The sequence below is a fragment of the Phalacrocorax carbo genome, chromosome 3 (assembly GCF_963921805.1).
Source record: "Phalacrocorax carbo chromosome 3, bPhaCar2.1, whole genome shotgun sequence".
Classification (NCBI taxonomy): domain Eukaryota; kingdom Metazoa; phylum Chordata; class Aves; order Suliformes; family Phalacrocoracidae; genus Phalacrocorax; species Phalacrocorax carbo.
The window spans coordinates 54,657,326-54,799,201 of record NC_087515.1 but is presented as its reverse complement, the minus strand read 5'-3'; the positions used below and the strand labels follow the sequence as shown (position 1 = coordinate 54,799,201).

General features: G+C 43.0%; 7 protein-coding genes, 1 long non-coding RNA gene and 1 other non-coding gene across 13 annotated transcripts; 5 read left to right on the top strand and 4 right to left on the bottom strand.

Annotated features, from left to right (window-relative positions):
- Window positions 1-27,143: 27,143 nt before the first annotated feature.
- SOD2 (superoxide dismutase 2) lies at window positions 27,144-33,872 on the bottom strand. The gene is made up of 5 exons (XM_064446966.1): window positions 33,745-33,872; window positions 32,381-32,583; window positions 30,962-31,078; window positions 29,042-29,221; window positions 27,144-27,674 (listed from the first exon to the last, which is right to left on the bottom strand). Exons 1-5 carry the CDS (start codon window positions 33,771-33,773, stop codon window positions 27,529-27,531), a joined length of 675 nt encoding a protein of 224 aa, XP_064303036.1. The 5' UTR covers window positions 33,774-33,872; the 3' UTR covers window positions 27,144-27,528.
- A 3,092-nt stretch (window positions 33,873-36,964) lies between these two features.
- Window positions 36,965-65,292, bottom strand: WTAP (WT1 associated protein). 2 transcript variants are annotated; one of them, XM_064446962.1, is made up of 8 exons: window positions 65,017-65,291; window positions 61,159-61,196; window positions 61,010-61,065; window positions 53,849-53,907; window positions 52,181-52,308; window positions 45,039-45,217; window positions 40,101-40,255; window positions 36,965-38,189 (listed from the first exon to the last, which is right to left on the bottom strand). In XM_064446962.1, exons 2-8 carry the CDS (start codon window positions 61,186-61,188, stop codon window positions 37,606-37,608), a joined length of 1,191 nt encoding a protein of 396 aa, XP_064303032.1. In that variant the 5' UTR covers window positions 61,189-61,196; window positions 65,017-65,291; the 3' UTR covers window positions 36,965-37,605. The 2 variants fall into 2 exon arrangements, with proteins under 2 accessions (XP_064303032.1, XP_064303033.1); XM_064446963.1 differs by lacking the exons at window positions 36,965-38,189; window positions 40,101-40,255 and adding an exon at window positions 43,529-44,827 and having other exon boundaries at window positions 65,017-65,292.
- Window positions 65,293-74,506: 9,214 nt separating this feature from the next.
- ACAT2 (acetyl-CoA acetyltransferase 2) lies at window positions 74,507-83,259 on the top strand. The gene is made up of 9 exons (XM_064446964.1): window positions 74,507-74,681; window positions 74,811-74,945; window positions 76,201-76,382; window positions 77,264-77,381; window positions 78,146-78,289; window positions 79,247-79,369; window positions 80,134-80,288; window positions 82,291-82,401; window positions 83,024-83,259. Exons 1-9 carry the CDS (start codon window positions 74,633-74,635, stop codon window positions 83,189-83,191), a joined length of 1,185 nt encoding a protein of 394 aa, XP_064303034.1. The 5' UTR covers window positions 74,507-74,632; the 3' UTR covers window positions 83,192-83,259.
- A 191-nt stretch (window positions 83,260-83,450) lies between these two features.
- TCP1 (t-complex 1) lies at window positions 83,451-92,337 on the bottom strand. The gene is made up of 12 exons (XM_064446961.1): window positions 92,150-92,337; window positions 90,529-90,614; window positions 89,706-89,834; window positions 89,036-89,133; window positions 88,584-88,694; window positions 87,722-87,903; window positions 86,971-87,097; window positions 86,492-86,667; window positions 85,663-85,786; window positions 84,455-84,647; window positions 83,973-84,136; window positions 83,451-83,738 (listed from the first exon to the last, which is right to left on the bottom strand). Exons 1-12 carry the CDS (start codon window positions 92,220-92,222, stop codon window positions 83,525-83,527), a joined length of 1,677 nt encoding a protein of 558 aa, XP_064303031.1. The 5' UTR covers window positions 92,223-92,337; the 3' UTR covers window positions 83,451-83,524.
- On the bottom strand, window positions 91,184-91,319 carry LOC135312937 (small nucleolar RNA SNORA29). The gene has a single exon (XR_010372553.1). It is a non-coding gene; the product is annotated as a small nucleolar RNA SNORA29 (small nucleolar RNA).
- A 521-nt stretch (window positions 92,338-92,858) lies between the features above and the next one.
- MRPL18 (mitochondrial ribosomal protein L18) lies at window positions 92,859-96,373 on the top strand. The gene is made up of 4 exons (XM_064446965.1): window positions 92,859-93,187; window positions 93,824-94,004; window positions 95,676-95,910; window positions 96,171-96,373. Exons 1-4 carry the CDS (start codon window positions 93,079-93,081, stop codon window positions 96,240-96,242), a joined length of 597 nt encoding a protein of 198 aa, XP_064303035.1. The 5' UTR covers window positions 92,859-93,078; the 3' UTR covers window positions 96,243-96,373.
- Window positions 96,374-97,906: 1,533 nt separating this feature from the next.
- Window positions 97,907-108,878, top strand: PNLDC1 (PARN like ribonuclease domain containing exonuclease 1). Of its 4 annotated transcripts, none has more exons than XM_064446958.1 (20): window positions 97,907-98,054; window positions 98,529-98,586; window positions 98,700-98,773; window positions 98,963-98,996; window positions 99,127-99,250; window positions 99,969-100,057; window positions 100,350-100,450; window positions 101,781-101,909; window positions 102,063-102,175; window positions 102,480-102,617; window positions 103,545-103,614; window positions 103,870-103,955; window positions 104,179-104,234; window positions 105,309-105,373; window positions 106,229-106,282; window positions 106,497-106,539; window positions 107,109-107,208; window positions 107,693-107,868; window positions 108,036-108,134; window positions 108,699-108,878. In XM_064446958.1, the coding sequence occupies exons 1-20, from the start codon at window positions 97,979-97,981 to the stop codon at window positions 108,769-108,771; spliced, it is 1,758 nt and encodes a 585-aa protein (XP_064303028.1). In that variant the 5' UTR covers window positions 97,907-97,978; the 3' UTR covers window positions 108,772-108,878. The 4 variants fall into 4 exon arrangements, with proteins under 4 accessions (XP_064303028.1, XP_064303027.1, XP_064303029.1 ...); XM_064446957.1 differs by having other exon boundaries at window positions 105,306-105,373; XM_064446959.1 differs by lacking the exon at window positions 102,063-102,175 and having other exon boundaries at window positions 101,781-101,860; window positions 105,306-105,373.
- Window positions 108,879-120,196: 11,318 nt separating this feature from the next.
- Window positions 120,197-124,748, top strand: LOC135312854 (uncharacterized). Its single transcript, XR_010372474.1, has 3 exons — window positions 120,197-120,436; window positions 122,428-122,627; window positions 124,473-124,748. It is a non-coding gene; the product is annotated as an uncharacterized LOC135312854 (long non-coding RNA).
- Window positions 124,749-133,044: 8,296 nt separating this feature from the next.
- On the top strand, window positions 133,045-134,307 carry MAS1 (MAS1 proto-oncogene, G protein-coupled receptor). Its single transcript, XM_009512472.2, has one exon. It carries the CDS (start codon window positions 133,045-133,047, stop codon window positions 134,032-134,034), a length of 990 nt encoding a protein of 329 aa, XP_009510767.1. The 3' UTR covers window positions 134,035-134,307.
- The last annotated feature ends 7,569 nt before the right edge of the window (window positions 134,308-141,876 follow it).

Here is a 141,876-nt window from a genome sequence, read left to right as displayed (position 1 = left end):
AGCAGGGAAATCCCTGTGCTTATGATCTGTGTGTGGCTCTTCCACCAAAGCTGTAAGTAACTTTAGACTGGTGTCTGGCAGCTCCAACACACCACCCAAATGGTAGCCATGTGTTTTATACCAGGGTCTGTTATGATCCCAGTACAAATGGCATTCATACTCTGTAAGGTATCATTTAAAATGCTATTTATTAGAGTTAACACTATAAGGAGACAATAGTAAAGATAGCCTTATGTCCTTTTTATATGCTGGGAGCCCCAAGAAGTGTATCATTGAACAGGCCTCCAACCCATGCACTGCACGCCATATGCAGACCTCATCCAAAGCAGAGACCTTTCAGTAATCTGAGCTGTTACAGGATTTTCTTATAAGGAAAGAGACCTACAATGGTCTGTACAATGGTCTTCTAGTCAGGATCACACCACTGTCAAGCAGAGTGCCATATGCTAGTGAGAGAGAAGAAAAACAAGAACCACCTGTTTAGCTAAAATGAGTGCTTAGCATGGTAGAGACTCAAAAACGATAAGCCAAATGGCTACAAGAGTTGGATAGATAGGATTAGAACTGTTTATTTCACTGCCAAAAACTTTTATATCCCTGCAAGGCCTGTTAAAGATGATGGAAGTTTGAAGTTGGCTGGAAATATTGTTTTAATAGAGGAAAATGCAGGTTCTGTAAAAGAAAATTATTGTGTGCTACACAAATTTAATAAAAAGCTATTTGAAAGACAAATACAGTAGTGTATCATGGGTAGAGTAGAAGTGACTTTGAAAAAAGTGATGATTAAGAAAACCTAGCACTTGCTCTCACTTTCTAGGATTCAAAATGAAAAAAAAAAAAAGCACTGGACAAGCTGGAAAACAAGTATGTTTTTTCTATGTAAGAGAAACATGTTACTGGACGAGTAAGAAATGCCATGGGAGGAAGAGGAAGAACAGAGTCATTTCACAGTTTGAAGCCTGAAAAGTCTATCCACATGGGTAATGCTTCCCCAGATATCCAAAAATCTGTCCCACAACCCATGCTGGTGGGCAATGTGGGGAACTCTGGATTTCTGCTTCACACAATCCCTAGATATTCAAAATACTGTGTTTAAAGAAAAAATATGGAACAAGAAAAAAGTCACCAGAATGCAGGTAGCAGGACACCAGAACAGAAAGCAAACCAACCAGTCTTTGGGCTAGAAGAGCAGCCATGTTGGTTTTGGGGTGGAGTATCTGAAACACTATTAAGCATCTGCTGCAGAAAGGATGCAAGGCTAGAAGTAAGAATTTTTTTAAAGTCAAAAATTGGTAGAAAAAAAAAAACCAACCCAAAAAATCCAATCAATTGCACTAAATCAACCAGCTTTCCTGAGGAACGAGAACTTTTTCTTTAGGAGCCCACTGAGCCATAGCGTAATGGAAGGGCTAAGTGTGGCTGCTTCACAGCAAGGAGTGTCCAAAACCTCAAGCAGCACAGCAGCCAGCAGCTGCCTCCCATGCTGCTCCACATCACTATCGGGAGGGGCTCTTCAGCATGGTCAGGGCCCAGATCACACAACCCCCTGTATTCTGTATTGAGGCGTGGGGCCCAGCAGTGCCCTGCTGGTGCCAGGAAGCCTTGAGAAGGATTGAAGGGGTAAAGCAAGAAGGAGGAAGGCTGTGGCACAGCTGAGGCAGGGTTATGGCACACCATCTTTCATGGCCATTGTGATGAAGTCCTACCACCCTGTCTACAATCTGGGCTTCACTTTGGTCTCAGGCTTTTCTCCAGCTTCCCACACCTAGGCTGTCTGCGTCTGGCACCTGCAGCATGCTGACCTGTACATCTGGACTGCTACCTGTAAAAGCCATTTCTTACTGTCCTACATCTTAGAATCATAGAATCATAGAATAGTTTGTGTTGGAAGGGACCTGTAAAGGTCATCTAGTCCAACCTCACTGAAATGAGCAGGGCCATCAACAAGATCAGGTTCCTTAAAGCCCTGTCCAACCTGACCTTGAATATTTCCAGGGCATCTACCACCTCTCTGGGAAACCCATTCCAGTGTTTCATTGTAAAAAATTTCTTCCCTAAATCTAGTCTAAATCTACCCTCTTTTTGTTTAAAACCACTACACCTTGTCCTACTGCAACAGGCCCTGCCAAAAAGTTTGTCTCCATCTTTCTTATAAGCCCCCCATAGGTACTGAAAGGCTGCAATAAGGTCTCCTTGCAGCCTTCTCTTCTCCAGGCTGAACAACCCCAACTCTCTCAGCCTGTCCTCATAGAAGAGGTGCTCCAGCCCTCGGATCATCTTTGTGGCCCTCCTCTGGACCTGTTCCAATAATTCCGTGTCTGTCTTGTGCTGGGGGCTCCAGAGATGGATGCAGTACTCCAGATGGGGTATCACCAGAGCAGAGCAGAGGGGCAGAATCACCTCCCTTGACCTGATAGCCATGCTTCTTCTGCAGCCCAGGATACAGCTTGCCTTCTAGGCTGCAAGCGCACACTGTTGGCTCATGTCCAGCTTTTCATCCACCAGTACCCCTAAGTCCTTCTTGGCAGGGCTGTTCTCAATTTCTTCATCCCCCAGCCTGTATTGATGCTAGGGGTTACCCTGACCCAGGTACAGGACCCTGCACTTGGTCTTGTTGAACCTCATGAAGTTCACAGGGACCCAATTCTCAAGCTTGTCCAGGTTCCTCTGGGTGGCATCCTGTCCCTCAGGTGTGTCAGCTGCACCACGCAGCTTGGTGTCATCTGCAAACCCGTTCAGGGTGCACTTGATCCCACTGTCTATGTCATTGATGAAGGTATTAAATAGTACTGGTCCCAGTAAGGACCCCTGAGGGACACCACTTGTCATCAACCTCCATCCGGACATTGAGCCATTGACCACTAACCTCTGGACGCGACCATCTAACCAATCCCTCATCCACTGAACAGTCCACCCATCAAATCCGTATCTCCCCAATTTAGAGAGAATGATGTTGTGGGCGACCGTATCAAAGACCTTACACAAGTCCAGGTAGCCGACATCCGTAGCTCTTCCCTTGTCCACTGTTGTAGTCACTCCATCACAGAAGGCCACTAGTTTGGTCAGGCAGGACTTGCCCTTGGTGAAAGCATGCTGGCTGTCTCAAATCACCTCCCTGTCCTCCATGTGCCTTAGTATAGCTTCTAGGAGGACCTGTTTCATGACCTTCCCAGGCACGGAGGTGAGGCTGACAGGACTCTTTCTGCCTTTTTTAAAAATGGGTGCAATGTTTCTCTTTTTCCAGTCCCCAGGGACTTTAGTTTGACCAGCAGGTCTTAACTCAGCCATGCAGGTCTCTTGCCTTCCTTTCTTGATTTCTTACACCTGGGGATTGAGAGCTCTTGCACTCTGTGGAAAGCACCCTTAAACACCTGCCAGCTCTGTCCTGCTCCCTTGTCCCTGAGGGTAGTTTCCCAGGGGGTCCTATTGACTAATTTCTTGAAGAGCTGGAATTTTTCTTCCCTAAAATTCAGGGTCCTGACTTTACTCTTCACCTGACCCATATGCCTCAGGAGTGCAAACTCCACCAGTGCATGATCACCACAGCCCAGGCTGCCTCCATTCTTGATGTCACTAATTAGCTCACTTGTGCTGGTGACCAACAGGTCCAGTATTGCATCCCCTCTGGTAGGGCTGTCTATTATCTGGCTTAAAAAGTTATCCTCAGTGCATTGCAGGAGCCTCCTGGATTGCCTACAGCTCATTGTGCTACTTTTCCAGTGGATGTCGGGGTGGTTGAAGTCCCCCAGCAGGACAAGAGCCTGTGAACACAATGCCTCCTATAGCTGGAGCAAGAAGGCTTTGTCAATAGGCTCCCCTTGATCAGGCAGCCTGTAGTAGACACCAACCACAAGGTTCCCTTTGTTGCCTCGGTCTCTGATTCTTACCCATAAGCTTTTGACCTGCTTGTGGCTATTCTTCAGAGACAGCTCTTCACACTCTATCCATTTCTTGATGTAGGGGACAATGCCTCTGCCCTTCCTTCCTCACCTGTCCCTTCTGAACAGCCTGTAGCCATCGATAGCTGCACTCCAGTCATGGGATTCATCCCACCAAGTTTCAGTAACGGCATCTAGGTCATAGCTTTCTAGCAGCCCAGTGGCTTCCAACTCCTCCTGTTTGTTGCCCATGCTGTGTGCACTGGTGTAGAGGCACTTCATCTGGGCTGTCAGCCATGTCACCTTCTTAGAGGAGCACCCCTTAATTCCTGTGAGGTATTTCACTGGTATTTCCCTATTGGTTCCTACTACCTCAGAAGCCCCTGAGTAATTCTTCTTAATTAATGCATCATCTTTTCCTCCAACCTGGACAAAAGCTGTTCTGATCCATCATTTCACACAACAGTCCTTCTCTCAGCCCATCATTGTGTGGTCTTACCTCTCCCTTGGCATCTCCGCAGCAGCATTCCCTCATCTTGGCTACTTTGGTTGTAGAAGGGCAGAGGTAGGAACATGCTCCTGAGGGCACACACAGACTTACAAGTTACTTTAAGGTGCACCTGCACTGTAGTCAGCAGCAAACATCTGCCCATCTAAATTCACTTTCAGTCACCACATGTCCAGCATATGCTCCCCTGAGGAATCAACACTGTTAAGGGGAGAGCGTGCAGAAATATACACAAGGGAAGAAGCATCAAACACCAGTGCAGAATTCAGCCTTCATAATTTGGCTATTTTTCACAAACCTGAAACTGATGTTATAAACGCTGAGCTCCAACACCCCAGCCTTGGCAGGAGTAGCAGGGTTTTGGTGGGACATCTTCACTTTGAAGTACAACTGTGCCACTGAGCAAGTTTCTCCTGGCACCCAGCTATTGGACCCTAACTTAAAATGGCTGGCACAATGTTAGGCCACGCTGGCCTGCATAGCCAGGCTTTTCCTTGTGGGGAAAGGTTATGAATCAAAATGACAACAGGAGCTTTACACTCCCAGGTTTGATTGCTGTTCATAGCTATATTCTTTATAGCATGGCTAACTACATGAACCAAACAAAGGAAAATGTCACAGGGCAAATGCACCCCAGGGCAGAGGAGGGCAAGGTGGTGCCCAGGTGGACAGCTGGGAGGGAAATTAGTTTAGCCCTTTGTTCCTGCAGGCACAGCATTCACATTTGCTCAGGAAATATTACCAAGGCAATCTAAAAGCCCTTCTGTAGTTCTGATGTTCAGTCGGGACCTGAGGCTAAGAAACAGCAACAGTACTCATCTTCAGCTGCAAAGGAGAGAGCTGCCCCAGCTTTAGGGGGGTCGTTTTCCCCTTATCAGAGGGATGGGGCAGAAACACCCTCACAAGACCCACATAGGGCTTTTAGTGGGGAGCGAGCCTCTGCCGGACAACGAGCAAAGAATGCTCTGAAGGGTATCTTCATAACGTTTTTTACATTACTTTGCTGGCTGGATGGCAGCACGGAGCATCTGTTTCCAGCTACAGAACTGCTCATGGAAAATACTCTGGCAGCTGCAGAGGCTCCCTTCCCCCTCCCCAAGGCCTCCCCCAAACCGCACCAGCACTAGATTGCAGGCTCCATCGCTCAGGGCATTTTGCCTGTAATCACTGGCAATAGATTTATATGTGGAGTCCAATTATGTCCTCAAATTTATGATTATAATGGAGTGATTTATACTGCAAACAAAAGAGCTAATGGGTCACAAGACTTGTCTTCCTGTGTTTCAGTTTTTTTCCCTGATTTTTTTTTCTTCTTTCACTTTTGGGGAGTTGGAGTTTGGGTTTTTGTTGGTTTTTTTCTGCCAGAGAAGCTGCTTCCTCGTAGCTTGACTGTACAAGGCCAATAGGAAGCAGTGACTAGCCATGTCTTGTGCATTTAATTGTTTTTAATTTATGAGCTGTAGGCAGATGGTGGCTGCAGCACAATAAAGTTCCTTTAGGAAATAACACACAGGTTTTCCCTCCAGTGCCTGAAAATTTTGCATCCTGAATAAAAAGTGTGACAGAGCGCAACACAGCATTGGCACTGGCATGGCACCTGAGTACGACTGATGAACCTTAGGCTCCATTGTTACTTAGGGCTTTTGCTTCATGAAGGCAGCTAAGGGAAAGTACAAGAGCTCCAATGAAATCAGAAAAGATGATAACAGCGGATGCTTGCTCTGAAGGTGTGCACTCCCTCTCACCCTGTGCAACACCATATCCATATCCACTTAGCTTCCCTGAACTGGTGAGAAACCTCAAAGGAAAAAGAACAAAGTAAAAAGAAACAGGATCTCAAAAGAGAAGAAGAGTTGCTGCTATGAATAAAGGATGCCAGATGGGAAAATCACTGCACAGAAATGCAGTGTGAATCACTACAACAGGACTTAGGGGTCTTTTGGTATACCTGGGCCTCAGAAGGCAGACATAGCTGCAGACACTGTGTGTCAGAAGCCTGGCATATACTACTACTATTACTAAATATTTCATCTCAGGTCATTTGGAACATCTGGTTCTAAAAAATCTATGCAAGAAGTCTGAGTAGCTCTATGGATCCCACTGCTGACAATGGTGAAAAGGCAGATAAAAGCTTTAATTCTGTTCATGACATGAAGAATCCACCATCAATATCTTTCGATCCCAAATACGCTTGGCACAGGATGCTGCAGGTATAAAAGTCTACTTGGGTTCAAGGGACAACTTCACAAGTTCATGAACCAGAAATATGTCACAAACTATTACATACAAAGGCACTCCCTTCTGGCTCAGACACAAGTTGCTGGAGGATGGGAAATCATCCCTTTGCATTTGCCCCAGTCTTACACCATTCCCTGTCTTCCAGTGTGAGCAATGGTAGGGAACGGCTTGCTCAGGTGGGTGAACCTCTCTCCTGACCCACTTGGTTGCTCTTATGTTCCTGTAGATGCATTTTATAGCAAGTCTGGTCAATTATTGGCGATTATTTCCTTCCATGAAAGAGCATTTCAGGTCTTATCTATACAGTAGTTTGCACTGGTGTAGCTATTAAGTGTTTTAATGAGTCTGAGTGAGCCAATGAGAGCTTATACACAGGTACCAAGTATGGTAATACTGTATTTTGGCTTTGCTTAAACCAATGTTGTTATTTTCAACAGATTAAAATAAATCAGAATAAACCACTCAACCCCCAGTAGCCTACACCTACGCTGTCCTACCTAGCCACACCAGCTAAAATACACAATGTTAATTAATCCCTGGTATTTTGTATTCACAATAGGCCTTTCTTACAGCTCCCTGGGGACACTTTGCTCAGCACCATGAAACTTCTGCTGCAGTAGACAGGAAATATTTTTTGAGAGAATATATAGAGGTGATGTAATGCCAGGGTCTAGCATACCACTCTGCATGTCACCAGGGTGACAGCAAGCCACTCTCTGGTCATTGGGGGGTGAAATACCCCAGCATTGACCCTCCGCACTCATGCCTCAGATTCAAGCCTTGAAGGAGGTAGAGAGTCATCTTTTGCCTGGAAAGGCTGCTTGGAGTAGTGGGATGCCTTCGAGGCATCCAGGCTCCATGTGGGATGAGCACTTTTTTCCACTGCACTAAGAAGAGCAAACTTAAACTTGGGTTTTGGACTGTTTTGGAATATAAGTACAAATAAGAATTATACCCAACACATACTTCACACCTTGCAGTGACAGAATGTGGTCAAAATTGTTCTTTCCATTTGTCTGTCTCTGCTTCCAACAAAATGATTCAACCTTGCACACCATTCAGAGCTTGAACCTTGCAGGAGTCATTTTACATCCACACGCTTGCAGAGGTGAGAAAGCCTTTTGGCCATAAGGCCATACTTCATGTTTAAAACAAAATCATATGGAAAATATATTGGGAATCTTGAACCTTCAAAAAGACAGTATCTAGAGCAGCTGGCTTATAATAAAGGAGAGCATAGAAGAAATTGGTATAGACTCATTGTATCCCAAATGAAGCTCCAAACTGAAGACAACCCTTTTCATAATCCCAGTCTGATGTTAACCAGCCTCTTAATGCTACAAGCAATATATACTCCAAGGTCAAGGCAACCAGCTTTCCCGGGTCAATCCATTCACTCCACCCTTGTGCTCAAGAAAGGAAAACATTAAAAGCCTCCTGGACTGATCCCAAAGAGCAGGGCTGTGCCAGTCCACATCATTTAAAAAGAAAAAGTGGAGCAGCAGCATGGTTTTTGTTGGCACTACTTCGTGTAACTCACCCCTTGGTATTCGCTGCTCTGGAGCAAGAGCACAGCCATTGCGGGCAGGCTGCTGGGGAGCCATCATGCAAGCCTGCACCCAACACACCGACGAGGGCTGGCACTTCTCCCCATCGGCAGCACACCTCCATCCATGCCCTTGTTCCCTGCGGGTAGGGCGGCTGCCTTGCCCTCCCCCAGGCCCACAGCTCTGGTGCAGTGGGGCAGAAGCCAGTGGAGGCTGTGCCACACCCCAGCCCTAGGTGCATGGAGAGGGGAGCAGAGCCCGGGGGTCCCCTTCCCATGGGCTGGGTTTCCGGGAGCAGTGCGGTCCCCGTCCGGTGGCTCCTGCCAGCACTGCTGTTTTCTCTCTGGGCTGCTCTTGGCTTCCTCCTGTGCAGCTGTGCTCTCCACATCAGAAGGGATTTTTCAAAGAAAAGTGAAATTAGTAAAAATTAAGATAATTGAATGCATTTTGTTTTACCAGAGAGACTGTTTGTGGTTAGCAAATAGACATGAAATGTTATAAAATATTTTCTAACAGTACCCTATAGAGATGATTTGTCTGTAAAGCATGAAATAAAACTGGCAAGAAACCACCACATTGACTTAATAAAACATAACATTAACTGACACCAAAAAGCAACCTAGTTAAGGAGTAGAAAACTTTACAACCTCAGTCATTCGAAAAATACAGAGATAGCCCAGCTATTAAACCGAAAGGGATCATTAGGGTAATTCGCACTATTTGGTTCACTGCTATTAAACATGATGCTATGAACGCATTGAGTTGGAATTTCTTTGACTCTATTATTCTCCTGACTACTCCTGCTCAAAAAATAGTAGGGACTAACTGCCATTTTAAAACCATACAGTGTTTTGCAACACTCATTTAGAAATATTTCTAGCTGAGCCAATCAAGGCGTCAGAGTTTATGGTGCTGATATCTTCCCAGTGTATAACAGTATGTACATTCTTGACATACTCCATGGCTCAAACTGGGTAACTAGATGTACTGCCTGGGACTAACTGAGGCCCTGGAAGCAGGTATCGTTAATCTTTTCTCTCTTTTAACTGGGATTTTGCAAGAACATCTATAGACATAAAAGGTGAGAACAATAGTAGGATGCTAACCTAGAAGATAGCTCTTTGTTCACACCTATTTTTTTTGTACTGATATAGTCCATAGGAACCCTGCAAAGGAGCCAGGACTCCAGCACAGCTGGCACTACACAGGTGTGAGACAAATTCAGAGCCTGGGAACAGTCTCCTCAGGATGCTGAACTGAGCAGCTGCATCAGATGCATGAAAAGAAAATAAAGGAAAACCAGCTGAAGATGTTCTTAGCCATTTTTTAACTATTGTGGCCTTCTGGGCAATAGCTCTTAAAAGGCAGCTCTAAACCACCTGTCAACACAAACAGCAAAAACACTAGTGTTCACTCTAGTCCTGACTTAATCCCTTGTGCCATGGGGCCCAGAAAAGCACCACAGCCTCTGCTGTTCTGCCTGTCATGAGCAGCTTTCTGGAAAATCACACGGTGTTCAAATCAGTGTGGGATCAGTGTGAAATCACAGAGAGAGGTGAACTTCACTGCTCATGCTGCAAGCAAGCCCTTGTGATGCTGCAGCTGTTATGATTTTACTTGCAATACTGCAGTCCCAACTCCTGAGTCTTTGGGTTGGGCATCTAGGGTACCAGATCGTCTTGATATGGCTCTCAGTAAAAGGCTCAGTATAACCTTACCTGAGGTGGTGCATGATGCCAAAACCTTGCTGGAAAGGTCTACCCCATAACTGGATGGGTCCTGACCCTATTCCTTTCTATTGTCCTCGCTGTCTGAAGTGTCTCCATCTTACCACATCTCCTCTAATAGCACAGTTAGTCATTTGTTCACTTTTAGATGTACAACTCTGCTGGGAGAGTCAGCAGTTTCCCCATCTCTTTCTCAAGACAAGCACAGCACACGTAGGGGTGTCAGGGATGCTTCCAGCTGCCCCTTCACCAGGCAGACACAATCCTTGAAAGACACCTCATGTACAACTACAAATCACAGCTACCATAAACTTTTTTTCCCAGTACCTAGACAGCCACAAAAAGAGAGAAAGATAGGGTTTTTTGTTGGTGGAGTGTCTGAAGAGCATCTAGTACCATGAATTATAGCAACTAAGCAAGTCTCCTGAGTGGCAAAATAATATAAAGAAATTAATTAGGAGAACAAAGTAATTATATGGAGTAAATGTATACGAGCAATTGATTCAGCCACCCCCCTTAAATTCTGAAATGGGGTGCCATTGTTCTAAAAAGAGAAGACTCCAAATGCCAACATGCAAAGATTTAACATGCTTTTTCCCTTAGACTAAACTAAAGAAAAATTGGCTACACTTCCCTGGAGTTAACAGCAAACAGGTCACATTTATCATCCTGCCGTTTACGTTCAAGAACCAGCAATTTAACTGTTCCTAAATGGGTTGGTTTGGCCCTCCTGAAACTGCAGATGGCTTGTGGTTTATATGCAATCTTATCTGCTAAAAGTGACTAATATTAGAATAACATGGCACTGCAGTCTTGGCATTCTCGAAAGCTGGTGAGATCCTAGCCCCAAATCCTCCTGCTTAAATGCTGCTGGTAATTTCAGTAGTGTTTGTGTTATTACTATGATTTATGTATATAGGTCCCAGATAACTTATCCACAAAGGAAAATATAATTGACAAATTCTCCACTAGCCTTCTGAGTTGTTTTTTCCCCTCCTGGGATCAAAAGTTCTTTAGAAAAAAAGATTATTATTCTCTCCCCACAGCTATAAATTCCTCAGCCAGCTCCTCTGTTACCCTGCAGTCTGCTGGGCATATTCCAGAATTATTTCTGAAGTTTTCTCAGACTTCCATATAAGTCCAAAAATTCCACAGTCCTGCTCCGTGCCTGTGTGACAGCTGACCCTTACTGCTTGGTACAAATTTTTGAAACACCCAATTCCGCTGATGCTGAGCAGCCAGTTCTGCTGGTTGGTAAATGAAGGACACAAAATCCACACGGGACTTTGGGCAAGTGCTGCCACAATAATCACACCCACCACTCCAGCAGCTGCAGTGCTTTGTAGCAAACCAACCTGCCCCAGAAACCATGGGGACAAGAAGCATCCAGCCATCCCCATATGTTCTATCATTGACCTCCAAGAGAAAGTGGTGTTGTGAGGAAGTTATAAAAAAGAAAGGGGGGGGGGGGGGGCGGAACCCAATGTCTGTGCAAAGATACACAACTGGTACAAAACAAAATAACACTCCTCCATTGGAGGTAAATAAACTACGCCCACGCTTCAAGTCAAGCACAACTTGAAGCATTTTGTGAAAATAGATGCAGCATCTTCAGCACGGTGGTGTTCGTGGTGAGGGATTCCTACCAGGACCTGGTGTCCCAGGCGTGGTGTGGCTCCCACGCCTGCCATGGGCTGGAGGTGCAAGGCAAGCATCTGCTCATGGCATGTGCATCCCTGTTCCCTGCTAAAAGAGCAAATTAGCCAACAGTAACAGTGTTTGTTTTGTTGCCATCTCAGTAGACACTCTAATAGTGGTAATAGGAAAAAGAAACCTCACCAGAGAAGGGAAAGGTCAGAAGGCTAATAAAATAAATGCAGCTATTGTGCATTCACTTGGCAATTCATAAGGGGGTGAGATTTTCTTTTCTTTTTTTGCAGTAGTAAGAGAGTCCACTGACAAATCCAAAATGAAATTTCAGCTTTTACACAAGGTTTCTTACTGACAGCCACATCATTGCAGAGTCCGGAATTCTAGAGATTTAGGTTTACGCTTGCTAGATTCCTACCCCTCTTTTTTTTTTTTTTTTTTTTTTGAGGTTTTCTCCCTGTCAGTTCTGGCTATCAAAGATAAGCAGTGTCATCCACAAGAAAACGTTTGCCAAAAACGTAATTTTATGCCAAGAACCCTGTATTGTTCTTGAAAGGCACAGCTGGCCAGCTGCTGCCCTTTTTTAGTGTTGCCCAGCTAGGTAATTCATGGTCGTTTTATCTTTAAGCTTTTGAGTGTTCCTCTGCTTATAAACAAACACCTGCTGACGAGTTTGGCCAGACAGGGCCTTTGAGCCAACAGAACAGTTTGATAAAAGGTTTACTTCCAAGCCCACTCCTCTCCAGCCCTGTAACAGCACCATGGCACTGCTGGATCCAGGGACCCCCATTCCTGGCTAAGAGTACATGTGCACATGTATACAAACACATATATCCCGTGTATCTGAGAGTCACCGGGTACATACAGGGCTGGAATTTGATTCTCTTAACAGTAGCAAAATCACTGCAGTACTGGAAAAGATGTCCCCATGGATAAGGAATTTAAATGCAGCTGCTGCCCCGCTCTGGGAAGGATGCCCCCACGCTCCCCTGACTTTCAGCAAGGGTCAGAGCTCTGAAGCAGCAACGTCAGGCTGGGGCTATGAACATGTGGGCACCTTGGAAGGACCTAACCCATACCCAGGTGCCTGCCCTGTGCCCAGACAGGACACATGACAGAGGCAACATGTCCTCCTGCACTGCCAGACCTTGGCTCTCCTCATAGTCAGTGGAGAGACACAGCCATGACTCCAAAGCAAGGCAGCTGTTGTAAGGCCACAGTACTAGAAATAGCTGATCACCAGAAACTGGGGGGGAAAGTAGCCTGAAAGGCTGCAAAATAAATTGCATAGCCACACTTAAGAGTGCTGGTTTGTTCCCAGGGACCAAGGCAGGTCACCTGCTGCAATGAAATTCTCTCAGGTCTGCAGAAGGACGCACTCAGATGGGTCCTGCCTTTCACATCGGTGAGCATGCTTCCCTGCTACGCACTCCTACACAGTTGTTAGCTGAAAGAGCAGTGTCTGCAACTTCCTTAACAGCCCTAAGAAAAGTTCTAGTTCAAAAATCTATCAAACACATGAGAAGGCTCCAGTCTGACTTATTGTGCAGTAGGCTGATGCAAGTAAACATCTAGCCCATGCCCTGAGGTGGAAGAAGGGCAGTGTTTTGGTGGGATACACTTCTCTTCCCAGCAGACTAGAGAAAAAAGTACTACAGATGAAACTCACCATACTAGAGAAGAAAGAACATCTGTCATGCCAGCCATCCCTCTGCAGTGGTGGAGCTTTTTCTTAGGCAATGTGTGTGTTATTTTAAAAGTTCCACTTTGGGGCTTTTCATGTCAACCTTTACTGAAGTTATGCCACGATCACAAAAAACTATTTTTGTACTCTAGTATATGTGTTTCATAGGTAACAATATATCCTGCCTCAACTTCTCTAAAGTCTCTAAAAAAGCAACAGCCTAAGATTCTCCACAGAGTTAATAGGATGCTGCAGTAAGTAAACAGGGTTAAGCATCACCCACAGGTGCTTTTACTCTGCACACACTACGGGTGGAGGCAGGACAAGGAGAGCTGTAAGTACCAGGCTGACAACGATGCATACAAAGGGATGCTGGAAAAATGAAGCAGGCTTATAGATCAGCTACAAAAAAAATCTCATCTTTGGTTGGTGTCCATGTTCATGCAATTGGTGACAGACCATATAGGAGATGCCTTTTTGCAGCTCAGCTAAATAAAACAAAGCACAGGAACACAAAACTGGCTTGTGAACATCTTAAGTTTTTACAGAAAAACCTATTGCTCACCACATATAACCTATCTTCTTGGCAACCTCAGTACCCTGCCTGTATTAGTACTTCTGCTCCTTAGTCTTTCCATGAGTTTCCTATCCAGACTCCTTATTCTACCGGAAAAAAAAATTATATTACATCAGTGTGATTCAGATGGGGATTAGTTATTGCTGTCTCTAAAACAGAGATCGTCTTTTCTTTTTAAGGCTCTCTCGTGTCATATGGGATTGGTTGGCCTTGGAAAACCTGGTTGTTCCACACTTTAGTGCAGAGGCTCAGATTAGCCACAGGCATCCTACCAATCTACAGGGTTACACACATTAGTAAGAGGCAAGGGCTTGACCGAAGCTCTCAACTTCTGGAGGGGGAGAAGAACTCAACTTCAGGGAGAAAGACAGGAAAAGCAAAGCAAATAATGTGGGAATTGAGAAAGGAAATAAAAATATATTAAATTTACTGGCTTTAAAACACAAAGAGACACTGTAATCATCTATTTCATATAAATTCTTGCATAAGCCAGGCCGTGAAATGATTGATTACCTCTAAACAAATACATGGTTAGTTCCTCTACAGCTGTAATTACAGGTATCTTCAGAAAAAGAGCGTTTACTTGCATGCCAATATAGCAGTATTTTACCAGCATCACCCATTCACATCTTGGTATTACATACCTATACCTCTTTCCAGATGCTGGATGTGAATTCTTGTACAAAAATACCTCGGACGTGGCCAGTACATTCACTACGGGACATCAGAAGAGTACAGGATGTCCCAGACCTCTTTATTACAGAATCCATACTGCTATTCAAACTTCTAACTCAACGTCCCTCAGAGGAAGAACTGTCTCAGATTTTTCTACAAGCTCTCATTACCACAGCAATATTTATGGCTATGCCTTAGGGGGAGCAAGCAGACAGCCTAGTCCGTCCCACACACAGCCAGAGGTCCCTGGGCTCCGCTTATACAGAGTGCTCTTTTAATACACATCTCCTCTCAGGCCGAGGGTTCAGGCAGTGACCTTCTAGACACCACCACAGCCCCAGCAGTAATTGCTTGGACAGATTTTATGCCACGTTAAATTTCTTAACCCTAATCTGTTAGATGGCACTGAAAGAAGAGCATACAGCCCATTTGCTCATAGCTGTTCCAGCCCAGAGTTATCGATGAGACATTCACAGATGATTGCCACACTGGATAGGGCCCACCAAGGGCTCTTTCGTTTCGCAATGAAAAAATACAAAACACTTTGAGATATTCAAGCTTTCTCCAAACACATACAAATCTGAAGTGTTTTCAGAAAGCAGCAGGAGCAGCAGCATTTTTCTGGTCTTCGTTGCTTGTGTCCCTTCTGAAGTACATCAGTATCCTGTCTCTTAAGGAAATTGCAATTGAAATTTCCTGGAGGACTTGTGAAGAATGGAAGTTTTACCTGCTGGGGACACCGGACAAGACCGGCAGTCAGGACTTCATGGGCTTCTGCAGCTTTAGAGAAGTGTTGAGACTTGCCTGATACAGACATCACTGAAATGCAGCCAGCTTCTTACTCCATGACACTCCTGGCTATTAAAATCACGTGTGAACAATTTAACATAAATTAGAGATAAATGTATTTGTTCAGAATTTAGACCTCTACATACTGACATCCCAAATTCACCTGTTTCCTGAACTCATTTTTTTATCAAAAGTTTCACTAGCTTCAGGAAATTTTCACCTGAATCTGGGCCAGCTTAAGTTTTTAATTGCAATGCTTTGCTTGGGTTAGTTCCAAACCAAACTAAGTTTATTAATCATTCATTGTAAAGGGATCCACACAAAGCTTGAAACTCAAAACCAAGTTCAGAGAAAAAAGGTCGCTTGCCAAAATTGAAGAAAAAAATTCACCTGGCTCTCAGCAAACAAAAACATTTTGCAAAGGAAAGATAACATACAAATCAATCACTTCAAATGCAGAATATATATTTCAGGGCAATTTTCTCATTGTTTTCTACATAATGCCATTTTCCCAAAAGTACCACATGATTATTTGGCAGCTGTATCAAGCACCACTTCCATTCTGTACTATGTTGCAATACTTCACCCTACTAGGAAGAACACAAGAAACTTTTACAGTCAATTCTGTTTGCATTTTTGGCCACATTGAATGATGGATGAAGCACAGTATTGCGAAATGCCTACATGTCCTAATAAACCGGAGCATCCCTTTGTTTAATGGAAAAGGTGAATTTGATTTTTACTTAGTTGCACTAAAAAAGCACAGTCCCAGTTAAAGCTGTATGACAAAGAGCAGGAAATAGTCCACAGAAAGGTCATAGGAAAGCGGTAGGTCTGACTGAGTTCCTACAGAGCAATGCAAGGCTGGACCCCAACAAGAATGAAATGAAATCAGGACACTTCAGCTTGACAGCTCTTGCTTCTTCCATATCTTTCACTTGATAGTGTACAATGAACAACAGTAGGGTGTTCCTGGGAAAAAAGACAAAAAAAGACTTTGTTCAAAACCTGTTTGTTTTTTTTTTTAATTTGCACGGCACCATCTGCACGGTTTTAGTCTATACGTCAAAAAATAAACCCCACAAGCAGCTACAGGTTCTTCTGAGACCATTTTCTTTTGTGACAAGGAGCAACAACTTCTAGGAGAGCAGGGGGTCCATACATACTTTAATGCTGCTTAGTTTGATGTTAGTTCAAGTTGAGATTGAAGGTTATTGTCGCAATAGGATATTGTTTGGTCTAGGTGGGGCCTGTCTTTTATCTGACGTATTTTTCTTAAAGATTAATGTTAGAAAGGCTGGGGCATTCTTGATAATCCTTGACTGTAAACTGAGAACCTGACAGATGAGGTCAATAGAGATGATGGGTTGTTTCGGGTGGATGGTGGTGATGCTAACTCCTGTGGGCAACTTTTAATCTTCACCAAAAAAAATACTGTAACACATAGCCGAATAACTGGCTTTCTAAAAGCGCAGGGGTTTTTTTGTTGTTGTTGTATTTCAGTTATATCCTTTTTCTTATTCCTTGTTTTTTTTCTGAAAACTTTTACATGTTTCTCACCATTGTCAAGAACAGCATACAAATTAGTACAAAAGACAAAACATAGAGGCTCTCTCTTCTCTCTGCCTCTTCCACTGCACTTGTTTTTCTGGTCAAGTTGAAGGATAAACCCTGATCATTTCTCCAAGAGAAGCTGAGATTGCGTTGCTTTAAAAAAGAAGGTAATTATTCCAATTTTCAGCCTATAGTAATTTTTTTTCCCCTGAAAAAAAGCAGCTACTGCTGTGACTCTTCAGTAATTCTCTCCTTTTGATCTGCAGTCTTACAATTAGCTTGTTCTTTTTCACTTATTTTTCATGTTGCTGATTCCTACTTGATGGTATATTTAATTTTGCTCTATATTTAGTTTTGTCCTTATTAACATAACCCAATGTCACTGCCAACTGCCACCAAGACAGTCATTCTGACTTGAGATGAACAAATTCATTGTGAATTCTTTTGGGAAAAAAAAACCCAACCTACTCCACATCCTAACTATCTGTAGAAGATGAAGTCTAAATATGATTGTGATGAAAATCAGTAAATCAGAGTTCTTGTTTAGCTGCCGTTACATGTTCTCTGACTCAGTCAACAAATTTATTTCATTCCTGTTCCCCTTTCAAGCCAATAGAAAACAGTTTCATGGAACTGGAAAATGCTTTGGGCAAGACTGGGGGAAGCAAATAACTTATATACTGAATATGCAGTGCTGACTGATTCAAAACCTCTTGCCAATTCATCTGAAGTCACCAAACGCTTGGAGTCAGAAAGAGGATGTGGGGCTCAGTTAGCGGAATGAGACTATGACGAGGGCAGATGGCTCCCCTCGAGCAGTCAGGACACTGCACGCAGCATTTTTTGGAAATCCAGAGTCTCCGTTCTAAGTGAGCGTCTTGGGCGCTGGGCAGTAGGGGTCACCTCTGCCTGACTGCCCCAGCCAACGAGCATTTCAGTAATGTTGGCTGCAGGAACTCAGAATTCATCACCTCCAAAATGTTCAGGTCCACTTCAGCAGAGGAAGAACTCAATGCTGCTCTCCTGCATTTTGGAGGAGTGTCCTAACTGTCTACCCAGAAAGCAGAGGCGAAGCTGCAGCACCTGCTTCCTCCTTCTTTGTATGAATGGTGCTGCCATCCTCACCCTTTTTATCCACCCAGAAATAAATCAAGGGGGGAACATCAAAGGTCTCATTTCCTTGTGGGGGGAGTTAAACAAAACATATTTTTCCTGAATTTCAGTTCAAAGGCTAACAGGAAGCCTTCATTTTTTATGACATTCATAGTGCAGGACTAGCAATTTCACCTCTATGATACATCTAGGTAATTGCAAGAGCAGCTGCAGCCCAAGCAATAACTTTTTAAGACTAAGGCTTCAGTGATGAAGCAATATGAGAACCATACACATATACTGCCACTTGGATTAACCTGGCAACACTTACATGTAAACAAGGTGTAATGGTGGACACCTCCTGTCCTTCCAACACATTGTCAGCTTGTGTTCTTCCACGAGGGGCGAGTTTCTCTCCGAGGCTCGGTTGTAGCAGGGAATATCAAAGCATGGAAACCACGTGAACAGAGATTACACAGCCTCTTGAGTCTGGCAGCCAGATGTTGGACTGCAAGAGTGAGCGTAACCAGATTATTTTTCTGCCATTTTTTTCTCCAAACACCCAGAAGAGGTTAACAGAATGACACACGCAGAGATAAGCTCATGATCACATTTGCATGTTTAGACACATACAGATATTAGCCCCTTCAAAACTGTAATCCCTAAGGATCCATAATTGGACAGCACAGCTAGGGTTTTTGGATGTCAGGTCCAGCTCAGCCTCTGCAAGAAGCTCCAAGCGAGCAACAGCTCAACTAAGACTCCTCCGTATTGCTGCCTCAATGGCAGGACCCACCCAGGGTCTGGCGCTGGCTCCTGGGTGCAGCACACGGGGACGGATTCTCAGCTGACCACAGGCAGCTTTCCTCTTTTCTGCCCACGCAAAACTGCCCTACAGCGAGCTCTTTGGGATTTGCAGTAACAAATACAGCAGGACTATTGTACTGTTGTGACACACCAGCTGCTGATGGAAAGGGCTCAGGCAAAGGAAAGAGGGCTTTGGTGGGATAGTCCGACATCCCAACATGAGCTAGCTCCTTGGATACTTCTCTGAGACCACAGAAATGCACTTCTTTCTAACGAAGCTGACATCAGAGCTCACCAGAGAGAAATCTGGGCATGTCAGCCCAGAAATCAGTAGATGCAGATGCTACTTCCAAGGACCAATTTCAGGGCTGAACCCTCATCACCAGCCCACACCTGTATCCGTCCCACAGTGTCTATGCCAGGCAGCCACAGCTGGAATGAAAAAATTTAGTTCCATTTAATATCCTGCGCTTTCTCCTATATAAAACACAGGTTTGACACTCACACAGACAATGTCCAGTGCACAGTCCCACACCAGCTGGAAAGATTGCATTCAGGATAGCAATGAACATCAGCAGATGGACAACAACCACCACATAACTGCTACAACTTATGTTTAAGATAAAATAAAATCCAGGAACAACTCCAATTCCCAGCTAGATAATACAGAAAAGCAACAGTCCTGGCTCTGAACTGCTTTTAACTGACCTGGATCTCATGAAGGCAAGGGAAAAACTCCCATTGGAGCTTTTGACTCTCAGACAGACTAATTCCAGTTTATTGTTCCCATTTCATTCAGTTATGCAAAAAAACATCAAGCCCTACACTTAGCTCTCAGAAATAATATTTCTTCATCCCCAAAAAATCCAGGTGAGAGTTTCAGTTTTGTGATCCTTATTCTTTCATAAGAAAAATAAATAAGCAGAAATACATGAGCATTTCTTCCCTGCAAACTTCAGCACAGCTTATTCAAATTAAACCCAAGGTCTTTTGAAAAGGCTTGAAACCTTACATAGAGGTGGGGGAGCCCAGATGGAAGAAAAGGGTAAACAGATTCTGACACAAATTTCTCTCAGCATGTTGTGAACCCAAACACTCAGAGGACCCAAGAGCTGAGCTCTTCTCTGCCAGAGGGGCAGGCTGGCCAGGCTTGTGTGCGTCTTTTTTGGGAGGGAGAAGCAGAAGGCGGTCTGATGATGTGTCCTTTGAAAGTCTGCATCTCCCCTCCTCCCTACAGTCTCCTACTCAACACAACTCTCCTTGAGGGCTAAGGGTGGCTGGAAACAGCCCAGGGAAGCATTGTCAAAGACAGATATACAGATATATAGATACACAGAGAGACAAAGAGGGAGAGCTTTCTGAAACACTACCTCAAAGCTCAAAATGCTTTGTTTGAAACCGCTCTGTCCCAATGACCTCTGGAAAAGCCTGAGGCTGCCCCCACAGACAAGAACATCAGACTTCTCCTGCAGCTGTAGGGCCTGGGGACCTTCTGGATTCTTGGAAATACTGACTAGTTTTCAATTCTGGCCAGTTTTGACCACAGCTGGATTTCAAAATGCCTGCAAATCAGGAAGCCCAAGGGTATCTTTTACCTACCTCAGGTCCTAATTTCTAGAGGCATAAAAGAGGTTGCAATATTACCCATTCCTGTCAAGGCCAAATGCTGAAAGTATTTGAGTCAGCCCGTCTCAGAATCGTGGTGTTACTTTCAAATCATGACAATTATATTAACACATGTTCCTTCTCCTTACCTCCTCGTTTGCAGACCTCTGATGTTCCAGTGATAATCTTTGAAATAACAGTGTGAAAACATCTAACCTTCTCTTATAAAAAAAGAAAAAAAGAGGAAAAATGAAAATTCCTGTGCAGTAGTCTTCTGATAACTGCCTATATCACAAAACTCATTGACAAAAATAGCTGAATTACCATGCTACTTGTTTCTAGATCTGACTTCTTAGAGATATGGCTCTTTTGCCAGTTGCGTAGAGGATAAGCCCCCAAGATGCAAGCGTTACGGAGCAGCCAGAGGGAAGGAAGCCAGCTACAAGGAACTAAAGCACTGCAGAGCTCACTCTGAAGGAGGCGGCCCTCAATACGGACCTCAGGAGAAGTAGGGAGAAGCCAGGGAAGTAGAGACTCAGTTCCTCCCCAGAAAAAAAGGTGGCAAAACCAAGAAAGGACTAGGTAATTGTAGTCCAACTGAAGGCAGACCTGGACTTTTCCAAGTTTTTACCTTCCCTAGCAGGGCAAAGCTCCCCCAGAGGAAGTCAGGTTCTGTAAGTCCCCAACCTGTCTGCAAATACTCAGTGCTGTAACCAGCAACTTGTGCATATTTCCCCAGAGTTTTGGAGAAATGAAAACCTCCAGAAAACTGTCATTTCTTCTCCAACTTTCTGTGCAACAGGAGCCCTCAACTATGGGACTGCCAGTCATTTCACATAGCCTGAATGCTAAGACTTCCCAAGTGCCGCACTGTAGGGAGTTCTCTGCATTCCGGGGATTTGCCATCAACCCAGAGGGATACTAAAGACACCGCAGCGGGACACACGCCTGTCAGAGAGCTGCTTCAGCGGTGTCACAAGGCTATGTGGGACCACCACCAGCTGTGGCGGGTCCAGGCAGCAGGTTTCCTGACTTGCCTCTGTGGTGATTTGTCCATCCATCTCTTCAGGTGAGAAGATCCAGTGAAAAGCTGGAGTCCACTGGAGCAGCAACAGCCCTGGGAGGCAGCACAACTGTAACGGTAAAGCTCCATGCCTCAGGTAGCCAGCTGCGTACTCTCTGCAGTCTTGGCTTAATTATAGCAATGTAACAGACTGTCCCTTTCAGTTAAATCTCTGGTCTCTGGGCTTGAAAGGCCATTCAGAACGTCACGGACATTGTATGTCCCTACATAGAAATACTTAGAGCCTGCTGAGGCAGCCAGGTGGGGATCCTAGAAGCATCTTCATTCCAATTAGGAGTACTTCCTCTAGCCCCTGCTTGCCTGGCTTTAGCTATAGCAAGACCTATATTTGGCTGGATGTATTAAAATAAATTGTCTTCTCTACAGCAGCATTGCCTCCTCCCCACACCCTGTCAGGCAGCTTCAGTGGCAGGGGTGTCTCTGATTGTTTATAAAGTGGAAGCAACAGCACAAACAGTTCCGCTCCTGTGCAGTGAGAGCACGAAAACGGCTTCTTAACCCGCCTCTCGGAAATTCAACTCCACAGCTCTCCTGACAACAGAGTGAAGCAGATTCACACCCCCACCTAGCGGGCACGGCGCAGCCCGGGCTCTCCGGGGCCGGAGCGGCTTCAGCTCTGCAGCCACGCCCAGCGCGCACCCCCGGGCAGCTCTGCTTTTTGAAGCAAAGGGGTAAAAACAGCTATGAAGAAATCGGAGGGCATTACTTTTAATCGTTAAGCGGAAAGCACTTTAAGGAAAAGGCACGTTAAGCCTACTAAGTTACCAGTATTTTATCTAGACACGACTGCAAACACAACTCTCTCGCTTTATACCAGTGCAATGATTAACTTCTGCAAGGTCAGTGCGATAGGCGTGTAAAATGTTAGCAGAATGGCATAGCAGCATTTTAAACCTGTTTTGCTACACTGGAGAGAACTAAATGCTCGAAACAAAAGACAAGTAAGTCTTCTGTAAATAAAGAGGTTTGCATACTTCTGTGAGAGCCTACCAGCTCACAAGCCGAGTCACTGGCAGTATTCTCTGGAGACAGTTTGGGGTTTCCTCCTATTTTTTTATTTTTTTTTTAAGTACATGCTCTAGATAAAGGTGAAACAAATAATTGTAAGGTGGAAAGTAGAAGATGGAGGAAAAAAGCCTTTTTTACCTATTTCCACTTCTGACCGCTCAGAAAAGACACCTCCAAACCCCCACCTCAGTTTCAAGAGCAGGGTGGAGGCGCCACCCTCCGGGCTCGCTGGGGCCGGCCACCCCATCAGCCCCACGACCCGCCACGGGGGACCGCAGGAGGCCCGCAGGAGCTCCGTTTGGCCGGCCTTCAACTACTTTCATCTTTTCTAGTACAGAATGAGACACACATGCTTTGCAACTCATATTAGCCTTCAAGCGTCTTCTGCAGGTCAGCAAGAAATCACAAACGTGCACTTGCGTTTCCCAGCAGCGTATTGCCCTTTGACAGCTGATTGCATCTGTTTCCGAAGAGAAGTTCGGCCACTGAAATCTGTTTGTAGTCTGCAAACCAAAGTCTCTGCGTACAGCAGCTTTGCCACCCGTAAGTATTTCTTACGGGATTCACCCGGACACGCTTTGATCTTCCAACTCATCATTCCCATGAGCATTTGGGTTAGGTACTGCACTTTCTTCCCCTCCTGAAAATAACTCCAAGTTCTTGATTCAACATATTGTAGCCTACACACAAATTAACTGCGTATACATACATGACATCTTCATAAGCAACACAGTTAAGCAAGGACTGACAAAAGCTAGGCTCAGGGGGACCGTCAGGATGCAACTCTTCTGCTACTCTTCTGTTCGGCCCAGGTCAAAGACCAACTCAGCTAGCATGGAAGTCAGAAAACTCATTGTTCCTGTCATGCAGATCAAGTCCGCAAGTAATTTCACGCTCATTGATGAGAGATACCCTGCACGGTCCAGGTTGGAGACAACCTCACACATGCAGCTACTGTTTTTGCTGTTAGGGTCAGGAAGCTGTAGGTAGCATAAACTGCGTTAGTGGTTTAGTTGTTGAGTAACATGTCTAAAGACTTGTCCGTTCAGACAGGGCACATGGGATCGGCAGTAATCATCTACCTTCCAGTTTCTCAGTTCATGTAGGGAGAGACACACCTGCCCACCTCCACAGCGACCTTTGTACCTCAAACGCTAGCCCTGGAGAGCAACCGCAGTTCCGAGTTTACCGTCTAACATAAATTAGTAAGAGGTTTATGCACTTTCACTGCCAGTTGACAGCTTTGCTAGCAGACTTGCTAAATTACAGGCACAAGCTTCAGTTCCCAGTGTCACAAGAACCACTAGGACTTCTTCCAGATTTCACAGAAGTTTGGAGTTAAGACACTTTAACCAAGCCCTCCTTCAGACAAACCACACAACCAACCTTTGCTTGTCCTTTATAATTGTACACCAGAACAAGCGTTAAATCATTTTCATTGCTTCACTGTTCCTACTATTTGCCTTCAACATTCAGTAAATTTTCATCTTCCTATTCTTCAAACATTCCTGTCTGTATACAGCTTTGGACTTCCTATGTTCAGACTTAAAGGCAGGATACAAGGCATCAGGACAAGTTCACCAGCTGACTGTATGCAGGAGATGAGTGGAGCTTCTTCACCAGGTACACAGCAGAAACTGAGCCTTACCAGCATTGCTGGATCTTGCACTACTGCCTGTAAAGCCTCAGCAAGAATCAGTCCTTCCCGAAGAGCTCTCCATGGCTTACCGCCTCAGCACCTTACTCAGGCCTTCTCCATAGCTTAAGCGCTCCCTTCCAGAGCACCACTGCATAGGCACATTTACCTCTCTGTTAAGAGCATGCAGTACCAAGAAGATGCCCAACACATGTGCTATGGCCCTCACCAGCACAGCCCTGTCTCAGCATTCACTCATTGAGGAGGAGCACTACATGAGGGTTTTTTGATCCCTGCTACATGGTATTTCACCATAACATATAGTCTGGAATAAGGAAAGAAAAAAGGACTCCACTGTTTCCTTCATCTTCAGGCAGACTCCATGGTAAACACAACATGCCTCCTCTGTACTTTGAAGGTACTGCCTGGAAGTAAGCAGCAAATAATTCTCTTCATACCTGAAGTGCCTGGTCCTTCTCTAAAAAAAATGCCACTGCTTCATCCCTACTCAATCCACCTTACTTGCAGGACTTCAGTAAGCTGAAGTCTGACAACTAAAACCTTAGTACTGGCCTCTCTTAATACAGGCACTAACCCAACTTGCTTAAATTAAGCTTTATACCCCACTGCTTGGTTTAATCAAAGTTCATTCTTCATTAATCTGGGAGATTCCTACTGTGACACCATTCATACGGCATATAGCAACCACAGAAGTGATGACATAGAGTATTATATAGCAATTCACAGCATACCATTCAGTTCATTGGCTGTTTTCACCCAAAATCAAATCCCCTTGAGGCACGCATGGGACTTCTCCATCCTGCCGCATCACCCACGAAGTGCACACAGGTCCTTGAGCAAACACCAATGGGTTTGCCTTTGCCTGAGGCAGGAATAACCCAGACTTTTTTCCCCAGCATATTTTTTATGTGCACTACAGGGACTCTACCCCCTTCCACAGTGTGTAAGTGTTCTGACTGGGCAGGGCCAGCTCGCTTGGCAGATCCCCTCGTGTTGACTAACCAGGTGGCTTTTGCTAAGTGTGCATCCCGATGCTTAAATGTCCCACCCCCCATTGCTCTTAGCGTAGTCTTCAACAGTCCGTTTTATCGTTCGATTTTCCCAGAGGCTGGTGCATGATAGGGATGTGATACACCCACTCAACGCCGCGCTCTCTGGCCCAGGTGTCTGTGAGGTTGTTTTGGAAATGAGTCCCTGTTGCCAGACAATTCCTTCTGGGGTGCACGCGGCAGAGCATGGGAAGCTGGGAAAGTCCTTGACTAGTGTAAGCACTACTTAGCCACAACAAAAACATCAGTGTATTATCAAGATTATTCTCATACTAAATACAAAACACAGCATTATGCACCAGCTACAGTGAAGAAAATTAACTCTATCCCAGCCAATACCACGACAGCTAGCTACACAATTTGCAAGTTATGATAAACTGTTCCTTTCTCCAATGATTATCAACAATATCAATCAACACTGTAACTAATATTAAGTCCTTAAAAGTATTTGCCTCCACAGCCTTGCAACAGGAATACTGTGGCCTACGTGATGCATTTTGCATTACTTTAAGCATTCTGAAGTGCTTAGAAGGAAACACACGAGGCTGGGAACGCTGTTAGGAAGATGAGTTTCAAAATAAACTGATCACCCCTGTAATTAACTGCAGTAAAGATTTAGTTTTGAATTGCCACCTAGAAAGTGTACTTCTTCCTGCCAGAAGCTTCCATCAGGGAAAAGCCTATTTGATGCTAGCATTTACTCATGGAGGCCCAGGCTTCCTCTCCAAGGAGAAAGGCTGAGCATAGCTTGTGACAGACTCTGTTCACCAGCCCTCCAGACTTAGAGTCTGCAGACTGAAAGAATATCGACCCTTCAAGGAGACTTTTCTCTTTTTATAAAAAAATTCAAATCAAAAGCTGCCAGACTGATAACCAATAGACTTACTTTTCTTCATCACTGCTCTCACACCCTCAGAGGCAAACCAAGGATGTTTGGGATGACGAGCTAAATTTTAAACAAGATTATGAAGCAACCCAGACTTAAGCAGAAGCTCAAGCTGCATACCTGAGATGAGAACTAGGCCCAGACAGAAAATATCCCACAGCAGAAAAAAAAAACCACAACAAAACCCACATTTACATGTGAAATAAGCCATGTTTGCATAACTCACTTCCATTTGCCACAGAGATATCCCACCCATTGCAGCCCTGGTTAGCGACTAAAGGCTGTTCCTATGGCGATGGTAGTTTCTCTCCCTGCATCTGCTAATGATGAAAGGCATTTCTTTCTATAAACACTTCTCCCCTTAACTTTACTTGATACTTCAAAATAGCAGCCTAGCAGTATGGTAATATAAGCCTACTCCTTGTTTCCCTGAGAATCCATCCTAAACTTAAAGGAGCATACTAAGAAAGGTCAAAGAAAACTTATGTGCAAGGTCCCGTGTATGTCTAGTAGCACCCACTCTGAAATACTTGCAACAGAACAAGCAAAAAACCCAAACCACACCAACAATTTCTTGTATTTTTCAAGAACTTTTGGGCATGCTCCTTTACACAACAGTAGTTCACTCCCATTTCATTTCCCATTCATAATGCTTATCAAGCATTAACTTTAGCTTGTCAAAACTGCTTCCAGAACGCAGCTACACAGAGACAATTTATATTTGATATATGGAGATAACTGGTCTCTTAAGTTACAGGACATTCTAGGATATACCTGAACAGCTAGCATGGAATGAGTATCACATGCTGTCATTCAGTTACTATATGAACAATTTAGCCTGACCCAGTACTGCAATCTCTTGCCCAAGGTAACACTTCAAAAGCTACTGCATCAGTGAAATACATTAAGATCTCAGGTAAGAGATCCAAGAAAAGGTAGGGATGACTGAAGACAGTCAAGCCAGGCAGGCACGGCCGTGCCTATTTCCCCTTTCATTTACCTTTTTGATCTGTAGGAAAGCTCCATACCCTGTAATACAACAAATTACAAAAAGTGTTCCTCTTCTCCAACCATTTTCAAATCAAGTAACTAACTGGACCAGTTGTTACTAAAAATGAGTCTCCTATAGAGAGTTATAGAAGATTCTTTTCTGAGTTTTATTTGTTTATAGCAACATGAAGTACATGTTTCCACTCAGGAATTTTAGTGCAACAAGGAAATCCATTACCGCAATAAGCCTCAGCAAGGTGATCTATCTTTCTATATGCAACGGAAAAGATTATTTGAAGTGTCTCCATTTATTGCACAACAGTTTAAAGCTTCAAAAATCTAAAGAAGTAGCTCTCACAGAATTAAACAAGCAGACACTTTGCTTGATTATGAAATGCTTTTGTTGGATGAGCTAAGTGTTTTCTGCAGTACAGCAATTCGTTTGTAAGCCACCGGCACTACTACAAGAGTGGTATCAGCGTAGAAGTGGTGACATTTTAGCAGTCTGTGCAAGAATTCCACTCTACTTTTTGCAAGTTGCATATCTTGAAGATACATTCTCCCAGTTGATCACATTCCAGATGGCTTTCAAATAATCAGGTCGAACATTTTTATACTGAAGGTAATAAGCATGTTCCCATACATCGATTCCTAGCAAAGGAATGAGACCTGTAAAAAATAATGAATCAATAAATTTTTTAAATCTGTGAAAACACGCTTTACATGTAAAGCCTTATATTGCGTTCTGAAGTTGTACCCAATTTCTGAGTCTTAACCTGGAGGAAGACAAAAGAGCTCTCCAGCACACAGGTGCTTACCGCAACATTTCACAGAATTGTTTGCTCTCCACACACAGACATATTGCATAAACCAAAAGAGCTGATTAAGACCTCCAAATACACCAGAACTGCCCTGAAGACATAACTGAAACAAGATAAAGTAATTTTTGAAAGGTTTACATCTTTTTCACACTTATGCAAGCTTTTTAATGAAAAGTTACACCAGGAAGGAGTCTCTTGCCATGCCAGTTTGCCTCCAATATTTTAATTGCATGTTATTAATTGTCTAATTACTTTCCTTGCTTTTGTGCTAAAATATCCTTCCCGCTGAATTTTCAATGGGGAGGGTTTTTTTTGGGGGGTGGGGTGGGTCTGAAATTTGCCCACATTATACTGTATGCCCCTATAATAAAATTCTTTTTTTTTTCTCCTACCGATAAACAATACATGGACTGCTAGCAATACATGAAATTCCTTGCCATTCTTCATTAATTCTACAGAACATGTTTTAAAGATATCTGCAATAGGATTTGTACAAACAGCCACTGTGGGCAGGATTCGCATTGGCCATGAGCTCCTCCCTCTGTCGAGGGTGTCCAGCCTGCCATCATCACTGCCATGTCACCCTAAGCATGTAAAAATGTCTTCAAAAGTGATCATGGCCAGTATTATGCTACTTGCCTAGCTTACAGCTTTATTTATCCCTAACCAAGGCTTATTTAATTGACACTCACTGCTCTTTGCCATTATTAAGGAAGCAGATTATAAGCCGCCCATTTTACACCCAGCCTACATAGTAACAAGAGTGACTCTACAACCTCCCCTGCTCCTGTTGTCTGGCCTACACTGATGGTTCTGTGAATAGCCCCTCTGCCAGAGAAAAGAATCTAAAGGAAAGAGGCTTAATCTTCCTTAATACAGACAAGCTACTCCCGTTACATAAAACAATCCAAAGGAGCCTAAGCTAAAACTATTGTCTAAGAGACAGCACTTTCACAACACGCCCCATTTATTTCCCCTTTGACTAGACAGACTTTAAACCTTACTGCTCTTCACAGTTTTTAAGTCGTGCTTTACAAATGCTGTTTTAAAGACAGCAAATGTTTTTCAGTTCTGCTAGTAGTGATGTTCTGTTTTCCAGCCTATTTATTCAGCAATTTCTTCTCAGCATTTGTCCAAAAACCACTTCTCATATCTCATACACTTGCCTATGAAATCCACATACACAGAAGCAGAGGGGAAGGAGAGAAACCTGACCTGTTGTTCCTTGCAAAGGGTCTTGATTTGCACAAGCTGCTATTTGTAGGCGCCCCTGCTCTTTGTTATAGCCAAGCCACCCCCAGCCTGATCCTTGAACACCGACTGATACGGCTGTCAGCTTCTCCTTGAAGTTTGCGAAGGAACCAAAGTCACGCTTGATGGCTTCCATCAATTCTCCTTTAAAAAAAGGCATTGAACATCAGGTAGTTAACATCTTTCAATTTCCAGACATCACCTGGAAATAGAAGGAAAGAGGAGCAGAGGCATTTGGGCTCTGTGAGAGAAAGTGTCTAGGCAGAGTAGTTGAATCATTAATTAACAGTTATGACCCAACCTGCTTAAGAGAGCAAGCAGACTGGAAAAAAATCAGTGCAGTAGTCAAACATGCTGTCCTCAAAGACACAGTCAGAGTGGTATCAACAGGACACTCAGGTGTTTGCAGTCTTGTCAAAAAGGGAAGAGAACACCACAGGGGAGGACTAGGAAAGAAGGTAAAGGGCTAGTTTGCATACCTAAAAAGGCAACACGAAGTGGCTGTGATTTCCTTGTCTTAATACAAAGGAACATTTGGGCATCTTTGATATCAGTATAATGAACCTACACATAGTAAGAGGTATTTAACCACTTCCCTCAGATTTTAGATTTATATCTGCTTCTACAGTTAAGTAGTCTATTTGATATGGACAAGCAGGCTCTGTGATTAGATCCCTTCTTTATTATACAGCTAAACTACCCTGTGCTGGGGAACAGAAAATAAAATTGTTTAGTTTGACAGTGCACTGTCAAACTACTTCCTTTCCTCTACACCCTAGCACACTTGTGGTTTTCAGACATTTAAGTATTCGCTCAAAACCTGAAGGTATCTACGCTCCTTTAATTAGCATGTGTAATAATACTTCATACAGTGCAACGCTAGAAAATTCTTCATTCTTCACTCTTTCCACTTTCAGACAGACGGTCTTGAAAATCTCTTGGTGATAGCTGCAAATGCATCTTAAGACAGGCTTTAGCAGGCTTCCTACAAAAGCCTTGAACCATTCAGTTGAAACAAAGATGACATTTTTGGCTTACTGACTTTCACAGAAACTTCACAGAAACTGGGAGACAAAAATCAAGACTTTAAAACACCTTTTCTGACAGTGTCATCTAAAAACAAGCTCTATCAGAAATGGACTGACATCACAACTAATTGTTGAAATTTCAGCTTTGAAGTTTCAAGACTTTATGCCGTAGTCTTAACTAGATCTTCAGAGCATCTTTGTACTTCCGTGGTAGAGTCTAAAGTCACAAGCAGATGTCACCTATGAATGCTGAACTGGAGTACAAAGCACCTGAAAGCCCACCAATCTACAGACAGGCATATAAACCTCATCCAAAAACCCTCAACCTTATCAAAACAGTTTTTGTGAGATCTAATTAATTGCAGGTCAGTTGTAGATAATTGTAGCTAATCACTGTTCTATCCTTCCAAAGGGGATTTCTTTCTTTCTTTAGGCTTTAACTGCTACACTATCCCTATTTCAAACTGGAGCATAAATCCAGTCACTAGGTTGGGTGGTCTGCAGCATATTTCTTCCTCTTCTGTGAATCGAGGACTTATATGGGAACTTAATTAGCATAGCTTTGGAAAACTATTTTCTCATATGACAACAGAAAGGACAATATGCAGCAGTAGCCAAGTATTTTGCAGTGCACACAATCAGATTTAGAAATTAAAAACACTTAGAACAGGGCTAGCTTTTTATATTCTTTGCATCTGAAAAATCCTGAATTCCTCAGAACTGGGATAACTGTCACATAGACAGACAAACTAACTGAAAAATAAAGATCCTTTAGACTCTTCCAAAGACAGAAAAGATCATCAGTTCTACTGGTCAATTAAAATTGACGCAATAAACCATCGTAACAAGCACTAACCTTTAGGCTCTCCTCCTCCATTAGGAGAAAGGTTTGTCCAGAAGATGGTGTGGTTGATATGACCCCCGCCATTGAACTTCAGTGCAGGCTGAAGTGACACTTGAGCTGTAACATCACCTAGGGATGCAGAAGATAAAAATACATAGATAAATAAAAACATCATCATCACCACACAAGTCACTAAGTTGCCACTAAGCCTCCAATCATCTCCAAAATCTTTCAAGTCTTACTAGTCTATAACATGTCTATGGAAATGATAAGGTTTGTTACTGTTACCCGTACTTTAGATAGTCACTGACATAAACTACATTAAGGAATTCTTTATTTTTGCCTTTTTCTTATCCTACAATGATATGCGATCTGCCAATATTGCACCTATCAGGCAACCAATATATGTAAACATATAACATGTGCTGCCATTCTACAGCACAGTAAAGTGACTAGTAGAGCCAAAACATTTTAAGGATCCAGCACTTGTAAATTGCTCACTATTACCGCTACAAGACAAGAACATTGTTCACCCATTAGCTCACTGATTTGAAAACCAAGAATTTTTAAACTTCTTAAACAATTTACAGGACAAAGAGTTTGTGCTTCAGAGAATGTTGATGAGTACAGTAAGCATGTACATGAACAAAGTGTTCTTCTCCCTCCTATTTTTTGGTTTGGTCTAGTTTTTTGGAACGAGGTACTTGCTGGAAAAGACAGCTACCCAGATCATTTTACTCTGCATTACAGAACACTGCATCTGAAATCAAGATCAGACAGCCCTGTACTTCCTCTCCTCAAAATGTCATATTCCTTAGAGAATTCACTGGTGCCTTGTGCCTCTAAATGGTGTTGTACCACTTCAACACAAATGTTTTAAATGCTATTATGGCTTACATGCACTTAGGTGTCATATACATCAACTGCGTATTTGTCTTACCTCTATCTGGAGGCAACTAAGATTGTTTCATAAGAGTCAGCAGAGCATCTGATGTGAAAACAATGAAGGTGCACAAATTTTACATTTGTTACTGAACTTTCATTACAAAGTATTTATTTAGTAAAATGACTGCAATTTCCTGTTGACTCAGTCTTTGGTTCAAGTTACTAATGTAAATATGGACTAAATCCACAACAATCAATAAGTTTTCTTCTTGTTTTACAGTACTACTAGAAAACAGAATTCATGCCTTTTAGTTATACCTAATTTCCAATTATCAGCACCACTGAAGCTTAAAATTAAAACTTGTTCCTAATAGCATTTCACCTTATTTAAAAAAAAAAAAAAAGAAAAAAAGCTTGAATTAGTTAATCCATAACTTTTAAAAGAAAGTATTTCCCCTGGAAAGAAGGGCTTCCCATATTTTTTCTCCTGTATCATCTATGTCAACTATACCAACCATCTCATCTGTTGACTGTAGATATACAAACCTTTTGCCAGTGCCTCTTTGTATTTCTCCTCTGCAACATTGAGGTTGTTCACGTAGGTGGCATGATGCTTGCTGTGGTGCAGCTGCATAATCTCTGCATTAATATGAGGTTCCAGAGCGCCATAGTCATATGGCAAGTCAGGAAGAGTGTGCTTTTGCCTAGAGACCAAGCATCCCAATGGTGCTATCAACTTGGCACTGCTTCTAAAAGAGAAAAAACAGAAGTAGTTTTATTCAGTATTTAAGCTTTACCAGTGAAACCACAACTGTTATGATCAACCACTGTAAGTATATAGGGTGATATCTTAGCTAAAGAAGTCAAATTTCCATTTTTCTAGAGTTCAAAGCACACACATTCTGTGGCTTCATTGCAGAGGTGAACGCACGTGAAGATCATAGATCTAGGGCTTCACAATGTAAAGCTGCCGCTTCTCAAATCAAGACCCCCATGCCACTGCAGAGTCGCATGGTCTCCCACACATGCAGTCAAGGCAAAGGTGGGGAGAGGAAGGGAAAGGCAGCAGTAACATGCTAACATTCAAAGCTTCACCTCATTTTTACTGATTAAAAACAGAAGCCAAGATCCCTCTAGTGTTTCCTGCCTTCACTATGCAAAACGTCCCTGCACTGAAAAAGGCTGAAAAATCCACAGAGTCACTGAGTTCCCAGGAGTGAACCTCTTTAGCATTAACGCCTCCTGTGCCAACACGCACGCTTCACTGTCCCTATGGCGGCTACTGGAAAAACCACATGCTGGCGTGAAGACACGACAGCCGTGATGTCCATCCAGCACAGAAAACCGTGCAAGCGCTAGCTACCTTCCCCCATTTTAACACCTTGCACTTGTCATAAGGCATGACAACGACCATGATAAAAGGAGAACTGCTGGGCTGGGAGGAAGGTCAACTCCTAAGGCGCTTTTGTATTTTGCTGGTGACCTTGGCATAAACCAGGGACAAACCAACAGCAAAACCCTCGGAGCCCTGAAGAGAGGCCAAACGCGGCGACCCTGCCTAGCAGAAACAAGAGGGTCTGGCAGCACCAGGTCAAGCAACGAGAGCCCCTCGGCGGAGGGCAAGGGCAGACAGAACCTGGGAGGGTGAAAGGACAACCACCAGCAGCCCCCCAGCCCGCACCGCTGCTCAGGCCGGCACCGAGCCCTGCGGAGCAGCCGGCGGCAGCGCGACCTAACTCCTCCCGAAATGGCGGGGAGCTGCTGAGAGCCAAGGAGGGAGCGACCCCGCCGCCTCCTCCTCCTCCCCCCCCCCCCATCGCTCGGCCGCGGGAGGGCGAGGGCGGCCCGGCCACCGCCTCACGCTGCGCGGCTCTAGCCACCATTACGGTCCCCCACGGCGCGGCTCTCACCTGCCCGCCGACGCGAGGCGGCACAACATGGCGGCTATCTCGCAGCCCGGCGCTACACCGGCGGCGTAACGGCGTCTCCGCCAGCCCTCGGCGCCTCCCGTCCCCGCCCCAGCTGGGCGGCACCGAGGGCGGGCAAGCTGAGGGGGTGAGCTTCGCTCCCATGGAAGGGCCTTACCCTCCTCAGCTGCTAAGGAGAAGGACGACTAGAGGAACCTCTACCAATCGGCAAATTGCCTGCCAACAGCTTTTTGCCTGTTGTATGGCGGTTGGGTACCAGAGAGGATGCAGCGGCGCAAGGCAGCCGTGGTTAAGCTCTGAAAACCTGCCTGGCAAACAAACGTTTCTATCAGTTTACTGGCAGGACGAGCAGCACTTAAAAATACCTCCTCAGTTATTTTGTGTACAACTTACGTTTTTTTGCTTCATTTCTGTTCTTTTCCTTATTTTTGTGCACATCTTGCTTCCCAACATCCGTTTTCCTCCTGGGAGCAATTCAGTGGCCTTCAGCACTGATGGAAATCCTTCATTCGGGTACCTTAACCCCATCAGCTAAAAACAACTAGTACAGTTAGCGCAAATGAGTTCAAAGACCCATTAAAAATTAGGTCTCCAGAAAGGTCAGTGAGAACTCCTCCCTTCAGAGTTTGGAGGCACTCAGCAGACACGACAAACATGAAGTAAAATTTGGATTGTATAGAAATCGGCTACCACAAAACCCTCAGGCTTTCAGGTTTTGTCTTTTTAAACCTGTGTATTTTAAGATCTTACAGAACCCACATTTATCAGACTATAAAACCATAAGTTACAGAAATTCGGCAGGGGTTAGGTCTGAGCAACCTTCTTGAAAATTGCCAGAAAATACACCTGAGACACCCACACAGGGCAATCCCAGCCTACCGTGAGGCACAGTACAGTGGTGTGCGCCCATCCCCCTGCTTCTTGAAGGACCCTAGAAAACCATGTTAATTTACTTTCACCTGTCAGCCAGCAGTACTCTCCAGAAACCTGAGTGGTGAAAATAACTGCTTTATCAATAGATAGGATAAAAGGTCAATTGTCTAGAATCAACACAAGGTCTAGAAACAATGTTTTTCCCCTGAATGCTGAAAATCTGTACAGCAATATTTAGGCAGTACCTAATTTTAAAGAGGAATAGGTTGCATTTATTGGGGAACAATAAAATGTTATATTTTGTTAAAATGAACCAACTACGTTCAGGATTATTAAATGCCATAATATAAGCATTGACAGCCAGGCAAGAGAATTAGTATTACTGGGTTTAGCATTTATCTACGTATTATACAGCAATTCACTAATGCTTTGCAGTATGTGTTCCAAGAAAGCAAGTCAATTATATGATGCATTTTGTTATTAACTGGTGCAGTTGCTGAGTTGCCTTCATTCTGAAATATCAAACACCCCAGCCTGCTTATTTAGAAGATACCCTCTAAGCAGAGAAAGACCTTGCCTTACAATTGTTACTTCAACAAGTTAAGATGACTTCTAGTCTGAGGGTGTAATTTGTATTTATAATTTTTAGCTCTTTAGCTATTTTTTTACTGTTTAAAAACTAATACCACACACTCTTGAGAAAGTTAAAAATCATCTTTATATGAGGTTTAAGACATCAATGTGCTATAGTAACAGACAGATTTAAGTAGCAAGCTGTCACCACCTGAAAGCTATGAATTTTTTTTTAAATTTAGCACAATTAATAGCAATTACTGTAACTCCAAAGATATTTCACATTCTTCTAATTCCTGATGCTAGGTGAAACGATGTGTATCATTTTCTTGGCAGTAGTTGCTTTCATATTTCAGACTGAGATTTGAACCACAACCACAGATTTCCCCACAAGGCTTTTTACCATCGACGTTGTCAGATGAAGCTGTTATAATCTATTATCAGCATTTTAAGCTTCTTACAAATATTATATTCTACCATGTACAGGCTCCAGTATGCACATATACACACACACTACAGATAATGAAGCAATACGATATGAAGATCAAATATAGTATCCCCAGCAATTACAGATCTAGATCAGCATCAGCAATTTTTGTTAACTAGAAATTACTCTGGGTGCCAGATGCTGGTACTTTTTTATATAGGTATTTGTCACTTCCATTTCATGCATTCAAATTATAACTGCTATTTTTCAGGCAATAAGGGCTAAAGTAACAGTCAAAAAAACAATCAGGTATCACCAATGGAATTTACTCTTCCAGTGACAACTACTAACTGGTTTTAACACATTTAAGTGAACCCTATGAAATTAAAATAGCAGTAGTACATGGACTAGTACATCTCTAACACAGATGGCTGCACCTAGTAGTATTTTAATTACATCCATTTTCTTGCTACTGCAGATGCCAATTCTCATATAATATGCCAGTTAAAAATGGCACCACAGAAACCCTCCTATAATCCAGGAATTTATCATAACTGTGTAAATTTCTTTCAAATTCAAGTGTGTCCTAGAACTTTGGAGAAACACTGCTTTCACACAAGAGTCTCACTGTTTCCACAGTGAATTACAAAGCCATAAGCTCTTTACTATTGTTTTAATGGCTACAGAGGAAAATTTTATTACCTATCTGGTAATTACAAGATTCACAGGGAGAAAAATGTTGAAACTGGACTTAAGTCTACACAAAAGTATACTGCTAAGTACTGTGTAGCCAATGCTTTTTCATCTCCTTCCTTATGTGCTACCATCTCTAAACTAGTAGATGGAAAATCACCAGAAATTCAGGTTCTGAGAAATGTGTAACTGATTGCTACTGAACAATAGAAGTATTGCCTTTAATCAAGGGCTTTTTTTAAATCCTCTGCATCTGTTAAGTCAGTTCCCTCAGGTAGGCAATTAAAAAGCAACAGGAGTTACGTCTGGTTTAAGAGGCTAAATTACTAATGCCTTAAAGTTTTTTAATTTGTGTATTTACATGTTGAATACTGGTTTTTTTTAATCTTTATAAAAGCCAGGTTCCATCTCTAAGGTTTATTTTTATTAACCTTCTCCTTTTTTCCTTATGTGCCTGTAAGGACAAAACCTGTAGAATAAGCACTATCAGGCTGGCCTGAAATTCGTATGATAGTACACACCTGTAATTTCAGGTATTTGGCACAAGCTGTATCAGATATGATTGACACAGGAACGAAGTATGGTAAACACTGCATACAAATAAGCCATGTACGCCAATGCAGAACAATGAGGAAATTACATTATTAAAAGGTTTTATTTAGGTTTGGTCAGTACAGGTAAGATAATATTGGAGTCACAGAGCAATATGCATAAACAGGATACAACAGTTCTTAAAAACTGAGTAACTATGCACACAATTCATACACATTCGGTCACCTAAGGAGAAAAATGCACAGATGTATGGTGGGAAGAACTGTAATTAACACTGAAACTACTACAGGACTCCTTCAGCAAGTCCATCTTTTAGTGATAAAACTACTGTACTGGGCAAACTTGGCAGTCATAAACCCACAGCTACTATGACAAATCTTGAAGGTGGTGTAAGTATAACAGTATGAGTAAGAATGCCCTTACACAGCACAGGTTCTAGATATACACAGATTTGTACAGACATCATTTATGTTATACTTTATGGAAATAATTTCCATTTCAACTTCACATTAACTCATATAAAAATAACTTGAGCTACACAAACGTCCTTTTAGCAACATTCAACGTAATTAACTGTTAAAATTTCCAAAGTGGCAGAGGTATTGAAGCAAAAAGAAACCCACAAAAAGGCAAAATTGTGACAAGTATGCACTAATTTAAACGGCTTCTGGACAGTATCCTCTCCCAATTTAAATGACACTGTATAAAAATGCTGCAGAAAAATGTTACAAAACTGAACCCTGCACATTTACACTGGAGTCCAAACCATTCTGGACATGACGGGAACCCACAGTTCTGTTACCTTTCATGCTCACCGTTTTTTCCTCTTGAGGATCATGATTGGAGTCTGTGTCATTTGAGTGGTGAGTGAGAGAGTTTTCACTGCCAGTGGGAGAGTCTACACTTTCATACCCAGTACTGAGCTGGTTTATGTAGCTACCACCTCCTCTACCAGTTCTATCTTCAGAGTGGTTGGACAGCTTATTACCATTCCCTGGAGAAGCCGGGAAGTCATCCTCTGTGCCGCTACCCTCCCTATAAAATCCAGGCCCAGACGTCCGCTGATGGGAGGAACTACCATTGCTTGGTCCGTTTGCCAGGCGGCTGCAGTCTTTGCCCACAGCCTCTCCCTGGTCTGTAGGCTCAGAAGATGGAGTCCTGCTGGTACCTGGGTTGGAGGCCTGGGACTGCTGCTGCTGGTACTGCGCCAACTGCTGGCGAGTCTCCTTCAACTGCTGCTGAAGAACTAGAATGGTACTCTGCATACCCTCTACCTCCTCATCAAGCTGGATGATGAAGTCATTCAATTCTATATAAAGAAAACACATTTGTTGCAAATACTTAATAGCCCATATATAGCTTGAATCTCAAGACAAAAAAAGTTAATATCCTGTAACTCAACATTTTGTGCTGAAATTTTTCAACATCCTATTTTTCAGCCATCAGGTATGAACTGGTTTTGATACTCTGCCTCTGAAGGAGGAGATGCTTAACTATCACTGACAATTTTTTCTCATATATTCTGAGTAGCAGTATAAAACAATTTCTGGGCAAGAAAGGAAGGTATTTGGAAAACAGCTCAATTCCAGTAATTAATATTTTGCAAGTATATCCTCACATATCTACTTTTACTCAACTATAAAACCTTAGCAGAAACACTGTAAAAGTGACCATGAGCCACATCTGTATATAATAGATCTGAATAATTACAAAAGCCTATTCAGTGACAGCACAAAAATATTTTAGTTGCATTTCAAGGTAATTTTGGCTCTTACTGTTCTTAATTCTTTAAATCCCACATAATGGGACACACAAAGGAAGACTTTCTTACCAGCAAAACTGTTAAGTAATAAAACACCCTGTGGAATTAGTTATGTAGCAAGAAAAATTGTTTTTACAGTTAGATTGCATTTTGGAGCAAAACAAATTTGACCTGAAAACAGTAAACGAACCACTAAATCCCTCAGTCTTCAAGTCAACTGCATCATTGACATGATAGAGCAGATAAAATGCAAACTGCTTATTACTGTAAAAATCCATTAAAGCGTTCTTGCTGCTATGGAAAAATCATTACGAAAACTGCTACTGCAGGATTATTATAGTCTTTGTTCATATGGGGAAGAAGCAATAGGGGCTAAGAACACATCAGCTCTGAAAGCTTACTTTACTATGCTGCATTCAAGAGTAGACATCTTTTAAGAATGCTTGCTTCAATTATGAACTTGATAAATTTAGATCTAGTGCATTACCTAAATAGTAGTTAAGGAGCAAAAGGGTAACTATTCCAACAACATGTCCTTACAGAAAGAATAATTTACCTTAAGAATTCCAGTTACTATACATTATTTTATACTGCTATTATCTCAAAAATATGATTGGGGGGGGGGGGGGGGGGAATCTATCCTTAAAAATATTGGAGATGCCAGACTTAAATAGCAACAAATCTAGTCTATGCTATCTTAGAGGCTTCAGTTTTAAAACAAAAACTATCTGGGTTTGTGTGTCTAAAAAGCTCATGTCCCAAGACTTACTGTAATAATCAGGTAACCTACTCCTACATTCGCCTCTAACATTCAGTGATGCCAGGCAAAGCTCTTAACTGAAGATTTTTTTAAGTTTGCATTTTCCCCTCCACTTAAATTGCACAAGAGGTCAGAGTTTATAGGTAATTTCAATTCAGGTTTACAGTGCTGTAAAATTTGGACTGTGAACGCAATAATGAGGTATTTTTTGTTCATCTGAGTTACCTGAGCAAAAAAAAATATCTATTTTTATTTTTTTAGGCATTGTTAAGAAGTTGTTTATTTTTAATGTAATTTAAAAATGAGTCAGAGTTAACAAGAAACATTCTGTTCTCAGTGCATGCTTAGCTTCATGCAACATTAACAGCTTTCATCATACCAATTCAAATATGTGCAGTCTAAACATCCCCTATTAAATAGCAAGGCCTACAGCACGACATCTGGCAATTTCAAATTCAAACACTGCATTACTGGAGCTGAAAAATCCCACTAGTTCCCCAAAGTTAAGTTTGGGGGTTTTTTAAATATACAATTCTTTTTTCCAAATTAAGACTAACAGTCAAGACTTAAAATTTTCATATTTTACTCAATGTTGCTCTTCCATTCCGGCAAAGATTGTTTTACAGTATGCGTATCATCAGGAAATTAAACTAGCAGAAGTGCAAGGCAACTTCCATTTTCTTAAAAAAACCCCTTACCATCCTGACTGCTTTTAAGTTCCTCACTATATTTCTTCTGTAAAGCCAACTCTGCCTCAAGCTGTGCAATACGTCCTTGGGACAGCTGCCTTCCAAGCTCTTGATTCTCCTGGATAAGCATTCGACACTTCGCCATTAACTTTTTGCCTGTTTGGCTGCAAAGGAAAGAGCCATCTATCACAAAATGAATACAAAACCTTCAGTAATCTTCCTCAATCACAGACAAAAAGGAGATGCAATTTCTGCATGTCACAATTCAAGGAACATTATGCCTCAACATAATTGTCATAGCAGAAAGTCTCCCTATAGTTACCACGTGCTGTTCCAATGCCCGTTGATCTTCTGCCGCTGTCCCGTAAAGTGGAAGGCAAGTTTTATTACTGCAAATATGAATAAGCATATTGTTCTTTTTTGATACCAACATCTGGATTATCAGTATGCACAATCTTGCATGTGCTAATTCTCAATGGATTTAAGTATTTGATTAAAGATGTGCCTTGTAATTCAAGAGATCAAGTACTACATTAAAATTACACATGTGAACTGAATTATAACCAAAAACCTTCTTTGTTTATTGTGCTGGTAAAATTTAATAATTAAATTTGGGCAAAGAAAAGAAAGTTCCTCGGGGCAAAATATTAAACCACGTTCATTTGTCACAGTGACATCCATTCTTCTTTAAGAAGCTTAGACGTTCTTTTGAATGCTGTCCAGGTACTTCTTTAAAAAATTTAGATGTCTATTTTTCAACTCAGTTTATATATTTGACAGTAATGTACACAGTCTGTTTCATGATTTCTATGGTCAGCTTTTTCTAAACACATCTTGCATGGTGAGGAGAAAGTAAAATGTAGTTAAGTTGGCAAGAGATTAATAATAGACTCCTTCCTTAATTTACTTCCTTTAGAATGACAGATTTCAGATCATGTATAATGATCATTAGGATGTCCAGTTTCTGAAAGAAATGGAAACAGGCAGGGAAAAAAAATATTTCAAATTGAGAAGATTTTCTTTACTAAATGTGTAACATCACACATCTTTAATCTTCACGATAAATATTTCACTGTGAAGCATTATAGGAAGTAGTATGCAAATTGATATATAGGCAATACAGCTGACTCCACAGAAGAGAAAATTTGAAGTCCTTTAAGACTCTTGGTCTGCCAAAGTCAGGATAGCAACCACAAACAGTTCTCCTTTTAATAAGCTCAGCAACTTAATGAAACTGTCCTCTTTCCTACAGAGGCGTAAACTCTCACAAAAAAACCCAACCCAAACTTGAACAGGTTTATTATGAATTCAATGGCAGGACTTGCATTACTTTTCAGGACCAAGGAGGTAATTTAATTTTTTTTTTGTTTGCTTTTAAACATGTGACAGAGATTGAAAGAAATTTTTAGGATTAAAATAGTAGAACAGGAAATTTCTGTTACAATTCACAGCCACAGTTCTCTCCTGCAACCAAAATACCCAAAGAATTTAAAATAATAATTTCCTTATCAACTACCTTTTTAGCATTCAAGCTTAGACAACTTTTAAGTTCTGCCAACTCTGCCCCATTTAACATTTTCCGACTGACTCTCCCAATCTTTCAGATGGGCTGCTCCAGAAGCAATCTGGCTCTGTAAAGTCCTGGAAGCCTGAAACTCTGCTAAAGGCAGCAACCCGTTTTCTTTCTTGATGTGATGTCCAATGCCAGGTCCTTGAAGTTTAAATTGTGCTGACCTAATACAGTCCAAGTCGCACACTTAAGATGCAAGTTTCCTTAGAGATGTTCATTCTGTGTAAAGCAGGACCACTTTGGAGATAACCAATGTGACACATCCCAAAAGTTATTAGGCAGACATGCAATGATTTTTAGCCATTTGCAAATTCCTGTTACTGCATTCATGATCACTACAGGTTGAAGAAGTTCACAGTGCTTAAGTCATTGAATGCTTTTCTCTTCACAAAACAACGTCAACTGTAAAATTAGCAAGTACCAGTTACCTTGTAATTTGGACAATTTTAGAATCCCATTAACTTCTTCATGTTAACTCCTGCCAAAATGTGAATTATTTATTACCTGTATAGAAATTTGCATAGCTACCTATAATGCTATGTCTTCCCATCAAAATATTTCCAGATGTTCTGAACTAGTAGGGTTCCAAGTAGCCTCCCCTTGCAATTTACAAAAAAGACAACACATGCAAGAACATAAAAATCCAGTAACTATTAAAGTAACTCCTATCAGCTGTAAAACTAAGTTTGCATTGTTTTCACAAATCCTCTTAAACATACATGCAACAGAACCTGTAAGAATATAAGTGGTTAAATTTCAGAAAACTAGTGTTTGTTGTACTAGGCTTACTGCAAATGACTTTTTAACTAATTTTTAATCCAAGGGTATATGCTATGTTTAATGATGATTGAAATGGCTTAGCACAGCCATTCTTTTCATTACATACCCTTTTATTTCTCCCTCCAGACATCAGCAATGATTATGCTGTACACCCTTACCTATGGTTAAGGCCCAGAATGAATACTGCTTAGGGTTGCAGTTAACACCTTACCCTAAATTAGGGAGTTGAATAGGAGCATCATCTCTTTCAAAAACTAGGTCAGATGCCGTGAAGTAAGAGTAGCTGCACACAAGGATGGACAATTACAGCCATTTAAAGGCAAGGTGGAGGGGTGGGATGCAAGAAGAATTAAAATCCTATAAATACTTTTTATGAGTCATCCCTTCTTTACCTTTCCAGAAATAATAAATAAAAAAAACAATAAAATTTTAACCCAGTTAATGAAGGCAGCCCCAATTTTTTACCAGGAAATAACTAATTTTCTGTGTTCCTGCTACTGTATATATGATTATGCACATTCACATCACTGACTTAAATTATATGATGCCTGTTAGGGTACGTTGTAGCTACAGAAATACCAAAATTTCTTTTGATACTTTTGCTTGAAAGAAGGTGGTATGTTACTTGACTCCCCTCAGTTATACACACATTTAGAGCCTGAGGTCTTAAGAAAACCAACCAACCTGTATCTAAATATATTAAAATGATTTTCTGAACTCAAGAGTTAAACAAGCAATCTGCACGGCATGCCTCTATCCGCACATTATAGTCAGCTTTACAAATGGCTTGGTAACACGTGAACAATTTATTAATGCAAGTCTTACCTCTGTTTTGATGCTAGATCATTAAAATCTTAGATACTGCTATAGCAAAACCATTCCAGATGTATCACTTTTAAAAAGGGAAAGTTTTTCTGTAGGTTTTTCTTTTGCTGTTAAGTCATTACTCATGCAAAAAAAAATAAACCTGCATAAGTACACTACTCTTTGATCCCATATCATCTGAAGCACAAACAGTTAAAATACTTTGAGTTAAAAATACGTAATGCCATCTTAATAAAAAGTCATCAAAACAGAATACATCACCTTCTGTGACAGCTGGATGTCTGATTTTTAATTTAAAACTGAATTTTCTAGGATCAGATTAAGTCATAAAATGTTGTCCAACTCTTGAAAACCAAAACCTCAGATTACTAAATCAAACTCAATTTGCTAAGAAAAAAAATAAACACATAAATGCTATACCAAATCTGCATTTTGCTTTATACACCTCAGGCATTCACTCCCAACTGTCCCGGATCGCTACTCTTACAAGTAACTTGGGACGACAGAACAGAGGCATCAATAGAGTAGCAAAGGCTCCTTCACTGATTCCACCAAGGAAAATGCATGCATTTAAATTTTTTTTTGGTTTGTTAAAATACTGACTTCGTTTTCAGAGAACGAGACAATGCAGAAATAACAACCTGTTCAATTCTCGTTCATCCCATGAGTTTCACAATACAACAGTATAACCAGCAGTGTTCCTTGAACTATATATTACAACTATTTCAAGGCACATTTTATATAGAAGTGCAATACAAAAAAAACCAGGTGTACAAAGGAATAAACACACCCCACCAACACTGAAGACAGGTGCCATTGTGTGCCTTCTGTATTGAGCATTTAAGATCAGTTCTTATAGAAGATCGAAAAATTCTCATTTCTGCATGAAAGCATGCAGTGAAATACTTATCACAACCAGTTTTTCTTATACATGCTGGTTGTGATCAAATATATATTGCTTTCAACAATTTTAAACCTGCAGTTAGATAGAATGTACATTTTCGTACAGTCCTAATTTTGAGGCGTCCACAGTATTACCAACCATCCAGAAAACAGTTCATTATTTAGCAGCATTGACTTAAGGCTCCGTCAAGTGCTAGAGAGCCCAAAGGCTAAACAGTCAAATGTGTACACTACCACTGTTGTGATATCAGATAGCACTCTCACGGCTATTCAAAACTGGTTAGCAAGTAAATTCTTTAACGCAAAATTCACCTCATCGAGTTTTGACCCAGCAGTTCAGTGAACAAGCAGGAAGTCCACAGTCTTATTGGCAAAACTGACTTACAGTGTCTCTATGTCACTAGGCTCAAGGTTAAGAGCGAAGCATATTCCACTTCTACATTTTACGGGAATTTTACATGTTCAATTCATGATTTATAATCTCTAGGTTCTCTCTCCTCCAAACTGTCTGTAGACACAGCGTGCCACAGACTTAAGACTTCTGTTTCTCCCTCTATTTTCTTCAAATAGAACAATTTTGCAAATGTCTACATGTTCTAGAAAAGATTTTTTTTCGAAGATGGCCATTTCTTCAGAATAGTCCGACGCCGTCAGGCCTCTGAAGCAAAGGGGGAGAAAAAAGCTGAAACACAAGGTTCATCTGATAAGTTTTACATTAAGCATTACAAGCTGGACAGTATAAGAATGTGGCTTTTGCCTCAAAACGTCTGAGTCTTGGTGTGGAAACGAGTACTTGGCTGTCCCACCATAGCATTCTCGTAGTGGGACTGTCAGGGAAGTCTTGACTGGGGAGTATTTGTTTTGTTTACCTATCAGGCGTAAATTTCCAGGCACTCAGTTCATTTTGGGCTTGTTCCAGTTTGTCTTTAGTCTGTTCCAGTTCACCTTTCATTTTTAGGAAAAACAAGTTGATGGCTGGGTCCACCATTGTTGATCGCAGTTGGGCAACACTAGGCTGCTGGACTTGCTTGAGGTACTGAATCTGATTCTGCATAAAATAAGAAAAAAGATGTTATTTATACAGTATTAACCAAAATTTTAAAGTAATTTCAATAAAAACAAAAAGAGTTATTCCAAAGATATCAAAGCAGCTTGCCTTCTTTCAACATTGTAACCTGAAAAAGGCAGGATAAAAATCACTTTTGCCCACCTGCACCCTATCAATGCACACATTCACCCAATCCCCCATCCCACCACCCACCAGCCTTAAGCTTTCAAGGCCAACTTCCCCTCCTCCACTTCAAATTGTTTTCTACATGTCAGTTTACATTTGCCAAAGCAATGATTGGAGCATTATAATTCTCCTTTTTATATCTGCCTGTACTCTTTTTGGGAAGATAGCTGATTTCCAAGTAACTTCAGTGGAAGCTATTATAGAATATTACAGCTGATATTGACAAGTAGTATTTTTAAGGAAGTACTACAGGTTTTTTTGTGGGGTTTTTTTTGTTTTTTTTTTTTACGAACTGCTAATTTTTTCTTTTGCAAATGCAATAGTCACAATGGAAATTTACATATTTATTTTTTGAAACAAAATTTCAAAACATTAGCATCAGTTGAACAGATTTGGGCTGGATTTAATTCTCCTGCAATAACCACAACACAAGAGACTTACGATTTTATAATTTATAACCCAGAAGACTTAATACAATCAAGATTTCAGAAGAAGTAACTGTGACAGGATTTCTTTTAACTATAGTATTCATTAGTCAATACTTGTAAATATTTAAAGTAGGATTTGTTTTTGAAAGTTTGATATTTGAATCCCATCGCACCTTAAAATGTACTAAACAGTACCTGTTTAGAATCCAGCTAATTACTAAAATCACATTAGCCTACACAGAGAGTATTCACTCTTAAGTTCAATTTATTATGCTCCCTGTATCACACATATTTCTTCATCAGCAAGAGGTGAACAAAATTCCATGAGATTAAAAGAGAAGCATTAATTCAAAGTTGGGAGGTTTGCCTCCTGCTGCACACAATCTTGCAACCAGACTTGATAGCAACAGAGTTTCACTGAGAAACAGTACAAGGCATCACCAGCAATACTGAGGGAAAGTCAGTCTCCCTCCACACTTTGCTTTACTTGGGACAAGAAGCACAGTCAAAAGCACTGTCTGTTCAACCATTTCCCTGTACACACAGTTACTCTGTTACGGGGTCTTGACACAGCAGTGGCAAAGAGGAAGCATAAGCACAAACATTTAATTTATCTTAAAAATGTGCAGTAGTGACCTCAGTCACCTCCTGATTGCAGACATGTATTTTAATTTCTATATTGTTAAGTAACAATAATTCTTGGATTTTATTTCAACTAAGTGATTTTAAAGTTGTTGAAATAACTGAAATATTTCCACTGACTTTGCGTTTATCAAAAATATTTAGCTACTTAAAAAATTAAATAACTATCATACTTAAATTTTTAAACAGACAAACTTTTATGCACCCAGAAAGAAATATAAAGGGAATAAAGCACTGCATAAAAATATTTAAGAAATAAAGTACTCAGGAACCCACCTACAAATGTTATTTAGAAACAGGAAGTCCAAATTAAGATTATCCTAACACTTCCTGGATGCTACTCTACCCCTAGAGGTCCTTTGCCTCACTGAATGCACAAGATGTTGCTCACTGAATAAAGATTTAATTTATCGTTCTTGATGTATGTTTTCTGTCCATCCCACTTTGACGTACTACTAGAAGTATTTCAACAATCTGTCAATTCTTTGTGAAGGGTAGCACTAGTAGAAGGTGACTGTAGACTGACTACTAGAGGGAACAGCTAGTGTAACACATGTCTGCACACATCCAGACACTCCAGCTGGCAACGTATTGCAGGAACATAATTACGCTACACCAATGTGGTTCCCAATGTATTTTTAGATGGGCATCAAGGGAAAAAGACAACAGTGTCCTTTGTCTTACCTAGGCCCAGCTCTCTCCCTCTTCTACTGCCAGCTTAAGAATTGTAAGATTCCTTGGATCAGTAGCACAAAGAATTGCTGCCACCTGCTCTTCACTCGTGCCAGAAATGCACTGAAACACCAAAGAGGACCCAGCTAATTCTGTCTAACGTCAGTTATTTAGCAGTCTCATTTGGGTACCTCTAGCTCACGCTCCTAGGCCAAGCAGAGAACACTTGCAAAGGCTCCACCACACCTCAGCTGTCATTCACCAAAACAGTTGTGTAGAAAGAGTTTACTTACTTGAGCTGAACAACCCTTGCTCATTCCTTCCCCAAACTTAAAGACTATTTATTCCTCCAGTTTTTCCAAATCAAATTTTCTCCATCCTTCCACAAATGCTTTCTCTAGTTGTACTCCACAGTTCTTGCCTGTCAGGCTTTTCACCCACCCACACCTAGCAACATCTCCCAATACAACCCGCTCCTAAAGAAGGCTGCCGTACCTCTTAACCCCTCTGCCTACTTCCTTATTCCAATCTTCTTTCTGCTTAGCCAGTCCAAGCCTCCCTCATTCTTGCACCCTCTAACCACTCCTCTGGTACACCTCTCCTCCCATTGATACTACAGGTGGTAAAGGGTGGGGAGCAGAAAAGTTTGCCTGAATTCAGGACCAACTTCAGGCTAGAGCTGAATATACAGGAATAGTCATGTCTAATGCCAGACCAGGAAATGCCTACTCTTAACACCTGAAATGCCTACTGGCTGTTCATATTCCCAAACATGAAAGCCCACGCTAGCTAGTGTTTTTCAGAAGCCCATCAGATGGACAAACTGGGATTAATTTTCACAAACAGAATAAAAACCTTGGTATCAGCTTTCTCTCCGCTCCAACCTAAGAAGGAGAATACTGAAAGTAGTATGTTTAGAGGACATCAGGCTGTGTGGGGTTTTATTTGGGTGGATTTTTTTCGTTGTTGTTAAGACAGGCAATAACATTTTCAACCCCTCTGCTTCTCATATGTTCTTGGAAACAGCTGAATCCTTTCAGCTACAGTTGTCAAAAGATGTCCACAAAGAACAGGCACTCTGACATGAAGAATTTAACAAAACAGAACACAGGTGCTTAACAGAAAACATAAGCAATCTAAATAAGTACAACCATATATCCTTCTTATAAGGAAGGAGTAGGAGGGAAAGAACTGCATGATGAAGGAGAAAAAACATAGAGCTGTAACCTAAACCACAAGTAGGTTATTAAGAGTAATGACTTTCTAGGTACTATAGTCCAACTGCACCCAGAGGAAGCTTCTCTCATTGTTATCTGTTCCACGGAAAACCCATCCTGAGGAGCAAGTATCTCCAAATGCCTGTCTGCTTACTGATCTACAGCAGCTGTGCAGTGCCTTGGGGGGGGTTAAGGCCTTTCCCTGAAGTAGCAATAACTTCATCACCACCTCTGCCAGAAACAAAGCTTTATGCAGAAACAGTCTGCAGAGGGACCTGGACAGGGTAGATCGATGGGCCGAGGCCAACTGTATGAGGTTTAACAAGGCTAAGTGCCAGGTCCTGCACTTTGGTCACAACCACCCCATGCAACGCTACAGGCCTGGGGAAGAGTGGCTGGAAAACTGCCCAGTGGAGAAGGACCTGGGGGTGTTGGCTGACAGCCAGCTGAACATGAGCCAGCAGTGTGCCCAGGTGGCCAAGGAGGCCAACAGCATCCTGGCTTGTGTCAGGAATAGTGTGGCCAGCAGGAGCAGGGAAGTGATTGTGCCCCTGTGCTCGGCACTGGTGAGGCCACACCTTGAATACCGTGTTCAGTTTTGGGCCCTTCAGTACAGGAAGGACACTGAGGTGCTGGAGCATGTCCAGAAAATGGCAGCAAAGCTTGTGAAGGGTCTGGAGAACAAGTCATATGAGGAGAGGCTGAGGGAACTGGGGCAGTTTAGCCTGGAGAAGAGGCTGAAGGGAGACCTCGTGGCTCTCTACAACTACCTGAAAGGAGGTTGTAGTGAGGTGGGTGTTGGTCTCTTCTGCCAAAGTCACTAGTGACAGAATGAGAGGAAATGGCCTCAAGCTGCATCAGGGGAGGTTTAGATTGGATATTAAGAAAAATTTCTTCACTGAAAGAGTGGTCTGGCATGGGAATAGGCTGCTATGCTTATTCCAGGACAGATTCTGCTACTGCTATGCTGACATGCACACCCACACCTTCAAGACAATGACTGGTGACTTTATAAGTTGAAGTAGGTTTTGCTGTGGTTTCTTTTAAAAAGAAGGGCACAAATTAAAACTGCAACTAAGACAAAGTCTGTCACACCTTATTTTAAAACAGAGCTAGTATATTCTAACTAGAGAACTGGTTTTCACATCAGTCATGAGAACACTCATTTATGTCTTTGTCAACTACTACCATTTGCAAATTTAAATGGATAAAACCTTAAAAATACAATACCACATGCAAGACCTGAATGTTTAAGTTTGTAAGTATAAAGCATGTCTCAAAAATACTTTAAGAGTAATATAAACAATAAATATTGTATGGTAAACATTCACCTGTAGTTTAAGAAAACTGACACAATAGATGCTGTCTTTCTAATTAAGATATGACAGGAAACATTAAAGGCTTACATATAAATAACTGTCACTGGTATATTTTATATGTAAATATGGATTATAAAACAAAACTATGCAAAAAAGAGAAGTTATTTTACAGACTGAAAGTTAGATGTGTCAAATAACTTATCATATGGTGAGTAGGTTTTGTTCATTTATGAAGTGATTTAGCAACCTGTAACTTAGCTTCGCATCTTAAACGTTTATTTTCCTACTGTTACTTTACTGGAAAAATATTGTCTAATGATACAAAGCCAAATAGTCCTCCAGAACTTCTTGAAAATACATGCATTTAAACTTGGAAACACTAAGGTTTTACTCCCCTTCAAGGATGCATTCCCCTACCTCCATGCATTAAATCTTTGTTGATGTTATTCATGTGTCAATACCTGGAAAAAATATAAGCCGCCTGGGGGGTGTGCACTTTGTTTATTTTGGTGGGGTGGGGTGGGTGTCCCCCCCCCCCCCATTTTTAAGTACACTGAAATTAATAAAAGCTCCCCAGAAGTTCTTCTAAACATGTGTTCTGGAAAGCCTGTGCACCACAGCTATAAACATCTATATCAAAGTGCAGCAAAATATCCTATAGTCTTCGTGATCTTGCCAAATTCAGTTTTAAATACTTGAAATTTTTGTCTAACTAGTTCTTTTAGAAATAGGGAGGAAGAAAGGTAAAAACAGTACATACAGATTTGGTTTTGGTGAAAAACTCTTTTTCCATATTCATTGTTTCACTTATATGCTCTGAAGTTCAAAAGAAAAAAGCTCTTACTACTGCTGTTCCTCACAGCAGGAGTTATCAGTAAAACTCACAATAGAAGCAGGATGAATGTAGTAGTCTTAGTACTAGGGAAGTGTTGTGGTATAGTACCGGAACAGATCTTCATTAGCATCCTGGGCTGCATTAGCAGTGCAGCCAACAGGTCAAGGGAGGTGATCCTTCCTCTCCAGTAGGCACTGGTGAGGCATCTGGAGTACTGGGTTCAGTTCTGGGCTCCCCAGTACAAGAGAGACATGGACATATATTAGGATGAGGCCAATGAAGGGCCATGAAGATGATTAAGGGGTTGGAGCATCTGACATACAAGCAGAGGCTGAGAGCGCTGGACTATTAAACCTGGAGAAAAGGCTCAGGGGGATCTTATCAGTGTGCATAAATACCTGATGAGGGGTATAAAGAAGGTGGAGCCAGGCTCATCTCAGTGGTGTCCACTGAAAGCACAGAAGGCAATGGCACAAATTGAAACACAGGGATTTCCATTTAAACATAAGAAAACGCTTTCTGCTGTGAGGGTGGTGGAACACTGGCACAGGTCATCCACAGAGGTTTTGGAGTCTCCATTCTAGGAGACACTCAAAACTGAACTGTACAGAGTCCCTTCGATCCTCAGTGATTCTGTGATTCATTTTTTGCCACTGCATAGGAAGGTCCACCCCCTCATTTTTTCTTTTCATATCAGTGCTTACTGCAATCTACAGTCACCTTATGGTCTTGAAAGCAGTGGAAAAAAATGCGTACAGAGTTAAGAGTCACACTACTATAACCTGGTAACTCTGAAAACCTACAGGAAACAAGAAAGGAAGACTAAAAGAAAACAGAGGAAAGCTACAATACTAGTTACTAGTTTTGCACAAAGCTTTTATTTTGATAGAAGCAGCTCTCAGGAGTATGTTACACAAGCTAGCAATAGGAAGCTTTTTACAATCTTCTCTCAGGAGCTGCCAAATTAAAGCAGCAGGTGAAAATTATGTTAAGAAGGTAATCCAAAAAAGATCAAAAGTCCAAAAGTAGTAGAAGATACTTTCAGGAAACCAAAACTAAACACAGAAGAAAAAGTCACAGAAAATCCACAGAAATAAAGGAGAGAGAAACAGAAGCAACAAAAAAGTATTAGTACAAAGAACATTAGAAATCCCAAGAAGCAGATCAGCAGATCAAGAAGCTCTTTCCCCTACCTAGCCAAATAGATGCAGAAGCTTATGAATACCTTGCTATCCAAAACCAAGGTAAACATCAGCCTAAAACCTCCTAAATGAAACCCAGTAAACTCAATCTTATCCTTATGTTTCAATTTGTTCCTGCATCCACTGATAGGAAGTAGTAACATTTTTTGGTACATATGCAGAGTTGGTAAATGCTAGAAGAAAGTAAGCACGGTTCACACAAGATTAAGCTTGGTTCTGAAGCAAAAGCCCTTCCAAGCACAACTGCTGCTGAAAGTCAACGAAATAACTAATATTTAAAAAAAGCAAACTTTGAGGAATCATCTTTTCTAATTCAGTGAAAGTTTAAGTGCCCTGCCATTTCTTTAAGAACAGAAAATGGGATGCTCCGGATCCACAAACAACATGGCACATGGGTACTGGCTCAAAAGCTGATATTCCTGTTAACAGCCGGGAAAATACTTATCCCCTCTAAATACTTACAGTACACTCTTGCATCTCCTGTTCCTTAGTTGCCAGCCTCATCACCAGAATATTTTCTCTTCGGGCAGACTCTTGCTGTTGCTGTTTCAACTTCTCTTCAGATTCTCTCAATCCCGTCACATCATTAGCTAATAACACAAAAAGCACATTTTATAGTATCCTCTCATGAACAGTTTTTAGCAACAGCTGAATCTAACCACCAAATTCATAAACAGTAAAACCGATAAATAAATAAGCGTGACTATAGTACGCATAAATAAGAAAAATCAAAATATCATTAAGTATTAGAAAAGCTTGATAACAGTTGGCTTTAAATATATCTTTGTGACCCTTCCTTAAGGCTTACTGAACTTTTGAAAATATTTCAATGTTTCTATAGGAAGTAACTTTTAAACTGCTTGCTTACCGAACTACTATTACAACTTGCAGGCTGAAACTTGGGAAGTTAGAACTGCCCTGCTATCTGTAAGAAATGTTGAAGATAGGGTGGGGGAGGGGGGGGAAGTCTACACTCCAACAAAAAGTGATCCATGGTCTGTAGAACTGAGACATTTGTGGTCAATCCTCAAAATGGACTCAACACTCCATGAGTAAACAGTAAGACATTAGAGAATTCAGAACTGGCAGTTTAGTTGCAACTAGAATTCTTCTAATTCATGAAGATTTATGATGGTTTATGTGAAACATAAGAGAAAACAGCACAGCACATTTCTGAATTACTCAAATGGGAACACATGCAAGCAGCCCGATATAAACAGTATACATTAATTCTGCTAGCTGTCACATATAAAGTGATGGAAAGTTGGAATAATTAAGATTTTTATTTTTTCTAATTACTTGAGAATTATTACCTGTAAATGTAAACTAAGAACAGCACAAATTGCTTCAGGACAATTATTTCTAAATTAATTCTTTGCAGGTAATTCAATAATACCAATTACTATAACCTGTATTAGAGTTTCCAAAATTGAGAAACTGTGAACATTAGAACAACTTCTTTATCTATGCTAGGACAGTTTGAGATTAGAATTAAATCAACTGCTTATATTTGCTCTATTTTAGCCTCTCCAAAACTCAAACATTATGGGGTGGCAGTAGAAGAGACGGATGAAGAAAAGGATGTTTTTCCTATATCCTCTTTAGAAAGACTCAAGTACAATCCAAGTTTTAAAGACAACATAAGACTGACATTCAAATAGTTAGTTTGCCTGGTCAGATTTAATATTACTCGGGGACTCATTTTAGACCTTTACCTCTACCAACTATTCCCCCTCCCATGTGGTTTACTAATCCTGTAAAACTGCTGAAAGCACATTCATGGCATATTCTGGTAGAGGGTAACGTTCCCCTTCCAAAGGAAAAGTCATAAAAATACACCTATTTGTGGGGTTATGTTTTGGGACTTCCCCCTCCCAGCAGTCTGGGTACAGATGGTCCTACTCATACAAAAATAGACTTTGTAGAAGCTGTCTGCAAAAGAAAATAAGTGGCTAATAAAGCTAGGAAGACTGGAAACTTGCACTAGGAAAACCAGGTATTTTTCTGACAAATAACTGACAGATTATCTCTTATTTCACACAGTTTTGGAAAGCACAGATACTAATTGAACACTCTGCTATGTACAAACATTCAGGTAACTTGTACCATTTTGAAACTTGGCTAACTTACAATTAAGGTCTGTGTACTTGCCCTCCAGAGCTTGCACGTACGCTTCATACTGTTTCCACCTATTGCAAAGAAAGAGAAAAACAGAATTTTCTGAAGCTCAGATTATTAAATCAAGACACCTCATTCCTAAACTTCCAGAGTATACATTTATACCATAAGTCATGAAGGAATTACAGAATTGCATAAAAGTTAACTCCAGTTTTAAAAACAGGGCTTTTAATCATGTAAATAGTTAAATCCACTTTGCATCTTAAACCGATAAAAAGGTGTGTTACACCACTTAAAACTGACATCTTAAAACTTACTGCAACATCTTGGACAAACATTGGGACATAACACCCACTACTTAATTATCTGTGTAAAGTATCTAAGACACATCTCATTCTCAAAGCAGAAAATTTCCAACAAAGTTCTGTAACAGAAACCATAACACAAAGACAACATTAAGTCTGTTACTGAATGAACAAGACTACAAGCAAAGCGTTATTACAATAAACTAGAACTCACAGTCTGGGTTAAGGAGTTATACCAGCTCAGCTCATTCAAACCAAGACCACGCTCTGAATATAATCAGTCTAATAACTCTTTGAAGGCATGCTATTTAAGCAATTAATCCAGTCAGAAAACCTCACACTTAACAGCACTGCATTTGATACAAACCATCAAATCAGTAGCAAATAAAGTCTGCAGTAAAGCTTAGCACAACACGCTTACCACAGGATGATATTTTGGGTGATTGTTTTTAAAGAAGTACTTTGCTTCTATGTGTCTTCCTCACAATGGTACAATTCCACATTATGAAACAAATTCATCTAATACCACTACAGAAGGGGAAGGTTTCAGTTCCCTCCTCCCAGCTAACCTTTCTCCCTGCCACCTATTTTATGCCAGACTCAACTGCTCTATTTTAACTCCCTAACCCACACCACCACTACTTCAATGAAAAATAAAAATCTAACTCTAGATCATTTTTGACTATTTAGTGTATTCAAACAGCTTGCTAAAGGGTCTAAAAAAGCATTTGATTTGTAACAGCCAGTGAGATCACATCAATGGAAAAAGCAAAGGTAGCACAAGATGTCTTCCTCCTAGCAGCCACAAAATTTTGCATCTCTTCAGCTGAACATGAAATCAGCATGAATTAACTCTCTTAAGCTCTGTATAAGAGAGCAGTTGTATTCCCATTTAACCCTTCAACTTACCTCTGCTCTAAAAAGAACATTGTTAGAAACAAAAGTTTCACTGTTTGACCACTAAAAGTTCCACGTTAGTTCAGGAGATTTCAATCCCCCAAAAGTAAAACTGAAACAGCCTACTAAATAGCAAGCCTGGAAAGAACAAAAACCTAATTTTTACATGAAAGAACTACATGAAGTAAGAGTTGGTCTCCAAATACAGCTGCAGGATTACTTGACTTTTGAGTTACATCTCGCAGCCTGAAAATAATTCCATCAAAATCACAACATACCACACACTCCCCCACCCCCCAATAACAGGAGCTATGCAAAGAACCAGTGAAATGAAGACCTGAAACAAGTTAAGCAGACATGACAGACCACTACCAGAAAACAAAAAACCCCACAGAGCCTGTGGTCTACCAAGAATGTCAGAGATCACACCTCTAAGTCACCTCTCAACAACTGCTAGTATTTAAGAACTGAATTCCTGGAAAGAAAGCCCCGAGTGCACCAGGCCATGTCATAGACTTTAAGTCACATGCCTGCCAACTCTTCCAGAATAAACTCTTCAGATAAAGTTTTGTAAAAACCTGGTGAAGACTGTTGCAGCTCATCATCAAGCAAGTTTATGAAATTGTACAGAACAAACTTGTGATCATCACACTGACATACTCAGAGACAATCTTCAACAATCAAGCCATCAATTTAAAAACTTGAACTTTTTCTACCACAGTAGCTTTAATTTCACACGTATGCACTGTCTCAGTTTTGCTACTAGAGAAGATCTCAAACAATTTTCTCTTCTAGCAATTGGTTTTTACCTTACCTCAGGCAAACCAGAAAGCTAGCAACTATAGAGACAAAAAATCAGAAGTAGTCTTATTTCATGCAATTAGATTTCAAAAAAAAAACAACCAACCCCAAACACCCCAAACTACACAAACAACCCCCTCTGCAAAAAACACCCCCCCAAAAAACCACCCAAACAAAAAACAACATTAAACTAGACAACTGAACAGACTAAAAGCATCCAAAAAAAATTGAAATAATGAAAATTTAAAAACATTCACATTAATGAATTAGGCCATTCTTACACATAACTTCAGGTCAGAAAAACAGGCAAATATGTCAGTAGACCCTTACTGAAAGGGGACTGATTCCTTTTCAGACTTGCAGTTATCATTCTTCATTTGATGTGTATATATTTTTGTAGTGATCTCAGTAATCCTGATGACTAGTATGTGAAAGTATTTACCAAGTGTATCAAACAGTTTCTCAAGAACATTTATGAAACCAAGTTAAAAGGAATACAAACAAAGACTTTCTCTTATATATAGATACACACACTTTTGACTAGGTTTAGGTATTTTAAAAACAGTCTTGAATGGCCCTGATAATTTAGTTTTCACTTAAGTGTCTATTAACTGAGATAGAAATTATAAACGATGTTTAAAGTCTTGAGTCCTTAAGTCTTCTCTTGTAGTAACTTCTTGTTCACTGCCTTCAATAACCTGTTTACCTAAATACTGTCTTTCAAGCTTATTTTGCTCTGATCATCTTCCCTTGTTCACAGTAGTAGCACATATCGTTAAGAGGGAATTAAAGAAGTTCTTTGGGAAGTTGTAGCTTCTGAAATTATACAAAAGGAAAAAAAGGAACTATCACAGAATAAAGCATTTTTTAAAAACTGTTGAAGATTGTCAGTATTTGTAGTCCTCCAACTCTGAACACTTAACTCCTATCTATCTTTATTCCTTCTTCTCTGTTTATTATGCCTACACTGGTAGGCAAGACCAGATGATACTGGACAAGTGTCAAACAGGACAGGTGTGAAACTATTTCTGGGTCTCAGATGACTACATGAGTGGTGTCTGAGAGAGTTCTCTAAATGAACAATTATCACAGAAAATCTGTTTGTACAGAAGAGGGCAGTATTTCCAGATGCACAACTTTGGCCTTACATTGTACAACTGAATCTCCATGCACAACAGTTACTTCTATACTTTTTTCAGCAACATGGACTTCCAGGTGCTGGTATACAAGGCAGAGGTGAACCTGCATTCCCATTACATGAATCTCACATGCTAAGTTCTCACACAGAGCTTGAAAGAGGTGCCAAGGACAGCAAGTTTGTGGAACGTTGTAACGATGCCTTTGCACAGTGATGAAGCCTGAGCCATACCATGTTGAAACTAGACAGCAAAAGTTGAGTCTAATGTAGCAGTGGATGTAGCATCACTTAGAAATCCCGGCTACCAAAAGCACAACTCAGTACAGTCCAAGGGTTCAGAGCTACAAACGGGGGAAAAAAAGAGGGGGAGGGGGAAACAAGTATGATCTGAAGCCCTCCTACTGCTATCACGAAACTGTTAGAAAAAGTCAACTCACAGGTGTCACCATATGCCAGAGCAGGTCTGTTTGTATTTCAGATCCAGTTAGAAATTTTAATGCAAACTGTATGCAGCAATATTGTAATTCTCTGCAGAAAAACCATGCGACTTCCCCGTAAGACACCAGAACACATTAAAGACCTCTGATAAATTATGAAAGTTTCTACATAAATAGCATTCCTAAAAATTCCATACTTCAAACGTTTTCCAGCTAGCTCACACTCCAGGCTCTTCATGGAAAAAAATTTTTTTATCCTAAATACTTTCTGAAGGTCAGTAAAAGAAACGCATTAAAAAAATCAGTAGCAATACTAACAGAAATATCCCCCAAAAAATTATGTCAGAGGTCAAATTTGAAGATTGCTACTAGCACATCTTCAACTACAGGAGGAAAGCTTCTCCCTGGGAAACCTTTTTGCCTTACTTGAAGAGGATATATGCCTTCTGCCAGCTTTCGTCTACACTTAATACCTGCACTAGTTTAAACATTTTTTTAACAGACATAGGTAAAATCAACACTTACATTGACATAAAAATTCAGTTTTCAGTTAACCTATTTAAGAATTTGCACATACTTGCAAAAGCTTCTTTAAACAAACCCGTGTTTTATAGGAACTCGCTGGCTAGACCTTAAGTCCAAAGCCTTTCTTCCCAAGATCCAAGAGTTAGATTACACATGTGAAGAGAACCAAGAGATGCATTGGTTTAAGCAAATGCAAGAGTTGCCTTGGCCTCCTCATCCCTGCCCCTTTTGGTACATCTGTAGGGCACTCGGGCAGCTCATCAGTGAACTTGAGTGGGGAAAAAGACAAAGGCTAAAAGCCATCTTTTTCCTCTTCCATCAGTCTGGTTTCACTCAATATCGGCACTTGACCTGTTTAGTAGTTCATGTCAGTAATCCGATGGCTAAACAGTGACAACCTGAAGAGTATCACTAACATGCTACTTGGAAGGGCACTAAAGAACAGACAGCTGTACGCAGAACTAGGAAGACAGCCCTGAATCTGATTTACATTCAAGGGGTCAATACAGTCTCACAAGAACTGGAAGATAATTGGGCAGTGTTATGTACATCAGTTAATTCCATTCATTCTCCAAAAATATTAAGCAGACTTTAGGACTCTGTGGCTTCAAAATACCTCCAGAATTGCCACTATTTTTCTTTGAGCAGCCATTTCTTATGCTGAGCTTTGGGGTTCATTTTTTCCAAGAACAAATAAGTACTTAGGGGGCAGGGCACACACAGCATTGCACCTAAGCTGCTCCAACAGTTACTGGCTACAAGTCCGTGTTGATTGAAGGTCAGTGGAAGTACTGTATTTCCTCAGAACTGCTTGTGTAAATCAGGGTGCTTCTATGTTTTACAGACTAATCACTAGGCTAAATGATCAGGGCAATACTGATCAGGTTTTTAGCTACGATCCAAAGGGTGCTTTGTTACCACGGTCCTGGATCTTCTTTCTTCACAGAAGCTCCTACACAGTCAAGCTAAGTAGCTACTGCACTAAAAAGGGAAGGAGAAAGATGAAGGAGATGAGTCCACAGCAACAAGTAATAAGACAAGCAGAAATTCCCAAAAGGCTGGACTGAATGGCTTCTTGTTGATCCTGCTCACTTCTAGTCAATGGAAGTTAAAATGAACAAACCTAATGTATTTTGTGGAGAACAGTGAAATTGGGATTCATGGCACATGAACTGACAAAAAGAGATCAGTATTTTCTATATATGTACTTTATCAGTGCAATTTTAGTTATGATGATGCATTACCTAAAAGAACCTAAAGCAAATAACACATGCCTGTATCTTAAAAAGCACTGTCCCACCAAAGCATGACCAAAGACATGCATTCCAAATCTTAAATCAAGACAATCCAGTAGTGGTCAACACGTTTTTCTATGTCTGAATTTAGTAGAGATGCCGTTGATTAAAACATGACTATACATATAGGAGTGTTATATTTTATTCCAACTTACAAATGAAGCAACAGTTACTGTACTAATTGCTAGTTTTACATGAAATCGCAATTAAAGGTGAACTAACTATAAATCCATTAAATATGCACCCCATTCAAGGAAAAAAGCAGCATTCATTGGACTGCTTAATGCAAACAAATAATATGGACATGGCCCAAACAGCATTTAAGTTTCCACTTCTGGGTATAATGGACAGTTATTCTCCTTAAATTCAGCAAGTGGCCTTTTTGAGAGAAGTAGTTGCTTTCTGTGCGCTAAGAAGAGAATTTGATAGCAACACAGCTGTCATTAGCAATTCCCTCCTGTCTCTTCATTAATACAGTTTAGCTGCTGACATATATTTACCTCCTTGGGTGTATTCCACCACATTCTCACTTGAATATATACAAGGAAAAGGACCTCTTCTACGGTAGAAACTAATCTTTGCAAGTTACAGAAACTTACTGCAATTGGAAGCATTTTTTTTTGTTTTTCACATCATCAGTCTGAAAGCAAGATGCACAGAATCTATGCTTGGGTACTCTGACAGATTTTATAGGTGCAAGTAAGGGCACAGCTTTGCAGACCTGGGAGTTTGCTGTTCGCAGGGATAATCTTGAGTATGGAAACTTTTATGAAGAGATTCACAAGGCCTAAACCACTTAACATCAAAGCAGCTTGTTTTCCTACTGTTTGAATACGTTTTTCTTTACTACCCAAAAGACTAGATAGTCAAAGGAAGCCAGAAACCATTTTTAACCATATGGAGCCACACTCTGTTGACTCCCCTGGAAAGAACTGTCACCCCAGAAGTAGCTGGCAGTATAGTTTGCCCAGCAGAGGGAATAGCCGATCACACACATTAAGCATTGCACTTGTGCCCTCATGTTTCTGCACAGTTTAGTTTTTGTTCTATGAAATAGCAATATTGAACTTGAGAGACCCTAATAACATTAATAACTTACAGTGTCCAAAAACCCAGGAGCTAAAGTTTACCAAAATGCACACACAAACTACTTGAGCAGATTAAAAAGATGACCCACAGATGCCTAATTTAGAAATCAGGAAAGTCAGGTATGTGGGGACAAGTGGCTTGGGTCAGTTTCTTTAAGCAGGTGGTCTGTGTGACAGGATTGCCTGGTATTTTTTCCATGGTGACACTTAACTTTCTAAAAAGTGAAAAAGGCCAGGCTCTTCTTCATGCAAGTTCTAGGCAATGAAAACTTCATTTTAACATTTTACTGTTAAGAACTGAACATAAGACGACTGCATGGACTAAGAGAACCTAAAACTTACTGTAGGAGTAAGGAGTTGACATTCTTCTGATGTTTAAAAAGAACTTTCTATCTAGCAAGGAATACAAGCAACCGTATCTTCTAAAGTTACAAGCAAAGAAAAAACTCCTAACTCATGTATTACAAAATATTGTTCAGGATTTTATCTCTTTGGAAAAAGTGTTTCCCCAGAACTATATACAGAAGAATTTGAGACAAGATGAGAACTTAACAAGAGATATACCATTGAAAGGATAAAATAGTTTTGCAGAACAAGGGAGCTAAAAACAATGGAAGAGGGAGGTCACACATCTTCCAGTGGAAGTTCACTAAAATGTAAGGATGGAAAAACTGCTTTTTACTTTACCTTAGGATGAGCTCATCTCTAGGCAAAACCTTAAAATCTGCTTCACTAAGGCGAACCTAGGGAGCAAAAGGAAAAGCACAACTTATCAAGCTGTCATGGTTACCTGGGGCAGGGGGGAGATGGGAAGTCACAAGTATTTTTAAACATACCTTCTTTGGGAGAGGTTCTTCATTCGTCATTGTGAACTCTGAAGGAGGAGGGGAAAAAAGTTTTATTTAGTGTAGTTACTAGTGTACATGAAACACTGAACAAGTCAGAAACTTGTACTTCGAGCCTTATTTTTTTAAGGTTTGCTATATGAGACTACTGAAATATTGGTTCCACACAATGCAGAGTCAGAGTACAAAACAACACTATGACAAGTTTGCTGCTATAATCCAGATACAGAGACAACCAATGCATTTTTTCTAAGAGTTAACCAAAACTTTTAGATGTCCAAAAAGCCTATCATCAGTAATCAATTCTTCCTATTTCACCAAGCAAAACCACTGAACTCTGTCCATATTTGTTTAGACCAAACTGATACTCCGTATGTGCTTATATCTATTTAATGTTGTATTTTACAAGGTTGAAGGTAATCAGGGTCTGAGGAAAGCAATTTATGCTACTAGTTCAGTATCTCTTTGGAATAAAAGTAAATCAGTTGTGAACATCACTGCTAACATTTGTCTTGCGTCAAAATAACACATTCTTCCAAGTACTTACTGTCTTAATTTAAGATTCTGATAAACAGGAAGCATTAAGCAGTTATTTTAAAACCTTTGTGAATATTTTTAGGAAAAGATGTCAAGTAAATGGCTTGGATACAGTGTCAAATTCAATTCCTCTTGTGTGTATATAGCATAATAGGATTGTACTGTGCTATGTTAAATATCACACTTCCTTGAGTTACAAGACACACTTCCTTACCTCAAAAGGTTATTACATAGTATTTTCTACAACTATTCTATTAAAAATACTGAGTCCACTAAGATTATAAGCATACAAGTAATAATGAATGCAGGATTTGATAGAGGCATGTATCTTTGCAATTTGCTTTCCAACAAAAAAGTTGCATATAATATTAAAATTCAACAAGCTTGTAAAGCTGCTGCGATGCATGTATACCCAGGAAACCATGTGTCAGCTCCTTGGTTGTTAACACTTAGCTTCACAAAAACAATGTTCTTTAGTTAAAAGAGTATTTTATTTTCTAAAAAAAACTTTTTACAAACTACCTTAGGTATTTTCACAGTGACACCCAATGAACCAATTTAACTTTTCCAAATGCTAAGGCAAAGAAATCCTAAAATTGGTGGTCAATAAGAAAGAAATACATGCCAAATGAAGTAGAGCATCTTCAACCTACACTAACCATTGACAGATAACACAGCACTCTACCAAACAAGCCCCTGGTTAAAAAATAAAAAACAAAAAGAACCCCAACCACCACCAAAACTCCCCCCCCAAAAACCAAACCAAACAAAACATCCCACACACAAAACAAGTTCCAAGCCTTTCATAAAATAAAAGCTGACATTGGATACCAGAGAAAGGTTTCAAAAAACATTCAGTAGAAGCATCTCACCAATGAATGGCAGCTTCCTGTTTTAGTCTTAGTAACACACAGATACTTAAGCGCTTCCCTAGCCTAAGAAGTCCCCCACCTTCCCTCTCACACACAGGAAGTCACTGAAGCATTTTACCTGGATGCAGCTCCTTATTTGAGACTGTTTTACCGAAAACATACCTTAAATATATTCAAGCAGAAGAGGCTATCAAGACAAACTGCCGGTTCCCAACTCAAGTCATCCTAAATAATGCAGAATAACTTTTGCAATCACAGGGGGAATGCTTGTGACCCCTGTACTTAGGTTGCCTACCTCTCCCACTATAAACTTTCCTGAAGATTTTTAGAATCTTTAACTCCTCCAGAGTTTGGAAGTAGTCTTGAAGATCTCAGCAAGATATAAGTCCTTGACAGAGAGAGAGAGATGCTCTTCAGATGTCCCACAGAACTACAGCTAACACCGATTAAATTGTGCAGATGATGTCAGGTCATTATTTGTGGGTTCCTCAGAAAAGTACCATAAGCATTAGACACCAAAAAAGGTGAGCTGCCCCAAATACTTGGCCTGGGAACCCTGCAGCAACACTTGACTGCTGCCACAATCATGGCTGAAAGAAATCAAAGGCTGTTGCTCCATCTAAGGGTAGTCTACCTCGTATCTCCAGACCTCACACAAGGTTCCAGCATCCAGTTCTCTACAGGAGCACCAGCCTAGGCTACTCTAACCTCTTCACCCAGCACACCACCATTTACAAAGCCATCTCTTGCTTTCAGGTGAGTACAAAAGTGCTGAAGACTGAGGTTACAGGCCATCGCATTACACAAGTTCCCGTCTTACTGCAACCTATTATCACTTGTAGTGATAGAACTATACACTAAAAATCCTACGCTAGCTAAAAACATTCTACAGGTTATGTTGGAAAAACTAGGTTGATCCCATCTACAGAAAAACACCAGCACTCTTTCTATATTTGTGAACTGAACTTCACTTCACTACTCCCATGCAACAGCTTTTTTGGCACCTATAGTAACTTACCAAAAGCTTGGAAATTTATTACTGCTACATATTTCTACCAATGCACTCAGTGGTTTTTAGAAACATTGTGAGCATCAGGCTGACTACATCAGTTGTCACAGTGATTTGCCTTAGCTTCCTGTTCATTAACAGATGAATTTGTATGCTACAGACAATTGCAACTGAAATGGTCATTCTTTGAATTTAATATAGTAACTTTTCAAGTACTGTGCAGCAAGGGGTGCTTCTCATTACCTGGCTCACCTCTAAAGGACATGATGATGTCTCTCCTGTGAAGATTAGAAATATTTTGCAAGAGCACAATGAAGTGCTATTTTCTACAATAGAAAGAATCAGTGGAAACAGTCTTCCCTTATAACTGACTGGAATTAATACCATGGTATTTTGTGATTTATATGATGAACACCTTAACTGAACTATTCCAACTAAGCACTTTCATGTTTTGGGGAAGTAATGGCTGCTCCATGCCACCCCTTCTGTGTACCTGCTCCTAGCAATGAACAATATAAAACCGTATTCCATACTTAAAATAACGTTGCCATGAGCACTGAAGGAATTTTTATGTAATCTATCCATGTTTTAAGCTTTTATGGCACTTTAAATAGGAAGAGCTGAAGTGAGGAAAGTGCATTTCAATTTGGGGAACTCCAGTAGTCTGTACACCTTTTTACCACAATGTTTTGAAAACACGGGATTTTAAAAAAAACTAAGAAATAGAGTCATTAAGTAACATGAGGTATGCTGCTTTACTAGTTACACCTGAAGTAAGGCCAGTTATTTTAACGATATGAAAAAGAGCCGTGGGGAAAACCCCGCCATAGGCTCCAGACTCCCGAAATATGAAAAAAAAAAGCTTCACAAACAACACTCCGAGAGGGCAGACTCCACACTTGGCTCAGCAGCCACGCTCTGAGACCGTCTCCCGCGCCCACCTGCCGCCCGGCCCCGCCTCCTGCGCGGAGCCCCCGCCGTTGCGGGCCCGGCGGAGCTGCCGGCCGGACGCCCCGCCGCCTGACAGACCCCGCCGCCGCCCCCGCCCCCCCGCCCCGCCCTCGCTCGTCTTCAAGGAGTGAACAGAGAAACGCGTCTCCCGCGCCCCAGGGGGGCGGCGGCGGCGGCCGCCGTGCCCGGGCGTGGCGGGTGCCGAAGGCCGGGGGAGGAGGATCCCAGCGGAGCTGCCGGGCCGGGCTCGGGACCTCGCACAAAATGGCTCTAAGTGCTTCCGCTCCTCCCCCCCCCCCCCCGCCCGCTCGAGGTGAGGGACGAAGCCGCCACCACCGCCTGGGCTTGGCGGCCCGGGACCGCGAGATACCCGGTCCCTCCCACCGGCCCCGCTACCTCCCGCCGGGGGGGAAAGCAGCGGTACGGGGGAAGGGGGTGGGGGTCTCGGCGGTGGGGAGGAGCGCTGGCGCGGCCACTCACCTCCCGCCCGCGGTGCGGAGGCCTCGCTCTCCCAGCACGCTAGTTGCCTGGGCCGCACCCGTCACATCGAGGGCGAAACGCCGCCGCTGCCGCCACCACTCAGGCTCGCCGCCACCTCCGCTCCCGCGAGCAGCTGTAGGGGCAACGCCGCTCCGCAGCCGCTGCCGGGGCCGCCGCTGCTGCCTTCCCCCGCCCGGCCTCCTTTCGCGCGTCGCTCCCGCCCGCTCTTTATTTGCGGATTCTCTGCGCTACAAAATGGCGCCCAAGGAGGAAATGAGCGCCCGGCCGCTCCGCCCACGGGCCGTCCCCCGCGGGAGGGGCGGGGGCTGTGCGCGCAGTCGGCGGGAGCCGCCGCAGTGGCGCGGTGCGGTGCAGTGAGGGTGGGGGGCCATGGGATCGGGACCGTGGCCCGCATGGGGGGGCTGCCTCGGGGGAGCTGCCCCCCCCCCCGTCTCCCCCGGTGGATGGCGGTGTTGGGGTACCCCTGCCTTGCTGGTGTGCCGGTTTCCTCGGGGTGATTTGAACGTTTGATTTAAAGCCTGTCAGTTGAACAGGGGGGTGGGGCGTGGGAGCGCACGGCGGGCGGCCCGTGGCGGGGCACCCTGAAGCGGGCGGAAGGATACAGGCGCCGGTCCCGCCGCCGGGCCTGGCGGCCGCCCGGAAAACCGCTTCGCGCCTCCTCGGGAGGCTGAGGGGAACGATGGCACCTCCAGAAAAGAGAATTGCGCGTTGCCGTTAATAAGGTGCAAGATGGGCGCCGGGTTTCCCAGCCTGGCTCCTGGGGCTTGCTGCCTGCCTGCCTGGTCGGGGAACGATCGTTTTCAGTCAGTTAAACCGAGCTCGGCGGTATCGGTGCAAGTCGGTGTCGTCAATCGACAATGAAAGGAAAGGTAGTTACGTTCCAGCAGCTTCCAAACAAATTAAACTTCAGTTTCAGCATTTGGGGAAATAAAAGGCATACTGTTTGCCCTTAATTGCAGCCTAGCACTGGGCTGCTACTTTAAAATATTTATCTTGATTTCTCAGGCAGTTGTTATTTGGACAAGTAAAGCCAGCAAAGTCATAATCCTTCTGTAGGCTAAATTAGTTTGTCAGCTGGGTTATGCAGGTGTAATTGATTGTCATTCAGTACATGGCCGTTGAAGATGCTCCAGGAATCTGCTTTCTTGACTCTCTTCTGGTAGCAGAAAGAGTGTATTTGCTACAGAATAGATTCCAATGTACGCGTCCCCATATGTCTGTGTAGAATATATATAATTCACAGATTTTCAGTGAGACCTTGACACATTTTGAAACCCATGCTATGCTTCAAATGATTTGACCTGGTCCATATGATCGGACCTTTGCCCAAAAAGGGCAAGGATTATGTGATTAGTGACCACAAGGACAGAGGGCTTGAATTAATTGCTTTGAACTCTTATTTTTAAATTGATAAAGATATGCTGTGATTACTGTTCTGGGTTTCCTGCTCCTTCCTCTGTTTTGTTTTTGAAAATACCTTGCAGTTATTTATTTTAAGCTTTCAAGATACTAATTTACAGATGAAGCCACCACAGTGTAGCATGGACGAGGCGCTGAAGTTCCAGAGTACTCATTAATGTGGCACATTGACTTGATTTCTTCATGCACAAATGCAAAAATTAAAATTGCTTATAAGCCAGGTAGGACAAGAAGTGGAAACTTTTTCCATATAAAAGGGATGCAGAGCTGTACTTAAGGCTGTTCTATTTCTACTCTCTGTGTAAATTGCATAACATTTTCTGTATATAAGTGGCGATTTAAACACAAGATTTCCCAATATTTTCCTGGAGTTTGGCTATTCTTTATTCTGCTCAGAAACCAGGCCTCCCTTGTGTCTTTTTAATAATACAGATAAAGGTCTAGCTCAGATACACCGGAAGGTGCAGGACCTTAAACCTCGAACTGGTGCCTGTTGTTTGTGTTCATGAGCATGTAGAAAATATTCCTGTATTTTCTTATCCCTTGTCAGCACTTAGTTATTAAAAACTTACCTCTACAAGCATAGATTACATTTGTGGGAAACATACTAGCCAAGCAAGAGGCAGGCAGCCAGAGACATCTAGAGGTAAAAGGAATCAGTCTGCAGAGCTTTATATTCTGGCATACCTTATCTCTGTCCCTTCAAATTAATGTGGGTATTATCAGCCTACACTTACAATTTTTGTTTGAGAAGATAAGAGCAGCAATTTGTTAACCGGTCCTCTGATACTTTTGGGAAGAGGACATTTAACTGAAATAATCTTCTATTCTCTTTGCACGTCACCTGACGCAATGAAAGCTAACCTGGGATTTTTTGGTGCTACTGGAATAAACATGTTGACACCTGCATTGGGTTGTGTTTACAGCATAACGGGACTAAATTTGCTTTTCACATAGTGCTAGCGTAACCCTCAGCAGCATCGTTTGTCTTCAGATGAGAAGACATGTAACGATCTGTCCAAGCACCAACAAAAAAGGTAAATTCATATGTTCATTCATCTATAATGATAAGATGAAATAGGAACCAGGTTATGAATGCATGGTCAGTACAGCTTGCTGTAATTAGACACAAGAAATAAATATGTTTGAGGTGAAAATAACCACTGCACTTTCATGAAGTATACTGTGTTTGTGTCTTTGTTTAAGACACCATGTGAGTTGTATGGTAAAATTATTGAAGACTCTCTTCTATTCTCATGAAAAATTTGATGGAAAAGTTGATTTTAAAAAGAGGAAGAATGTCGTGACAAGACTGTCATTTGGCGTTCGAGTAAACCCCCTGCACTCCAACACTGCTGCCCATGCTCTTCCTGCCGCTGCGTTCACGCCCAGGGCCTGCTCAGGGGATATTAATGGAAACGGTTCTCATTTTTGTTCTAAATCTGTTCATGTTGTCTCATCCAGTTTTAGGTTCCTTGGATGATAGTGTGTCGTTCATTAACTTAATTATCCCTTGACTGGAAGGCCTGTAACCTTTTTTACCTGCTCAGTTCTGGGTTTCCTTTTCTTCCCTTGGTTTGAGATGGAAGCCAGCTGGAACAACATGGAACAGTAAGACACTCCTAAACTTAGATGGATGCTGTTTGTCACCTTTTTTTGGGACGTTTTTTCCCCCCATTTTTCTGTTGGCAGTCTGTCACATCTTTGCAGGGGGAGTGCTGCAGGGCTCCACAGTTTCCACCCTGGGACTGTGAGGACTGTTTCCCTTCCTTTTCATGACTGAACAGCGAGAGGTGGGTGAAACACCACAGCAAGGGAAACGCAGGCTTTAAGGAAAACTATTTACTAGTATAACAGACTCATAAAATAACAGTATGCAGGTCAGGAAAGCTAGGAAATGGGAAAGAAGTGAGATAAAGCATTGTTCAGAGCAAAAAAAAAGTTTGGAGTACTGTTACATATATTTCTTAGCATTTTAAAGGACGCTAAAATATCAGGAACTAAAGAAAGGCTAATCAGCTCTTGCAAAGGTTGTCCTTGAGTTGTCAGGATATGAGATGGAGGAAGGCAAAACCGCAGGACATCTGCTGGAGCAGAGTGTGAGCTGTTGGGGTCACTAGAAAAAAATGCTGTGGCCTACAGGTGTGTGGGGAAGATAAAATGTATGGATTGCTGCACTGTGGAGAAAGTGATACTAGGTAAAGATCCGGGCAGCAAAAAGCCTAAATTTGACATCCGTGAGCTCTCACTCCCTTACAGAAGCTTCCTGAACGCTAGGCTGCAGGCTTAATGCTGTCTTTATATGCCCTGATAAGACGTTTTTAAGGATCTTACAGAATTGTCACATATATTTTCTTTCATTTTTAAAGCAAGAAGCAATTAGAACTTCTTCAGAAAGCTCTGATAATGACTTCTCTTTTAATTACCAGTAATTTTTAATGATTTTTTAATATATATAAGGCTCCATGAAAGCATATAAAATCAACAGCATGACAATGGTCAACTCCACAGAGCCAGTTTGTTTTGCAACTTTCGTTTCGAAGACGGCAGCACTTGCGATGCTACCGCACACCTGTGAATTGGTGTGCGCAACACAGCCATCAAGAGTTTTGCTCCAGTTAGGGGCTGACCACAGTGGTGAGTGAATTCCAGGGCCTCACCTGGAGGCATCCCCGGACTGACAATCAATTAAGATACAATAACAGCCAAATGGTGGCTTGAGTTAAATTCAGTTTTGGGATGCTTACTAAATACTGCAAGCTTGCATTTGAAGTACACATGTGCATATAGTTGCTAAGGATATAAACCCAGGTATTCACAATACCTTTTTTTAAGCCATAGAAAGGCCATGATGGTTGTAATAATGGAAAGGTTTTTCTGTTTGAGGGGAAGAGCATTTGTTCTTAAACACTGATTAGATTGTGAGCTTTCCCTGACAAAAATAGATTCAGGGAAAACACAGATTGCTCTTAACACAGCCAAGAACACTTTTTGCCTATCAGGAACTTGATTTCCAAGGACCCGATCAGAAGGTTGGAGTGTAAGGCTGAGGAATTTTAGAACACTCATCCTCACTGGGAAAAAAGTTTGTTCTTTGAGGCATACCTTACGTGCTGAACTTATCTGTGGACAACTGAGCATCAGTCCAGTGGTAAGAAAACCTGGAAAAATAAAGAATTGTCTTGCTAGACCTGAGAAAGGTATTAAATGTGCTCACTAAGCCTGAGTGCCCTATATATCACAGAATCCCAGGTTGGAAGGGATCTCAGGGATCTTCTAGTCCAACCTTTCTAGGAAAAGCACATTCTAGACAACATGGCCCAGCACCCTGTCCAGATGACTCTTGAAGGTGTCCAATGTGGCAGAGTTCACCACTTCCCTGGGGAGATTATTCCAATGGGTGACTGTCCTCACTGTGAAAGATTTCCCTCTGGCGTCCAATCGGAATCTCCCCAAGAGCAACTTGTGTCCATTCCCCCTTGTCCTCTCCATGTGACTCCTTGTAAAAAAGGAGTCTCCATCTTCTTTGTAGCTACCCCTTAAGTACTGTACATGGTGATGAGATCCCCTCTAAGCCTCCTTTTCTCAAGGCTGAACAAACCCAGTTCTCCCAGCCGATCCTCACATGGCAGCTTCCCAGTCCTTTGGTCACCTTGGTGGCCCTTCTCTGGACCCCTTCCAGCCTGTCCACATCCTTTTTGTATAGCGGGGACCAGAACTGTACACAGTACTGCAGGTGTGGCCTGACAAGCGCTGAGTAGAGTGGGATAATGACTTCTTTACCTCTGCTGGTGATGCCCTTTTTGATGCAACCCAGCATCCTGTTGGCCTTCTTGGCTGCAGCAGCGCACTGTTCCCTCATGTCCTGAACGCAATGTCACAGTATGTGGAGGAAGGGGAAGGCTTTCTCAGATCTTACCCAAGTGAAAAAGGCTCTGTTTTTCATGATTGGTGCTTGTTGTTGAGTTTACTTGTTTTGGTAGCTGATTTAATTTTTCTAAGGAGACAAAGAAGGGTGACTGTACTCTCCTTTTGTCAAAGAGCAAAAAGCTGGCTTTTTGCTTAGACCAGCCAAGGGACAATTCCTATTCCCTATCAGGAATAAAAGTAATTTCAAACACAGACAAAGCACAGAAAACCTGTATCTAAAGGGTGAATGTCTCTTAAATGCTTTCAGATGAGAACTGTGGACCCCAAAAGTATCAAGGATTTTGAGTTGTCTTACATAATTAACTGTGACAAGGTTTGACTCCTGTCTTTGAAGACACCGGTTTTAGTGTGCACTCCTGCGAAAGTAGTTGAGTGTGTTCCATGCTGCTGGAAAAGAATAAAAAAGCAAAAGAGAAATAAAGAAAAGCAGGATACTCTCATCGCTATTAGTAACAAAATTCCCAAATGTTGGCTAATTATTTGACATTACATTTAAGTATCATAAGTATCATATCCTACAGCAAAGGACCTGTTCAAAAAAATATGAAGACGGATCACTTTTGCTTCAAACCTACATCTTGCTCATGGGAACGTATTGGCATTTGCTTATTTCACTGCTGCGAGCGTTCCCACACAGCTGCAGATCAATGGAACACCAATAACTAATGTCATGTCTCCATGAGTGACCAGAGGAGCACACCACCTCTTCGGGCTGTGTGGAGCGGTGCAAGGCAACATCAGTGGGGAAGGAGAGGAGCCACATCTCCTTTTGTGAGGAATCCCATGTGCATTTTTTTCTGTAAGGATCCCAACAAAGCAGATATTAGTACTATTATTTGTGCAGAAGATTTTAGAGACTAGAGAATTTCCTATTACAGGAAAGTTGTAAAATTAAGTTGGTTTTTTTTTAAATTATAGAGTGATCTATCAAGATTTATGAATTTAAAGTAATTGTTCTTTGCAAATCTTTGCCTGTAGAAGGTGTGCAGCTTAGTTGTTATCAAACTCACATCCCCAACAAAAGCATTTTTGTAAATATTCACTGACCAAGTGTCAGACTGATGATAAAAAGCAAGGGTTTCACATTTTGATAACAACACTAATCTCTGTAAAGGTTAAATTTAGAAAACACTTTTTAGCAGAAGAGTAAATTAATAAACACCGAAATGCTCTAAATTTTAGCCTATTTCGAAAAAAACTGAGCCACCATTACCAAATAAAAATGCCAAAATATTTGCACTTCGACTATTTCACATAAGGCACAAGTCCATTTCGTTGTGTTCATAGGAAGGTAATAAATAAACTTTGCGCAACATAGCCTTACTTTTTTACTGATAGCAAGTAAGCTCTCTGTTCTGAATTGACGTCCTATTTTTTACTGACTGACTGAATTTCCCAGAGCTTAGATTTCCAAGAAATGGTAAAATGTACCAGCATAGGGCAGTAGTTTGCTATTGAGTATTATGCTGCTCATTAATTACACTGAATTTAAAAGCACATCTGCCTAGTCATGTTTAATAGGTTTTTTCTCTACATGTAAATAACTTTGATCTGTAGCATACATGTTTCATCATTATTTGCCTATGTGCAATTGCTATGTTATTTTGTTCCTTTTACATGCGTTTGGGTTTTTACGCATTTAGATCTCAATCCTGGGCACTGTTGAAGCAGAGTTAAATAGGGTACTGCAAGTCTGATGAAGATACCAAGACAAAACTCATTCACCTTTGTCGTTTCAGGGTAGCCCAACATTGCAGCCTGGTCCGTCACTCGTGTGGAGTTGCAAAACAGCTCTGCTCTTTGGGACTGAGAACAAAGGTGCTGCAGGTCGGCTCACTGGGGTGAGCCGGCCTTGAGTCCCTGGGCCTGCCTCACATGCGAATGCTTTCTGTCTGTTAGTGGATTAAAGGTGAAGTGTGGTGAGGGAAGGGGCTGAAGCCTCACTTTATGTTTTATTCAGTATTTATGGAGATATTCATAAAGCTTTAAATACACAGGCATCCTGACTGTAAGCCTTACTTCAGGTGCATTGTCTTTTTGGACTTTGCGCACCTGCTGACATTTAGTGTTAATCTGAGTTCAGCTTACATTATTGATTTTGTATTTGCATGGGTGACCTGAACGTGCAATCAGTCAAATATTACATTAAGAATGACGTATTGGTATATGGTACAGTAGATAAATTAGGTTACTTGGCGCTGCCCTCATACATCGATATTACTCATTCTCTGCTGAATTTTGAACAGATGCAGAGACTACATTGAGTCATATGGGGTTGCTCAGGAACTGTACAATATTTTTCTAAAACAATCACTCTGTATTACTTAATCAGATATTCCTGAGTTTTGCTGGTATGGTGGATCTACTAATTACTACTGACGAGTCTTTAGAAAAGGCACCAAACATGTTTTTCCTATCCAGATTTAATCTGAGGTCTTTTTTAGTGTTATCAGCTGCCCTGAGTGCACAGCATCATTAAAGAAAAGGTGTAGTGCACGCCTGTTGCCAATTAGTGCATCCTTAGGAGGCTGGTGGATTGGTCCACGTAAGGATTTGGCTGCCCCCAGGATTTTCCAGAGATTTCCTTTCCTGAAGACATCTGAGGAGATTTTCCTCTTGCCAAAAGCTGGAAACTCCAAAGTAACTAAAAAAATCTTATGACACGTGGTTCCCTCCTTTGGCCTGTTCCTTCAGTCAGACCGAGACATGTAAAAGGAGAAGCCTATTTTGGGTGTCGGAGTTACTCTGACTAGCACAGTTTAACAGAGTTAGTAGTGAAATCTAGGTTAACAGTCTAGCTTTCCATAGCTGAAGCGGGGCTTTTTTGTACCTAGTAATGCTGTAGCCTTTTATGTTGGAAAGCAAGAATAGTGACTGATAGGCGCCAGAGGAATCCAACTCAGGTATTGTGTTGCTCCTGTTGCTCAGTGTTTCCTCACAGAGGGTTCAGATACATTTTATGCATGCAGATTGAATACAGCCAAGTTCAGATTAGCCATCATGCAGAATGTGATCGCAGGTGTATTGGTGCATGCCCTGTCTTACACGTTTGTCATCTCACAGTATGTGCTTTTCTGGGACGTTGACCTTTTTCCCCCCCAAAAAAAAACCTGACCAAATTTTACTATGGTGATAAAAAATATACTCCCCCGACTTCGTTAATACTGTAGCTAAGGTAGGAGTGACAGCATGTTTTCTAACCATTTTCTGGGCATTCAGTTACAACCTCAATGGGGTGCTTTGGCAGGTCTGGTAGGCCGAGTATCTATTCTGCAAACGAGCCAGCACAAGAAGGAATAAGGACCGAAGATCTGGGCTGTGAGATAGACGAGTGACGTCAGCCCATCAATCCATTTTGGATTTTTAATGCTACTTTGTCTTACACACTTGGTTCCATCCTTTACCCTATCCCTTCTTCCCCGAATGTCTCAGTGTTGCTCCTTCTCACCTGCATTTCCCCGCAGAGAAACATTTCCGTCTGCATTTGCCTCCCCTGGGAGCAGCCCCCGCTTGCCTCCCTGTGCGGCTCAGCAGGAGCGGCTGTGCGGCCAGAGGCATAGCGCTGCCCTGCTAAAACAATAGAAGTATGTTAGGCTTCTGTTAAATTTAAAAAAAAACCAACCAAACAAAAAAAACCCCGACGCGTGTTGGGTGTTGGTGATCTCTGGGCGTCAGTAGCGGCTGCCGCGCTGATCAAACAGTGATAGGGGACTTTGTAGAGTTGGATTCAAATTCTTATTCTGTTGGGGTTTTCCCTGCTCGCACGCATCCCGTGAAAGGCCACCGTGGAACAAACAAACCGCCTGTAGGCCACGACACAACAGAGCCCTCCGCCGGCACGCGTTACTTTGTGTCAGGGGTCAGGGGAGGGCTGGCGAGACCCGGCGGAGGGGGGCCGGGGGTCGAGGGGTGCCAGCCCGGCAGCGCGCGGCCGCCCGGGCCGTACGGCTGTCCTCCTCCCGGCCCCCGGGAGGCAGATGGCGGAAGGCGCCCTCCCCCCGCCGCCGCCGCCCGCGGCCTCGGGTGGGCCGGCCTCCCTCCCGCCTCTCCCCACGGACCCGGCCGCGGATCGCCCGGGTGGGCGGGCTCTGACCCGGCTCCCGGCACCGGCCCGCCCCGCCCGGGGGCAGGCGGGGGGCGGGACGGGCAACACGCGAGGGGCGGCCCCGCCGCCGGCTCCGCTCTTGTTGCGGCCGCTGCTCTCGTTCCCGTTTCCCGCCGCCGCTCCGCGCCCGCTGCCGCCGCCATGAGCGCGGACCCCGTCGTCTTCGTCTCCGCCGCCAGGACGGCCGTCGGTGAGGGGCTGGGGCGGGCAGGCGTACCCCGGGGCCGGGCCGGGGCGGTGTGGGTGGCGGGTGCCCCCCGCCGGGGCCGGCGTCGCCCCGCGGCCGGTGCTGAGCTCTCTCTTTCCCTTCCTCCCCCAGGCTCCTTCAACGGCGGCCTGTCGGCGCTGCCGGCACACGAGCTGGGGGCCGCCGTCATCCGGGAGGTGCTGCGGCGGGCCGGGCTGGCCCCCGAGGAGGTGTCGGAGGTGATCCTGGGGCAGGTGCTCACCGCAGGTACCGGCCGGCGGCGGCGGCGGCGGCTCTTCCCTCTTCCCGCGGGCGGTGCCGGGGCGGGCGCCCCCCTCCCGCGGCCGCGCCCCTCCTTCGCCGCCCCGCTGAAGGGGCTCCGGCTTCGTGCTCGGGAGCGGCGCCCCTCGCCGTTGGGAGCGGGGTTCCCCAAGAAAGGACCCGCGTCGGGTCTCCCAAGAAGGGACTCCGGGTGGCCAAACCCGTCGCTGGGTTTTTGGGAAGGTCGTGGTGGGGGGAGAGTTTGGTTTGTTTTTTTTTTAAATCCCCAAAGCAGCTAACAACATGCGTGAGAAAGGCAGCTTTCCTTTGTTACAGCATCCCTTCTCTCGCGTTGGTCATCTCCTCTCATAAATTTCACATCACAGGTAACGGTAACTCAGATTTTAAGAGCGAGGCCTGCGTCTGTGTTTATCTGCAAGGCTGACCTGTGACGCCTGCGATGCCACTTGCTTGGAGACAAATACTTTGATTTAATGAAAATGTGGCTGATAGGGAATTGTTTGCTTTGAAGCAGTCCTGTTTTTTCCAGGGTAATGTTTAATCAGCGGAGTCACAGGGCAGGTTTATATTTTAAAGATGGAGGAAGAAAAGAAAGGAAATAAATGTTTTTGCCTTACTTAAAGCTGATCCAGACTCCTGTGTATTTTTAGCTCCCTGAATGATGTACTCTCCTTATCCATTTCTTTACATATAAAGAGCTGGCATTACTTTGGCCTGGGGAGATGCAGATGAAGAATGTTTTTTCTTTAAATATAGTGTTCCTGTTCTCTCCATCAGATTTACAACAAAGAATGGAAGCTTTCATGACTGTCCTTGCATAACTGTGCTTTTGGTCTCCGTAGGGACTTTTAGGGAAGGTTGTCTGCTGGTGATACGCAGAAGATGTCAAAAAGAAATCCTTCAGCAAATAGCAATTTAAATGAGCTCTTGTCTTACATACAGCACTCTAGTGCTAATTTGAAGTTGTGGTTTTCATTTGATCTGCCATCAAAAGCAGAGTTGCCGATATTAAACTATCAGTAGCAAGTCCCTGATCTTGCAGGTATTTTATTGATCAACAGTATAAATGAGAGGTAGCTGAGCTCCTGCTTACAGATTACTGCTGGGAACTTCTCTGTCTACCAACTGAAAATAGGAGCGAGCTCTAAATTTTGGTGGGATTGAGTTACCTGTTGTGAAAAGTGACAAGGCCCACATTTGGTTTTTAAGAACAAAGGAAAAATGCTGCCTGTTCCTGCAGGTGCCGGCCAGAACCCCGTCCGGCAGGCAAGTGTTGCTGCAGGAATCCCTTACTCTGTGCCTGCCTGGAGCTGCCAGATGATCTGCGGGTCAGGCTTGAAAGCGGTATGTCTGGCTGCTCAGTCCATACTGACGGGAGACTCCAGCATCGTGGTGGCAGGAGGCATGGAAAGCATGAGTAAGGTAAAGCGAGCGATTGCACTCACGCTGTGCGCTGTGCTGACTTAGTGGGAGTGGACAGCAATAAGTTACGTTGAAACACTGTATTTCTAGGCTAATGATCTGGAGGTGGATTGAAGAGCAGCTTCAGTTTCTGCACTTGAGAATTAATTTACACATGCAACAACTGACTTCGGTAGCTTTTTTTTAAAAACAAAAAACAAAACAAAAGACCTAATACTGTAGCTTCTGAAAAGGTGCCATGCAAACTCACACTACATTTAAAATTCCATTTTAATTTCCGTGTAGCACTGTTGTGGTGAATGATTTGCTTGTGACAGTTGGCAATAGACAGGTTTTTTTGTGTTGCGAGAAGCCCAGAGAAGAAATAACTGGGGACATCGTTGTTCACCAAGCAATTTGAGCTTGGAAAGGAAGCAAAGGGCTTTCATTTCAAGGTTTTCAGCCCAAGGCCATATTGAGGAATGGCTCTGGGCTGGTGGGCTGATCCCTAACAAGGCAGTGGCCTCTTCCGCTGCGGCTCACTAGCTACCCACGCTGAGGGCGATGCTGGCGTTGTCTGGCAGCAGAGTGTAATTGGGAACCACCTAGCGCAGGCTGGTAGGAGGGGGGACCCGTGGCTGTATGGCACCAGGTACGACTCTCCACAGATCAAATCAAACATTTGGTGCTTGATGATCTGCTGCCAGGGAAATGCAAAGGCCAAATGGAGCATGCCAGCTGGCAGGCTCCGGACGGAGAGATGGAGCAGGCAGCTGGGGAGACTGCCGGGGTTCGGGGTAGTTACCTGCAGCTGCAAGGCACGGGCTGTCTCTTCAGCTGCCTGCTGTATTGTGCTCTGGAGATATAAAATATCCAACTCCTGTTGAAATACCTTCTTGCAGGCTCCTCATGTAATTCACATGCGAGCTGGGGTAAAAATGGGAGAGGCTTCCCTGCAGGACACTATAATCCTTGATGGCCTTACAGATGCTTTTTATCAGTATCATATGGGTATAACAGGTAAGTGGTGACATCCACAAAATGACATGGTTAATTGGGGAGGGGGGAAGAATTCACTGATACGAAATTTCAGAAATCTGAAGTTTCAGATAAGGTGTTTCAAGCTGTCCCTAAGTTGTAGTTGTAAAAAAGGAAGATCTCTCTAATATTGAAAGTATTTTCTGTTTACCATTAAGGGTATTTTCTGCTTTGTTTGTAAAGCTACTCTTTTTTTTTTTCCTGACTGAGCTAATCTCACTGTGTCTCTCTTACATCTGAGCAATTTAACAAATGAAATAATCCTTGTATGTAACTGAAGCCTTCAGCAGCACGGATTTATAGTCGGGGGGAATTACGTAAAGTATACTGTGGATACACATGGTTCTGCAACTTCAGGTTATTGCATCCTGGATGGGGTAGCCAGCCAACTGCTTTCTCAGACCCTGCTTATGAAACAGACTTACTTCAGAACTGCTCCTTCCTCTGAAGCAGCTGTAGAGAGATCTGAGCATAATGGTTCAGAGAAGCAATAAACTAGAAAAGCTTGCTTGCAGTTGTATTTAACTTGATGTAAAATCTGGGAGGAGATACCGCACGGCAGTTTTCACCCTCGAAAGAAAATAGAGAATCATGAGCAAAGAAAACGAGGAAATCAGAATGAAAACTGTTCAACAAGCTTAGCCGCTTGCTACAGCAAGCGTTACTGGCTACCTTTGTGCTTGTATTTTTACAATTCAGAATTTTAGCATTTCCTGATGGCAGTTTTCATTTTGTCCTTATTTCAGCTGAAAATGTGGCCAATCAGTGGCAAGTCAGCAGAGGGGAACAAGACCAATTTGCTGTACAGTCACAAAACAGGGCAGAGGCAGCACAGAAAGCTGGCTATTTTACAAAAGAAATTGTTCCTGTTCTTGTACCTTCTAAAAAAGGTAGGTGTGAATGGATAATGAGAGCTGATTTTAAAGAAAAATCTCTCTTCTGCTGTGATCAGTGGATGGTTTCCCAGTTATACAGCCTTTTCTGTAAGCTGTTCTGTAAGCATGTAGTGTGTTGCTCTCTTTTTCAACTTCCAGTGGTTGTTTTTTGAAATAAGAGAGAAACAGTGCAACCATGGAATATCTAAATGTAGCTCTCTGCAAATACTACTGCTGTCTGTTTTATTGGGGATGTAATTACTACCCAAGCAAACCGCTGACTTAACACAGGCTCAGATATGGTACCAAAATCAATATTTTCATTTCGTTAGACTCCAGCTGTGCCAAACTTAAAACAGTCATGTTGATCTGCAAACCTTGCCCACCTAGTACAATACACAGTGGCAATAATTAGGGTTACCAGTTAATTAACTGGGTCAGGTTGCATATATTAGGTATGTTTCTCCTTACGTCTGTTAGGGATATAAACAGACCTATTATGGTGCTTGAGCAAAAAGTGTGTTTGTAGAGCAGCGGAATCCCCCCCAGCTCCTTGTGAGGTGGATGCAAAACCAGAATTTTCCAAAGAGAAATAAAGAATCAGTTGTTCAACATTTGCATTGAATAGACCCTGTGGGAAATGGTCTGGCATTAGGCCGGCTACAAATTAACAAAGGGCCTTCCTGATACCAGTTTAGGTAATAACATTTAATGACACGGGACTGCTCTTTGCAAGAAGAGGAGGCAGTATTTTAGTTGTTTGTCTCAGAAAACCCAGCTGTCTGTCCTGCTGGAAGCAGCTGGAGGGAGCTTTAACAACTTGTACTGAGATGGAAGCTGCCTCCGACAGGATGGCTTGTTGGTTAAAAGCAGTATGGCACATATTCCCAATCAGCCTGTTCGTGCCAGATTTCTGTTTAGGCAAGTATGCACGATTAGACCCTCCTGTGAGTGTAACACTCTGTTTTCCAGGTCCTATAGAAGTTAAAACAGATGAACACCCTCGCCATGGGAGCAACTTGGAAACAATGGCAAAGTTAAAGCCCTGTTTCCTGACAGATGGGACTGGGACAGTAACAGCAGCTAATGCTTCAGGTTGGTCTGCCTGGCTAGAACTGAAATGGCAAAGAAGAGCAGCTGCTTGTAGCTCAAGGCGGGGTCTCTGCGAGGGGTTGGCTGCCGTGTGGCTACTGCTGAATATGTTTTGCAGAAGATGGCAATGTGTTTGACAAGACAGGTAGAACTCGAATGTAACTGTGGCGGAGGATTTCTTTACAGACCGAGTTGTCTTCTGTTTGCTTGATTTCTATGAAGTAAGAGTGTTATCGCTGATCACTAACAAGTGTTTGGACAATAACAGCAATATTTAATAGGCTGGAACAAAGAGCAACTACATCCTCTCTCTTTAAAACTAGCCCTCTAGTGGTGTCTAATACTGCAGGTCTGGACAAAGGAAAACTTAACAATTCATGTTTGAAAACATTACTGCTGTGGGACTAACTCTCCTGCCACAGGCAGCTTTGAAACTTCTTCCTTGGTCCTTATGCTGCCTCTTCCAAAGCCTATCTAATAAATCTGATGTGCTCCTTTTTCGGGTTGTGTTTCAACTCTTCCACCTGCCTCTTTCTGAATAGAAACCACAAACATGTCATGTTTACAGCAGCATAGATTTGTTAGCCATTTTAAGTCTTTTTGTCAGAGGTCAGACTTGGCTGATCTGGAAAAAATACTGACCTAAACCAATAAAAGATCTGTAATTTTTTTGGCTTGTCTAGATTGTGAACTTACACAAGGAAAAGGTGGTACAGTAAATGCCATAAACCCCAACAAATACATAAAAGTTGTTTGTCATTCTGCAGGTATAAATGATGGAGCTGCAGCTGTAATTCTAATGAAGAAATCGGAAGCTGCTAGGAGAGGTCTTATGCCTTTGGCTCGGATTGTATCTTGGGCTCAGACAGGCATAGATCCATCTATAATGGGAGTAGGGCCCATTTCAGCAATAAAGCAAGCTGTAAGTAATTATCTATCTATGTATATATCTATTTAAAAACTCTTGTAATTGCTTTTCATTTTCTGGACATGTCTTGGTTTTTCTGTATTCTAAGGAAAACTTAGTAGAAAAAATAAACAAAGTCAAACAAAACTTAAAATAGCAGCGAGTATATATGATTAAGATTTCTAGTACTACCAGGCTAGTATGACTCATTGGGAAAAATAATAATAAATGTATAGGTGTATGAAGGGAGTTCAGAACACAAACTAATCAGGTTTGTGAAAGACCACCTAGGTAACCTAGGAGGCTGAAGATCATATTTCCTGGGTGTGTATGCTAACCTAATTTGGGGATGATTTGTTTCTGCCACGGTGTCGGCCAGGTTAATGTTCAGATCACCGCCTGAGAAGGGCGGGTGAGCACATCTGCATTAACAAATGTGACGGTGGCCCTTTGTGTTTCGGTTTGCCCTTCAAAAGGGTTGGAGCATGCAAATTGGACTCCTTTCAGATGAAACTAAACAAGAAGGTGCACTCCAGAACCACATCTAACGTGCTCAGACCCTCAGACCGTTATTTCCCGACTGGTGCGCTCTGCGTCCCATCTGCAGGACAAGGCTCTCAAATAAAATGCCGAGTGAGCGGCTCCTCTGGTACCACGCTGCTTGCTAATACAGACTTAGCCCGTGGCAACCCCAGCTCATCATTTGCTAAAACTGAGCATGGAAAGAGCTCTTGTACAGCTGGCAAGGAGAGATTTGCTTTAGTATTCCTTCTTAGTTTTATTTATACTGTGTAAGAGCCTTATTTTGTTCATCTCTGAAATGTCCTGTCAGTGCGGAAGCCTAACTTGAACTCGCCCAAGCTCTGTGGCTTTTAACAGGAAAATCAAGACCTGTAACGCTATATTTCTTATCAGATCTCAAACTGTTCTTTTAAATCAAGAATACTATCCATGTATATGCAATACACAGTTTTAGTTTAAGTTGTAGGACAGACAAACTGCATTTAACAGTACCTAGAACTTTATAGCTATTCTGAAAAAGGGCACACTGCTGCTTAATGTAAACTTTGTAATGTATGTTATCAAACACTTGTCAAACACATACACCCTCCCTGTATTATCAGTTTATCTCTTCAGAATTTCGTAGTAGCACTTATAGCAAATGACTAGGCCCTGCATTTTAGTCTTGCAACAACATGGTAAATCTCTAAAAGATAAGCCTTTTCCCAGAAGGTGAATGGTTTCTATGCTGTCTCTACAACCTCTAGCAGAAAGAGGCCCTCCTCCTTGACTGTAGTCGGGGCGATGCACCAGCCTGGCTAGCTGGTTGTGAAACATCATTGTTGCAGATGATTCTGCTGATAAAGCATTGCCGTGAGAAACAAATTGAGTGGAAGTAAAAACGTAAATACACGAACCATGCCTAAGCCTGTACCCAAGTAGGCAATTGCACCACAAGCGTTTCTCAAGTGAAAACGAGAGCCAAACCGTCTTCCAAAATAGCTGCCTGTGAAAAGCTTCAAGTGGCAACTTCTAACTTGAAGGCAGGAGGGACTGGATGAATTACACTTGGCAGCCATTGCTAACGGTCACTTCACTATCTCCTCTGTAAAAACCTGTATTAAGCAGAATCTCCCTAATGGAATCAGCCTTAGGTCCTGACAAACTTGCTTTTAATCTGTTAAAACCTACTTTTGAGAACAGGGCTTGTTGTATTAAGGGCACCACATATGCTTTGATTCCTGCAATTGCACCACCACTGCTACGTGCGTAAAATTAGTCAAGATTTTTTAAGAGCAGCCAGCACGTTACAGCACATCGTACTGACTTTTGCTGACGCTGAAATTTTGTCTGTTGTCTTCAAGAATTGTGTCATGAACACTGGCTATAAAAATTAATTTCCTTCAACCTTTTACAAGTGGTGGCTTCAAATCACCCAATTTCAGGCTTCTGAAAAGCTTCCTCTGGTGCTGAGCAAAGCCTAAAAGATAAAAAAGCCTCTGTTTTGTTTTCTCAGATTGACAAAGCCAGCTGGACTCTGGAACAAGTTGACCTGTTTGAAATTAATGAAGCCTTTGCATCGCAATCTGTTGCAATAGCAAAAGAACTGAAAGTAAATCCAGAAAAGGTAATGAATATATTTGAGGTCATAGTTTGCCTCCTGTAATTTAAAGTTGTTCCGTTCTGTGCGCCTGGATTGTATTCCAAAGAGAGAACCATCCTTTTGCCATCACTTTGCCGTAAGCGAAACGGATGGGAACCCCAGTGGGCATTTCCTTCCGCTGCTCTGCCGCAGGCTTGCTGTTAGCAGGCACGTGGTCTCGCGGCCGAGCAGGCTGCAGACGTGTTGCAGTGGCGGTGTATGCAGCGCTAGGTAACTGCTTCCACACGCTCGTCACTAACTTCAGAATCCGAACGTGCTGTCGGGAGCATATTTGCCACTGTGTTCTTCCAGCGACGGCACACAGCACAGGTGTTACTCTCCCCTCCCTGAATTCACCTACTATCACCTTAATTACCTTCAGAGTAAAGAAATATTCTTTTTCTTTACTGAAGTAAAATAATACTGAAGTAAAAGAAATACTAATTGTAACAGCTGTTGCATCCATGTTCAATTTCTCCTTGAAATGGTGGTGGCAGGTTCAGGCACACTCTCGCTCAAGGACTATATCCAGTGAAATCACTCATGTTGAAACTCAGCTAAGCCAGTTAGGTCATTTAACTTGACCTTCTGTATATTTTTTTTTCAGATTAATATCCAAGGTGGAGCTATCGCTCTGGGCCACCCTCTTGGCGCCTCTGGTTGTCGCATCCTTGTTACTCTTCTACACGCACTGGAACGAACAGGAGGAAGACGTGGGGTTGCTGCTCTCTGTATAGGAGGAGGAATGGGAATCGCCATGTGCGTTGAGAGATGAATGACTGACCAGCTAGTGCCAACTAGCTTTGAAACAGTTCACCAATAAACTTCTAATCATGAAGCTTACTTTTTTGTGTTGCCTAAAATTAAATAAGGTTACTCTATTACGTTTTGCCACTCGCTCAGTGCTGTGACACCAAGATTAGCAGCCAGCACTGGGGCTGCAGTTGCTAACACACACTAGAGCTTAAATTCTTAACCCAAGGACCAGCCTTACTTTCAGAGATTAGTTTGTTCACAAGAAAAATAGCAGCAGCTTTCAACCACTTGTTTTATTAACATTTTAGTTACAAGAGTGGGAAGTGTTAGACAAACATAAATAAAACCTAAGTTATTCTTCAAGTGCTCCAGAATGAACGGCGTCCTCATAGCACCCTCTCTCTTCTTTAGTTTCAGGGTGCAGTTTAATAAGGTCATCAATTCGAAGAATAGTAATTGCAGCTTCTGTTGCAAACTTTAGGCTCTTAGTTTTGACCATGGTTGGTTCAAAGACACCGGCTTGCTTGTTATCGCGAGGTTTTCCATTGATTAAGTCAAGACCAATCCTGAAAAAAAGAAATATTGTCAGGCAGAGATGTAGAAAAAGTGGAAATCTAGTCAGGAGTAGGCTGTTCCCAGCGACACATGCATAGGACTGAAGGAGACAGAAGGGAAGGTCAGTGATAACCTACACCCTTTTTTCACATGCAAATCGTGGTTTGGTGAACTGCAGCACAGCTTTCCACCTCGGTCACCAGCCCACTGCACGGTTCATAGCCCTCCTACAGGTAGATACGTACCATTTCAGATTTTTGCGATCCGGGTTAACTTGAGCCTCGTTGTGGAAGGCTCTCAACTTTGCAACGAGATCTGTCGCATCTTGAGCGGCATTTACTGCCAACGTATTTGGAATTATTAAGAGGGATCTTGCAAATTCTGCTATTGCAAGTTGTTCACGTGATCCCTAGAAAGAGGAAAAAGTTTTTTAAACCAATTGCTGCAACAAGATAGGGAAAAATACAGCCATGATCGAGAGTGTCCATAGCAGGTAAGGGTTTTCACATACAGAACCTATTTTTAGGCCAAAGAACCATATAGTCTTAATTATCAGAGAAAGAGTAACTCGTATCCTCCACTTTAAAGAAGCATCTTACGTTCTGTAGGATGATTTGGTTCTGTGGTTCATGAAAACCTAATTCTAGAAGAAGAAAATAAATGCTTGAAAATTCACGTTGTCCTAGTTTAACACATACACACAGATACTTCTTTGTGCAAGACTTACCATGCTGGTTGCGTAATTTTCAAGATATATTGAAAGTGCTGCCTCTACAGCACCACCACCTGGGACAACAGACTTGGATTCCAATACCCTTTTAACAACACAGAGAGCATCATGTATGGATCGTTCCATTTCATCACACATGAAGTCATTAGCTCCTCGTAAGATAATGGATGCTGAAGTACGAGCCTTTGTACTATTGAAAAAAGGAATCAGAAGTCAGCTGCGTTGAACAGAATGTAAGTTAAAACTCTGAAATTTTTCTTCTAAAGCCAAGATCAGTTGAGCCAGATTCTTTCAACCGCTAAAAGAAAATCTTAACATTGTTGTGCAACCTTGCAGGACACGCACATTTTAACTTTGGTAAGTCAGTATTTTAAGTTCTAATAAGCAAGAACCGTGTTTGATTTCAGTCTTTAAGAGAAAGCTACCTGACAGAAGTATGAGAGAGGATGTCTACTCCTCAAATAAGGGGGAAGTATAATTAGATATTAAGAAAGTTCTCTTTTGCATAGCCATCAAGCAAGCTGATGACTGCCACACAGGCGCTGTGGCCAGCATATTCCATTCACACACAAATGAGATGACAGGAAGCTGGACACTGAGAAGGGATACTGAAGCAGTGGAGAAGTTAATACCCGAGGTATGTTTCTGTCAAACAAACTGATACCAAGTCTTCAGATGCCAGACAGCAGTGGCATACTAAAAACTTCAAGGGAACGTACCACGTGTGTGGACAGTTAATAATTTTGGCTCTTCCTACCCACTGAAAACACCCAAAGCCCTAAAAAAATACCCTTTTAACAACATGATCCATTTTATACTACCAAGCAGATGACTGATTCAATGAAACCCACGCAAGTAAACCATGTCTTCCACTACAAATGGCAAGATCAAGCTTGCACCTCCTTATTCAGATGAAATTGCTCAGATTACCTTATAAAAGATTGTTTCTAAAGAAAATTTTGAGTAAAGTCTATCTAGCAGTCTGATTGTCTCACATTACGGTTGATGAAACAGGTGTCTAGCACCAGCAGAAGAGATTAAGTACCGATACTTTCACCCCTAGTTTGCAGTGGACTTGCATACTCTTTCCCATGCGTGTAACTACTCATACCACTGAGATAGCATGGAAGTAAATAAATGGGATTTTATCTCAAGTTTAGTAGAAAGTGTACACAAAACCAAGTATTTAAAAAAAGGATCCTTACTTCTTGATTAAAATCAGCTCATCATCACAGATTCTCTCTTGAATCACCTCTTCTGCCTGTCCCAGCATTAATGCCTCAAAACTCTCCTCGCCTTCAAGGTTTGCAAGGGTGGAACATATGGTTGCTTAAACAAACAAAAAAAGTGAAATTAGCATTCAATTCCAGCACATCCATTGCCTTTTTCTCAGAACAGGCATACAGAAAGAAAAACAAATTGAAACCAGGTATAAAAACCAGCTTAAGTAGATGTACACTTCTAATTCCCAGGCAGTAATCCAGTATTCTGCGGTTTATAATCGATACTGGTCCTTTTGCTCAGCTGCCAGAGCACTTTTCCACAGCTAGCACAATTTTCGTTACAGTAATACACCGGAAATGCTTTCTTGCTAACTTAACAATTGATAGAAGATCTGTATAGGAGCAGAATTTTTTTCTATACGTATTTAATGATTTGGGAACTCATCATCTGTCTTGTACCTAACTCTCTAAACAGAGGCTCATGAACGTGTACTAATAAAGACTCTTAAGTAAATACAGATTCTGGTTCCCATTTCCACAAGATGACAGTCCTGTCAGTGCAAGGCAGCATTTTTTTTCTCCAGTGTAAATCTTCAGAAGTCAACTCTTATGGTACTCATCTACTTTGGCAGAATGGTCCCTTAAAAGCAACAGTAAAGTTAAAACCTAACAAGAATGGCTCAGCTCTACTCATCCTCTCTCTGCATGGCTTGCGTGTTAAGAAGCTGTGTGTTGAAAACTGGTTACCAATATCCTAGCAACAGCTTTTACTTAAAAGCAAAAAAGAAAATATTTTTATATATACACATACCTCCTGATGCCTTAGCAATCCGCTTAAGGTCCTTTTTTACAACTCTTCGTACTGCCATAGCACCAGCATCAACGAAGTATTTCAGACACATATCGTCAATACCTCCAGTGGTGAGAATAACATTGGCGCCAGTGGCCAAAATTTTCTGGATCCTTTCTTTGGTAATATCCGATTCTCTGCAAGGATGAAGTCAAAGTTATAAACTGTCAACCCATTTCCTAAAATCTTAATGCAGAGCTCTGCAAGAAGAAGGAACCATTGCACAAACATACTTTGAGTTCTCAAACACTCACTTAATACTAGTTGTGTCTCCAGAAGTAGACTTTTACCATTAGTATTTGGTATGGCTGGGAAATGTTAACATTTAAAACATTTCTACCTCTTGCTCTCAGCCACAATTATACCGAGCCCCCTCAACTGAAGACATCAAAACAAGCCTGTGAAACCCCACTGCCTCTGTTACTCAAGCCTCCACACACCTCTGCCTTATCTGGTCCAGTTTCTCAGGGTCTGAGATAACAACCTGAACACCAAGCTTCATTTTCGCTTTCTGCAGGCTGAAATCAAGGCATGCAATCTTCGCATTAACTATTCTCTTGGTCATACCTGGCGAGAGAGAAAAAGGGTTTTGTAAAACCAAGTTAAGAGAACATCAAGTTAGCATTGGAGATTAAAACTGATGCTATTTTCATGTTTCACATTTCTGTTGTTTGCTTCTCCACCTCCAGTTCCACTCTAGTACAGAAAAATGCGAAAGACTCAAATTCAGAGAAACTTTAAAAAGGTATCTACTATAACCTCTGTTACCTTTTTAGAGACCCCATCCCCAAAATGTGGATGACCATGAAAAGCTGACCCATCAGTCTCACATCCTTTAGGTTACCTCATCACAACACAGCTCTGCTGAATTTAACAGTTCCCTGCAAACCTGACGTTGGCTCCTCACAAGGGAGGTGCTTATGTTCCAGAAGGTCGCAGCGTTACCATGCTGACAGCGAGGTAGGGAAGCTGCAGTAGCTTACCAACACTTTGTGGATCACTAGTAGCCGGCAGACCCCAGCCTAGAAACCACTGGTGAAGTGGTAAGGTTTTTTTGTGTTCCTGATTAACTGCCCTGGAATTGAAAGCCCACATGATTTGCAACTGATGCAGACAGTGAGAAGATCCACACAGAAAGACTAAGAGGACTGAGTTACCACAGAAGTTTTACAAAACATAGTCTGTTCTTACCCTGTGAGCCCACCACACAGTTCAAAGCGTAACCGTTCACAAGTATACTCTCTTTTTGGCTGCGGCCATGTGCCTTCAAAACATTAACCGAGTTGATTGGATACCGAGCCTGACCCTTCTGGTCTGTATATTTAACTGCCAGTGCAGCATCCACCACCATATTAGCAAAGAAATCACCATCACTACAAAGCTGTTAAGGTTAAAACTGAAGAAAACTAGTATTATGCTTAAGAAAATAAAAGAGTCACTGACAGTGCCCAAACCAAGAGTCAAAAACTGTTTCCAAAAAGGGAACCCCAGAAAGGAATAGAAGTGCTAGCTGTCTTTACCATTCCCTTAAAGCAATGAGTGATTCTTACAGCTGAAACACTGGTAAGATCATTAGGACAGGCTAGCACGATGCTTGCATTTTATGCACTGTTTGTTCCTTAACAAAAACACCTATCCCATGGTCAGTCTGCATTCCCTTGTTAGCACAAAGGCTAAAAATGCAGGTTCTTCTATGACTACAAAGTAAAATGCAGCCGCCTTTCCTCTAATTTCACTCCCCAGGTACTCAACTTCTGTAATGCGGTATTCCATTCGCACAATTCTTTATCTGGGGTCACTAACGTGTCGCAAGGAAATAATACAGTTAAAGCTGCTGAGGTGTGCCTAACCAGGTTTGAATAAATTTGAAGCATCTGAACATGTTTTCCCACGCCAGATAATACCTGTGAAACGTTTTTCACACCCGTTACAAAAATAACAGCTTGCATACTATACACCATGCATAAAAACTGCTGCAAAGGCAACTAGCTTAGTTACTCAAGCTCTCCATCAATCACTCTCACTTAAATAACTTGATCAAGGTAAAGGATACATTCCTATGATTTTAGAGGACATAGATGTTTTAGCAGCGTTAATTAGGCACTCCCTGCCCAATTCATCTGTGTTAATAATAAGATTTTCATTGATGTAGCGAACTGCTTCCCTGTAGAATAAAGACAAATATTGGTAAAGAATTCTACACCCCCAAAGGCAAAAATCTTAAATGTTTTCAGCCCTTCTAAATGCTACCTCAAAGAACACAGGGATGAAATAAATTCATCTTCTAGGACAGTAGTGACATTTTTATGTGAGACTACAGAAATTAAATTTTAAAAAAACCAACCAAACAAAAAAGCCCAAAATACACACCCAAACCAAAACGCCATATCCACTTTGCACCAAGAAGCCTGTATTAATGCAGTCATAAATACAGAAACAAACAAAAAGCATGCAGTTATTGTACCTTAAAAAATGCAATGTACTTCAACTGTGTTAGTTTCTTACTTGCAAGCAAGTCGGTATCCACCAATAATGGAGGTAGGATGAATTTTCTGTTTCACTAGTTCATCTGCATTTTTTAGAAGTTCTGCAGCAATAATTACCTGTTTGAAATACAAACACAAATTACATGTATTCCATACAAACAAAATATATACCTGTTGCCACTAAGTGGAAAGTAGAATCACAAACAGTTCTCCCATGTTTACTCAGTGGAAACGACTACTTGCAACCTAGAATAGTTTCTGACATCAGGTAGAAGCCACCCGATTCCACCCCCTCCAAGCTGTCAAGTGTCTCAGGCAAGTTTTCAGCACTCAGCATGCTTGTTAATCCTACACTTCAATTTCTCATGGTTGTTAAAAATTAAGAACCTTAATTCAGTACATATCCTCAACCTTCAAGAAAGGAAAAATAACAATGAAATTGCAGTAAGCAAATTCCATTCCAGAGCACCAGCTGTGTACGGAAACTAGCATCTCTAAAAAACCACAAGTCTAATTTCTTTATTCTGTAACCTGCTTTAAAAAACTCTTTACATTCAGTCAACTGCAAGGTTTTTCATTCTGTATAGTTGATCCACATTGCATCAAGATTCATAACAGATAAATCAAAAGCCACACTGACAACTGAACACTGACTTTCAGTATATCTGCCTGTAAAACTTTCTACGTACCACTGAGGTTGTCCCGTCACCAACTTCTTTGTCTTGCAAGTCTGCCAGCTCACAGAGAACTTTTGCAGCAGGGTGTTCCACTTCTAGCAGTTTCAGAATGGTTGCACCATCATTAGTAATGGTCACATCCTAATTTTCAGAAATCAAATGTTAATATGAGGTGCACTTCTATTATGTTTTTACTGTTGTGTTTCATAATGTTTATGCAAATAAAAGTTAATTATTCTTTGCAAATGCTCATAAAATAACTTTATCAAATGTTTACTGCTTCTTTTTAGCCGTGAGTCCCATTCTAACCACAGAAATGTTACTAGTGCAGAATATGCACTTTCTTTTTAGCAGAAAACTCTAAGTTACAGAAACGCATCAAACATCTTGCACATACCGGATTAGCAGTAGTGTAGTGACTACCCTCTACTACAGTATTTTATTATAGCAGCCCGCAAAATGGCAAACTTTCCTCACATTTGCTTCCAATATTTTAAAATATGATACATGGAATATTGCTTTAAAATTGTTATGGAATTATTTGAATTATTTTTCGTTCTCTCTCCCGATGTAGAAACCAGGATACACCAGTCAACATCATCACAAGGCCTAACGGTGCCATTCATTCCTGTGAATTTGACCAATACCTGTAAGAGGTGACAAGAACTTATGTGCAGAAAGGAGGTAACTGTGCCACATAAACTAAGGGATTAGATTAAACTAAAATGATGTAGCACAGATTACCTGATGCTCAGTTTTACCACAGGTCTTGCCCTACCCCCGTCTGAGAACCAATGAAAAAAAACAGGCCTAACACTTCTTAAAGAAAGCTTACCCCAATATCATCCACCAACATCTTATCCAGACCAACTGGCCCGAGAGAACTCTTCACAATGTTGGCTATAGCAGATGCAGCAGTAACTGAATATATGAAAGAAAAAAGAAAAAAAGTTTTAACTTTCCAACTTCAGGGCGATTCATATTTACAAGACAATGTGACAAGAACCTGCGATTCAAACTTGAGATAAAGTGACCTGATTTAGGATTAGGTGTAAACCTAGCTAAGCTAGTAATGGCTTGCTGCTTCTAAAAAACACAATCTGTGCCAAACCTCACTCTTCCCTCCAAGCTGGTTGAGCTAACTAACCTAGGAAAACTAACCTATCAGAAAAAGAATAATTTTCTGCTGGCTCAGTAAGATGGAGGACACTACTGAGGCCAGAAGAGCAGCTGTACTAGCTTAGCAGAGGTTGGTAGCGCTGTTTCTCATGGCAGCAGCAAGTCATGCCGTGAAACTTCACCCTCATTTACTCCCCAGTTCTAGGCAGATACCGAACAACGGTACCACCATATGCCAATTAGCAACACACCTTTTTGCTCCACTTAGGTTTATGATTCAAACAAAACACTCTGTAATCAAGTAGAGAAGTCAACAGTGACCTTTTAATCACTACTAAAGTAACATGAAACTTCTAATGTAGTGGCTCGTTTAAAGGATGTTCTGCCAACTTCATTTAGGAAAAAGATACAACCAACCTTTTCCTTCAGACCGTGGCAAGTTTTTCTCTATCCCACAAGCATAGCCACTTAATCTAGAAATTGAAAAAGTGGTAGTATAATGGGAATAGTGACAACTCAGACCTTCACTTTGAACTTCAAACAATGTAACTGGTTTTTTGTTTTGTTTTGGAGGAATAATGGCAGCTTTCCGAAAGAAATGACCCTGGTATCACCAAAGTCACCATTAACAAGTATCTCAGTCATAAATTAAGATAATCCTCATTCTAACAGTTCTGCCTGAAGTATCATCAGGACTGCATGACTCTCACGATCGTCAAGAAGCAGACTTTCAGCTTCTTCCTTTGTCTTTTACCTACTCGGGAATTGAGAACAGCCTCGGAATTTGCAGCCCTTTCCCAAGACTCGGGATAAAACCCTGAGAAACGTGAAACGTTTTTGAGAACGGCGGTTGAAGACACTCACCTTGACGGAGGCCCCCACTTTCAGCAGCGGGTTATTTCCCCGTGCTGGGGAGCAGTAAGCTTCCCCAGCCGCCCCCTCCCACCAAGGCCCCATGGCCAGCCCGCCTCACGCCCAGCGAGCTCGGGGCGGAACCGAGCCCACCTCCGGACAGGAACCGCCCCGCTCCCGGCCCGCACTCCTACCAAGGGAGGAAGAGGGGCGCGGGATGGCTGCGCCGCCCAGACGCCCGGGAGCGGCGCGGCACCCCACGGGCCTCTCGCCTCGCCTCACATCTCCTCGGGGAGGCGGTGGGAAGCAGCAGCGCTGCCCGCTCTCCCGGAGCCGAAGGAGGCCGACGGCAGGGCGAGGCCCTCACCGGCGGGGGGCAGAGGCGGGTGCGCACATGGCGGCGGTAACGGCCACGCCGTGTTACCTCCGTCCTGCCCCTCCCCCCGCCGCTCACCGAGCCCCCGCCGGCGGCGCGCGGCCATTACCGTTCTGCGTGCGGATGGTGTCGCCGCTGGTCCGCTCGCCGAAGACCGCCAGGGGCCCCTCCATCGCCGCCATCTTCCCGCCCGGCCGCGGCACGAGAGGGAGCGGGTAAGCAGTGCGCGGAGCCGCGGAATGGCCACAGGACTGCGGGGAATGCTGGGTACATCTCCCCTCCCCCGCCCCTAGGAGAGCGCGGCGGGACGGGGGGGCGGCCCCGCGCGCGCGCCAGGGGCGGGGCCGCGCCCCGTCTGCCCAATCGAGAGGCGCGGCGCGGCCCAGCCTCAAGCCGCGATTGGTGCGTGCGGCCGAACAAAGGCGCCACGCTGAGGGAAGGGCGGGAGGACTTCCAGCAGCTTCTAGAAGGTAGGGAGGGATGGCGCGCATGCGCGTTACTACCCTCCCCGTGCAGGGGCGCGGTCGCTGCGGGGGGCTCGGTGCTGCCGCCGGCTTCCTACACACCGGGTGGTGTTTGTGAGAGCTCGGGATAACCTCGGGGCGGCCGAGGAGCGGGAGGATAACCCTGAGCTGCCGCCGGGCAGGCGGTATCACACGCCTCTCGGCGCCGCCCGTGCCCGGCTCTGTAACGGCAGACCTGCAGCCTGCAATAACTAGTTTTGAGCTTAACAGCGGCTCTGTTAAAGAGGTTTTCCGGGTGAGCGAGGACTTGCCTGCTTTACCCTGTGAGACGGGACTGACATCGAGCACTCCCCCAGACCTCGCACGCGGCTACCCCGCCCGCAGCGTGGGAGCCGCCCCTTCCCCACCGCCACGCGGTCGGTGCTTCCGCGTGATATCTTCACCTCTGGGCGGAAGGCCTCTCGGGGCTGGCTTCCGGAGGAAGCACCCGCCTCGCCAAGATGGCGGCGCCCAGGTGTCCGTGAGCAGGGGTGAGGTGACTGCCGCCCAGGGCCGCGGCGGGCAGCGGCTCCCTATGGCGCTGAGCGGCCGCCGCGCACTGCTGCTGGCGGCCGGCAGGCTCCAGACACGCGGGGCGGGTAAGCCCAGCCCCTCGGCGGCTCGCCGTGCCGGCCTTTCCCGAGGTGAGCTCCCGCAGGGTGACCCGCTGGCCGTTGGCTTGGTGGGACTGCCGCCGCGCCCAGGGCCCGGTCAGCGCCGGGCTCCCGCCGGCGGCGGCCGCTTGGGCTGCCCTGGGGTGGGGGCGCCGCAGAGGCGGGCGAACTGATGAGGGTTCAAGCCGCGTGAGAGGCTCCCGCTGCCTCTCTGGACCCAAACGTTGTGTGGCTGAATGATCTTGCAAGCCTAACTGCAGACTCGTGTGTGCTAGCATAATTAGCGGCGATTGGCCTGACAGGATCGAGGGGTTTTGACTTGTTATTTGGTACCGTGGTCATCGGTTCCTTCTGTAGTTCACTTTCACTATTTGCAAAGGCTTTATCCTAGGGATCTTCTAGTCGTGCTTAAATGTATGTTGTATGCATAGGTCTTGAACCACAAATAAAATTGAATGTACTTTTCACTTTTAGTTTACAGTCCATCTCATAAATTTGAGAAACAGGTTGACCTTTGGTAATCCATCTATTCTGTGTTTTTAAAAAAAAGACAATTTTGTCCTGCTGACTTTTACAGACTGTATCATTCTGTATTGTAGTTGTTCTGCTGCCTGTGCTTTTTTCTTTTTTTACCCTGTGAGCTTTTATTTCCTGCTTTCCCTTAAGGTCTTTGTTTTGCATCAACTACAACCAGTCTCAAAACTGAGACTGAAGTGGACACAAGTGAAAATGAGGTTGTTGCCCCAGACTTCACTAACAGGAATCCTCGGAACTTGGAGCAGCTAGCCCTGGCTAGGAAGGAGCGTGGCTGGAAGACAACATGGCCAAAGCGTGAATTCTGGCATAGGTGAGTCAGAAATGAAGACCACAAAAAAAAATTGAAAAATCCACCAGGTGGTACTTCTAAAAAATGCACTTTTTGGATCGCCCCCTTAGCTGTTCTTAATTAACAGGTATCTCCTGTGTTCAGAGAATAGTAGGCTAGCGTCACATGAAAGTTAGCGTATGCGCAGATGATCTCTCCGTCTTTTGCTAAGCTAGCAGTAATATTGCTTAAGCCACTGCTATTTAACTTAGGATTCTCCTTGTCACGTGCTGACTATGCGTTGTTTTATTTGACACACTGTAACAGTGTTGTCCAAAAAGCGGATTCATCGCCTGGTGTGCAATGAGTCAATAATCACATACTCAGGAGAGATACTGCAAATTTATTTCAGGGGTGGCAAGCCTGGGTGCTCAGTGGTTTTCCATGAATCAAGTACACCGAAGCTGGATACCTCATTATATTTATACAATAAGTCCACACATATTCTGCTTATCTAATACCTATTCATTCTAATCTACACAGGTAGCTTAATGCCATTAAGTCACTCCTCTTGGCTCCGCTTCAGATTCTTCTGCTCATGCCTTCCTGTCTTTGGGGGTCTTGGTGGTCTTTACAGATGAAGTACCCTGACCCTTTTTAACCATATGTGGTCGAATGTTACACAAGGACAATTTAAGGCTATTTTCTCTTGCCAACTTTCTGTAATTTCTTCTAAAAGGAATGCTTGTTCTTGATTAAATGGATAATCACTGATGGCCAAGATAACCCGTCCCTAAGCTTCGGCTAAATATTAAAGGAGTCTAGATTCACACTAATTAAACATATACAATTCCTGTTCTTTCCAAGAAGAGGTTATTCTCTTACAATAGTCTGGGGTTTGTTTTGATTTTGGTTGGGTGTTTTTATTTTTGGGTTTTTTTGTTTGTTCATTTGGGTTTTTTTGTTTTAGTTTGTTGGGGGCGTGTGTGTGTTGGGGTTTTTTTAAGAAAATGCTGATTGGTTTCTCTCTGGAAAATAAGTTCACTTTAAGCTGGGGATTCAAAATCATTATTCTGTTCTGGAGGGGAGAACCATGCCCAGTTTGTTCATACCTAGAGATCTGATATTGTCTCAGTGCAATAGAAAATACTTGCTGCAAATCCTTTGTGGTGTGTGTCATGGCTTATGAAGTACTGCCTGACCACTTGCCGATCCTGACAAGCTGTTACCACCTGCGTAAGCAGAAGCCTTTAAAAGACTGCATAGCAAACCTAAAGTGACATTTCAGCTGGAGCAGTTCCCCTGATCCAGTTCATAAGCACGCGTACCACACTGTGCAGGTGTACAGCGCTTGGTCTGGAGCGAGAGTTGGTGTGAGGCAGCGCAGGACTGTGACCTGCCTGACAGGTGGAAAGTTGCTCTTGGAATTTCACTCTGTTGAAGTGGTAAAATGAGTCCTAGTTTATGTCCTAATAAAGTAAGCAAAAACCTAGATAAGATAATGAAAGCAATATAAAGAAATAACTTAATACTTCATACCAATTGTATTTAATAATCATATTAATAGTTCCAGTACATTGTTTTACTTAGTGAGTGACTTTATGGAATTTTATGTGCTTTATATTATAAAATGCATTGAAGCATTTGAATGTGTTCTCTTTTCACATCTGGAAAAGACAGCGCAATCCCATGTGATTTCTTTCGTTCACTCAGATTACGGCTTGAGCGGACACAGCATTATGTAGAAGCCTTCGTTGAGCGCTGTAACGGGGATGTTGTGGTATCTGCCTCTACCCGAGAGTGGGCCATAAAAAGACACCTTTACAGTCCTAAGGGAGTAACAGCATGCAAAAACCTTGGCCGTGTAATGGCGCAGCGCTGTTTGGAAGCGGGGATCAACTTTGTGAACTTTAAAGCTGTTATCCCCTGGGAATATCGTTGCGACTCGGCAAGTATCCATTTCCGGACACTCATTTGACCTTTTCCCCTTTTTAAGCATTAATTTTACACCTCTTCACCATTAGTTTTATGTGGCTTGACAATTCCTTCTTGCAATGCTCAAAAGGGTAACCGTGACAAGCTGCAGTTCCTGGCATTATGTTTCAGTGAGGCTCTTAACTTCCCCTCTCCACGTAACGTGCCCAATGATATGTTGGTGCTCATGGCTTTTCTTTGTACTTACTTGGGTCTCTCTGTCTTTTAAACAAGATTCAGGAATTTGAGAAAGCTATGGAGGAGGGTGGTGTTGTTCTGCGTGAGCCACGAAGAATCTATCAGTAAAATGGAGACTGTTGGGAGAACTTCCCAAGGAACAGCAATCACTTCTTCAGATGTGTATACTGGCACAGCGAAGGTCCAGAGCTGGAAAAAGTTGGAACATGGCATCTAATAATAAAATATTTTTGAATGCATGGAAGTGTGTCATGTTCTTGATTCTAAAATCATCAACACCCTTCTTTAAAGGCTACAATAAACTGTCATAGTTCAGCCTGATGGGCTAACAATTTACTTCAGAAGTCAATAATTTTAAAGTCTGTTTAATTTTTTATTTGGTTTTGTGTTCGTTCTAACCTGAACTCTCTGAAATGCTTGATCCACGTACAGAGCTGGTCTAACTGAGCAAAATGCAGTTGTTATGTGAATGTTTAGAACTGTAATGAAGTTATGTGCTAAACTTGGTAAAAAGATTAAATTCCCCTAACTTGTCATAGAATGTCCTGAGTTGGAAGGGACCTGCAAGGATCATTGAGTCCAGCTCCTGTCCCTGCACACACAACCCCCAATTCACACCATATCTCTGAGGGCACTGTCCAAGTGCTTCTTGAATACTGTCAGGCTTGGTGCCGTGACTGCCTCCCTGGGGAGCCTGTTCCAGTGCTCTACCACCCTCTGGATGAAGAACCTTTTCCTAATACCCAACCTAAACCTCCCCTGGCACATCTTTCTGCCATTCCCTCGGGTCCTGTCATTGGTCACCAGGGAGAAGAGATCAGCACCTGCCCCTCCTCCAACCTTTGTGAGGAAGCTGCAGACCACGATGAGGTCTCCCCTCAGTTTCCTCTTCTCCAGGCTGAACAAACCAAGTGACTTTAGGTGCTCCTCATACAGTTTCTCCTCTAAACTCTTCACTTTATGGCCCTCATCTGGCTACTCTCTAGTAGCTTATATCAATGTACTGTGGTGCCCAAAACTCCACATAGTACTCAAGGTGTGGCTGAGCCAGTGAAGAGTGTAGGGCAGGACAATCACCTCATCTTTGCAGCTTTCTTGCAACCCTTAGATTGTCACTACTTAAACCTCACAGGTCTAGGAGTGAAGCTGCACAAATGCCAGATGTAGGGAGCAAGAAGCCTGTTTCCCTCTTCCAGTGTCTGCTTGGCTGTAGACCAATGCCGTCAACACGTCTTCCTGATGGATTGGCAGAGCTTCGGAGCACACCCAGGCTCTGTAATCCTGCAGGGTGGCCCCCAGGTTGGGAGAGGCCAGCTCCACCAGTGCAGCTCCTGCCCCCGCAACCCATGGGTGCGCCCTCTGCCACGGGCTCCGGGAGAGCGAAGCCAACGCCAGGCTGCGGCCCAGGGCTCCACAGCATGAGACCAGCCCGTTCTGCTGCGCGGCTCAATCCTTAGCATTCAACTGACACCACTCCAAATTCTACTGAATTTTTACCCAGTAATCGCTGCTGTTTCATAATATTTAATAACTTGCAGATCACACCAGCCCGCGTGTGATCTTTACTTCCAGAAAACAGACGACCTTTACATCCAGAAGATGCGCAACAGGAGCCGCCTCTGTGCGAGCCAAGGCCCTGCGCCGCGGTCCTCGGCCTTTCACCTGTCGAGTCTAAAGCCCCGCCCCGTCCCTGCAGGCTGCCGACCCCCCGCGCCGCTCCCGCACCACCCCCCGCCCCGCCTCGCCGCCCTCTCCCGTTTTCCCCCTCTGGGAGCGGGGTAGGAGCCGCCCCCGCCGGGGCGGGGGCACAGCCGCGGCGGGCCGCGGGAGTGGGGAGGCCCACCATGGAGGTCGGGGCAGCGAACTTCCAGTGGCGGCTGCCGCGCCTGCGGGGCCGCCTCCGCCGCGCCGCCTTCTTGGGTGAGCAGCGGGGCGCGGGGGGGCCCTGCCGGCCGCTGGCGGGACCCCGGCCTCCGCCCGCCCGCCCGCTGAGGGGGGCGAGGTGGGCACTGAGGTGTTTTAACGTAGGCAGCGGAGGGTGGAAAGCAGCGGCCGCCCGGGCGGGCTGGGGTTGGGGATGTCATTTACGGGGGGGGGGGCGGGCGGACGGACGGACGACACGACACGCAACGTGCCCCAAGGGGCGAGGCTCCCCCCTCCCGGGGCGTGGGGGGGTGTCCACTCCTCGTCCTGCCCCGGGATGAGGAAGCAGGAGTCTTCGCTCCCACCGCAGTCAGTTGCCTTTCCTCGTCACCTTGCTGCCGGGGGTTTGACGCGGGTTTCGGTGAAGAGAGGTGTTTCAGAGAGCTTTGTCCTGATGGTGGTGAAATGCACGCTACATATTTCAGGTTTGGTTTTTTTTTGTGTGTGTGTGTGTTCTTTCCACCTCAACAGCCCTTGATATGGAGTTTACTGGCTTACACTCAACTTTCCCACAAAATAACGAGCCCAGGTAAAGCTGTCGGACTTGAAAGGCGAGGGAGACTTGCTGCTCTAGCTCTGCGAGAGCAACCCGTGCATTGCAAGGCTCCGCTACCCTTCCCACAATGCTGGTTTTGTCCGTAGCCTGTTTGATTCCCCCGCGGAGCGGTACCTGAAGGCCAGGCAGAGCGTTCAGCGCTTCACTGTGACTCAGCTTGGTGAGTGCTGTTCTGACGCAGAAAATAATCTCCAGAGATCGTGGTGGTAACAGGCCTTTTGCTCTTAAGATTTGCGCTGGGGCATTAGTGATGGAGTGCCTGTTTCCCATTCAGGGAATCCCCACGTTCCTTATCTAACTTTCACAGTATCTGTAGACATCCAGCTAACTGTTGCCATTTCTCTTGCAGGGCTGGCAATATTCTCAAATGAAAATTCAAACAAGTAAGTAAACAAAAAAGAGCAGTCTTCTGTTTATAATGAAGACAGTGCAGTTGAGCTTTTATGCAGAATTCTCATGGGAGGAGTTACTTCTTGTAATTATCTTCTAGAGAGATGTTTCTTTTCGTTGTAGGTATGTGGTGCATGTGTACAATTTTTTTCTCTTTCCCTCGACATTGGGAGTTACGGATGTCGAATTCACCCTCTCTGCGTCTAGCATTCAGTTCCTGTCTCATTATGGCTTTGACTATAACAAGGTATGTCATCTCTCTGCCAGAAATCTAGAACAGAGGAAGTCTGTGCAATTACAGGAGAAATTAGGATTACTATCTCTAAATGCTGCATTTCTGGGGTAAAGAGCATCTTGCTAAAGTATGAATGCATCCATGAGTTTCATTGTCAACAGGGAAAGTGGTTGCTGGTTTTTCTGAACTGCCGTAAAGGCAATAACCAAATCTTTGTCAGCCTAAGACAGATTTCCCCTCCTCAAAAAAAAAGAAAACCTATCTCTGGTGAGCTGAGGAGTTACTAAACAGACCCCAGTGGGAGTCTTTACTAGCCATGAAGGTGAGGAAGTCTCAGTTTACCTGCATCTTATGTGTGGCCACATTTCCCACAAAATTCAGACTATGTCATCACGTAAGAGCACTGTTTAGCCTTTTTGGACGGGAAGCATTGTGGTGTCTTGACTCCTTAAGTATCTCATTAAAGGAAAGCTAAAAGCAGAACAAAAAAAAAATTACAGTTGGCAAAAATCCTTTTCTTTCCTCCATACATAAACACATCTTCCTTTATGTATGAATGCATCTTGGTTAAACTACAGTTTGTATTTTTGAAAAGGATATTCTGAGAATGAGGAACACCAGCATCTTCCAAGCATATGCTGGTTTTGGACCTGGCTAATCTGCTGTTCTCTAATTTGCTGCAAGAAAGTCCAGGGCCGAGTAACCAACCTGCCATTTTTTTGCCCCTCAGTTCCTCAAGGATGGAATCCCGTACATGAATGAGGTACAGGAGAAGATCCTTAGCCAGCATCTCTTAGCGGGTAGCTGGAAAGTCAGCAGGTGAGTGCTAATCAGAGAAGTGGATGCTTAGTACTGACTGTATTGACAGCTTACCTTCACTCAGCTCACATTTTGTAGGCATTTTAAAGCCTATTGGTCTGAATGCCTCACCGCCAGCTGATCCAGCATGCTGTGGTCTGTCTGAAGGAAGACTGCGATCACAGGATAGAATCTGGAGAGTTGGGTGAATGTTGGGAAGCGATGCTTTTGCATTCCCACAGCAAGGCACAAGGCTCCATCTGTAAAGAACTTTTCCTCACACTCTGCCTCTTTCCCTCTGATCCTGCTTTAGTGTTCTGGACAGGGATGTGCTGAAGAAGGCTATTGATGAAGTGACCTGTTGGATAGCTGCAGCAGAGGAAGAGGAGACTATGATTCTGCAGGATCTGAGTGGTATGAAACAGGCTGCCTCCCTTAGGCACCTGTGGGCTCTGGCTTCATTACTCCTCCTGAACCTCTGGGGCTGCTGCTGTCCTTTGCTGCCTGTTCTGTTAAACCCCTCTGTTGAGGGTGAAAGCATCTGTGCCCGGCTCTTTGTCCCTGCCTGCACCTCAGTTCCTGTCACGCATTCATCTCTGGATCTGCTTTACTGCTCCGTTCGGGTGGTGGGTCTTTCTGTAGTGGAAGTGGATGTCTACGTGCTTGGAGCATGCTTTGTGGTAACCGAGTTCCATTTTGTGCTGCTGCTTCAGAGCAGCAACTGGAGAATTTGTAGTCGCTCTGGATCACGACAACTGTTGACTTGTTTTAAATCCTGGGTGATCTGGTTTTTGTTTTTTCTCCCCTTGGAGAAGGGAAGGGCAGGTCACCTTCCACAGTTTATTCCTTCTTATGTGGAGCAACAAGGAGCCCCATGGAGACACGCACATATGCCAGTGGGGATAAACAGGCCACTTACCACCTGCGTTAGCTTTTGGGAGCACTATAGCAGAGCTGAGGAATTTCTGTTTTGTTTTGGAAGAGTTGAGGGACAGGCAATTATAGCAGAGAATAGCTTGTATGTTTGCTCACAGAAAACTAATCTTAACCCTCTAGGTCAGGGAATAAAATGCAGAAACGGTTAGGAAGGACAGAAAGTATTTAAGGCTTTGTCTGTTGATGCTTTTTTGCAGGGTGTGGAATACAGAGGGTGGGGAGTGCACTGTGTTTTGTATCTGCTACATCAGCTGTAGTAGATATGATACTGGTACTTTAATAGGGTCTGGCAATGGTGAGCGCCTGTGACAAGACAGACATTTACTTAAGTAAGCAATAATACTTATTAAGGTAGGTTTTTTTTTCATGGTGTTCAGAAGGGGAGACTGGGTTAGTTCCTTAGCTGTGGGGGAGAATGTACTGGTACCTCTTATCTGTGCTTTGCTTATGGGTGTGTTGCTCTGAAACCTTCCAAAACCACAGACAGGTTTGGGTTTGTTTTTTTTTTAAAGAGTAGTAGCCTTCCTCCCTCTTCAGTTAGCCTTTTCCTTTCCTCTGTGGCCTCACAAAAGCTTATTTGCCTGAAATTCGCACTGTGACCTTTTTTTTTGTTTGTTTGGTTAGTTGGTTGGGATTTTTTTCCTTGTCATCATTTCTGGTAATATACCAAGATCATACATTCAGGAGTATTTTCTGTACACTGGGGGAAAATCATCTGGACAGTCTCTCTGTCTAGAAAAATGTGTCTTCCTAAATAGGATTGTCTGCACCTCTGAAGTTTCTACTCTTATTTTTTTGGTCACCTTAGGCTATCAGATGTTTGAAGTTCAGCTGGTTCTGAGACAGGCTCTCCAAAATGTTTGGACACAGCCTCTTGGAGATAAGAAGGTGAGATGGAAACATGGACCTTTTGAAAACAGGGTTTCTATCCAGACAGGTAGGACTGGCATTCTTCCAGGGACTCTGAAATGTTGTTTGTACTTTTAATGATAGGGGAGGAGAAGATAATGATAACGGAAGTGTTGATTGTGGGATCCCAAGAAAAGGGATCCAGAAAACTGAGTAACTTTGGTGTCTGTTTGTCCTGTAGCTGCAAAATACCTTGACATGGAAGTGCTTGTCCTTGGGGCACTTCTGGAGGGACCCTCTCTGTCTTCAGACTTTCTTAGATCTCTCCTTCAATACTTCCACAAGAATGTACAGGTTTTAGCCCTTTTTTTGTGTGGTTTTCCTTTGCTGACTTTTGCCATGTAGTTGCTTTGAAGACTTTTACTCTGTCTGTTATATGGCTTGCAGTTTTGCTATTTGCTCTTGATATTTTATGTATGATGCCATAGTTTCTGAACTAAACCTATGGCTGTGGTCTTCTCAAAACATGAGTACAATACCAGTCAGTTGCTTAGAAGTAGATTACAGAAGTCTCTTTTTTGCATTAGTACTATTTTGGTCTGATAACCAGTGTCAACAGAGTGTGGGAGGCTGAGATACCAAATGACTGTTCTTTCAGGTAATGGTGAAAAAAGTGAGTCCGCAGCATCGTCAGCTCCTGGAGAACTCTCCTTCTGACTGCTGCCAGAAAGAGTTCATTCTCCTGTCTGCCCGGGGCTTCACCAACCTCTTCCAGACACTTGTTAAAGCCAAGAAGGTAAAATGCCTCATCCCTACTCTAATTTTTTTCTCTCTCTTTGATTTGCTAAACTGGATGTAGAGGGATGATAAAAGATAAAGTAGTAGTTTGTATTAAATGACTCAACTCATTCAGCGTGATCATCCTGTTTAGTTGTCAGTAAAACTGAGATGAATTCTTAGATTGCAGTCATGGTTAGGAAAAATGAGTGTTATACATTATATCTTCTTACTGATCAGGTCCTGCTCCCAAAGGATGCTCAGAATTATGGATCCAAGCACTAGATTTCCCTGTGTTACTTTTCTATTACTCCTGCAAACCAAGTGCAGCCAGGGGAGAGGGAGCCAGGACCCGTTTTGCAGCGTTTCTTCAGTCACTTGAGAAAACGCAGGAGTCTGCAATGTTGAAAATCCTTGTCTTACGCAGCATGAGTCACCATCTAAGAAAGTTGAACAGATTCTTGCCTTTTGGGCCAGTTATACTTTTCAGCATGTGACAGACCAGTTTATTAGACCATGTGTATCTGTCTGATTATGTGTGGGAATTCTGATGTCCTGTATGCAGATTATTGAATGAATTTCAGCTTCAGGTGATGTGATGCGCAGGCAAAGGCTGTTCCTCCCCTTGTGAATGAGCCTATAAATCTGATCACTGGAAGATTTTACTGGTGTTCAGCTGGACTGAGAATCCACCTAGCTCCTTAGGTCCACTCAAACTAGAATGCTGGTGAAAAAAATACCCTCCTCAGAGCATCCACGAGTCTGATTTCCTGAATGCAGTAGTCCTGTGAGTCTTGCAGCCTGAATGACTTTTGGGTGAGCGTGTGTGGATGCTGGCCACCAAAGGAAAGGATTACAGCTGTTGAGCATTCCTAAAATTGGTTATCTCTGAGCTCTCTTCAAAAATATGCTTCAGTGGGTTGTTGTGTTTATGTTCTTCCCATAGCCCCTGGTGGGACACAACATGCTTATGGACCTTATGCATCTTCACGACAAGTTCTACCAGCCCCTTCCAGGTAATGCTGTACATAGCTGCTGTCCCCAGGCTGTTGCCTTTGCTGTGGGGATGGGACAGTAAACGCAGTGGTCATTCGCTGCCCTGGCTGTCCACAGTACTTAGCAAGCAGCAGTGCTAGTTGCCTCTTCTGAGCTCGAACTGCTGGAGCAGTTCATCGTTCCTCTGACCTCACCTCTCTTTCTTATTGATTCAAAATACCCCTAGTTTTTCCTCAGTTTTACAGTGCCTTTCTCCACATGTGTTCTGCTTTCAGAAAGCTATGAAGAGTTTAAAAGGAACATTCACAACCTGTTCCCTGTCCTCATAGACACCAAGACTGTAACAAAATCCATCTGGAAGGTGAGATGCAAAGGTCTCTCTGGAGTTAAAGCTTGTCTTTCACCCAAAAGAGACTGTATTGTTCTGCAGTGCCCTGTGGTTACAGAACTGTCACCAGTTCTCAGTGCTGCCCTGAGACATTCTGTTTTTAAACCTCATTTAATGAATCGGCAGTACCAGTAAATGAGCTCACTTACCACGAGGTCTAGCTTGGTTGCTTTTCTAACATGTATTTCTTTTGTAGCAATGTCCGTTTCCACGAGTATCTAATCTTTTGGAGGTGTATGCGGTTTTGTGCAGGTAAGTGGAGGGTGAAAAAACCGTCAGCAATCCCTTTGTTTTCTTGGGAAAGATATTTCAAAGTCAGTCATTTCATATGTTAATACTTTCCCTCCTCCCAAATGCTTTTCAGCTGCTTTATTATATTTCTCAAATTAAGAGCAAAAGATTTGCTCATCTTTCTTATAAAATAGTTGTACAGTAAATTGTTTGTTCTAAGTCACATCTCATATTGTACCACCATTACGTCATTGGTCACAAGTTTGGCTTGCAGACAGCCTTACATACAACTTGAGTTGTGTGTTGCTTATATTGTATTATGAAATGAGTGAGTTTCAGTTCTCGGTGAAAATACAGTCTAATTTCAAATGCCAGCTCCCAAGGAAGAGCTGCACTGAGCCGAAAGCAGTAACTAAATATAGTGTTCAAATGGAGCACATGAGCAGATAAATCTCATGAGTTTAGCCATGATGTGGTAGAAAAGTTCTCTTTTTTACACTTCGTTTGTGAATAAACTGTTTTCATGTCAATTTTGCTAAGAAAAGGAAAACTTCACCTCTTTCCCCTCACCCCCTACTCCCAAGAGGAGATGCAAAATTAATGCTTATGAAAACAATACTGGGATTCTGGGGTTTTGTTTGTTTTAGCAATTCCAGACTGCAGATTCTCACAAGTTTTTATGCTTGTTTGGTCATTCTTTTATTTCAGTCATTCCATGAGTATCTGTTTATTAATCTGTCCTCCAGATTTCCCCATCCAAATAGAACCATCAAAGTTAACCCCTTTACTTGGAGTTTTCAATTTTTAATTTTAGTTCTGTTTGCTCTAACTGCATACAAAAAGTGTAGACTTGCTGCTTAGAAGGCTTGACTGAGGGAAGAGACTGAGGAATATTTAGGAGTTAGTTTTCAGGAAGAAGACCGGTAGATATTATTCAGCTGAGTATCAGCCTTTTCATAGAATACTACCAAAGTTCCTTTTAAAGTCTTAAGTAGCTTTTTCTGAAATGAAGCCACGGTTCACTAGAAAAGAGTATCTTGTCTCTAACGTAACGAGACAAGACAAAAACCTTACAGATCCACTTCTCTTCAGCAGCAACCTAAATCCCAAAGATCCAACGTGCCCAGTGATAGATCTTGCAAGTGACTGCTCAAGATACGGTATGTTCCGAAGCAAATCTTCAAAGTCAGGTAGCTAAAAAGGGGTTTGTTTTACCCTGTGGATGTCCACACGCAAAGCATGAGTGAGTGCCAGTGGCTCTACTGAACTTTTGCACAGAGCTGCCGACACACATTTTTGTCCAGAGCCTCGGCTCCCAAAATGTCATGTGTTCTGCGTGTCTCTGGTAGCTGCTGAGGGTAACGCCAGGCAGGTTTGCATCGTGCTGCTAGCACAAATGGCATTTACACTAAGTTGGCTGAACTGAGCCCCACTTGGGGCTGTGAAGAGTTGGTAGCCCTAGGAAGGGGCAAGGGGAGGTGGGCAGCAGCAGTTCTAGAAGGGAAAATAGTGGGAGCTAATGGAAGGGAGGTCCCAGAAAGTATCAGGAGCTTGGCGGCTCGTGTGCAAGGTTACTGGTGCTGCGTGTGCAGGAGGTTGTGTTCAGGAGATGGTGTGATACTGGCTTCAAGGCAGACATTTCCTGGCTTCTCCTGGCAGCGTGGTGTCCTGCAGCGCAGGGCCTCCTGTGTTTTGAAATGGTTCCCATACCATCAATAATGTATGCAACACAGTTTGGGTTAGATCTTCATGAATGTTAAAATTTGTCATGTGCATCTTGCTAAGCCATTCATGTAACTGCTGCCTTTTTGTTGGTATAATTTTAAAATGCACATAAAGCATAGACTTTCTATGGGGTGTAAAGGTTTTAGGGTGAGGAAGGAAACAGAGCTGAGGGTGGGGGGGGAAAACCTCAAGACAGAACAGTGGATCTTATGAGTGTTAGGATTCTGCAGAGGAGCAGTTTCCACAGCATGCTAAAGGTGTTTACTCCTTTTTGATTTTGTTGGACATAGCTGAGAAGAAATCTCCTCACGAGGCAGGCTATGATGCATTTCTCTGTGGTTCAGGTAAAATGCTTCTTAAACACTTCTTCAGAGTTTGTGTTGGGACTTGGCAATTCCTTTCCTGCTCTGCAGCTCTATCTGATGCTACAAAATACTTGTTTATATACAGTCTGTTGCTCTTAGTAACTTAGTTGTACTTTTAAGTTTTTGCTTTCCATTTGTTTAGTTACATTTCTTTAGCTTTGTTCTAATGCCACCTCATTATTCCTCCTTCTAGTTCTTCTGAGGTCAGCTCATTTGCTACTGTGCAGATCCACAGAGTGAGTGATGTTTAAATGTTTACTGAAAATTGCATTACATGGATGGGTCCTATGGAAAACAGTCGTCAGTTTGCTCTGGCTGACTTTTTGTTTTGCAGACAGGCCTTCCTTTTGCATAAGAGAAAGTGTTACTGGAAATGTCACTGTTCTAATTAGATTATTATTTTAAACATCTGAAAGTAGTTGCTTTATGTCAAAGCTGACATTTTAAAAATGAAATCAGGGGCCATGCAATGGTTCAGAGGTTGGGAAATGGCATTGTGACTACTTCATCCTTGAACGAGCTCTTTCAAGTTCAGTTCACTTGGGTAAGGGTCAAATCATTTTCCATTAGTTTCCATTTTTGAAATCTGTGTGATTCAGTGCCTTCAGTTAAGTTCCTAAGAGGCAACTGTCCAAATCCCTTCCCTTTGCTTGCAGCTTTTCAACTTCTGTAGAAGATACCATGATCTGAAATACCTATTTTGTCACTAGTTAAAGAGCTTCTCCAGGAGCTCTGTGCTCCAGAGACACTGTGAGCAGTGTAGCACCGGAGAAACAACTTTGTTCCATTTTGTTTTCTGATGTAGTGATGCAGTGGAGGCTGATCCTTCTTTCTCTCACTATCTCACCGTGTTAGCCGTGTATCTGAACAAAGTGAATGTCATCCGAGGTGGTGTTTCAAGCATTGTGCGTATGAATTGCAGGTCTATGACCAGTTTGTGGGGTGCGTAGGTCAGTAGCCTAGTTGATGGCTTCATTAGAGGAGAAAGATCCACCAGTGGCTGGGCCCACCTTGGCAGAAGTTGCTGTCATACAAATGACACAACTGACCTTTCAAAATGGTGAATGAGTTGGATTTCTACTTTGCCAAATGTTTTAATATTGTTATCCTGTAAGATGGCATTAGTCCGTTTGCGTTGCTCTAATTCTCTCTGCTCTGCAAGGGAGCTTGCTGTTTCTCTCGTGTTCTCCCCATGGTAATCGTGACAGTTTGCTTTTATGACTCATGTTTAGAAGAATCTTGAGACAAAAGAGAAGTAATTTTACACCAACAGCTGTGTTGTACAGCCTGTCTTACTTATGTGTCACATTTTGCATATTTTCTGATTATATTAGTGCTTCTCTAGTATTTCTGAACTCGGGTATCTCTCAGTTACTGTATATTTTCCAGAATTTTTCTGGGGAAGATGTTCCCTGCCAACATCCCCCTCTCTTGGTTGTCCATGTCCGAGGCTGGCCAGGGCTGAATGAAAGGCAGATTTACCAAGAATTTAAAGCTCTTTGTCGCTTTGATGTCAGATGGCTTTCAAAGAACCAGTTCATTCTGCTCTCCAATAAATTTAATCAGTAAGTGACTGGAAAGTCTTAATATTTTTGTCCCTTGATCCGCTTTGATCCAAGTCTTCATCGCACGCTCCCTGCACTGTGGCAACTCTGAGAGATTCCTGTCCTGAGCTGTAGGATGCTGTAAGCACCCTGTAAGCGGCGGCTCATGGCATGTGCTTTCATTGCAGCGTCAGGCGCGTTCTGCGAGACTATAGGCACCACCCTCACCTGCGGGTTTCCGTCTACCGCCACTGGAGGCACTCTCCACGCGTGAACTGCCTGCTGCAGTGAGTCAGGGAAATCACGGGAACGGGGAGGGGGAAAGGCATTCCTTGCAGGGTGCCTAGCCCCGTCACAGCAGCAGTCTGCCGCTCTTTTACAATGTCCTTCTGCCAGCCCTTCAGGAGAACAAGGGGTTCAGAAGCAGGTTTGTTTGCTGGCTGCTGGGTGGCTACTTGTGAGCTTTCAGCCCTGGGCGACTGGACTTGAACGCTGGAATGTTACCCCAGGGACAGCACAAGGCTATGTATGTGCTATCATAAAAGACAGAGGGTTATCTTAATGAGCTGTACTGCTAGCTGTAGTAAACTTGAGGAGAGAGAGGCAGAGTCTCTCAGGCATGGGATGGATGTGTTTTTTCCTACATTTCTCCAGCAGAGTCGGAAGCTCGGTAGTAGGAGAGAATTCCAGGTTCAAAATGCACCCCTTTTGTGAGGTGGTGACAGCGATGCTGATAAAGGGTGAATTTCTGGCCTGACACAGTTTGGAAAAGGATCTCAGTGCTTAATAAGAACAAGATTAAGCCCTAAATATAAGTAGCCTGACAGCATTTTATTATTATTGCCCTTTAGAGTCTCTGGTATTGTGGCACTGTGGTCTCTCTTGGCCTTTGTACTTGGAGGAGCTCCTTGCTGTTCATTCTGAAGCACTGCCTTACAGATGAGCGAAGAGAAACACCAGGCTTGTGTTTGTCTGTGTTTTGGTTTATTTCATTTCGTTCAATAAACTGTGACAAAAAAAAAAAAAGCTATGAATAGTGGTTTTAATTGCTTTCTTGGAAATGTGTCTTTAAAGAGGTTGTGTTGGTTTCCAATTTCTGGTATTTTGTAATCTCTTCAAGGCATAGTCCACTCCTGAAGAGGAAGAGATGGTTCTTACGATGCCTAATTTACTTTGATCCTCTGTTGGTTCTTCTCAGCTATTCATAATGCCAGTTTATTCACAGTGCTTGTGCTGCTGCATAAAACACATTTCGGATGAAGTTTGGGACGTTATGAAATGAAAGAGGTTATTTTTAGCTTCAGTTGTAAAGCAGGGGAAATGTCACTGTTTACCAAATGAAAATGGGCCAAGTTGATGGAGAAACCACTCCTGCTGCTCATGAAGGATTCTGGGGAATAGTAAATACTTTGCAGTGCTGTCAGTGTCACGCAGTGGTATTTTCGGTGGCAGTGGGGCTGAGGGTAGACACAGATAAGTGGACATTTATCAGCTTCCAATTTCTAGCATATGCACAGGTCAGGTGAGCTGGCACACATTTCTGTTTGCTTCTAGTGCACAGCATGTGAGCAGTCTTTTATCCTAAAATATAACGAGGCATTCTTTGTTGATCAGTTTCTCTGATACAGCTGGAGTATTTGTCAGTCCAGGGACCGTGGTCTTCAAAAATTTTTTCTTACTAATTTCCTTTTCTTCTTAAAAACTACCTGCTGATCCATGGTTTCCAAACAATGGTCCCTAGATTTCATTAGTCAGATCTAATTGGATGGGGCCTGTGATCATCTAATATGTAGATTCTGCCTTTAATTGGCTCTAAAATGGGAGCTGCTGCAGGGGACTTTAGGGCAGCAGCACGGTATTGTGCCGTGCCTGAAGACCACGTGCTCTCTGCTGCTAACGGTTTGCTGCTTTGCTGCTCTTCAAGAAAAAAGAGCAGTGCATCTTCAGATGTGGTTCTCGAGTTCTGCAGGGCTTGTGGTTTACAGCTCTTATTTCATAAGCCAGCTCTGGGCCAGACAAGTAACTGACTTCTTCATGACCTTTTTTTTTTTTAACCCCTTCAGTGACAGGGCTGACTGTCACAACCTTCCTTCGAATACCAGTGTGAGTATCTCCCTGTTTATTCTGTAATGGTTTTTTATCTTTCAGCATCATTAGACACCTGCCTTGTGTCAAGGAGAGCACAGGCTTTGTGTGTTGTGTAGATCTGGGAAAGTTTTCACTGGGTGTTACATGCAGTAGCATGTATTTTCCCACAAAAACAGTCTTGGCTTATGATCTGGGAAACATAATGCCCCTGTTCTCTGGGGTCTGGATTCAGCTAGCTACTTACATGTGGGAGATGCAGCCTCACTTGCATCTGATCTTTACAATCTGAGGATCATGAAGATATAGATGCCATTACCTTTGAGAAGCACAGCAGTTCTAAGGGACATGCACTTTGAAAGAACAAAGAAATTGTCTTTTAAATTTTGGACCCTTCCTCCCATTTTCTTTTCCAAGTGGCACACAGACAAATAACGAATTAGTTCCCTGCAGTACTGTTCTCTTTCTTGGTTCGCCCTCTAGAGAAACGCACTTCCCTGTGGAAGAAAGCAGAGATCCTTTCAAACCTTTTTGAGAAATAGCCCATAGGCCTGGCCATGCCTTCTCCCTTTCCAAGGTACAGGCATCCCTCATGTAGCAACACAGGGTAGTGAATCAAGAGATTTGGCTTTCCTGCATTAGAGCTGGAAGAAGTTATAAATAACAATTGCTGTAGATCTACTAGATATCCCTATTATAAATCAGCTGAGTTTATGTGCAGAGTAAATACACAAAGAAGAATTGAGTGGGTTGGGTATGTTCTGATCTCCCTCCTAGGGGAAGATTTACAGAAACAAGTTGCCTGTCTGTAATAACCTAGGGTCACTCACTGCTCAGAGCCTTTTAAAGACATCAATCAGATGTACTAGCAGTCAATTCCCATGAAATGGGTTAGCTGGGGGCTAGTCTAACAAATCAGAGCAGCAACTTTTAGCTGTGGGAACAGACTTAAAAGTTTTTCTGAGTGGCTGTAGATCAAGGCAAAATCTCTCTGAACATGCCAATCCAGCCATTCCGACCTCAGCTGTTGCTTTTGCTCCACACTAAGGGATTTTTATTAACTGAAGTTGGAAGTATCAAAAGTAGTTCAGGTTACGCCTGTTCTTGCATGTCTTCCGCAAGGAGCGGGGGGGTACTTTTGATTCTTCTGAAGCCAATTCAAGGTGGTGCAACCTGCCTTGTAACTCTGGCTCTAACAAGGTGCATGTCAAAGTTGCTGAGTGGCTCTGAGGGCTGGCAACTCATACAATCAAACCTGCCTCCCTAAGACAGTGGTAAACAGCAAAGTCCTTAGCAGCAATTACAGCACACCTGCTTCTCAGCACTATGAGAAACTTGTACTTCAGCTGTAAGGCTAGAAAGGGTAATTCCAACTCAGTGAAACAAGACGTTGAGAGTTCAAGTTGTGAAGGTGTGCATTTAAAGTATAGCCCTGCAAATGGAGCATTGCAGATCAGAATATATCTATTTCCAAGAACGATTTGATTTTTGATACATTGACTTTTTTTTCCATGTTCAAGATCAAATATGTGGTTTTTGAGATAACATCTCAAAAAGAAGCCTCTCAGGGCATCTCCTGTTGCTGAACACCCAGAGTGGAAGTCTTGCAATGGAGGAGCTCAGCACTGTCTCACATTAAAAGAAATACCGTCACACCAGACTGTTCTTGAGAAATTATTTTTTCAGTCATTAACTTTGGGGGGGAAAGAAAAAAACCACAAAACACTGTTCAGTTATGCCCAGGGATACATACATGGAAAAGGCAAAACCATCTCTAACTGTTCCTTAAAACATTGTTCTTACTGCTCATGGTGACACGCCAGGTAGACACTGGCATTGGAGGAAAGGAGGATTTACCTTTCTTAAAAGTCAAGGTATTCTCTTTATATAGATGAGAATTTTATATATTCCTATGTTTTCTATTGGTGTGAATCTACGATTCTTCTTAATATTATGCATTCATTCAAAATACATCATAGCTGAAACCCTCGGTGCATCTTGAAATGGTGAGGTTGCAAATGCTGAAGTGAAACAGCCCGGTGCTAAGTGCCGGCATTGCTCACCCCCTTGATGCAGGGTAGCCTAACAAGCATGAATGGCTTGGCTCTATCGCAGCACTGCAGCTGGGTCAGAGCTTTGTGTGCTGATGAAGCGACTGAGGAAATTTCCATATGCCTTAGACATGGGAAAACCCTGCTGTACAACTGCTCCGTTAACACGTTTTTGTGGTGTTCTCCCTATGCAGCAGCAGATCTGACTTTTATTTTCTGGTCTTATCTCCCTTTTTCCTGTGGCTTTTCTCAACAGCCCTGCTCCACTGGTTGCTGTAGTCTCCACCACTGGAGAACCCCCCCTGCCCCAGAAGGCTAACTGAGGGGACAGCGCATAAAATGCTGTGGCTGTATTTCTTCCAACAACCTTATGCTTAAGGAAAGGGGTTGATTATACCCAGTCTGACACGAGTGATCCTCAGCAGGGGAGCATTGTGTCAGCCCAGTCCCCTCTGTAAGGAAGGCAGGTGTGTTAAGGAGATACAGACCAGTGATGATGGGGCGAGCACAGCTCTCTGTATCTCTTGGTTTCCTGGAGGAGCCCAAAAGCAACGGATTAGAGCTGCGCTGGAGGTGTGGTGTGACTAGTGGTGGGGGTGGCTGACAACTGAGATAGCTGGCTTGCAGAGCTGCTGCCAGGGCTAGCCCACGCATCTCCAGGAGCGCTGGTGGAGAGCTACCCGTGCGAGTTTATGTAAGCACTGTGTATTTTGTTACAAAGACTGTGGCTGAGCAGCAGGGAGGGAGGCAAGCTGCCTCCAGCCCTACCTGTACCCCCAGAGGCACGTGGAGCTCATGGGGTAGAAGATGGCTGAGGGTGGCTGCAGGTCACGGGCTGGGGCAGGCAGAAAGGGGAGGACCAGCACGGATGGAGACTGGAAGGAGAACATGTGCAGGCAGAGGTGACAGAAAGGAAGATTTTCTTCTGGAGGTTCCTGAGGAGGTGTGAGTTTAGCCCCAGTCAGCAACTAAGCTGCACCCAGCTGCTCGCTTATTCCCCTATAGTGGTATGGGGGAGAGAATCAGAAGAATAAATGTGAAGAAACTTGTGGATTGAGATAAAGACAGTTTAATAGGGAAAGCAAAAGCCACGCACACAAGCAAAACAAAACAAGGAATTTGTTCACTCCTTCCCATGGGCAGGCAGGTGTTAGGCCATCTCCAGGAAAGCAGGGCTCCATCACACGTAACAGTTACTTGGGAAGACAAATGCCATAACTCTGAACACCGCCCCTTCCTTTTTCTTGCCCCAGCTCTATATGCTGAGCATCATGTCACGTGGTGTGGAATATCCCTTTGGTCAGTTGGGGTCAGCTGTCCCAGCTGTGTCCCCTCCCAGCTCCTTGTGCACCCGGCAGAGCATGGGAGGCTGAAAAAGTCCTTGACTAGTGTAAGCGCTACTTAGCAACAACTAAACCATCTCCGCATTATCAACACTGTTTTTAGCACAAATCCAAACCATAGCCCCATACTAGCTACTATGAAGAAAATTAACTCTATCCCAGCTGAAACCAGGACAGCTGCAAGGCAGGAGGCCATGAAAAGTGGAGGAGAGTCATACTGCCAGGATGCATGGGGGAACGAGGGACAGTTTGTGCCCAGTGTCTCACCCAGCTCATATATGTTTTCTCTTGCTGCAGAAACTACCTTGTTCAGGTTTGTGGTTTTAACCAGTTTTAACAAAACCAGTACTTCAGGTAGTGTGTGAGCACCTTCTGGCTCACCTTCAGGCAGAGAGCACAGGGCAGTCCCAGCTCTGAGGGGTACCCAGGCCAGGGTTGCTCACTTTTAAGCACAGGCACTGTATGCAGAAGCGCTCCTGCCTGACATTCAGATCTCTGCCCTACAGCTTGGGCAGGGGAATGAGACCTGGATCCTCAGTGTGGGGGGATTCAAAAGTGCCTTTCCCATCAGCATCCTAACAAGCAGGCAAGTAGTCGAATCCTCTTGCAACTTCTCCCCAGCTAGGTCAGCACGTAGAGATGAACGATGGATGTTTCACCAAAGGCAAGATGAAGATGGGACCCCTGCGCTGCCCCCTCCCCGTGTAGGACAGCCAAGGGCCCCCTCCAGATACAGCAGTGATTGACACTGGTTTTCCTCTTTGTGGAGCAAGTGTGCTAACGCATAGACCTATACAAGACCTTCTGCAGCCAAGCTTCGAAAGAAAATGGCAACAGCAAGTCTGATGGCAAAGAACCTAATGCCAGTGCTCTAAGTTAGGCTTGCTTTTAAAATACCTATGAGATGGAAATCTGCAAGAGGTAACAGTTATGATGCAGGAGAAACCTTGCTGCATGCTGCCATGCATTCTGCCATGGTTTCCTGGCAGAAACATGTCCAGTTAAAAAGAAGAAAAAAATATGACTATTTAAAACATGAAAATGGGTTATTTGCCACAACCCAGGCACACATAGATTGAGGAAATCCAAAAGTCGTTCTAAGTCTGGACCTGGTCCAACCCACTGACCACCTTGGAGTTCACCTGGGTTTCTAAGCAGTGGAAGAATAATCAGCAATCCTCATTCTGTATTTTGAAGAAATACAACCTATTTTATTTGTCCCATAAAACTTGGCACTAGTGATCGGACAGAGCTGTGGCACGTTCTGAGCTTACTCTAAAAGATGCTGCTAGAAATTTCTGCTTTGCCTCTGGCTTTTGATTACCAAAGGTCATGCTGTCTGTAATTTCTCATTGTTTAACAAGCTGCTTGCTTACAAGTGCAGCCAGTGTAACCAAAACAGGCAGTCATTCACTCACCCCCTGGACCTCATCTGTCCTCTGCGTGAAACACGTACAACAGACTTTGTCATTCCTACATAAAAATGAGGATTTCCAAACCCACAGGCTCCCACAGCTGCCTACAGTGCTCAAAACTTGCCCCCTCCCCTGGGATGTGGGACTCAAGCAGCTTGATGTAATTGTTCCGTAGGGCTGCTGGGTCATGGGAACCGATGCCACAGGAGACACGCTGGGCTCCCAGGCCTCTCCTGCAGTCCTGCAGCCTCCAGCAGCTGGGCAGCCTCCAGGGGATGGGCAGGGGCTGGCTGCTCGGTGAGCGGTGGCTGGGGGCTGTCTGTAGCCAGAGGCATCCCTGTGGAAGGGGGGTGCTCTTGCTCCACAGCTTGCATTGATGAATATCCTACATGTATCCTAACTTAGCGCAAGGGAAAAGCATGGTGATGGGGGACAGAAACGCAGTCAGAGCTCCTCCTAACTCCATAGGCACCTGTCACCATCTTTAGACTCCCAAATACTGGTAGAGTCTAGCTGGCACCTCTGATTCCATCTTCACCTGTGTGCTTCCAGTGGTGTTACTGCTGGAGGAGGTACCTGGAGGAACAAATTGTGCCTGTTGGTAGCTGATGGCCAACAGTGGGGTCACATTAAGCAGGAGGCAGGGCTGCTGCTGCACAAAGCACTGCTCCATCCTCCCCCTGCAGGCATTTCCCAAGGAGGATATGCTTGCCTGTCAGCTATTTTTATTAGTATTTGTGCTAGAGCAGTGGTCATGAACTCCTGGCACATGTGCCAGGATTAACAGCCTGACTGCTGACAAGGCAAGAGTACAAGAGAACCCTGGTCCCACCCTTTCTTCCAAACTGTTGGCCCCATCAGGTCCGGGGTTCAGCAAGTGCAGGAGAGAGACAGGCTTTGCCTCTCCTCAGTGAGGGAGAGGGGTTGGGAGAAGTTGGTTTTGGAGAGGACAGGCAGGAATAGGTGACTGGGAGCTGGAGGTAATGTGAAAGGGTTTGCTACTGCTGATCTGCAGGGTGAAACTGGGCTGCAGCCCAAGGCTGGACATTGTGGCACCTTCACCTGCACATCACTTTGTCCGCACTGAAGGTTACCACTTCGCTGAGGGTTTTGCACATTTACTCTCTAATCTGCCACATCATCACAAATTCCACCCAGCCCACCAGAGACAGGCAAGAGCGCTGGAGCAGAGGACGTGATGAGCTGGCAACCTGCAGCAATGGTCAGTGTTTCTTTCCTGCTACTCTCTTCCTCCAGCTCTGAAGTATAAAAATGAATGCAGCTTTCTGCATGGAAAGCTTCAGTTGGGGTCATCTGTCTGGGCTGTGCCACCTCCCAACTTCTTGTGCGCCCAGCAGAGCATGGGAAGCTGAAAAAGTCCTTGACCAGTGTTAAGCACTACTTAGCAACAACTAAAACATCTTTACACTGTTTTCAGCACAAATCCAAACCATAGCCCCATACTAGCTACCATGAAGACAATTAACTCTATCCCAGCTGAAACCAGGACACACTTTAACTTTTCAAAAACTGCTTTTCTTTGCCAATAGAAAAACATTTTGTTTTTCTCACACCATGGATCTCACAACACCACCCGCCACTTGTTTCACCTCCCCTTCAAATCCACTTGTGCTGAAGACTGGCAAAGTCGTCTTTGTTGATCTCACGTAGTGACTCGCTGTCTTTACAGTCTTCACAAGTCTGAAAAACTCATCCACCTGCAGAATGTATTCCCTCGAGAGGGTCTTGTAACTAAACTCCTGGGTTTCCAACCCATCCTGCCTCTGTTTCTGCTCTCACCTTGCCCTCTCTGTCCCATCCTTTAAGGGTCTGTGAAGTGTTCTCTGAACGGCTTCTCCGAGCCTCATCTTCTTCTGTCCCCCGACACAGAGGAGACCAGGGGGCTTGCACTGCTGTTGGTGATGTTCAATGAAGCAGAAAAAGAAACGAGCCTGAATGGCAGCGAAGTAGGAAGTCTGTGTTTCACAGTGCTTGCTAGTCTGACAGGCACGTCAAAGGTGAGGAATGCTACGATGGTGACAACGATGGTGAGGTCAAGCCTCATTTGGGGGCCCTGCTGCTGAGGCCTCTTTTGGGCAGTGATGAACAAGATCAAACTGGCGAGAGCCACGAGAGGGGTAAAACTGAGGTCATTAATTACATAAGCAAAGACAATTATTGCATTGCTGCTCTCAGAGCCCTCAGCGAGCAGAGCTTGTGAGTCCTTCATTTAGTGAAATCCCCCATTCCACTGCGCAGGCAGGACAGGCTCTGAAGAAAAGCACACATGCAGGATGAGAGGGGGTCAGGCTGACTGCGCCAGTGCCATGTGGGGAACAGGACCCTCAGGCACCGTGTTGCACTGGCAGTTGTCAAAAGGAAGGGACCAGCATTGGACCCAGTGGAAAAAACGACGCCCAGTGCCAAGTCGAGATAGCTGAGACGCTCCCCTGAAACTGCAGGTGACTGCAGGTCCGTTAGTGTTGGCATGGCGGTCACATCGGCAATGGCCAGGTTTAGGACATGCGCAGTGATTTTGCTCCTCTTCATCCTAGAGCACAGGAAACAGAGGATGACACCATTCCCGCTGAATCCCAAAGTGGCGGTGGGAAGCACTTACCTGACAAACACTGCCTTCAGAAATAACATGCTGTCTTCTCAACCCTTGGATTCAGTCTTGTTAGTCTTTGCTGGGTCTATAATGAGGGACAACGGGGTGTTCGACTCTGTCATGGTGTCACCTGAACCGAGAGCTGCTTTCTCTGTCAGCCAGCGGGGGATGTTCTGCTATCAGTTTGTATTGCTGAAGCTGATGGAAAAATATCATCATCTTATTATCAAATAGTTTAAAAGTTCATAGGTATTATAATTCAAAGAGATTGCAAACATCTTAATTTCTCAAGAGTCCAATATATTAGGAACAGAATAGTCTCTGTATTTTACTTTGAACAAATTACTTCACCAAAGGAGAAATGGGTTTATCAAACACCTCAGGGTTAAAGCCGATATGCATTTTGTAGTGCATATTCTATCACAGCTGTTTTACTGAGTGATTCCCAGTTCCTGTTACAGCAGGGATACAAAGATCTCAGCTCAGGCTGGAAAAGTGGAAGGTAAAAATAGTTTCCTGCAGAGAGAAAGCTGCTCGTTGGAGAGGACTTCTGCAAAGGTTAGAAATAAAATTCTGCAAGTTATGCAAAAGGCCAAGCTCACAGTACTGAGCTGATGGCACAGGAACGATCCTCTTTTACATAGCACTGCATGCAAAGAAATAACCAGAAAAAATTAAATATGATGTGGGCCTGCTGATCATATTTTGTGGATGAGTATTAGGAATCCAGAGCCGCAAGGCAAAGAAGGATGCTGCTTCTCTTGTGGTAAAGACCCAGCAAATGTGGCCATGTTAGCAGATTATCTGTATCACAATGTGCTTCATCAGCTACTAAGTACTTTTCGTGGAAACCAATCTGATAAAATCATAACTATCATCAAAGAAAAAAATCACCACAGCTAGATAAAGTCTTGTTTATGTAACCGAAAAGTGTGCAATATTTTAGAGCACACAAAGTAATTGGTCAAAATTATTTGTGTCCCTCTGTATTAAAATTATAATGAATGTATTGTGTTAATACATAAATATACACAAGTATATATATACATAACTCACAGTATCTTGCGCCTTTTGCTGTCTAGTGTAGTTTGCTGATATTTATATAGGCTTGGAAAAAAAGTACCAAGTAAAAGTACCAAGCACAAAATACCAAGCATCTTTTACCCTGTTTATGGTAATAACACCCGATAATGTTCAATGCTTTGTGGGATGAGGGCCTACATTTTCCACAAGTCATGAGCTTCGTTGTAATTTGTCTCCAAGGATCTAACCGGGGGTGCAACACTGAGACCTCCAGTTCTGGTGTGCTGATTTCAATCGTTCTCTATATCCAGCAGAAAAGGGGAGAGCTTGTTTGTTTTATAGGCTTGCGGTCCCTGAGGCTGTGCCTCCTTGCCTCAATACGCCTGTTGTGAGGAAGGGCTGGGTACTCAGCTCTGTCACCCTGACCTTCCCTAGAGTGTCCTGGGTTATCTCCTGTCAACAAAGGCAAAGCACCACCTTATCAGCCTGCTTTCAGAGCTAACAGGGAATGCCTGGGCATTTTAAAAGTATATAAATAAGCACAAAACCCTACCATCGCTCTTTAAAAATTAGACTGTGAAAACTGGGGGGGGAAAAAAAAGATCTTAAGTTTGCGATTACGTCTTTATTGTCGTGCATTTGATCTCTGAGTTTTGAATGAAATGGCAAAAACTCTTTAGGCTGTTTAAATACTTCTTTGTATGCGCCATTAATTAAAAAGACTCAGAAAAAATTGAGTACTAGATGTCATTGATTTAAAAGAATAAGCCAACCAGTATTACAATTCAAATTACTTTTCTCCTTTCGTAAGCAAAATAGGCCAGGAGGCGTTTGCTAAGACTCTTGTTTTTTGCTTACAGTGCCCACACCTGCCATCCCCATGTCATCCTTGCTGGGGCAGAACATGATTCTTGTGGCAGCCTCACATGCTTTTTTGGCTCCCTTGAAGAAGGAACTGCAGGCACAAGGGCGTGCAGTTGCTATTGCAATTGTTTACGGCCGCTCTGGTCTCCAGGGAATCTCAGGAGATGGCTGCCTTCTTTCTCAGTCAACTCTTTTGCTTGCAAGACTTGCAAAACGAAGCAAATGGGATACTGAAGGCTCCACTGGTCATACAGGAATGGGAAGTCCGAGAAATATTAATGAACTAGATTAAAGTTAAATAAGCAGACTGTATTAGTACCAGCACTGCAGACACAGCACTCAAATCCAGAATTCCCAAGAGCAGATGCAAAGGAGAATATACTGATTTTTTTTTTTCACTAAACTGAAGTGAGATCATTAATGTGCTGAAGTAAGTGGGAATGCAGAACTAGAAGGGAGCTCTTACTTTCCAAAGCCCAATTTCTTGTTATTACATTAAAAAAACCCTCCATATTTAAGAAGTATTCCTTCCTAAAAGTTTTCAGGATTTTCTGCCCATTCTTCTCCCAGCTTGTCCAGAAACCACGGTTCTCTGACTACCAGATCAGTTTCCAGCACAGATGCACTATCATGCTAGAGTTGATATGATCTTGTCAGCCAGGCCAAGGTGCTCTGACACTTTTAGCTAATGTCTGACATAAATAACCATGTCATTTCCTATCTGGAGGGAAAAAATGTGCTTCACAGGCAGTCTTCCTCAGTTTTTCAGAACAAAAATATAAGTCAAGATTCAAGCAAGTCTCAGGCTGGGTCCTGTTCCCAGTCAAACCAAGGGGTGAGCTTTGCTGAAGGTTTTGATGGCAGCTGCTGCGGTAATGAAAATGTTTAAGATACATGCTTAAAAATAATTAATTTTATCTTGAATAATGCCAGCATGCTAATTTTTGCAGGAAATGGTTTGTGCACGTGAAGAATTGCACACATTCAGTGGCAGCCACCATGCTCATGGCGAGGGGAACCCCAGCTAATCCAGCTCACGACTTTTTCGCCAAGAGGATTAGTGATGTCCCATGGTCTGTAGATGAGCTGTGGGGGAGGAAGAGCTAAAGGCAAAGCTGAGGCAGGTCACCGCATGCGCTTGGACACGCTCCAGGGTTGACTTCGTAACTGCAGGGACAGCACAAAGCCTCCAAAAATGTAACATTTCCTCAATGCTCAGTGAATCTAAAGGGTTAAGATGAAAGAGAAGGTTTTCTTTTCTGCCTAAATTAGGAAAGTGAAGAAACTTCTGAGATTCCTTGTTTCATGTGTATGTCTGTGTCCTGGAAGACCTGTACCAAAAAAAGACTTCATGTAAACAATCGGACAAAAATAAATATTCTGTCTGAGGTAGAAGGAGCACATTGTAAGAGGGGGTGAAGGCGGCCCCTGGAGTCAGTGGGTCATTTTGGAATGAGCGTGTAGAGAGAAAAGAGCTTTTATTGCTGGTGGTATGACACCAGATGGGCATGAACCAGGATATCATTAGACTGAGTGTGGAGACCTGCTTGGTAGAAACGCAATGACAGGATGTCACAGGGAAATACTGAAGATACACACTCTCCATACTAGTTTTATTTGTGCTCTGAGGGCTCTGTCTGCACTGAAGTAAAGGAAAGGTCACATGGCTTTTTTCCTTAGAGTTTTTTTTATTTCCATCATTCTTCTCTTTTCATTTTCCCCATCTCTCGAGCCTTGTCTGGTAGGTACTTCAAGTGGTCACAAGAAGGAAGTTAACATCTCAAGGGAGAGCTGCAGAGCACATGAGTGATGAGAGAAAGGGCAGAGTGAAAAAAAAAAAAGTCAAGAAAGAGGCATAAAGGCAAAAATAAAAGCTATGGACGTTGGAGTAATATGGAGGACAAAGGAGGCATAACAGTCATTTTAGCACTGCTTATTCTTGTCCTTTTGCTTGGTCCAATTCAACACAAGGCTGAAAGTTTGAAGTCAATGCAATGGCAGAAATACTATTTTAAGGTTTGTTTGTTTTCAAATCAGCTGTCAAACAGATGATTTGGCAGCCCAGGCCTTTGCCTAGCCCCAAGAGGGCATCTCTGGCTTCTACATCCATCAGATTGTGAAGTTATCCAAGAGTAGAAGGGACCAGGGCAGAGGCCCAAAAAGGAAATGTTTCCCCTCCTTTCCCCAGAAGTGTTTCCAAATCCTCATTCGAGAGAAACAGCTTGGCTTTGGCATATGAGAAAGAAATGACCCTAGAAGGGAGGGGCCACCTGTGCCTATTCCAGAAGGACTTTGACTCTTATGCAACATTTTGTATGGAAAGAAAGGCTTTTCAGAGTACAAACATGTCATTCACCTCATGGTGATACAACAGCCGTGTATGAGAGCAATACAAGGGGCTGATCTGCTTGTGATAAAAGGGTGTAATTGAGATATGTGAGGAACAATTGAAAATATGAGTACTGGAAGATCGTGCTGGTTACCGCAGTTGGGGACTGCTCTTAGTTGTGAATTAGGGCAGAGAATGTATCTCCTATTGCATTAACATAAAGGCCTGTTCTTGGAAGCCAGAAGGTGTAATTAGGCTTACTCAATCACATGTTTCCACCGGGGAAGTCTGTTTCACCAACTGACACAAGGGGATGAATGCTTGAAAAGCCTGGCCTTGTTTTGCCTGGCACGACATGTCTTCAGGAAACCCACACCTACAGTTTAATGATCATCACAAGAAAGATTTGCATTTGCAATTATGGGGCAGACAGTGCCACCCCCTCAGCTGTTTCTTCCCAGCTGATGAAAATGAGAATACTGAAGCATTTAAGCCTTGATTGAATAAAGCACCTGAACACAGGCTTAAATTTAGGTGATGTGATTTAAGCCATGCGTGCACATTGATCTTGCCTTTCAGAAGAGTTAGTGTTTTGTATATCACACAAAGCCTTTGTGTTCAGAGGCTCCACCCTGATCCCATCCTCAGGTACACATACCAGCTTGCTTAAGTAGCTAAGAAGATGCCAGAAACCCCTGTAAAGCTAGTTAGCTGGCATCAGGAAGCACCCTATAGCCTGGGGCTCATTCCCTGTTGCTGGGCTCACAAATTCTGTACTGTTTTAACTCTACCAAAACACGATTAGGAGATGCACATGGAGACTATCACAGTGACAGGAACAAAAAATGCCTGTTTACAGGTTCTGGCCAGCATCCTCCCATATTGCCTCCTCTGTCATGGTGCCAGTCATCAAACCGATGGTCATGATCCAAGAGACACCGACTTCAGTGACTTGTCTGCCACATGAAGGATGAACACCACTGCCTCGTTGTCCTGCATGGCTCTTCTGGAGCTCCCTATCACACAGAGATCATTGCCAGCATATGGAGGAAGGAGAGGGTGAGTGCCATGACCTGCCTCATCATGACTGTTCAGGGGTATGACTGCTGGTAGGCCCTTAAGCACCAGCTTCAGAAATTTATCCACCTGCATGGTCCCCTGCACCAAGGCACCATGTGGTAGCAGGCAGGGCAGGTAGCACACACCAAGGATGCTCTGCACTGGTGCTGGACATCTGCACCTTGTCTGCAGGACCAACAGGGTTCTGTTGGCCCAGAATGGTGGTGATCTGCTGGTGGTTGACCCCTTTGAGGTAATTTCCTTGCTCTGTGCTTTTCCACTTCTGCTCCTCCCCTACTAATTCCAGTATATAATTTATCTGAAAAGGAGGGGACAGCCTATCACCCCTACAGTGCCTGTTTCAGGACTATGTCCCTCGAGTCACCTGGCAGCTCTGAAGGATGGCACTCAATCTCTAAGCAGTGTCAAAACACAGCTCTGGTTTTGGTCCTCAGCCATCACAATGTCTCAGAAACTTCCCAGTGAAAGAAAGAGATGCAGTCCTCCCAGTTATTTTATTAATCTCTTTACCTGCTTTTTTCTTCTAACTAATATGGTTTCTACACTATCAACTATATTCTAGTCTCTTACCTATTCTTCCTTCCCCCATCCTTGTCCCCAGAAAAACAACACCAGAAACCAAGCCTTAATTCACCCAGGAGAGTAGTGAGTTTAATTTTGGCAAGATATGTGTATGTGTATAAACATTATGCATATTATATACCATACAGTCATCTGGAGTATTGACACATACAGTCTGATGAGGAGGCGCTGTCTAGCTCTGTGACTGACACCTCATTATCTCTTTCCATCAATCCATACTTGGAGGAGTACTAAGGAAATAGCTTTGCTGAGAATATATCTCAGATCAGACTCTGATTTCTTTGTACCACAGCAGAACAGTCCGCATGACAGCGTAGGTGGAGAAAACTCAATCTGTTATGGGTATTAAGTGTGCCTTGAGTCACGTGTGTAAACTCTGCTCCTAAATAAGAATGTCTATTCCTATCAGTGGGAACGTGGGTGCACGTAAACCACAACAGGTATTAAAAGATTAGGCCAGGAACTGGGAGGGAAAAATATAGGACAGTGAGGGAGAGAAACAGGACAGATGATATAGAGCTGCCAACCTTTTAGCTTATTAACCTAAGTGCCTTGTGAGCAGTTACAGTGCAGTTAAGCACTTCCTTGATAGGGCTATATCCTGTGGTTTTTACTGGGACTGTGTTGGCTAGGGGGCTGGTGGCAACCTGAATATTTCTGTGCTACCCTGGTTCTCCTCTGCACAGCCAGCTCAGCCCCACTCCATCCCACCGCAGGTGCACAGGCAGACATGACTGCCCACCTGGGACATGCCCTGAAGCCCTTCCTGCAGCTGGCTCACTGTGGCCAGCAGCAGGTATTGCATGGCCAAGAGCCACACAGACATGCTGGTGTGTTGCTTATAGGGCAAGAAAAATCATGTGACCCTGACATCAAAAGATAAAGGGAAAGCACAAAAAGGAAGAAAAAACCATAGTCCTAGAAAATGTGTTCAGCAGGAAATAGAGGCAGCAATAGTCCCTGGAGCATCTAAATTCTGAGGAAAATATTTTTATTAACAAAAGACTGAGACTTCAAGTGAGCCTGCACACATTTTAGTTGCTGGAAGTCCTTGTTAAGGGTAGGGAGAATGTGGTGGTGTCTTTAACTTCTCCACCTCAGAGGAAGTAGGAACCCGACGTTTTGATGTAGGAAGAAGCAGTGGTATTTATAAAAAATACAGAACTTTAGTTTCTTTATCTCCAGCTGCAATTCAGTAGTTGTTGACTACCTAACTGGTTTTGTGTTATCTCAACTCTGCAGAGCAAATACTGTTACCAAACCAACCTACGAATATAAGAAGACAGGTCAATACTGTTTTTGGAAGCAAACACACCCAATATAGATGTTCATGCTGAAGCTTTGGCAAGATGTACCACATCACTGTGGGAGCTAGAACTCCTCAACTTGGAGTCCTCAAGAGCAGCCTTTATTCATGTGCAGGAGCCGAATTGTTACCTGGTTCACTAACACTGATTTCCATGGCTTTGTGATGACTTACCACAGCTGAGCATCTTGTCCAATTTCTGTCACAGCTATAAGGAGAAAGTTGGAAAAGGTGGAAAAATAAAAAAAGCCAAGAGCACTTGTTTTTACTGTAATAGAATTAAACTCTGTTCTTACTGTGTTAGTGAGGTTGAAGTAGTATGTGAATTCCTTGTATTTTTAATATTTATAGTATTTATTTATCGTATTTATAGTACTATGCCAGCTAAGCATCTCACAGATTTGAAGTTATCCTCCCAGTGTTCCCATGTTACTCCCATTTTGCAGAGGAGGAATTTTGATGAGGATAAAGAAGTCTGAGACAGAGTAAACACAGGCCTCATGATTTCTGCCCTCAGAATCATGTTCTACTCTTGCTACACTTTAAAAATATCCTTTTGCAGAAATCAGAATGGCTTTTTTTGATGTTTTAGGATTCTAGACCCACTCCAGGTATATATGCTTTATAGAACAGACACACAGTTCAGTGTTTTCATTCAGTGACCTGGCTTTATGCAGAAAACCTACTGCATGAGCTTATTTTGCACTTGTGTTCAAGTTAGATGACCTTGAAAAATACGAATTATCTCTGAGTCTATATTTTGTGTTTGAAGAGAGACTAGTATTAGAAGTGTTTTAAAAACAATAGAAAAACTTTACTCAAAGGAAAATGTTTGGCTACTTGAAACATGTTAAAAATTCAACATTTTGGGAAAATCCTAAAGTAGAAGGAAGTATTTCCCTTCTGAAACGATGTTTTGATGCACTGTGCTCTGGTTCATCTCTGTCAGTCAGGCTCTCAATTGGACAGCAAGAGAAAAGAGGATTGTATTACAAAGTCTTATTCCGTGGTGCACTGTGGGAGGTTCAGTCCAATAAAGGAGAAATGAGACATGAGAAAACTGGGCTACAGCTTCCCTGCAGAAGCAATGTGATATCCACAATGAAATTTTGGTTTGAAAATACTAAATTAATCCATGGGCTTTTAAACCACTTTCACAGTACAGATGGAAATTCCTTTATTAAATCCCAGCATTGTATAGCAATACACAGCTCTTTCAGTCATGTCGCCACAAAACTCTTGTTTTTTACTGCTTATTACCTAATTACATCCATACACAGTAGTTACATTTGCAAGCATCCCATTATATGACTTGTAAAGGTGTTGCGCTAAGGAATCACAGACATATCCTGGCTGAGTCCAAAGAGTGCTCAGAAAAGGCTGACAATTCCTATGTCGCCTACCTCAATGTTTTGAAGTACTGGTGCCTCCATACAGCAGTTATCATTCTTTTAAATAATTTCCCACTACAAGGGATCCTCAGCACCATAGCTATTTCTCTTGTGTGTAGCAGCAGAGTGCAGGGAGATAGGTGGACCACCAGACTTCAGCTGAAATATCATGAGTGTTCAGTGAACCCAATCAAAGAGACTAGGGTTTCACAGTAACCACCACCAAGGATTTTACTTAGCCACCTATTCATCCAGTGCAGAGAGCAAATAAAGAATAATAGCTAACTTCTGTGATAGGTTGGAAATGCATGTAGATGATGAATATGTGATACAGAATAAAAATTAAAACAGGGATAAAAAAAAGAAGACAGGCAGATTAGTACAATCATGAGTAAGGATTATTGCAGGGCAGTCTTTCTTACCAGGTCAGGCACTTCAAATAACTTAATCTGACCAGCATCTCTGTTTCAAGAAGGATTTGGATATCTGTTGAATGGAATCTCCAATAAAACCAGAGGTTGAAGGAGCGAGCAGCATGGTACCAAACCCTTCTTACATGATCTTTACCAGTAATACAAATCTATATGAGATAACTGGGTATAACCATACCATCTTATCTCAACCTAAACAAAGTAAAAGCTAAATTTACTGGCTACTTGGCACTCAAACTTTTCCTTCCAACCTTTTATGATGGAAAGCTGTGACTCATCTCTGTCACGCATCTCTCATATTTTCTAATCCCGTAACTTCTGCTTTGCACAACTAAAGCTAAAATGGTCTAAACTGTCTACACTAGTTAATCATACATGCCAAGTTATTACTTCTGTTCTTATCCTATTCTCTCCCCAGTGGTTTCCTGTATTGTCTTACACATATAAAATGAAAGTGTAGAATGAAAATACTGTTTCCTGTATTGCCTTACACTGTATAGCAGTGGTGGCCCTAATGCTTGGTAGCTGGCGGGGCTGCCAGCAGGCAGGTGCAGTGTATTTTCCCTTCTGATGTGTGATGATGCTGGTTTTGGTGCTAACGTTTGTGCCGTTGGTGATTGGCGCAAGAGGGAAATAAGACTCAAAATGATTTTAGAAAGGGTAGATTTCCGCTGGGGACAGACCCCACTGTCCTCAAGGTAAGAGCTGCCACCTGCTATGCATGTTAGAGCTAAAGGGTGGGTCTGCAGACACTTGAAGAGCCTCTCAAACCCAAGGATAGAGGAGATCTTGCATTCAGCATGGCTGAAGATAGGAGCTGTCTGATTAAGCAAGGTTTTGTGAAGGACTCACGGCGATTTCTCATGAAGAGGGGTATAGGGAACAAAACGTTGGTGAGGCTTTGCAGGGGACTGACTGCTAATGACCAAACACTTAGGTGAAGCTTAACCAAGAGTGGATCAGAGTACAGAAGGATGTGAGGCTAGTTTGTGAAGAAAGATGACAGCCGCTCTGTATTTCACTGAGGCCCAGGTTCCCCCTCCCCGTGACTTGGTGGGAGACAGGCAGAGAGCAGGAACACATACCCAATTTTCCCTCTGGTTGTGAGGTTGCACAAGTGGAGTCAGCCTGGAGTTGTCCTCCCCCCTGGCAGAAACGTGCCCGGGCAGCACGCACCGCACCCTGGCGCTGCGGAGCTGGAGCTCTGCTCCTCCTGCCGCGTGGCATCGCCCCGAGTGCCGAGCCCTGGCATGCCACCCGGAGCCGTGCAGGTGGGAAAAAAGAAGGTGTGGCTCAAGTCAGGAGTGGGAACATCTCTAGATCCTCCCGTGCTCACATGACAGTCAGCCTGTGAAGTTACATGTAAACAATTCCTCTAACCTGCCACCAGTCTGGGCAACGTGGTAATGGGCCAGACACCTCACTTTGCTTCCAGAGATTTCCAGAGCTGGGCACACCGTTTCTAGGCCTGTCTACCCCAAGCTTTCTATCTGCTATTAACTACCCTTTTCTCATCAGCCATTTCAGAGCGGAACCTAAAACACATGAATGATCCAAAAACGTCTCTGACTCTGAAGGAATAGAAAAGTAATCTGAAAATAGCTTTACCAAACTATTTTAGGGGCCTGTATGGTTCCAACAGTAACCGTAAACTGCCCATCTCTCACTAGCCTCCTTATTCTTACCTCAGATAAGGTGCTTCAAAGGTTCTCAGAGTACACCTGGTTTTCAGACCCTCTGCCACAGGCCCTAAATCCACCTTCATAAACAACATGCAGCAGGTCTTAACCACCGAGAAAAAAATATGATTAATTCACCCCTACCAACTTGAGTTGACAAAATCTCTCAGTAGGATTTCAGTATTAAGCAGTAATCCTTGCTTTTGGAGCCTGCTGTTCCATACTGTTCTCATAAAAACACAATCCTATGATTGCTATTAACAGGATTTTACAACTGGCCTTATAACAACTGAACAGCCACCAAGGAGTCTTCGGTCTAACCCTGATTCTGACATAGTCTTCTTAGTCTTTATCTTCTCTTTTCTTGAATCTTAACTCCTACCATAACCTTACTTTTAATCATGAACAGTTGATCCCTGCTGGCCTCAAAACTAGCTGGTGACATGTACTTTCACCTTGCTTTGCAGAAGCCAACAATTAATGCAGCTCTCTCACCTGTTACCTATAAAACACAATCCACAAATTACCACTCTAGGGAACTGGGTATATGCTAGGATGATGGCTGGTATGAGTAGGATAAAAGGTGTCTAACAAGTTTTGTGGTGGGTTTTGGGTTAGGGTAACCTTAACCCTAAGTCTAACTCCTACTTTAACTTTATTCTCATATCACCTATTGAGGAGTGACCATAAGTCATTCTGGCTTTTCTAGTATCTGTGAGCCTTAATGGATCTTAAGACATTTAGGACCCATACTCTTGTCCCCAGTGTGCCCCAGAGTCCTCTGTGTGCTCTCCATGGCTCCCTCAAGCCCTCTGTTTGGTCTTTGGCCATCTTACAACCCCTCAGTTTTCCAGCGTGCCCCTCAGCCCTCTGTTAGTTGTTTGAGCCCAGCTCTTCTATCCACACTCCTCTGAAACCTAAGCCCAACTCCCAACCTTTGTTTCAGCTGAATAACTATGGAATGAATTTCAGTTGTAATGTGGTAATGACTGAATGACCATCAGGAAATTTGCACTGCCTGAAAGTGCTGCCAAAGCTCATCCCTTAGGGATTTTTGTCATGCCTCATGTAAGTATATAATTAGGAGGTCTGACTCACAGGTACACAGAGGATCTTTTGTAGTTTGGCACCTTTATCAACCACATAAACCCCTCTAATTTGGTTTATATATCCTAGGTTGTTGAGTTTTGTTTAATGAATGAATTGTGAGTTCTTTGCAGGCTGCCTTCTGCTGCCAGGAATTGGAGATATAAGAACATGAAATTATTCAAGGGCTCAAAGCAGAATGATAAAAAGGTAATACTGCTAGCTTTGCACATACAGGATATTTGAAAGTATTAGTATGTTCAATTTACATCCACCGTAAGGCTGCTCTGTCCCACCAGGTTAGTGTATGAGAGAAATTTTTTAGGTTAAATTATCATTCATGTCACATCTTGCTGTATATTCAGTTTAGATTGAAATTAGCAGAGTATCTATATTGTCTGTCATGCCTTTATTTTCAACAGTAATTTCTAGTCCCAAGATCTGTTTGGGTTCCATGCTTTGTTATTGTAGTCCCCTTGTTCAATATCTGAGTAGCTAAACTGATTCAGAAATAGCCACTGCATCTCTTGGCAGCTTCTGATAAAAACACTCCAATGGTCAGCAGGCTAGGGGTCCCCCTGTGCCATTCAACCTTCCTGTTACTCCTGAATTCACCAAGGATAAGCTGTGTTTGTGATCTATTCTCCTCAAGACCAGGTTTCACTCTGCTGCCCTGGCCGTGTGGGTGATGACTGATGGTGCCCCATGGACCAGACACGAAGGAGGGGCTGTGTGCGTGTGAGAGAGAGGTGTCACAAACCATCCCCCCATGGAGCCATGGGGGCCAGGGCATCCTCAGTTTTGGATCGTGTTTGTGCAGCAGACTGAGTGGGCTATGAACCCAGGTACCCGGTCAATCTTGAAATGTTAACATGTTCCTACAATGACCCTTCTCATTACTCATATGCATATCTCATTTTATGGGAAAGGAAACAGGTGGTTTTTTTCTTTTTCATAGGTAGCTTGAAATTTTTGCTCTCATAGCTATTGAATGTAGGGTGAATTACAGCTTAAGCCAACAAAAGCAATTAGAAGTTGTTCTTATTTCACTCTGTTTCTTTCCTAACTTTATTCTGACCCTCCCTTTGGGGTCATTTATTTCTCACATTAGTTAGTAGTTTCTCCCGTTTGGGGATTTGGTACTTTTAGTGAAACATCTAAAGGAGAAGACCAAGCAAACTCTCTCCTTTTTTGGCTAAGAATGTTTGTTCTGCTAATATCTGAATATAAAAACAACCTAATACTTGGGGCAAAAGCAGGGGACATCCTCAGGGGACTTTTCAAAGAGTTTATCTGCTCCTAGGCCTGTTTGAACTTTTCAGGGGGGACTGTTTAAATCTCAAGAACAGATTTTCAGTTTGCATGGCTGTGGTTTTTTGGTAGAATAATCTCAAGATACAGTTTTTACCAAGAGGATTGGATGTATGATGCGGTTATTTTTCTTTGTTCTGTGGTTTCTTTCTTTCTATTTTCTTTGTTCTGTGAATTAGTTTTCCTTCCTTCCTCCCTTCCTTCCCTTTTTCTTTGACTTCTTCCTATTTCCTTCTCTTTCTTTTTTCTCACCTCTATCTTTTTTCTCTTTCTTTCTTTCATCTTTCAATCTCCCTCTCTGTCTTTCTTGCTTTTTTTTTTTTTTTTAATATTAAAAAATGTAAGACAAATTTACGAATTAACTTGTATTATTTTAGATGGTATTTGGTGGGACAGTTCTGAGATTTTTCCTTCTTCAGATCTTATCATCCCCAAATAGATTTCCTACTCACTTCAAGTTTGTTTGTTTAAACTACGTCTCTCGGTATTGTCGCAGCTCAGGACAACTTTCCATATACTGCCCTTCAGTTCCCACAAGAGTTAACTCCCAGGCTTTCAGCTAGATGACTTGCCAGTTACTGAGTGATGCCATTTGAAGCACAGCCTCAGATGATGAGCCTGGGGCCCTTTGCTTGGCATGCCTCAGACATTTGGAGCAATGGGAGGACTGAACACTTCTTTTTGAGGGAGTCATGATCGGAGTAACTATTTGCTCCCCCTCCTTAGCAAAGGCAAATGGTTGGAGAAGGTAACCTTCAGCATCCTCAAGGAAGTTCTTCAAGAGCTTCAGGGAAATCTGAACACACCATGGATGTATCTGGAAGAAGACCACTCTTTCCATTCTCATCTCTGAATGCTCTCATGTGGGAATGACCTTAGTAAGTCCAGAACTTTTTCCTCTTTGTTTTACTCTCCAGACAGAAATACCCCATTTATACAGGCATATGAATGAAGAACTGTCTTGAGTCTTTTAATACTGTTCTTTTTTCCCCTTTCCTATTTGTTTTAACACTTGAAGTAGATGGCTTCTCCTCTCCATTTCTCCTGTGAAGCTTTACTATACTTCCAGCAGCACAGTGTTTGAGCACCTTCCCTCAGCAGTTTTTGCAGAACACTGCTTTTGGGAGGCTTGCCACTCACTCTGGTCACTGCGTTTACTTGTTGCATTCACACTCACTTTTCTACCATGTTTCCAGCTATGTTGTTTGTTCCCTCTGACTGAGTCTCAGACAGTGGCATGGTCAACATCCAGGTGGGATGGTCATTAACATTTTTGTGCAGGTTTAAATGCCAGCAAGCCCTTCGGCTTCCCAGGTTGTTTACTGAATGCTTTTTTTTACACTGTGATATGATAATGTGTCTTGAGAAGCTGTTTTGAACCCAGGAAACCCAGGGGAGAAAATTTATGACTGGGGTGAACAGCTCTGTTTAAATAATAATTGCAAAAGTTAGACACAGTAAGACTTCTTTACTTTGCATTTGGTGTTCTTAACTGCTTGAGGATATGGGTAAATTCCCATTATGGCATGTTAATGAAAAAGGCTGCTTATATGGATGAACCAAGTCAGCTGGGCAAGCTTACTGCCAAGAGTTAATCCCTGTTAACACCAGTAAATCAGCAAGGGTCCTGAGTGTGACTCTCTGTGATCACAGGGGCAGCCAGAAAGTTAACAGGGAAGGGGGTATGAAATATTCATATGAAAATCAGCTGAAGCCAGTGCTGCTAATTCTCTGTGATGAGCTAAAAGAAGACATACATAAGGAGAATTTGTTCCATAACTCAGCAAATTAACAGTTACAACCATTACAACAATGGCAGGGAACCTGAACAACTACTTCTCCTTGTGATGGGTTGGATTTGTAATGTTTGCAGGATGTTGCAGTTGTGCTAAGGGTTCAAGTGTGTAAACATGGTTAAATTATGTTATGCTATGATAGATGACACTTAAAGCTGTCAAAAATGAATGTCTCACAACAGTGCCATTTTGCTTTCCCTCCACCTCTGTACTTGGAGGGAATACAACGCTGAGTAACTACACGTTATTTTTACTTACTTAATTAAAGCCCTTCCTGGAAAAGAGATGTTGGTTTTTTTTTTTTAAACAAAAAACTTATCAGCCAAATTCACTTGAAATATGTATGTTTAACTTAAAATTAATGTAATTAGCTTCAACAGGAGCTGAAAAGACCTGTCTGGGAACAACCTAGGCCTCTAACAAGAACCACCAATGCTATCTGTGACCACTATATCATAAAACTTTGCAATGTGACGGAGACATTGCTTATCCAAGAGCTCTTTGAGGGTATCTCTTTAGCTGTGGTTTAGCACTCATATGCTGAACCCCACAGAGAAGAAAGCTCAGGATTTCTGCTAGCATGATGGGTTTAGCAATCTTTAACATTGCCAAGAGTAGTTCCAACTGGGTTTCAGCTAGCATCAGTATACCAAAGCTGGTTTTCCTTTTGCTGAGGCTTTCAGATATGACCAGAAAATTAGGGTCCACAAAACAGAAAGAAAAAGGGGAGGGGAGGAGCACACAATGCTCACAGTATATTTTTATACATATTTACAGAAGGAAGAGCTGTGCTATCCAAACTTGAGCTTTCCCCATGGATGAGTCAAACATAACGCTTCATCCCAGCGAAGGCACAGAGAACATCTCAATGCACAGAAACATTTCTACACAGGAAAGGGTCTGGGAGATATTGACCCCACTTTGGGTAATTATGATCATCTCCTTCCTGGGTTTTTGTGAAAATGGAATTGTCCTCTGGTGCCTCTGCTTCCAGATCAAAAGAAACCCATTCACTGCGTACATCACACACCTCTCCATTGCTGACATCTCCTTACTGCTTTGTACATTTATTCTGTCCATTGAGTACATTGCTGGTTTTGGATTCGCCTATGGTTTTTACTATTACATAACCACCACACTATCTATTGTCTTCCTTCTTGGATATAATACTGGTCTCTATCTCCTGACAGCCATCAGTATTGAGAGGTGTCTGTCTATTGTTTACCCCATCTGGTACCGATGCCACCGGTCACAGCACCAATCGGCAATTGTGTGTGCAATTCTGTGGACTCTGTCTTTTCTGATGACAGTAGCCGAATACTTAACATGCAAAGATGATCCAACGAAGGACCAATTTGATGATGGCAACCATTGCCAAGCACTGCTCATCTTCACATGGATCCTGACTTTCATGATCTTCATTCCTCTAATGATTCTGTCCAGCCTGATCTTGGTTATCAGGATTCATCGTAACTCCCTGAGACCTCATTCATCAAAGCTCTACATCATCATTGTGGCCACAGTCATTGTCTTCCTCATCTTTGCCATGCCTATGAGGCTGTTGTATCTTCTGAATTACCACCACTGGTCGTCTTTGCTCAGCCAGCAGAACCATGTCACCGTTGTTCTCTCCACCGTTAACAGTAGCATCAACCCCCTTGTTTACTTCTTCGTAGGAAGCAGCAAGAAGAAGAGGTTCAAGGAGAGCCTCAAAGTGGTTCTTAGTAGAGCACTTGCGGATGGGTTGCGGCCAAGAAGCCAGGAAGTTGGCATGAGTTTGGATATAGCTGAAACAATTTTCTAAAGCTTAGGGGGGAAACTCTAGGGGCAAATAATTGGGCTTGGAAGGTTTAGTAAACCACTGCAAAACTAAAAGCATTTTTCTTCCATAGAATGAAAAAGCAGTGGTGAAATAGTACTGTTATCTTTGGTGGGTAAGCAATGGAAAAATATGGACTAGAATAAAGATAACTTTTATTTGTATTTTCTTAATTATTCAAACACATGCTACATCCTGATGTGACTATGTCAGTCAAAGATACCACAGTGGAAAAGAGACAGGCCAACAGAGAATATAAAAAAAGGACACAGAAATATGTTATAAATAGTGTGACATTTATACAAGCACTGAGCACCCATAAATGCTATTGAAGTCATCAGGGCCTGTGTGTATTTGCATTTTTAAAAGTCAAACCCACTAAATGCAGGATTTACGTTATATACTGGGATTTAGTTTCAACTGTTTCCAGCTTGTTTAAGTGCGCAAAAGAGCTGCTCCCCTGGGGGAACAGAGGAAGAAATCCACGTATGAGAGTAAGCCCCCATACATACCCACAAACATACAGTGTAGCTCTGGTCTAGCAAGACATTTAAGTATACACTAAACAGTCGAGTTCCTCTGTGGTTAAGGGGCTAACTCTTTTCAAAGTATATGTTGCATAATTTCCAGTGACATCAACATTTCTCTGGGTTCTTGGATAATTCGGTACCTGACACACAGGACTAGCTGGCAACATAGGGATGTTGTCAACTCACAGAGGGCTTTTGTGCTAATTCTAAAGGGTGGGGCTGGCTTATCCCCAAAATGCCAGTGTTCCTGTAGGTTTAGTTATTCAAGGAGTCTTTGAGAAAGTCAGTCCCAACACTTGCTGTCCCAGCTGTTTATTCAGTACTTAGCTGTTCTCTGGAGAACATATACTCCCTGTGTGGTCTTTCTGTTTTATAACAATTGATTTTGGATGAATAGAAAAAAAGAAAGGTGCCTCACACAATGCATGACTGGGGCTACACCCCAGCCACACCGTTCCAGCTGACTGCATCCTTCTGTTGTATGCCAGGGTACTGGGGCTGGTATTTTGAGGAGTTTAATTCCCAGGGCCACTTGCCCAAGTATAGCCAAGCTGCAGAGCACAGAAGAAAAGAGCAATGAGGGGATCGGGCGAGGTCAGGTTTATCACACAGACACAGAGTGTGGTGGGTCTGGGCAGTCAGAGAGCTGTGGTACTTTCAAAGAGGCATCTGGGAGATGCATTTGCTTCTGGCCCCCATGGAGCTACAAATTCAGCAGGAACCGAGACCTCCTGCCACAGGCAGAAGCAGCATCTTCAGCTTCCCGCCAAGTTTCCATTGGCACACTTAATAGCTAACTGGGGAAAGAAAAATACAACCTACCCCTCCTTTGTTGAAAGATTGCCAGTCCTGGAATAAAGAAGATGGTAGGTTAGGACTGAAGATTGGATGGGAATTCACAAAGAGGAGAGATCTCAGAAGGACAAATATTCCGTCTACGTGTGTGCCATTTTCTCCTTACATTAAAATTTTGCAGTGTGTCACTGCAGGAAAGACTCAGGAAAAGGAGGAGGTTCCTCTCATATCTTCCTAATTCCCTCACTCCATCAAAACCTTTATCTATGACAGCCCTCTATTTGTCCCAGTTTTTCTCTTTGAAACTCTAGTCCCAGGCCGGTCACCTCTATTGATTCAGGTGGTGGATGAGTGCAGTCTGCTTCTCGATTTGGGCAGTGATCTGCTGTACTGCTGGAATGAAACATCAGCAAAGCAGTTTCCCATTGCTGCTGGTGAGTGCAGGATATGGCAAGCAGGGCTGTGGACACCCTGGGAGGGTCAGGGGGAGTGAGTGTGTGGGAAGTCCACATACACTGGCGTATTTATGCATGCACCTGCGGGGGCTGGGGGACTGTCAGGGATTTTGTCAACACTGATAGATGCCATAAACTTGAATACTAGAGGAGATCTAGCCTGGAAAAAAAACTCCCAGACTCTTCTCTAAAGCCATTCCCTACCCATACCTCAAGACCCTTTACAATAATCACATGGTGAACCAGAGAGGGGCAAATCTGCAGGAAGCATGTTCAAAACATGCTTCCACTGCAACCCCACACGTAACGCAGCTCTCTCAAAGTGATTCAGGTGAGACAAGGCATATTATTTCCAGTGCTTAAACATAGCCAGATTAATATCACAGTTCTGTGTTAAGTATCACTATGGATGCAGCCAGGGCAGTAGACCTGAAGAGGCAATAACATACAGAAGGGCAATTTGAGAGCTCATGAGCTGAAAAGGTGCTCTAGGACTTTTAGCTTCTTGCCCCTTTTCACCTGCATCTGGCCATGCCCTCAAATGTTTCAGAATTTGGACAACTGTCCATAGATCAGCTCACAGAGCAGACAAAATTAACATTCATTGTGAGATGAACATCCAGGAGGATGAATAAGAGTGAAGAGCAAGTAGCTGAAAAATTACCCATGTTTCCAGTCCACAGATAAAAATATCTTAGGGATGTTCTTTCTTCTTTATCACAGTGCCTGATGACTCTTCTCTGTGCAGACAGGCTGCAGTACAAGGGGAACTGATAAGCACATTATTCCATGATTTGAAAAAACAGAAAAATCCAAGGAAAACATGACCCTTCATTTGTTGCACAACAAGAATGTGACCATCCACCAGCCTGCTTTTTAAAAAAATGATTTGCATCTGTGGGAGAGGGTGAAATAACCCTGTGTGGATCAGGCAGTGTTAATAAGCACTTTGCAGTGGTGCACAACAGGAAAGATTGCCTTGTGGGTAAAGTACTAGCCATGGAATTAAGAGATGTGGGTTCTGTTTTAATGCAGTCCTGGCAACTAACTTTTTCTGTCTCTCCCTTCCCCAACTATAAAATGAGGATTATATTATTTTGTTTCCAGTGTTGTGCCTTCACATTTACACTATAGATACCTCAAAACAGCAACTATCTCGTGGTTATCTCTTGTAATGTCCAGGGCATTAAGGAGTCAATTTTGATCTTTAGTCAAGATAAGGAATTGTTCATGGAAGAAATGCCTAGTATAGTGCTTCCTTTACTAAAACTCTCTTTACCATACTGTTCTACTTGATACTAATGAATGTTGTGGGATATAAAACTGTGGTCAGAAATGCAGAGAGGGAAGTCACCTCCCTTGGCACTACACAGAGTTTTTTTTACTCTCATAGCTATCCCCTGGGTGAAGAGGATGACATGGGGCAGGTTGCTGTATGGGTTCAGGTCCAAGATGATGCAATGAGTTTAAGCAGCAGCTTTTCTCTATAACTCACAGACTTTGTGAATGATCCTTGTGGCAGCAAGGGCAGACGGGTGAGGAAGAACATACTGCCCAGTTTACCTCTAGCCTGGAGCTTAGCTTGGGAAATCCTCTAAGGGAAGCTGAAATACTTCCCCGTTGTACTGGTTGCCAATGTAGGACAAAACCTTCCCTTGCTCCCTTTTCCTAGCATGAGACCAATCTACAAGTGCACAGCATTTCCTGGTATAATGCCTCAGGTCACTTTCTGGGAGGAGGATAGGAGGGACAGTTCAGTTGCAGGGTCCTCCAAAAAATCCGAGATAGGTCTCCAGCAAAGTCCTAGGTAGTTTCATCCTCCGGGAGCCTGTGATGCTTGGCTCTGTATGCACCTAGGAGAGACTCCTTCCCAGGTCCTGCTGCTCTGCCAGTCTCAGGGGGAGGGTGATCTACACACTGGGTTGTGTGAGCAGAAAGGTTCACTGCAAGGGATTGCATACGGCTCCTTGAGTTCCTTGTGGTGGGGTGTGCTCCCCTTTGGTACCCCCATAGGGTATCAGGGTGAGACCCAGCTGAGTGCTTACCTCTCCTCCCCCAGCACTGCCTGGTTTCCAGCAGAAAGGACAGCTGCTGCCTGCAGCCTTCAGTTAATCCTTTAGTTCAAGCAGTGGCATTCATGGCCTGCTGATATTGCTGTGATGATACTGGTCAGCAGAGGGTATTCCCAGGTGGTACCTATGTCAAGAGAAAGTAGAAAATTGATGTGAGCTTGCGTGTAGCTGCCATAATATGCAGCTGCCACGACTGTGCTTTGCTCCTTCTCTTCCTAACTCCACATAAAAGTAATTTATTAAAATCCAACACTTGGACCTTCTAGCCACCTATGTAACAAGAAGGCCAGTTTGGTTTCCATTTGGTTGCCAGGGTGCTGATGTGATGTCTACATGGAATTATTTCACTTTTCCAGCTGACTCCTACAAGCCTAAAAGATGAAGCACCAGGATCCACATTCAAAAAGAAATACTGTAGGTGCAAAACTGTGAATTCAGAGAATAGGTACTGAGATGAGGTAGCCTGCATGATTCTAATACTTCTGCCTTGCATATAATAATTCAATTTTTAATTATATGACTACAACCTTTTTTTTTTTTTTGGCCAAACTGGACTCTTGCCTCATTAAATGCACGGACTGGACCTGCTGCTGGTATAGTAAATATTTCTATAATCATTGCTTTAGATGTTTAGCTGTTCATGAAAAATGGAGGGTAGGAAAGGAGCAGGATTGGACATGGCAGTGTCCATCTGGCCTCAAATCCTACCTCCAGCAGTGGTCAAAAGCAAATGCCTACAGATGAGAAGAAATAGGGCAAATACATATCACACTTCCTTCTCATCCTCTTCAAGCCTTAAACAGTTTTCAGCTCTGAGATTTCCTGGTCCAGAAATCTTTGTATTTGGTAACTTTCAATGGATTTCTCTTCAACAAATACATCCAATGTCACTAGAGGCCATACAAGTTTTCTGTGTCTTCAACACTCTGTTTCACAGCTAATTAAATATTTCCTGAAAAAATGTCCCCCTTTAGGTTGTTTTGAGCTGCCACTTCCTAGATCTTTTAATACCACTAATTCTTGTATCGGAAAAAACATGAACAATCTGCTCCAACCAGCCTTTCTGTGCCACTTGTGATTTAACAGATCTCTGTTGCACCTCCCAACAGATATTTCCCCCTCATTTCCCTTTTTTAAAAAATATCTCCTCACTTATACGGAGCTCCCTTCTTGATGTTGAGTGCAATTGTACACAATTTGTTTTCTTCTGCAAGGATCTGAACTATTATAGTAGCTGCTGCCCAGCAATGTTTTGATAGTGGCATTTTGAACAAGGTCCTATATGCTACTTAGTCAAGTCAGGGGATGCTTTTCTCCTGACAGGCCCCTGCACCAGCTGCTCCATGGAGAGTCGTTGACTACCTGAAACAGTTGCCTTGGCCCCAGCTCTGATGTGACAGTCACTGTACCGTGGGGCAGCCCCTGCCTCGCATTACTGCCCTGAGCTCTGCCTTCACAGTGCCTTTGATCACCGCCAGCACCTTGGCTGGGCAGTCAGTGATAGAGAAAATAGAAAAAATGTATTTTTCTTATTCCAACTGGAATTTTAGTCCTTAGGTTTGAAATCTAGACTAACATGTTAGTTTGTTATAGTGATTTTTATCCTGAACTTTCTTAAATTTGCTACAATTATTCCACCACTAACACTGTCTACTTACCTTTCCTCTATAGTCTGTACCTTAGTATTTCATGGTCATCCTGAAGGATTGTTCTCAAGGGTAGGAGAACTAAATTCTTACTTGGCTTCTATCATTCTAACACCACTCAGCAAGAAGTGACACTAAGCAACTAATTTTGGTTTGTTGTTTCGTTTTGTTTTTTAGAGCTGCACACAAAGTGTGTCTGGAATAGGAGTAACTTTAAATTAAGTATTTATTTATCCCATTAAGTATTTACTTTATTACAAATATGGGCCTTGACAATTGGACATTATCGCAAATAGGTATTAATTTTAATGATAAAAGGTAACAGATTGTTGGTGTAAAGAATAAATTAAAATATTTATAGTAGCAAGTATTTTTATGTATAAAGAGTCTACAAAGATGTAAAGCTTTTAACAGCTATGTGCAGAAGAAGGAGTGAACACCCTGGTGTCACTGTTCTATCTCAGAAGAAAAAAAAATTGCTTAAATGCATTGGAGGAGGGTGTTTTATGTTCTATGTTGTCTTTCATCTATCTGGATTTATTTTTTGACTCAAAGAGTGACGTACACGTTTCAGATATAACTTTTTAATAGAAAAAAGTTCTCTTTATTACTCTAAGCTCACTGAAGATACTCAATTACATACTGCAGCAAAGTGTAATTATTTTGGTGAAAATAAATATATACAACCAACAGTTTTTGTTTTGGCTAATTCTGATAATTTTTCCCCTGTGCTTGGCCTGGAAGGGACCTGCCCCCAGCCAGGGGACAGGCTGGGCTAGTCAGACCAGTGTCGGACCAATGAACAATGTCTCTATTGCTAACCTTGGCATGGCTGAGGTCCTCTGTAAATATAGCTCTATTCCCCAACTATATTCTTTATTATCAGCTCTCTTTTGCTTCATTTATCTGTTAGAATACAGCTTTTTGAGCACAGTGCTGACCTCTGTTTCTCAGCAGCCTTCAGCATTCAGAAACTTTTATCTGTACTTTCCCCTATCTGGATTTGATGTCACCTCCCAAAGCATCGTTCAGCCACTGCGCGTGCCATCCTGTGGGTTCTCCCTTGTTTAATCCCTACAGCAGACAACTTTAAGCCTACAGCACAGCTATTTTCAGTTCTTGGGCAGTCACAGCAAAATATATGCCGTGCATCTCTCATCTTTCTATCTGTCCTGGGTTTCCTACTGTGTACTCCACTCATACTTCCCTCCAGTTTGATCTTTAGCATAAGACCTATAAAATTCTGCAGAGATCGGATGCCCCCCATGCTGTCTCCTCAGTGACTGCAGCCGTTACCTTCCTCTCTTGGCCACGCTCATGGGATCACGTACCTCCTGCCCATCATCAAACACAGTGTCAGTCTCCTCATCATTGCTTCATGTGCAGCAGCAAGAGGAAAAGATGCAGAAAATTCCTCTGAGTAGTTTAACTGAAGGCTTCAAAGATGAATTAGTGCTAGCATGACAGAAAGCAGCAGGTCCTCCTATACCTTTTTCAGAGCACATGCTCTGAGGCTCGAGTGCACATCAGAACACTGTGAAGATGAAAGTTAAGGCAAGTAATACACAGAGAAAACTATCTTCTCTTTTGTGTGGCACAACCCTTCCACCCTATTTTGGGAGAAAACAGGCATGGTATTTCCTAATATTACTTGAATTCAGCTGCTAAGGAAATAACTGCCTGGAAATATCAATATTTATCACTAGTACATTTTCCACCAGTTTTTATTCACTTCAATGGTGAAGGGTGAACTGTAAGATTTCCTTCCCCATGATAACATTCATCATATCTTTAAATTTCATGTCAGTACAGGAGAAAATGCCAGAAAACTCTTCAAGGCAGTTGTCATTCTGTGTCAATCTGATGCGTATTTCTTAGCACATTCACTATCACACTTATATGTGTTCTCTTCATTTAACTCAGGTTCTGACTGAAAAAAGGTAAGGAAGAACTGGACTACTTCCACTGACTCAGGTGGAGGTGTTACAGATTCAAAACAGTGCAGTTTGGAGATCTCTTTCTTGTCTTGTCATCTACATGTGCAATCTATTATTATGATCTAATGTGAATCTTTAATTGAACTATTTATACAATATTGTTATTTGGCATTAATCCTGTAATAGCTTAACTGGGCCTTCATATATACATTCCTATTGATATTTATTTTTCTCTATCCTATCTCCTTCAGCAGCTTGGGAATATAAAACATACAGGGAAATGTGGTATCAATTATTAAAAAAACAGATTGTTACTTTTCTTCTAAATGAGTTTATATGTAACCTTATTTCTTATTCTACTTCAGATATCTTAAAATATTTTACAGACAAAT

Bases quoted from the DNA above. Each gene is read 5' to 3' on its own strand.
- ACAT2 (XM_064446964.1), top strand. From the start codon at position 74,633: ATGAGCGCGGACCCCGTCGTCTTCGTCTCCGCCGCCAGGACGGCCGTC. The intron at 79,370-80,133 runs GTTGGTCTGCCT...GTCATTCTGCAG, and splicing joins AACAGCAGCTAATGCTTCAG to GTATAAATGATGGAGCTGCA. The intron at 82,402-83,023 runs GTAATGAATATA...TTTTTTTTTCAG, and splicing joins TGAAAGTAAATCCAGAAAAG to ATTAATATCCAAGGTGGAGC.
- SOD2 (XM_064446966.1), bottom strand. From the start codon at position 33,773: ATGTTGTGCCGCCTCGCGTCGGCGGGCAG. The intron at 32,584-33,744 runs GTGAGAGCCGCG...TTTCTCTTTTAG, and splicing joins CGCCTCGCGTCGGCGGGCAG to AAGCAGTGCCAAGTTGATAG. The intron at 27,675-29,041 runs GTCAGGTTTCTC...TATTTTTTACAG, and splicing joins CCCTTTGCAAGGAACAACAG to GTCTCATTCCTTTGCTAGGA.
- MRPL18 (XM_064446965.1), top strand. From the start codon at position 93,079: ATGGCGCTGAGCGGCCGCCGCGCACTGCTGCTGGCGGCCGGCAGGCTC. The intron at 93,188-93,823 runs GTGAGCTCCCGC...CTTTCCCTTAAG, and splicing joins CCGTGCCGGCCTTTCCCGAG to GTCTTTGTTTTGCATCAACT. The intron at 94,005-95,675 runs GTGAGTCAGAAA...TCGTTCACTCAG, and splicing joins AAGCGTGAATTCTGGCATAG to ATTACGGCTTGAGCGGACAC.
- TCP1 (XM_064446961.1), bottom strand. From the start codon at position 92,222: ATGGCGGCGATGGAGGGGCCCCTGGCGGTCTTCGGCGAGCGGACCAGC. The intron at 88,695-89,035 runs GTAAGAAACTAA...TTTATTCTACAG, and splicing joins GGATACCGACTTGCTTGCAA to GGAAGCAGTTCGCTACATCA. The intron at 83,739-83,972 runs GTACGTATCTAC...TCTTTTTTTCAG, and splicing joins GATCGCAAAAATCTGAAATG to GATTGGTCTTGACTTAATCA.
- PNLDC1 (XM_064446957.1), top strand. From the start codon at position 97,979: ATGGAGGTCGGGGCAGCGAACTTCCAGTGGCGGCTGCCGCGCCTGCGG. The intron at 98,774-98,962 runs GTGAGTGCTGTT...TTTCTCTTGCAG, and splicing joins CTTCACTGTGACTCAGCTTG to GGCTGGCAATATTCTCAAAT. The intron at 106,283-106,496 runs GTAAAATGCTTC...TCCTCCTTCTAG, and splicing joins TGCATTTCTCTGTGGTTCAG to TTCTTCTGAGGTCAGCTCAT.
- WTAP (XM_064446962.1), bottom strand. From the start codon at position 61,188: ATGACGAATGAAGAACCTCTCCCAAAGAAG. The intron at 52,309-53,848 runs GTAAGTTAGCCA...TTGTGTTATTAG, and splicing joins CAAGTACACAGACCTTAATT to CTAATGATGTGACGGGATTG. The intron at 45,218-52,180 runs GTAAGTATTTAG...TATTTTATGCAG, and splicing joins AGGAGATGCAAGAGTGTACT to AATCAGATTCAGTACCTCAA.
- MAS1 (XM_009512472.2), top strand. From the start codon at position 133,045: ATGGATGAGTCAAACATAACGCTTCATCCCAGCGAAGGCACAGAGAAC.